A 115,444-nucleotide genomic window follows, 5' to 3' on the forward strand; every position below is an offset into this window, starting at 1 on the left:
CAACTTTAGAAACACTAAGTTAATGTTGAAGTGGAATGACAGCACCAAATAAATCCATAGTTGACTCTACAAGTAGTGCTTGTTCAGCAACTGCTTTGAATAGCAATCATTCACATCACTACGATGATGAAAAAGTAACTTGCAACCAATCCTCACATTTACAACCTTTATAGGTCTCTAAATCAAGGGAAAGATGAAGTAATATCATAAGCACTCTGACAATCTCACTTAGTTTTTACATTATTTAGTGACCAAATTGCCAGTCCCAATTGTAATAGCTGAGGACTACTTGTACCTGAATTATGTCTTTTTAACCTTACATCATATTTGTCGCCCCTGTTCTACCTTGGTCAGAACCCATTTGGAATGCTGTGACAGGATTTAGGCATTAGAATGGAACAGTGACAAATTGGGGGGAAAAAAAGATGGTTACCAAGATGGTGAAGAATCTAGAAACTAAGGCCTGTGCGGAATGATTAAAAGATCTGGGAATACAGTATTAGCCTACGGAAAATACAAATGGAAAAATGATAGCACTCTTGAAAGAGTATCATAAATAGAAAAATAATTTTAAGAGTTATTATCACACAGAATATCTCCCAGAGGGAGATATAACTCTTAAGATGATTCTCCCAGAGGGAGATATTTATTTCTATTGCCCTAGTAGAAATGAGTTAAAAGTACAACAAAGGAGGTTCGGGAAAAATATTAAGAGGTTTGTGATCGAATTCAATCAGTGGAACAGTCTGCCACATGAAAAAGTGAGTTTTCCTTTTTTTAAAAAGATTCTTCAAACAAAGACTGAGTGATTACCTGCCAAATGGTCTGTTGGATTCTGCAGAGGACTGGACGAGAAAACCTCAAAGGTACCTTCCAACTCTGATTCTAGTCTACATGTTTAGGATAGAAAAACTAGTTTAAATATTACATTCTAAGTACGTTTGCTCCTTTGTAGCTAAATGACCTGCTTTTCCAGTCAACTTTAGGTGGGGAATCATAACTCCAGTTTTTCTCTCATCTCTTTTATGTTCTCTTACTTGATAAGCTTGTAATTCTATAACCATTTACTTAGGAATAGAATTCATCTGTGTAGACCCACACAGAATTGTAAAAAGAATTATGCTGTCTATTATTTATATACCAACATACAAAGTAAACTAAAATAAGAATAAGTGTTCCAAGCTTTTTTGATGAAAGTATATATATTAATTCACTGCAGTATATTCTTGTGACATCTCCAAAATTTATTTTAACCATGATTGAAGAATAAAACTCAAAATAAATGTATACAGCGAGTAAAGAAAATGTCTTTAATTGTTAAAGGGTTCTTAATATGTATGCATATAAATATGACTAGTTATGAAGCAATTACATTCAAGACTGAGGTCTGCATTTCAATTGGAATTATTTATAGTATTACTTTCACATTGGAATACATTCAGTATCTATAACTTTAAAAATCTGAACTTTGCTTACTTTAGCTAATTTTTCTATGCACATGGAAGAAAAATCACATCTAAACATCTAAGGGTAATGATTCTGGGCTTAATCCAGCATAACTTTTCTATTATGCACTTATCTAAGCTGCTTTATAATAAACATGATCTTAATTTTACATGGTGTACCTTGTTAAAAGAAACAGCCACCACATTTGGTAGTTTTATGTATCAGTTCTTGGAATGTATCCTTAAATAATACAAAGTCTAGCTAATATACAAAACAGAACACTACTGAGAAGTGACTAAATTCACTGTCATGTGAATATACTATATTGACATAGAAAATACATAGCAGGATTTGTCAATAGAACTTCACGTGGAAACTACCGTCCTCAAATAATTTAGAATACAGTATCAGCTATAGGAGAGAACAAATGAAAAACTGTATCTGCAATGTATAAGAAAAAAGCAATCTGGACTAAGGATGAATGAATCAAAAGTTGTGGAAATACAATGCCCTAAGAGGCTCCACCATTTAACTATTACAGTCTTATTTTATGGCTAATCTATCCAAGCTGTCTGAAGTCAAGTGTTTTGGCACCCTATTATCAATATTTCTATATCGTGTTTCATGAGAACAAATTTTAAATACTTTCTTACATGAGCCTCTAGACTAATTCTCTTTCCTACTATGAAAAAACATTTTGTTTACTTCATTGATAGGAATATCTCTTAATGCAGGAATTGCTTCTTCTTGTGGTATTTTCTGCTTTTGATTTTTTGCATAGTGATCTGTAAAAGATTTTTAAAAGTCACAAATTCATTTTTTGTTTGATGAGATGAAATGTATTGAAAATGCAAGAAATTATTATTATCTCTGGCACCAACCATTTGCAGCTACAGTGGTGATGAAAAGGTAAATTTGTGACCAGTGCCTGCATTTATAACCTTCACAGTATCTGTATTTGCCATTACAATCAATACATTATAACTTTGGAAACTTTATTATGAAAAGCCATTCATTTATTCATTCATTCATTTATTCTATATCTCACTTTTATTATTTTTACAAATACGCTGGGACAGCAAACATATCTAACACATCTTCATCCTCCTATTTTCCCCACAACAACAACCCTGGGAGCTGAGTTTGGCTGAGAGAGAATAACTGGCCCAGTCACCCAGCTGGCTTACATAGCTAAGGTGGGACTGAAATTCATGGTCTTTTGCTTTCTAATCTGATGCATTAACCACTAGATCAAACTGGCTCTCTGATCTAAAACATAATGATGCAAACAATGCAACATAAAGCAGAAAACCCACATACTTGAGAGATTAGCGTGCTCATCTCACAATAAAGTGTTAAGAGTACATTACAAACAGTTCTAGGTATATTTTTGTAGTTTTCGTGCTTACCTGTTATAGTGTCTGTAGAATTCAATGGAGCTGTACTGATCATGTTAATACCAAAGAGGAGTACATAGCCTATTCCCACAGCAACTAAAAGATACACAGGCAATGCAGTAGCCCAGAATCTAGGAAGTAGAAACAATACTTGAAATAGTGCTTCGTATATATGACAAATCGCAATAAAACAACTATCAACATATCATAGCATAGTAGAAAAAGAAGAGAATTAGCAACATGATAATGGAATGGAACAGTTTGCTTGGAAAGAAAGTCTAAAATCATCGGGCTCTTTAATTCAAAATTCTGAGAATGTAGAAAGTTTAGTTAGAACTGTGTTAGTAGTACACTTTGAATGGAAAGAGGTTCCCCTTCTTTTCACCAAAGGACTGCAAAAGAGCCCCTAAACACAAGGTTACAGATTATATATCTTTGGGTTGTTACACATAAATGATTAAGAAAATAATGTAAATCATATTATGATTTCTAGAACTGGAATATTTCAGATAAAACTTAAGGGGTGATCTTACTGTGATCAGTAAGGGATCAGGGATAGAAGAAAATATATTCAGCTCAGGGTTGAACAGTGAAGTCCCTGGTTCTCCGTGTGCATGGTTATTACCTAGTCATGTAATAACACATCTGCAAGTGAACAACCAAGCTCAGAGAATACTGAGGACTCCATACCAATCTCATTTTAAATACCAATACCATGGCATTTATTTGTGACCATATGCTGCTATTTTTTATATCATAGACAAGATAACAGTCTGGTTTTTGTTATCTGTTCTTCTTTTCAGGGTCACAGTCCTGGTTGTTTGGTTTTTAGTTTCATAATTTTACTCATACTTAAAAGCCACATTCAACATTACATATGCTCTCAATTTTCACATAAGTCCTGAATCAGAAGTCACATACATAATGAAGAGGGGGACTGGGAGTGGGAAAAGTACCTTTACAATTCAACTGGAAATATTATGGTAAATTAAATGGATGACTCTTCTGAATCAGCAGAGATGATTCTTATACAAGGTTATACAGGTATCCTTGACTTACGCCCATATTTGGGCCCTAAATTTCTGTTGCTAAATGAGATAGTTGAGTTTTGCCCCATTTTATGACCTTTCTTGTTGAAGTTGTTAAGTGAATTTGGCTTTACCATTAACTCAGAAGGTCACAAAAGGTGATCACATCACCCCAGGATATTGCAACTGTCATAAATATGAATCAGTTGCCAAGTGTCTGAATTTTGATCACATGACCAGAGGATGGTGCAATGTCATAAGTGTAAAAATAGTCATAAGTCACTTTTTTGCAGTGCCATTGTAACTTCAAACGGTCACTAAATGAACTGTTGAGGATTACCTGCATTGTTAAAATATACATAGCATTTATAAAATCATTCAGTAGATTCAATAGGAAAACCTTTAATGAAAGTGTTATTAAGAACTTACTTTTGAGGCCAGTATGTTAAGCCCAACGAGAACAGCCAGGATTCAGGTATGTAGGACCACACAATATACAGAACTACATATATCCATATAGATACAGCACACAGAAAAAAAGCAAAAAATTAAATATAGTGGTGAATTATATTATTTCCACAAAGAAGGCAAGCATATAATGTAAGAATCATTTTAATAATCATATTCATAATTGGTTTGAGGGTAAGTTAGCGATTTCTCAGTAAATTAAATTAAATTAAATAAAGTAAATTAAAATAAGATTTCTTAATAAAAGAGCTGATTTAATTTTATCTCTGATATAGGGAGTCAGCATTTCTGGCTCATTTGTGGTTATTTTGTATGGATATGGATTAGAAAATAGCTGTGAGTGTTCATAGCTACAATTGCATGAAGATAAATAATATATATGCATGTACGCATCCAACTTTTCAGAAAGAATGTAGCCTAACTTTCTACAAGATAAAGGCTGAGTCAATTTTGGAATCAGCTTCTATTCATTTAGGTATAAATGAAAACATGCAATTTGACCAGGTATGCCTACATTTTTGCCTAGAACTGTATATGAGGAACGTGTGTAATTTTATCACTTCAGGGCTTTCTGATTTTGAAATATTTTTATTTATTTATTTTATTTTTGTCAATTGCTTACAAGATAATAGGTATAAGTAAAAACATAGTTATGAATACATGGATACATATAAGCAAAATAAAATAATAAAAGAAATAGGACAGGCACGGCAGGCACGTTGGTGCGCTTATGCACGCCCCCTACAGACTTCTTAGGAAAGGGATGAGGTCAATATTGCTACACTCCCTCTAGTATATTGCTTATGGGGAGGCACAGGATACATTAAAAGTTTTAAAATGGTAGTGGTTAATTTTGATGGCAATATATATGTCAGTATTATCGTTAAAAGATATAGTTCTTTAATTTCTCTGAATATTGTGGATATCCCAACCCCAAGCCTCAGCAAGGTTTGGGACTGCCTCCTGTACATCCACTTGGACTCCCACCATCTGTTATCTCCTCCCCAAATCTCTGCCCTTTTGGCTGCTAGCCTATCTATTGCACCACTACCACATTGCCAGGACCTTCTTTCATGCTGCCTTTTCTTGGCCTGTGCAGCCAAGACTTTAGCCAGGATTTCTCTTATGTCATGCCCACACATCTCTATTTATGACCCGCCCAGAGGCTTTCATGAAATATGCCTAGCATGTGAAAAAAGACCCTGTGTATGGCAAGAGAGAAGCCCCAGCTGTATCGATGTGAAACAAGGCCTGAGCTGGTATAGTAGTGCCGCACGGTAAAGTGGGTGCAGCTCCAGGTAGGCAGATGGCCAAAAGATCATCATCAAGGCATTGCTGTAAAATGGGCTCAAATGTTTATCATGTGACCACAGCGGAGTTACAGTATCTTGAACTTCAAGGACTGGGTGTAAATCTCTTAATTCAGGGCTGTGGTAACTGAACAGTTGCTGAATGAATAGATGTTAAATCATGGACTATCTGTAACCAAGGTCTTTTAAATAAACACACACACATGATATTCTGTCAGCCATCTAACATGCCATTTGACCATTGAGATTTTGTCTATCTTTAATTAGAAGCAATTAATTCAACATAATTTACTCTCATGTGGAACACCTTCAGGGCTATGACTCTTACTTTCAGTATGGGTATCACATGCAACATTGCACTAACTCGCTGAACCTTTACAAACATTTCAATTGCAGCAGAGGCAATGTTGAAAAGACAACAATTTGCAACAGCCAACATACATATTACTATCTTGCTTGTGATGTAATATGAAATCTATTGTATCACAACATTCAAAGTATTGGGTTTAAATGGTTTACTTACTAAAGGCAAATTGAGAGCCCAAGTAAAGAACAAAACCATATATAGCTCTTTCAGGCAATGGGGCTGGTGAATTTTCAACCATACTGATGCCTTTATTTTTTTAAAAGAAAAGGAAAAAGGGGAAACAATTAGTTTATGTTAACCTAACTATGGTTATCAATAATTTCAATTTTCAAAGTACTTGAAAATAAAACTTCTATGTGGCCAAAGAAATGAAATTATGGTATTCAAAAAATACATGGATACTAATCCCCTTTTAATATTCTACTTAGGATATACACATTTCAAATTTCAAAGAACACTCCGTCAGACATTTGGAAATTAGCTTAACATCTAGCTAGATGCAAGACAACTGGCTGCAAATTCAAATAATTTATAATAGATAATCATAAGTAATTTACTATTTTCAATATCCAATAGATCAGTCATCTCTAATGTTTTTTTTCCTGTCAGCTACAGTTTCAATCTCTCAGTTATTTCTTGAATTTTAAATAATGGTCGGAATTCGAAGAGGTTTTTTTACAGCAAATAAGGTCACACATGATACACTGCAATAAACTGCTCTTACTGAGGTGACTAGCCAGCAGCAAAAGGACTTTCTATCTTTTTATTCAAAGCTTACCTTTAATCTTAAATCATATCCAATAGCAAGAGAACTGTGACTGTGAGTGAAGAGAAAATTGTTCCTGTTTAAGATTTCTGCATATTCTAAATTCTAAAAATCTTTTTAAAAAAACAAAAACAAATCAGCTATAAATGTCATGATAGTTATACAATAAAGATTAGAATAAAGATTTCATAGAGAATCTCACAAAAGATTTGTTACTGTGTTAAACTTTTCCAAAATCCCCCAGTTATATTATTTGAATCTTTCAAATTATGGATGATTTCCTCACAGAGGTGCAAAGAGAAAGACACTCTCTGCTTTAATAGCAGTAGCACTTAGACTTATATACCGCTCCACACTGCTTTATAGCATTCTCTGAGCTGTTTACAAATGTCACCATCTTGTCCTCAACAATCTGGTTCCTCGGAAGAATGGAAGGCTGAGTCATACCTCCAAAAAATCTGCAAGGCATCAAGTTGGAGAGAGATACTAGAGAACTACGGTCAAATGGTATTTTTTTATATTAATTTACAAGAAATAAACCCTATGGGGGAAGTCTCACACTGCTATTTTGAAATTTTTTATTTTCTGAAAAACTTGAAATTATATATAGGGGTCTTCAAAATTATTCTTATAGACTTAACACACTTCCTTATACATAATGTAGCAGAATTTAAAATTCACTCCCTAGTTCAAAAGCATTAATATTTAACCAGATTTGTTAAACTTACATGCTTCTAAAAGCCATCTTGCAACTGTTCCCGTCCCTGCCAATGTTTCATGCCCAAAATGACAGCAACTGGAAACAACTGATACAGCTACTAAACTGCTCCAGTACTTTGCTAGCTAACCTCGCTCTTCTGCATTTTTCTACTGTGGTCTCCACTATCAATGCTACTATTGCAATAATCATAACGGGCTAATCAATGATAACATAATGGAAAGTGTCCAAAATGTATTGTATTCAGTTCTTTATTAAAACAGTTCCGTATTGCCATATGTTTAAATAAAGCCATTTATATAATAGAAAAAGGAAAATTATCACTGCATCACCATTAATATAAGAATTACAAAAGCAGCGTAGGTCCACCGTTCATACCAAAACTGTCCAAAGAAGATATATGGAAGGGTTTGAACTGGAGAAATCCGATTTAGAAAACTTTTCGCATGCCATTCGATGATGTTAAAAATAACATCTCCTGTATGCGGACTACAAGACGACCAGTCCTGTGGTCCACATACACCTTTCTATTAAAAAAAAAAAAAAGCCGCTTTTTCTCTATGGCGGAAGCTGCAGCGCACCGGAAATGACGTTCGCAGCCGGAAAGCGCAAGGTTTATCGTCCCATTTTGAAAGCAAAGGTCTATGCAGTGAGTGACCAATGAGGAAGCAGAGTAAGTCGGAAGCGTGTTGGATGGTGGTGACGTGGTGAGGCGGTGATTGTTCCTTTCGGGGGAAAGAAGCGAGACGGTGTGGAGAAGAAGCTCGCCCGTCGCCCCGGTGAGAGAAAATCTCCGTGCATTGATTAAACTTCGCGGTGGTTCAGCCTTCTCCGCGACTGAGCTCCTGGGCCACGAATCTCGGGAGGCTCCCTTCGCCCGCGACCCGTCTCCAGGCAGTACATTAAAAAGTGTTTCCTTATCTGCTTATTTGGTGTACAAATTCTGGCTCGCAATCGCTGTGGGCAGCCTGGGGTTTTCCTAATGCGTTGGACTGCAGTTGTTGCAAACTCCTGTACTGATGAATGCTGTGATGCAGCTCATCTAAGACGTGGGAAGGCTCCGTATTTTTTAAGGGCAGCCACTTCTGTTCTCCCCTCTGACATTATTCTCCGCTGATATTATTTATCTGTAGCAACCGCCAAAGGATTCCTCCTGGACCAGGAACCAAGTAAGCTGCCTTTTTGAGCTCCCAGCTTCCCTTCGATGACCTGATAGTGTTCTCAGTGGCCCCAATTATGATTCAAGGAATAAGAGGCATTCGGTAAGAGGAATCCAGCAAGGTTGTGTGTAACGACTAGTGCTTTTTAACTTGCTCATAGATGAAATCAATTTATGGGTAAGCAATGGCCAAAGGTAAAAATTGTACCAATTTTTTCAGGATATTTTTGGGAACGTGATTTTGAAAAACACTGGAAATAGCTTTCAAACCTAGCTAATCAAGTGAAATGGCAAATGAAATTGAAAGTGAAAGCATTGACCTTATAGTGTTATTTCACAAATATGCAGTATGTCTGCATTTGAAATACTGTGTATAGTTGTTGACATTACAATTGAAAAAAAGGCTCAAACTGCTTCCATAGGAGAATGTGTGTAAGTCTGCAGGTTAGAAACGTGTGATTGAGAGAAGACAATTGAGAATACACAAAGCAAGGAGAAAGTCTAAAGGGAAAAAAAATCCTTGGGGCATTAGGATTAGGAGTCATTCAACAGTACTGTTTGGAAAAAGATTAGGAAAAGATAAAAGATTGCAATTCTTTGTACAGATTTAATTTGTTAAATTTATCACCACAAAATGTACTGATGGCTGTTTATTTGTATCACTTTAAAAGCATATTGAATATATTCATAGACAATATACATTTCAAATGCTTGCAAATTCACTGTTATTTTTAGGTTGAAGGAAGCAAGTTTCCAAATATCAATTGCAGAGAAAAGAGAATGTAATTGTTTCTTGCACCCAAGTACTACATAGCATCTGGTCACTGTGAGAAGCAAAACACTGGAATAAAATGGTCCTTCTCCTGATCTAGCAGGATGATTCTTCCCTTCATTTCCCTTCATAAAATTGTCAATTTTTACAACTACCTAACCAATAGGATTTTTTGTATGTCATATACTGGTGCGAGGAAAGTACAGATTTGGATAAATGTCTGATAATCTAGAATTGTTGTACTTAAATTATTTTAATTTTATTTATTGTATAAGTTATTAAAACCATGTTTTCAATTTTGTTTTGCAACAAATTATTTTTCTTTTGACAAAAATTCACTAAAACGTTTATGGATAATTAGCATTTTTGTTAAATCAATTTTTCTAAATGACTTGTTACATTTTAAAGGTCATGCAGTATGGAAAATCCTACTTTTGAAGAGATCAGGTACATCTCACTTTATAGTCCTTACATCAGGCCATGCTGTGAATTGGTAAGTACTTAATGAAAAATAACATCTGTGTGCATGTATTATTGGTTGAAATTTCTGTTAAGAGGCGTGGTGGCACAGTGATTAGATTGCAATATTGCAGGCTAATTTTGCTGACAGCTGACTGTCAGCAGTTTTGCAATTCGAGTCTCATCAGTTCAAGGTTAACTCAGTCATCTATCCTTCAGAAGTCAGTAAAATAAGGACCCAGATTGTTGGGGACAATATGCTGACTCTAAATCGCTTAGAGAGAGCTGTAAAACGCTGTGAAGCTGTAAATAAGTAATAAGTACTATTGTTATATAGTGTATTTCAGTTATGTGTTTTATTTGAATCTCTGCACGGATATTCTGATAAAAGTTTGGCATCACAGATGTGAATTATACAACCAGGATTTTAAGTATATTTTGAACACTAGCCTATTGGTAATGCTTTCTCAGCCAGTGGCAGCATATAACTGAACTTGTCTTGATGCAAACCTAAGCAAGCTTCATTATGAGTTAATTGGAAGACCAGCACTGGGCAGTATAGCATACTTCAGAAAGTGTTTTGTATATTAGCATTTTCTTATTAGTGTTTACCAAAAGTTGTTTTGGACAAGAAGTTTATTTTTCCTGTTTCTAGGAGGAATATCATTTTTAAAAAAACTTTCTCCAGAAAAGAATAAAAAGATTAGCTGGTTTATGCAATGTTGAACCAGCTTTTCAGCATGCTGATCATTTGTTAGTCTGCCTTGATACCCAAGTGGGTATGGGGATGGTTTGCAAAGAGAGAACAATTTTATATTTGTTTTGGTATTGGTTGAAGAACATTCAACAACCACTTTTAAATTAACACTACTGTTTAACTCAGGGCTTTTTTCATTTTGCTTCACACTTTTACAATGGTACTTATAACATGTCGTTATTTCTAGATGCGTGGAACAGTTCATGAATATTCTCCAAAGAAACATGAACCAGGTACTTAAACTGATAATGCCTTTTTTGTTCTCTTGTTTTCTTATCTGGGTTTTGTTTAATAGTCCTTGTTATCTTGTTGTACAAAGACAAGTTAGCAAAATATTTGACACCCACTGGTTAGATCCTTGGGTTTGGAGGATTACTAGAACTTCGTTTTTGATTTTGTCTTTCTCTGCCCCCCCCCCCCCGCCCCGTTTCCCCCAATTTTATGCCATAGGTGATATCTGCAAAATGTGGTGCAGCAAACCTGTTTTTCAACTGCAGAAATACTGTGACATAATTAAAATTTGCACATTTAGACCACTTTTATTTGTACCTCATTGTGATCCCAGTAAGAAATGCCTTGATCCCAGGTAAACAAATATTTATTTGCATTCTGTCCATTGTATTTTTAAAAGTTTGAACATAGAAAACCTATATATGTTTTATACATCTTATGAAAAACAGTTAACAGATTATGAAATAAAGTGACAAGAAATATATTGGAGCAAGTTATTCAGAGTGACATTGACGAGTAATTGTGTAAGAAACCAACTTCAGTGGCTTGAAGCACTAATCCTAAAGATATTATGCATTAAGTCCCAGAATGCAATTCTGTCATAGCAGGTATGCTGAGGATTGCCTCCATTGATTGATTGCAGCTTTGGGCTTATTGAATGAATGAGGAAATCCTGTGGTTTCAGACAAATACAAATATAGAACAAATCAGATACGTTGTAATGTCCTTTTTTAAAAAGAAAATTATATATTTCCAGGGGTATAGAATTTCATAAATAATAATGCATAATGGATTTTAACATCTTTTTTCTACATTTAACAGTTGCCAATTTGATGAGCTAAATATGGAGAAACTCTGTCAAATTGAGATTTTAGAAGACATTACTGAACTAGTAAAAAAATTTGCAGTAAGTAATTTTTTAAATTTTTTAAGGTGTCCAAAATGTTAATGCTACATTTATCTATATTAATACAGGAATAGCATAAAAAGTGGCTGCATATTTCTTAAAGAATAGTGTATTTCAGAGAATTATCAATTATCATTGTCTTTCTTAGGACTTCCAAGTTCAGTGGAAGTTAAAAAAAACTTCATGTGATTGCTCTAACTTTGTAGTGATAAATCATATGATTATTCTGGACTTTTGCATATTTGAAACTCTTAGGTCTGTAAAATATATTCCAATGACTTTATTTTGAAAAATTAAAAGATTGAAAAATTATTGAATCAAAAAAATAAAAGTGAGAGTTGTATTTTAGTATTTCTGAGTTTGTGGTATGTAAAATAATCATGTGTCACTGGAGTTATCTATGTGCTCTGCAAGCTTAAATACTGTGCATTCCTGCTCTGTAACATAAACAGGCATTATATCAGAAAGAAAACATGATTGCTGTTGCTGACAAGCCTTTTCTTCTCTTACTTCCAGGATGATCAACTTTTCATCAGTGGAATATTGACAACTGAAACTGATTTAGAGAAGGTAAGTTTGGTTTGAATTATTTATTCAGATAAACTCTGATTTGTTAAAATTTTATGTCTCTTTTCTTCCCAGTAAGGGACTTTTTACAGCACTGACTTAATAATGATTTAAAATGCATATTTCAAATCTAAAAGTCCAGAATAATCATATGCTTTATTTGTCATAATGAATTTGATAGACAGAAATACAGTTTTTTTGTACACTTATAATGCATATGTATAATTGTTGTAGAGAGACAGTTTAACACAGTGGTCCCCAACCTTTTTTGTACCAGGGACCAGTTTCAAGCACAAACACTTTTTCAAGGACGGGGGGGGGGGAGGAGAGAAGAATCCGAGTTTGGTGGTTTGCTTGCAGACGTTTCATTACCTGACTAGGTAACATCTGATGTTGTTACCTAGTCGGGTAATAAAACGTCTGCCAGCAAACCACCAAGTTCAGGGAGCGCCTCGGCCCTGCCTCCCTCAGCCCATCCCTCAGGTGTCTCCCTCCCTCCCTCAGGTGTCTGCCTTGTTCCTCTCTCAGTCGCTCTCTCGCTGCTCCACCAGCCCAGGAAGAAACTGCTTCAAAGAAGCCGGGGGGGGTGGCTTTTCCTGTCGCCGCAGCTCCTCCGAAGCGCCCGTTTACCCCCACCCCGCCCGCCCACGCGCGGTTCAATCCACAGTGCTCCGTTCTGCCTGCCTGCCTGCCTGCCTTCGTTTCGGAGCAGTTTCGGCTGATAAAAAGAGGCGAATAGTTATTATTCTCAGCCGAAGCTGCTCCCAAACAACCAGACAGGCAGGCAGGCAGAACGGAGCACTGAATTGAAGTGCGGGCGGGCGGGCGGGGTGGGGGTAAACGGGCGCTTCGGAGGAGCTGCGGCGACAGGAAAAGCCACCCCCGGCTTCTTTTGAAGCAGTTTCTTCCTGGGCTGGTGGAGCAGCAAGAGAGCGACTGAGAGAGGAACGAGGCGGGAGGAAACCGAAGCTGCTGAGCCAGAGAGCAGGACAGGCTTCGGTTGCTTCCTCCCTCCCCTTCTTTCATTTGTGTCCTTGATCCCCGATCCCAGCAGCATTCACCGAAGGCGAAGAAAGCCACCATTTTTTAAATTTTTTTTCTTCTTTGCGGCCCGGTACAGAGTGCTCCACGGACCGGGACCGGTCCGCGGCCCGGTGGTTGAGGACCCCTGGTTTAACACATAACAGTTCTTATTAATTTATAGGCTGCGCTATATCTCTGGCATAGAAGCTGTACTCACGTATGATCATTTACTGTGGTCGATAGTGAACAGACTTTCACTTTCGCTTACAAAGAGCCAATCTCTTAGAGACTTCATGCTCCTGTTTTCTTATCAATAAATGGCCAGGAACTTTCTGTTCATTTCAGTAGGCCTTGCATAAATCCAAAATTGAATTTTTGTTGAGAAACCAGGCATGTTGTGAGAACAGTATCTTTATTATCGTTTTCTTGCAGCTTTCTTTTGACATTCTTATCACTTGTTCATAATAATCAGAAGCACTTCCTCAGGTTGATATCCTTACCCAGTTTTTTTTTCCCATTGAAGTCTTACTGTTATTTTGTGTGCTTCGCTTCAGCTATTTTAACATTTTATACTTATGCTAAAAGTTACATATAAATCAATGCTTTTTGCTGTAGTTGTACATGAATCAATATAAAAGATTACATTAATAGTCATATAAATTAAATATATAAATTAATATAAATAGTCATATAAATTAACTTACATGTTTCACTACTTTGCCACAGATGTTAAAGAGAAAACCAGTTTGGTCTAGTGGTTAAGACCAGGCTAGAAAGTAAGAGAGCACCAGTTTAAGAAAACCAGCTGGATGACTTGGGGCCAGTCACTTTTCTCTCATCTGAACTCATCCCACAGGGTTGTTTTGTAAGGATAGGAGGAGGAGGAAGGTGTCTTGGATATATTTGCTGCCTTGAATTAATTGTAAAAAATAATAAAGACAGGATATAAATAAAATAAAGTAATTGAAAAATTAGAATTGGAAGAATTTTATTGTCATTGTACAAATACAACGAAACTGTGGATGCACCCCAGCAACTGTTCGCAATACAATAAAACCAAAGCACTTAAAAATGAAGATAAGAAAAATAGAGTACCCACGTCTCCATTTGCAGTTTGAGAGTACAATATCTACAAATATACACAAAATATACATCCAACACTGACTGTAACGCTTAGCCGAGTATAATACACAAGGGATGGATTGTACTGTAATATCTTATTATACATCTGAATGGGCTATTGAGGTTTCACATCTTTTCACATCTTAATGAGGTAGTGACTTCATGTTTATTTGCGGTTCGGATGGCCCAGGGAAAGAAACTATTTGTTAGTCTAGTGGTGTGGGATTTTATTGACCTAAAACGCCATCCAGACGGCAGCAGGTCAAAAAGATAATTGCCAGGGTGTGAGGGGTCTTCTATAATGGCCCTGATTCTGCTTTGGCAGCGGGACCGGGCTAAGTCTTCCAGGGAGGGCAGAGGACAACCAATGATCTTTTGAGCTGTGTTTATCGCCCTCTGTACAGTTTTCCTGTCCTCAGCTGTGGAGCCTGCATACCACACACCCAGACAATATGTCAGAGTGCTCTCCACAGAGGCTTTATAGAAAGCCAGCAACAGCTTCTTATCCAGATTGTTCTTCCTGAGAACCCGCAGGAAGTGCAGCCGCTGCGGAGCCTTCTTCACTATGGCCTTGGTGTTAGGGGACCAGGAGATATCAGCTGAAATATGGATGCCAAGGAATCTGATCGTAGGGACAGTTTCCACTCATTCTCCGTTGATGATGAGTGGGGCGTGGTCCTGTCCATGTCTCCTGAAGTCCATAATCAGTTCTTTGGTTTTATGGATATTCAGTGACAGATTGTTCTGTGAACACCAGATAAACAGGTTTTCTACTTCTGCCCTAAATGCCATCTCATCCTCTTCGGAGATGAGACCAATCACGGTCGTGTCGTCTGCAAACTTTATGATGGTGTTTGTTGCGTGGGTAGGTGAGCAGTCAAAGGTATACAAGGCATATAGCAGGGGGCTCAAGACACAACCCTGGGGGGAACCAGTACTGAGTGTAATAGTGGAAGAAAGGTGGGGGCCAAGTCTAACAGACTGTGGTCTGTCAACAAGTTCTTAATCCAGGAGTATGTGGGGGTGGGGACCTGCAGATTATACCGTTAGGTTACTAGTATATCTGGGATGATAGTGTTAAACGCAGAGCTGTAGTCCACAAAAAGCATCCTCACACAGCTCTGTTCTCCAGATGACTGAGCTCTCTATGAAGTGTGATGGCCACAGCGTCCTCTGTAGATAGGTTTGCTCTATAAGCAAACTGATGTTGATTGAAGGAGGGCGGGAGGCAGTCTCTGATGTGCTGTGAAACTAACCACTCAAAAACCTTCATAATGGAGCTTGTTGGGCCTATGGGCCTATAGTCATTGAGAGTGTTTATATTTGTTTTTTTGGGAACGGGGATGATGGTTGCAGCCTTCAGGCATTGTGGGATGATGGCATGTGTTAAAGATATATTGAACAGCTCTGTAAGTATTTCTGCCAACTGGTCAGCACACGCTTTAATTACTGCACCAGGAATGCCATCAGGTCCAGCAGCTTTCCTGGGATTTATTGCTCTCAGTATTTTTCTCACCTCATGCACCTGAAGAGAGAGAGGTGCAGCGTCGTGGTCCTCGTGAGGCAGTATGTCCAGGTTCTTGGTGGTCTCAAAGCGTGCGAAAAAGCTGTTTAGCTCCTCTGCCAGAGTGCTACTGCTCTCGCTGTTTGTTGGGCCCTGGCCTTTATAGTTGGTCAGGGCCTGTATCCCCCTCCACATTTGCCGTGGGTCACTCTCAGTAAAATAGCCCTCGATCTTCCTCCTATACATCTCCTTAGCATGGTTGATGCCCCTTCTCAGCTCAGCTCTGGCAGTGTTGTACTGTGAGGTGTCACCTGCTCTGAAAGCCAGGTCACGGGTCCTGATCAGAGTCTGGACTTCGCTGGTCATCCAGGGTTTCCTGTTTGGGAAGGTCCGTATGCGTTTGTCCACAGTGACATTTTCTACACAGGTCTTCATGTAGAAAAGCACACTCTCTGTGTATAACTTGAAGTCCTGTTGTTTGAAGATGCTCCAATCTGTGCGGGCAAAACAGTCCTGAAGCTGGGAGAGGGCATTTTCAGGCAAGCATCTAATAGTTTGACTGCTAGGTTTTGTTCTTTTCCTAAGGGGGGGGTATAGGCTGATAGTAAAAGCAGGGTGAAATGGTCTGATTGTCCTAAGTGGGGAAGAGGTTTTGCTCTATAAGCATGCTTAATATTTGAATACACATGATCATGTGTGCTTTTTCCCCCTGGTTGGGCACTTAACATGTTGGTAAAGTTTGGGGAGCACAGTTTTTAGGCATGCTCTGTTGAAATCCCCAGCAATGATGTGGACACCCTCAGGATGAGCTCTCTGTTGTGTGGTAATTATGTCTTGAAGGGAACTGATTTGGGGAATGCAGGTTGCCCACCCATACTTGGTGCAGGAAGTATTGTTTAAGATTTTGCTAAGTCTACTGCGGTGTATTAATAAAGGAATTCCTTTCATATTCTAGTGAAAAGTATATTACAAAACATATTGCTATTCATGACTTGCAAAAGTGGTTGCATAGCACATGCTGATTTCTGTGGTTTGCTAGTATTACAGTATGTGTGGTAGCAACTATAATTTAGGTTGTATTATATTATTTTTAACATGTTGCTTATATTGATACAATCAGTAAACTAATATATTAATGATCTTCTGAACCAGTAGTTTAACAAATATTTTCTTAGATGTAATATATTAAATGTGAATTGTGTTTTCTGTAACAGACAAGGTTATTGAGGAACACATTTGTGAAATTTGCTCAAATTTAATTACACTAAATATAATTATGAAGATAATTAAAATAATACTGATATTTTCCTTAATTAAAATAGGGAATTATTAGAACTTCTGAAGTTTTAGAGTGGATGAAATATGCGGATCACATTGGCATTTTACAGAAATTAAGGAAACTTGCAGATTATTGTTGTTGGTCTATCCTCAAACTGTTCTTTTCTGCGTGTAAGTATACACATGGTTTAAATTTTCTATAATCGGTTTAGGAAGCATTTTTTTTCTATGAAAGAAAGAGGATTTTTGTAGTCTTAATCTGAAATAAATAGCTGGTCCTTAATGCAAATCTTGTCTTATATTTTATGGCTTACATTCAGAGTTCCATTACAGCAGAGCTGTAAAACTCGGGGCCCGTGGCCCGGACGCGTCACGTGTTGGCCGGGCCCACACCTGGTTTAGCAAAGGGGGGGAAAGCCATGATATGTCACGGACACCACAATGATTACACAAGTTTGACACCCTAGCATTACAGCTGTCTTTAATAGATGTTAAGTCATTCCAAAAATTTGTCCTGAGAGAGGAATAAGGAAATACCATTTTCTCTTAAGCTCTCTGTGCCACATCATATCTCATTATGCAGCTGCCCTTGAGGAGAAACCTTTGGAAATACTCAGAAAATGCCATTTCTGTCACCCACTTGGCCACAGAATTCTGGATCTAACTCCATATCCTCTTGCTTCTCTTACTGATTCATTTAGTGTCTACCATTACAATCAAATAAACATAACATGCTACTGCAGTTTTACAACAGTAATAATGTAATAATAATGAAAACATTAGTGGGGAAAACAAGCTCTTATCTTTCTTCAGTTAAAAATTAACACAATGCTTAAGCATTAAGCATTTGGATCCAGTCTTAGTTTATGCCGAATGAAGTTGCAATTATTATTAATGTAATAGGATTCTTTAATATTTCTGCTCTTTCTTCAGTTGAAACAATTAAAAAAAATCAAAATGAAAAAAAAATATTGCATTGTTAAATTTGGTTAGATCAGTATGCAATAGATGCTGGAATCTCTATAATTATTTTGAATTATTGTGTACAGAGGACTAGCAAACAAAAACGTATTTAATTCATGGTGATATCTAAATCCCTTATTGTAATCCACCAGAGCAGAGTAAACATATTTTACATTTTACTCATAGCAGCAAGATGGGCGGCAAACAAATTTAATAAAATAAAAATATTTTTTTTTTCTTTTTAATTTTTATTGATTTTTAAAACAAACATGAACAAACACAACATAAAAACATCAAGCCATCTTCCATATATATGCATACAGTGTGCCGGTTGGTTTACAAATTGTTTTGTGCTTCCATTTCGTAGTCTTCAATTACAATTACATTGTATATACTCTCGTGCTTTCAGTCAAATATTAAATACATTAATATCATTATTAATCAATCATTTGACTATACTTTTATTCATTCATGTTTTACAAAATAATCATATTTTACTTAATTTGTTTTATAACGGTTCATATTATCATCCCAAATCTATCCTAAAATCATTTTGTAGATATAATAAGAAAAGAATATATCTTTATATATTTATTATTTCTAAGAATCTACATATTTCTTTACTATGTTTTATTGTCTAACCATTGATAGAATAGATCCCAAATTTTATAAAATTGTTTATCCTCTTGTTCTCTAATTTCAAATGTCAATCTACTCATTTCAGCACATTCCAATATTTTCTTAATGATTTCCTCCTGTGATGGTATTTTCTCATTTTTCCAGTTTTTAGCAAATACAATCCTAGCCGCTGTTAATACATTTACAATCAGGTATTTCAAGTCTTTACTATATATTTCAGGTAAATTTCCCAATAAAAATATCTGGTTTCAAATCTGTGTGCTTTTTTGTCATTTTTTCCAACCACGTGTGGATTTTAGTCCAATATTTTTTAGCATCCGCACATGACCATCACATATGGTAATATGAGCCAGGTGTCTGATGACATTTCCAACATTTTTCTGATTTATTCTTGAACATTCTTGCTATTCTTGTCAGGGGAAAATGCTACCTGTAAAACATCTTATACAAATTTTCTTTATATGCTGTTGACATTGTCATTTTATAATTTTGAGACCACAGTTTTTGCCATTTCTCTAGATCAATCCCATATCCAAAATTCTTCCCCCAAGCAATCATAGTTTCTTTAATTTTTTCTTCTTCTAATTTAATTTCTAATAAATATCCATACAATTTTTTAATCACCTTTTCATCAATACCTGTCAAAATCTTATCTAAATCAGTCAGTTTATCATAGAAACCTTCTGTTTTAGAATCTTTATCATACCTTGAATGTATTTGCGCATATGAAAACCAATTCATCTTTATACCTTGTTCCTCTAATTTTTGCATACATTTAAGTTCACCCTTTTCATTCAATATTTCACCATATCTAACTGTTTGTTCCTTTTTGTATATTATAGGATAAGAAAATGTTTCAATAGTCGATAACCAGACTGGAATTTTCAAATAACATTGTCTTTTAATCTTCTCCCAGTTTAACCACAGAGACTCCCGTATATAATGTCTTCTAAAGTACCCCTGTGTTTTAGTTCCTTTATACCATAAAAAGCATGCCACCCCAACAACAGATCATGTCCTTCTAATGTCAACAATCTAGTATTTCTTAATGTTACCCATTCCTTAACCCACATCAAATTTGTAGCTTGGTAATACAACTCCCAATTAGGCAAACCAAATCCTCCTCTTATTCTAGCATCTTGCAAAAGTTTTAACTTTATTCTTTCTTTCTTACCTTGCCATATATATTTCAACACAATTTTATTTAAATCTTCAAAGTAATCTTTTCCAAGCCAAACTGGAATTGTTTGGAACAAGTATAAAATTCTGGGTAATATATTCATCTTGATTGTTGACATTCTCCCTATTAATGACAGTTGTAAATTTTCCCATTTCGCCAGATCTAGCGCTATCTGCTGCTTAAGTTTGATATAATTATTCTCTTTTAGTGTACTGCATCTTGCTGTCAAATAAATCCCCAAGTACTTGATCTTATTCGTGACCTGGATTTTCAATAGATCCGCCAGTTCTTCCTTTTGTCTTGGTAACATATTCTTTGTCAAGATCTTTGTCTTATCTTTATTTATTTTCAAGCCAGCCACCTTTCCATATGTCTCTATCTTTTCTATCAATTTTGATGCTGTTTCTAGTGGGTCTTCTAAGATGAAAACCAGATCATCTGCAAATGCTTGCAACTTAAATTCTACCTTTTTGATTTCCATTCCTTTTATATTCTTTTCATCTCTAATATTTCTATTTAGCACTTCCAAAGTTAACACAAACAACAGAGGTGATAGTGGGCACCCTTGTCTTGTTCCTTTTCTTATATTGATAGAGTCTGTCTGTTCTCCCTCTATCATTACCTTTGCCGTTTGCTTATGATATATAGCTTCTATTGCTTGAATAAATTTTCTAGCAAAGCCCATCTGCAGTAATAACATAAATCGCCAATTCACATTATCAAATGCCTTCTGTGCATCTAGAAATATCAGAGCCATTTGTTTTTCAGGATGTGCCTCGTAGTATTCCAAAGTGTCCAAGATTACTCTCATATTGTCTTTAAAATAAATAATAATAATGTGAAATATTAATGTGAAATAAAATCCCAATTTATCAGAATGTAAGCCAGAATTTAATAGTACTAATTTTCTAATAGATCTAATTTTCCAAATGCAAAAATAGCATTATCCAAATAAAAATATTTTTAGCATTTGATTTAATGGATGAAAATGCCATTGTACTATAAAGGGAATTTCTATTTGCTCTATGTCTCGTAGATGCTCTTACTGAGGTCATAGATGGTTCCTGAATATTTCTGGCTTTGTTTGGTGGTTTAATATAAAATTTTATCTATCCATAACAGCATCATATGCTAAATAAATAAATATTTACAGTAGCTTAATTGCTAAACAAGCTTATTATTCATGAATATTCCCTCAGGACATATATCTCCTGGATTTGTAACCTTTCATCAACAAATGGCCTTTAATTCAATGAGCTGTATGTCTCTATAAACTACAACATTCCCAATAAGGGGAATGTTTACAACTCTCCTCATTCAAAATGAGAGCCAGAGTCATACTGTCAAAATAACCTGCTTAATTGGCATTCATATTTTTAAAGGCTACGTATACCACATTATAAATTATTGTTTTCCTAGATTCCTGTGTACTTATATCAATAGTATTTATCATGGGTGCAATTATAATTTGCCTTAGATCCAGTGGGTCTTCTAAGATGAAAACCAGATCATCTGCAAATGCTTGCAACTTAAATTCTTCCTTTTTTATTTTCATCCCTTTTATATTCTTTTCATCTCTAATATTTCTATTTAGCACTTCCAAAGTTAACACAAACAACAGAGGTGATAGTGGGCACCCTTGTCTTGTTCCTTTTCTTATATTGATAGAGTCTGTCAGTTCTCCCTCTATCATTACCTTTGCCATTTGCTTATGATATATAGCTTCTATTGCTTGAATAAATTTTCTAGCAAAGCCCATCTGTTCCAGCAGTAATAACATGAATTGCCAATTCACATTATCAAATGCCTTCTGTGCATCTAAAAATATCAAAGCCATTTGTTTTTCAGGATGTGCCTTGTAGTATTCCAAAGTGTCCAAGATTACTCTCATATTGTCTTTAATTTGTCTCTTTGGCAGAAATCCATTTTGATCAGGATGGATAAAATTGTTTAAGTATTTTTAAGTCTTTCTGCCAATATTGAAGCAAAAAAATTATAATCTGTGTTTAGTAAGGAAATAGGTCTATAGTTCTTGATTTGTAATGGATTGGCCTCCTCTTTTGGAATAAGTGTAATATAAGCTTCTGACCATGATTTAGGTATCCTCTTCTTTAACATAACTTCATTCATAACTTCTAGCAATGGAAAGTTCAACGATTCTTGTAATGTTTTGTAAAATTCTGCCGGAAGTCCATCTGGGCCTGGTGCCTTTCCATTTGCTTCTTGAGTGCTTCAGTTAACTCCATTATCGTTATATTGCTTTCTAACATTGTTTCAATCTCTTTAGGTATCTGGGGTAGATTAGCATTCTGTAAATACTTTTTAACTCTTTCCTCATCAATATTCTCTTGTGTATAGTTTCCCATCATAGTCTCATATGATTTCCTTCTTCTCTTTACTAGCATAGCAAACTTGGCCTTGGTCATCTATTAATTGCAATATTTTTCTTGATTCTTTCTCCTTTCTCAATTTATATGCTAACCATCTACCTGGTTTATTTGCATCTTCAAAGTAGTTCTGTTTAGCACCTCTGATTTTCTGTGCTAGTTCTTCTTTTTCTATTTGACCCATTTTATGTTTGGTTATATCCATTTTTAACTTAATGTCCTTTTTCTGTGGCATTTTCTGTAACTCTTTTTCAAGTCCTTTATACTCATCCTCTAATGCCTTAGAGGCTAATCTTTTCATGGTATTTCTTTTCCTTGTATAGTCTATTATCAAGCCTCTGGCATATGCCTTTATTGTATCCCATACGTTCTGGATTGATGTATCTTCTTTTTTGTTTTCTCTAAAGAAAAAAATCAGTTCTTTCTCCATCCACTGTATGAAGTCTTTTTCCTTTAATATAGTATTATTTAACGTCCATCTAGATCTTCTTCTTTGTCCTTTCCATTTAATTGTCATTGGATTGTGATCTGCCCAAGTACTTGTTTCAATATTTATTTCTTGAATATTAGTTAACAATTCTGTTGACATCCATATCATATCTATTCTGGACCATGATAAATGTCTGTTTGAGTAGAAGGTGTATTGTTTGGTTTTAGTATTTCTTTCTCTCCATGTATCTTTTAAGTTTATTTCATCTACCATTTAAAAAAAAGATTTAGGGAGGGTCTTTCTGTTTTGCTTTATTGTTTTCTGTGCTGTAAGTTTATTGTATACAATTCCATTAAAATCTCCCATCATAACTATATTAGCTTAGTCCAGTTCAATTATTTTCATATGTAATTTTTTATAAAATTCTTCTTGATTGTCATTTGGGGCATAGATTGCAATCAGGAGTGTTTTTGTATTATTGTTCATTATTTCCACCATTAGTATTCTTCCATCGTCATCAGTATAAATCAATTTCGCTGGGGTAATATCTTTAATGTATAAAACCACTCCTCTTTTCTTGCATTGTGTCAAAGAAGTAAATATTTTCCCTAATTTTGGCTGTATCAACAATTGTTCATATTGCTTTTTAATATGTACTTCTTGTAGGCAGATTATATCAAATTTTAATTTCTCTAATTTATGGAAAGTTTTCCTTCTTTTAACAGCTGAGTTAAGTCCATTTATATTAATTGTAATCAATTTTTTCTCTTCCATGGTTATATTTTGTAGTTAGCTTTAACAGCTCTCGTAGATCTTGGTTCATGTTGTTCTTTGGCTTCCTCCTTTCCACCTACTGCACCTTCTTCTTTTTCAGTTGTCATTTGGCAGTCCTCTTGGAATTCAATTAGTGAAATTTCTTTTTCTGCCTCTTCCTCTTTCCCTCTAAAAAAATCTGTACAAAATGATTCAGCTTTCTCAATTGAGTCAATTCTATATCTCTGTTCTTGCCATGTGAACATTAAACCTTCTGGAATCAGCCATCTATAATTCACCTCTTTTTTAAGTAGCATTTTGGTCAGGAATCGGTATTTTCTCCTCATCTCTCTCACTCTTCTGGGGCACTTGTTTCAAGACCACAATCTCCTTGTCTTTGTATTTCAATGTTTTCTCTTTTGCCACTTGCAATATTTGCGTTTTAATGGCTTTCTTTGTAAATCTGATGTGAACTTCTCTTGGTAAGCTATTTCTCATTGCATATCTTGTGAAGACTCGATACACCTCATCTATTCCATCCATCATCTTCTCTTCAGTTATTTCCAAAGCTGCAGCCAATATTTCTATCATTATCTCAGCTAGGTTTTGTCCCTTTTCTTCCTCTATGTTTTGGAATCTAAGATAAAATTCTGATCTGTCCATCTCCCATCTCAGCATACCACTTTTATCTTGTTCAACCACAGTTAATCTGTTATCAATATCTCCAATCTTCTTGTCTCTTTGTTTATCTTCTTCAATTTTTTAGAATCTCTCATCATACTTCATCATCATTTGTTGGATGTTCTCCACCTTTTCATCGATTTTCCCTGTTCTTTGTCCGATATTCTCTGTTCTCTTTTGAATATTCTCTGTTCTTGTTTGAATATTTTGAATTCCTTGCATAATCATCTGCAGGGTCACTTTTTCTTGTTCTTTTTCTTGCCGTAACATTGTCTGTATTGAACGTTGTTCTCCAGATGGTGGAGGGGAAGAAGTAGAAGTTGAGGAACCAGGGGCTGTTAATTTCCTACTCATTTCGAGCAATTCAAAATCTTCAGGTTCTTCTAGACCTTAATCCAATTGTGAAATAACCAATTGCAATTCCAAATAAAAATAGTAGGAAAAAAGAAGCCAAATAGTAATAATAATAAAAAAGAAAAAAAATTCCTCAGGTTCTTGTATACCTTAATCCAATCGATTGGTTAGATAACAGTAAAAATTCAAAAATGAAGAAAAAGACCATAAACACAAACAAAAAAGAAAAAGTTGTAAAATCCTTAAAAAGGCGGAAAAGTGAAAAATAAAAAGCTAAAAAAGAGAAAGGGAAAATTCTTCAGGTTCTTCAACACCTTAATCCAGTGGCCCCCAACCTTTTTTGGACCAGGGACCGGTTTCACGATTATTTATTCTTCCACGGACCGGTACTTGAGTAATGCGAGACTCCACTGCCATCAGGACAGCTCTTCATTCGAAGCCGCCCCCCCCCCCCTTCGACGAAACTAAGGCACGAGCACCCAAACGGCGCTTTCCAACTGAAAACCCGGAAGCACTTTCCAACCGAAAACCTGGAAGCAACCGAAAACCCGGAAGTGCCGTCGAAACAAGATGGCGACGCCCAAGCTTTGCGGCCCGGTAAAAAATGATCCACGGACCGGTCCCAGTCTGGGGACCGGTGGTTGGGGACCCCTGCCTTAATCCAATTAACAGGTCTCAAATATAAAAGAGAAAAAAAGAAGGCCAGAAGAATAAACAAAAAAAGAAAAAAGAAAAAAAGCCAATATGGAAGGTAGATGGAAAAACAAAAATACCAGGGAGGGGAGGGAAAAAAAGAAAAAAAAAAGACTACTCCCTTAAAAAGAAAAGGAAGAAAATCATTAATACTAAAGCTTTTTGCTTAAAATAAAGAGCAAGCATAGAAATTTAACTTCCAAAGACAAGAAAAAAAACAAAGACAAGTTCCAAAGAGCCCAAAAAACCAAATAGCTATTACAAAAAGTAAACTGATGAGCAGCTTAGAAAAAATAAAAAGAGCACACTGCACTTTGTTTAATTATCCAAGGCTCTTGTTATAACTCTCTTCTCCAAAGACTTATCACCTTTTCTTTTCCTATAAGCTTCAACACCAGACTCCAGCTGTTGATAGAAAGCACCTGTAATAATACTCTTCCATGCTCTTCCCTCTATTTTATCAAATAGCAATGTCCTTGAAAAGAAGTCTCAGTTCTTTCTCAGCTTTGTCTGGTCAAAAGAGAAATAGAATATTTCCACGCCTCTAGTTGGCAGTGTTGCAAAGTTTCTTTTGTTTTCACTTTCCCCCTCCTTTTCCAAGCAAAATATAATAATTAATTAAAAAAAGAAAAAGATATTTAAAAAAAATAACTATAAGGGAGTCTCTAGCCTAAAATATTATAAAATCAAAAAGGAGAAAAAGAATAGATAAAAGAAGAGAAAAAACCAGTCCAGTTTCAAAGTATAAGATTGTGTGTAAAAAATCCAGCAATGAGAAAAATAAAATAAAAATATTATTTTGACATTCCTGTTTAAAATCGCCGCTTAATCACTTCTGTCAAAACTTTTACAGATTCTTTCTTTTCCTTAGGGTGTCCTTTCAAATCTTAAAATAAAGAAAAGGTTCTCACCAAACCGGCACACTCTCTCTTTTCATTCTCTTTCGTTTTGGAGCTGTCCCAACTTCAGCAGCTTTAATGGCTGCCTCTTTGCTGCTGGCAAGAAGAGCTTCTCCTGGATCTACCAGGGACTTTGCGATATCCCTGGGATCAACAGGATGCGCTCTTTACTTTCACCATTTCTTTGGGACGGTTTAGATCCGATTGGACCGTCCAGGAGCAAAGATATCGGCAGCGATCTCAGACCTCCAAGATTGCATGCCGTATCGTCGTGACGCCAGCTCCGCCCACCAAAATTTTTTTTTACTCATAGCGGCAAGATGGGTGGCAAACAAATTTAATAAAATAAAAATAAATAACTTTTTAACGTTGGGATTTTTTTACATTAAATATATGAATTATTGTAAAGAACATTTCACTTCTGCAGAACTCACATTGCTAGTGATTGAAATGCTCCCTTTGAGCAATATAGGATAGGTCAGGATGTTTTTATTAAATAATGTAGAGTAGAATTAAGAGTTCCCAACCAGTATTACCTTGTGCAAGCTTTTCTTATTCATTATTGGAAATAGAATATTTTTTAAAAAATTCTGTGATTCATTTTATAAAAAGTATATACAGTAAGTGGGATTTGTCTTAATGTAATCATCTATTTGTTTTTATTACATATTGACAGAAAAAACGGAGTGCCCCAATAACAGAGAGGAAAAGCATCTAATATCAGTGTTTGTCCATGCTAGTAACCATAGCTGAAAAACACTTGAGTGTTTCAGGAACTGAGCTGGAATTCTGCCATTGGCCCATTACTGTTGTTCAGAACATCCTGGGCCCCAATCTCTTTGCAGGATTAAATAGTGGAGTATATGTATAACTCAGGACCAGGGATGGGATCCGACCGGCATAACTACCGGTTCTGTCGCTCTGTGTCGCGCAACTGCAATTTATGACCTGAGCTGCCCAGACAGCTGAGCAGCGCTGCGTGCAAGTGCGCAGCAGTTGGAAAAGTCCTTTTTTCCTGCTTTTTCAACCGCAGCTGTGTCGCACAAAGCAGCTGCGGTTGAAAACGCAGGAAATAAAGGTCAGGTAAGAGCCCGGGCGGGTGGGTGGGCCAAAACAGCAGCAAACATAGTACCGGTTCTATGTATGCTCTCTGTTTGCTGCTCTTCAGAGCAACCAGTTCTACAGAAGTGGACAGAACCGGTAGAATCCCACCCCTGCTCAGGACCCCCATGTGATTTTTTTCCCCCTTATGAAACTTGTAGATTTATGGCCTTTGGACATTATTCCTCTATTCTGTTCCATCCCATAGCTCCGAAAGCCTTTTAGTGTCCCATTGTTACTAATACCACATTTATTTGCTGCCTTTAGGAATTCTGCCTTTAGCTTTCCCATTAACTCATTTTAAATAAAGAAGAACTTAGGGCTATTTGTCCTTAAAAGGAGGTTACAGCATATTTTAGTACTATTCCTCTTAGCAGCAAACAAACAATGCACTTGTCTTAATTGAGCATTTTATTTCTTACTACAGATAAGTATTATATAAGTAAAGTTATTTTGGAGGACTACAATTTAGTAGAAGCCTTTGAATCTTCTTATTGTGACAACTGTATGATGGTGAGTTTTTTTAAAATTACATATTGCAACAATTTAAGACTAATTAAATTATTGAAATACTTCTATGTCTGTCTGTCATCTATCCCTTTCTAAATTGCCCATCTCTGTCAGAAAGGAGATTCAGGTTGGTTTTACCTGATCTTTGTAGTACCTATATATAAAATATATTATCTCTGCATTGTTTACTTATTTGTTTCTTTAAGGCAATTTATGTTGCTGCCCAGCTCACTTTTACTGATTCATAATCCTTACAATGATTATGGAATTAAACAGACATTTCAAAACAACCAAGCTAGATATCCTTTGATATACTCATAGAGTGTGGTCATTGAATGATTCTCCCATTCACTTCAGTAAAGTGTACCATCTTTTTACATTGTGTATCTTGATCACTGCTAGAATAAATGACTTCATGCAAACTAATGTTTAAATTAGAATGAGAGTGCTCATAATTTTGAAATGATTTACTGGATGATTATTTGTTATTTGTTGTTATTATTCAATTATTACTGATATGTTTCTAATGCTCTACACTGCATAGCCCAGAAATCTTAAAATAACTTAAAAACAGCATCATTGACCAAATCTTGTATACAGTGGAACTTTGGGTCATGACCATAATCCATTGCAGGACTACAGTTAAAACCCGATTTGGTCATGACTGGAAGCATGACCGTTAGCGCATGTGCAGACCAAAAAAAACCAAAAAATTGGCGCCAAAGGGAAAATCGCCGTGGCAGGGAAAATTGCAACGGCGATTTTCGGGTTTGCTTGGTCATCACCTGAAGATCTGTTTGCGACCAGAAGCAAAACAGAAGCAAAAATTCTGGTCATCATCCGATTTGGTCGCGAACAGAAGTGTTCGCACCCCAATGTATTTGAAAACAGTTCCCATTTTTTTTTTTTGGACAAACTTTATTAGTTTTTTTTTTACACACACAAACAAAACATAGGATGCAGTAACATAAAATATCTTTTCTAAAAGAAACAAATAAACCATCTTATTTAAAAAGAAGATAATTCCAAATTATCACATTTCTATAGTTTAATATATATATTTATCTTATCTAAGCAACTTCATATCTTTTCCAAACTTCTCTTTATTACTCCCTTTCCTTTTATTTAATCATATTTCTTCTGCCTTAAAATTATATACTCATTGAATATATTTTCATTAGTATTCTTCCACATCCTGTCAAACTTAAACAAACATTACACAAAACATAAATAAATAAAACTTCTTTTTGGAAGGCGGCTTACCCCGGGTTAACTCTTTTTATACAGACATCAATCAAAATTTATACTCACTTAATATACTATCTCATATCTTATTTAGCATTCTCTATTTTCCATATATTTTCTCTCTCCTACTCATTCTTTTAATTCTATTTTATTTATTCCATCTCGATTAAATAATTATATTTACATCTTTGGTCCGTTTTCTTTCAATCACCTACTTATCCTTTCTGTCTAATACAATATTTCTCCTGTAAACCCAGATTGAAGTATGACAACTTTTTATCTTTCCCCTAAATAACACTTAAAATAATACATATTGTCCGTGCTGATTCTGCTCCGTACATTCTAAGTATTACATTTCAAAATAATAAAACAAACAATTGAGTTTAATAAGTAATAATAAAACTAAAAAAAAGTAAAAGAGAAGTATTAAATTTATAATATAGTAAGAACAATGTTTCATAGGAAATTAGATTCTATTATTAATTCTTAAACAATAAAGATAATATTTCATAAGAAATTAAACTCTATAATTAAATCATGGCTTCCCTTTAATACATTTTTAAATCATATAATATTCTAATTTTCTAACTCAGTTTCAAATACTAATGTCTACAATACATTCTTATGTACTTTTGCAGAATCATTTTTATAAAATTATCTTACCACTTATCTCTGAAAAAAATTCGTTTTTTAGCATCTTGTTTAAAGTCTTTATGACTTCTCTTTCCTTTTCCCCTTTCTTTCTTATCCATTCTAACTTTTTGACCCCCCCATCTCTCCAATTTCACTCTCTTAGTCTTCCCTCTCTGTTGTATTTCTCTTTTCTGTTGCTTTCTGACATCATATTGCTTTTTCATCTCATTTTTCTTTTTCTTGGTTGCTTTTTTAAGTTCTAAGTTCATCTTTTCCTTGCCCCCCTTCCGCTTTTCTTCCTCCACTAAGTGTGTTTGTCCATTAAAGATGGCTTCTTCTCCTTCATCCCAGTCTTCCTGTCGTTGTCGTATTTCTTGATAGGTAGAAATCGCCATTTCTAAAAAGTGAAAAATAGATCCAGAAGAGCCCTTATCTTCTTTTTTCAGTCTTTGAAATTCCATTTGTAGTCCTTCAAAAGATAATGCAATTTTTTCTTTCTTTCTTTTTTGAAGCAACCCTAATGTCTTTAGTTCCCCCCCCCCCTTTTTTTTAACAAGCTTTCACAGAAATCTCAAAGTTACAAAGCAAACCAAATCAGAGCAAACAGTTTCATTTAGCACTTTCTTCTTTCTATATTTTCACCTCCTAGGGTAGAATTCAAATACACAATTCCAAGATGATCTTCTAGAAGTCTTAATGTCTTTTAATCCTGTTCTTATAGGCTCAAAGCAGTCTCCTTCAGTACAGTCTTATAATAAGTCTTTATCTCTTCCCTTCCCCTTGTAAAAAATAGAAATAATTTTAAGTTTTTAAATCCAATGTCCAGAAATCCTTTATCCCTTGGCTTTAAATTTCAAATTGAATTACCTTCGGTGCCCAAGTAGATTTTCCAGATCTCCGTCTGCTATTTCTATGGGGAGGGAGAGTGAAGAAAAAAAAACAACTTTCCCTTGACAGCTTTCTTAGCCGCTTTCCAATCTTCTTTGGGAAACAATGTATCCTTCAGGCAATTCAAGCAATTCAGTTTCCAGGGTATTTAAGAGTTGTTATTGTCCCGGTTCAGCCAGCACTTTCACTTCTCCTGCTTCCTCCAGCACCAATCTTACCCGGCTGCAGGCTTCTTTGTGGCGGCCATTACTGACCGCAGCTCCACCACCTTGGGAAAAAGGGGTTTTCCCAGCTGAGGAGGGGTTCCGGTTTTGCGTGGCTTCGGCGGCAGCAGGAATTCGCGACTGTCCGCAATTCCTGCTGCGCTTGCCGCCAAGGTGCCCCCGATCCAAATGGGTCTGGGGGATATGGCTGCCCTGTAGAGGCAGCCGAAGAGAGAGGGGATCCGGACAGGGGTTTGGGGGTGTCGCAGACCCCCTCCTCAAAACAGTTCCCATTTCATGTTAATTTTATTTTGTTATATTTTATTACAGAACAGTGAGGATATGAAAAAAAGGGGAAATGAAGCATTTGCTAAGGAAAAAATGGATACTGCAATCACTTTCTATACAAAAGCTATAGAACTATGGTAAGGGATAAATTATGTTACTATACAAAAGTGTGCAAATGTCCAGAAATTAAGTTTGGGAGAATGTAATTTAGAGTAGTGTAAAAAAGTAGAGAAGGAGGAATATAGCATTTTAAATTTGTAGAACTTTCTAATATAATGACATTCATTTGAAAGTATATTCTTGCTTTCAAATGGCTGATTTTTAACTCTTATTGTCAGTAGTAACTTTTCAAAGAATTTAAGTTGAGATAATATTAGTTGAGATCAGCATTTATTCTGACTATTAAGATCCACAAAGGATTTCTAAACATTTCTGATAGTGAATAAAATTGCTGGTTTGCTGATTATATCTGGATTAAGAATTTACTTCTGCAGTCAAATTAAAAATTGACTCCATTTTTTTCATTTGATAGTCATATTTCACTTGATCGTGCATACACGTAGACAACTATTTCAATTAACTGAGGTATATATGTCCATGATTCAGTGGATGAATTCTGACAGTACATCACAGATGGACAAAAAATTCAGGTTTTGCACCCATTTACTGGCCATGACACACAATGGGATCCCCAGAAGTCCCATTGTACCTTACTTCCATCCTATTGCCTGGTTGATTGATATTGGAATGCTTTATAAGTGTTCCAGTTTGAACTACTGAGAAAATCAAGCGGGAAATGAATAAAAAGCTAGTATATCACATACAATTTGTATGCCCTATATGTTATAGCTTTCCAAAAAGCTTTTCTTCTCAGTAGGAATAGAGAAGAATAGAATAAAAATGATCAGTTCTGAAACTTCTTAAGTTTATGGTGAAAGATATAATAGGAAATTATTATGGTGTGTTACTCTTTAGACATAGCTCCCAGGCTAGCATACATATCAAAAGTCAGTAATTACTGCAAATTCAGCAGATGGATAAAAGCATAGGCAAAATTAGGTTCCAAAAGGTCAGTCCAAGATTCATGGATAACAAGGAATTCATGGATAAATTGAGAATGGTGCCATTAATTAATGAGTTGACAAAGACATTGTTTCTAGCATTTGTTGCTAAGAATTAAAGGAATTTAAAGCTTTACAGGCTGCATGCAATATATGCTTTGATAAATCTTTAGTGCTAAGTTAAAACATGCCCTTCAAAGGTTGCTTTATATTTGTGTTCCTGATCCCACAATTGGTTATGTTCTCTAGGCTCAGACTTCATAGTGAAATTAACTTGACCCTAAGCCCTCATCTCTGCTAAAGAAAGCAAAGCATGCAATATTCCTGTTAGTTCACCTTCATTTTCATCTCAACAGCCTTCTTGCGAGAGAAAGCATAAAAGTAGATTGTCCATTAAGAATTGTTTAGGAATGAGTAATGTTACTTTAGACATACTGTTGTAATTGTGATATTTAGCCACATGTTGGCTAGTAGTAAAAGCCATGCCACTTGAATTCTCTGTCTAGAGTCAATTCTCATAAAATTTGTTCTGTAGATACGTTTTTTAAAAAGCTGAGTATTTCTTCAAACTCAATTTACAAATTAAATTTTGACATCTTTAAATTTCACTTGAAAATAGTTTATGGCTAATTTTTTTATATTTCTCTTTATGGCTTACAAGCTAAATATTATCTAACCTTTTTTAAGGCCTGAAAATCACTTTCTTTATGGAAATCGGGCTCTCTGTTTTCTCCGAATTGGACAGTATCGGTAAGTATAGTTTCCCCCTTCCAACCAAGAGATTTGCTTGCTTCAACATTTTCTTAAATCATGTTGTCACATAAGGTTGTAACTAGCAAAGAAACATCCAGTTCATCTGCAAAATTACATTATTTTACAGAGTAATTCAACATATACTGTGCCTGTGGTTTAAATCTGAGCATAGAGAAAATGCACTCAGACCATAGATTATTTAACAACTATTCTGAAGTAGGCAGAGAAAAGTCACTTTTATTTAAATGTAATCAGGATGCTTTGTAGGCAATAAGTTACATTTGTAATCTGTGGTTTCCAGATAAAATTCCCTCTGAGGTTGAACTGCTGTGGCTGTGGAGTTTCTGGAAAAGTAAGGGTTTAATTAGGATTGACTGACATAAAGATAAAGAAGTAGATTAAAAAGCTGCAAACCCCTTTGATCCTTGAAAAATTTGGCTGAGGGAGCCAACTCTCCTTTATGAGAAAGGCAAAGCAGAATGTTATGACCTCCAGCCTTCAGTGAAGGAGAATGAAAGCCAATCCAGTTTTTCTGAGTCTTGGCAGAGTTAGAGAAAAGAAAAGATCTAGGTGACAATGTTCTTTAAGTTACTTGCCCTATTTCTTCTTTCCTTATCCAACCAAAGTTAAAAGTTTCATGCAAAGTAAAGGGGTTATGACAAGTTTTTGTCATACATTTGTCTCAGAACAAACACCTGGAACGCTGCACTTATTCAGAGCACAGTATATCAGCAATTGGGTACAAAGAGTACCTACCAGAATAAGAACAATGAATGCATGTTACTCTTATTGTGTCAGACTTTGTCAAAATCCAGTTCTCAGGATAAAACTGATTTTGTCTAACAAGTAAACGATTGCTAGGGAAATCTAAGACATATTTCCAACAGATATAGCAAAGCCAGAAGAGCTTTTGCTAGTTATTTCTTTTCATACTCTTGCTGATCGCTGTTAATAAAACATTGTTTCAAAGTCAAAATCCTAGAAAAAAACATATTTCTTATTTGAAAACACAGTTTGGCACTTAGGTTGCAATATTTCATAAAATTTGCTAATTAAAATGTTTTGCAGACCTTGGTGTGCTCATTCACCAGATACTGCAAGTTTAATTAAACATGTCTATTAGCAAAGGCAGCTTGGAAAAAAAACATGTAAGTTTTATTGATGTCATATTGTATTGGTGTCCAGGAGAATTGTGCTGTTTTTCTATATTTTTCTGGTGAAGATTGCTGTTTATCTATCTGGATGACTAAGGAAAATTTTGAAAAATTGAGAATGAACAGGAACATGTAACTTTCCCAAAGGAAGATACAGGTAGCCCTCGACTTATAACCAGTCACTTAGTGATGGTCAAAGTTACAAACAGGGGTGGGATTCAAATTTTTTAACAACCGGTTCTGAATGTGGCTAAGTTGGTGGGCATGGCTTGGTGGTCATGTTATTGGCTGGGCATGGCCAATATCACTCACATCTAGGCACGCATCTCCTCACCTGGCCTCTCATGACTGTGGGGATGCTGCAACAGTCGTAAGTGTGAAAAATGGTCATAAGTCACTTTTTTCAGTGCCACTGTAACTTTGAATGGTCACTCCACACAAGCAAAGTACCAGCAAAGGAGGCAAAAACTCCAGAGAAGTTCCTGAGACAGGAAGTCTAGTCCTGCCAAGAATGTAATAAGGGTTAACGGAGAGGCAGTTTCTGTAAGCAACACCAGAATGTTTCCTCCCTGCCTTCCTTACAGGATTAGGCCAGTAATTTCTTCTAACAACCGGTTCTCCGAACTGCTTAGAATGTTAACAACCGGTTCTAGCGAATAGGTGCGAACTGGTAGAATCCCACCCCTGGTTACAACATTCATCTTTACGACTGTAGGATTCTTCAGTGACTCTCCCAGCTATTCCCCCATCCCATTGGGGGTCCCCACAGTCCTTGGAACAGCTTCCTCCCCATATTGGATCCCTTCAGGCCTTAAGCCTGTTTCCCAAGAAGCCGGGTCCCCTATGCTTGCCCCACCACCCATCATACACCTCATACTTACCTTTTGAAGATCTCCGGAGCACCAGACTGCAATGTTGGGGAAGGAAGATAGGCTATTCTGTCCCACAGTATATGATGCATCTCAGAAGCAACCACTATTTTCAGAGTAGTCAATTCCTTGTGGCTATACCAAAATGGCCACTTCTGGGATGCAGCCATGTAGATCAGAGACAAAATAATCCACTCTGCTTCCCTAATGCAGTCTGCATAGCATTATGGAAAACTCTGAACCACTTTGCCCCTGGGCCTTATGGCTGCATGCCAGAAGCAACTGCTATTTTGGAGCTGCACAATTTCCTGCAGCCACTCCGAAAATAGCAGCTACGTCCAGGTGGGCAGGTGGGAGAAAGGTGGAAAGTAAGCCTTTGGGGGACACCAAGGGATGGGAAGCAGATGTTTTGGGGTGGGAGAGGCCTTGGGAGACCCAGGACAGGCAGGCTTGGGCCTGCGTAGGCCTCCCAGGACTTCCCTCAACCTGAGGAATCCTTTGCTCTGCTTAATGACCTGCATTGTCAGTCTGGGACACTTCACATCCTCTTCATGACCTATTTTCCTTGTTCTGGGATGAGGCTTCGTGGTATCTGAAACAGAACATCCAGATTCAGCCAAAGTTTTGTTCCATACAGTATCAACCTTGTGAACTCTCAAGCTTCCTCTTTCCTCCATGTATTCAAGATGGACAGTGATTAATATTTATATATATTTATATGTTAGGGTGTAGGTATATACATATGTATGTATATAGCATATTTATATGTGTGTTATGTATGTTCCACTTTTGAGAGCAGGCAACAGAATTTCATTTTTAATGTGCCAGAGCGCCCACAGAAAAAAATGACAAGAAAGATAATCAGGGTGATCAGGGGTGGGGATTATTAAACGAGGTGGCCACGTGATCATTTCGCTTAACAATCATCATGCCTGCTACTGTAATGGGGAAGTTTTCATTTTGGTCATAGGTCAGTGACTGACTGTATTGGTTCAACTTTGGTATGGAAGGCAGTATTAGATTTTAGAAGATCCCTTAATTGTTTGTTTTGTAAAATATCCTTAAATTGTTTTTCATGCCTTAATTCTCTAATGCAGGGGTGTCAAACTCATGGCCTGCGGGCTGGATGTTTCGCATTGGTTGCCATGCCCAGTTGACATCCCTGTTCTAATGCATGACATAGAAAATAAACTGCATTTAAAATAAAATTTTAATTGATATTAATTTGGTTTTCCATTAATTTATTTAGTTTCTGATATGTTCTGAAAAATACTAGCAGAACTGAAATTCACAATAAAAGAAAAAAGTGAAACTTAAGTGTATTTCCCCCCCAAAACTATTATGCTTATGAGAGGAATGAAGCCTTTTAGTTCATCCAAGGTTGGTCTGAGAAGGCAAAACCATCCTCTCTCTTAATGAAGTTAGAATATTCTAGAAGAACAGAAAACTATTACAGTCATAAAGATAGCTTTTGCTGTTCTCAAAATGGAAATTTATAAGTGATAATTTTTTCTCAGGTTTTAAAAATCTTGTCATTTGAAAATATTTTCAATTTGAATGAAAGCATTCTACTAAATCATTTGTGCCAAATATATTTTTGTTTTAGGAAAGCCTTGTGTGATGGGAAGAGAGCCATTATTTTGAAACCCTGTTGGCCTAAGGTTAGTTGCACATATTCTATAAATTTGTTTGGCTATGATTCAAGTTTGAAAGTATACATGAAAATAATTTAATCATGATGAAGTTCCTAGTGTATTTAACTCTGCCAATTTTGGAAATTATGGGTTCTGAGAGAAATCCATTTCTAGCAGAATGAGGACATGCAAAATAAAACATTAAACTGAATGATTATGTTTCCTGGTGGTTCGAAATGGCAAGGAAAATATTGTGAATTATATTAAAACAGTTCGTTTATCTGCAGATTTTTTAAAAATAGAGGCACTGAGAAAGAAGCATATAAAGAATTATAATTTGAATATTAATATACTGATTCTTGAATAATCCAATTGCCCCTTGCAAAGATGACAAAATGTCATAGTAGATATCAGTGGTGGTATTCATTTTTTTTTTACTACCGGTTCTGTGGGCGTGGCCTATTTTGTGGTTGTGGCCTGGGGGTCATGTGACTCTGTGGCTTATTAGGTGGGTGTGGCTTGGTGGTCATGTGACTGGCTGTGCATGGCTTGGCGGTCATGTGATGCTGTGCATGGCTTGGCGGTCATGTGACTGGCTGGGCAGAATATTTCCCCTAAAAAGAAAAGTAAAAACTCAAGAAAGGCAGAAACTCAGCCCCTCCAACCTTTGCTAATGGGCCATTACTCTGGCCTAGGCCAGTCTATTTTACATAACAAAGATCTACTCCAGGTAGAGATATATTAGGAATTGCCCAAAGCCCTTTCATTACATCATCTTCCAGCAAGGCTCAACCAAATCTGGGACTCAGGACAGCCTACAGAGTTGCCCCTGCATGGCCCCATGGGAGTCTGACAACCAATCAGAATACAAGCTCAAATTCAAATCCCAACAGAGGGCATTCTGGATTTAAAACCAGAAATATTTTGTTGGATTCATTTTATTTTACACATACAACAGCTGCTAGAATTGTGTTTGCACAACAATGGAAAAAAAAGATATGAAAATGAATTAAAATATTAGAATGTGCAGAAATGAAGAAATTAACAATTACAAATTTACAATCAAGGAGAAGGCTTAGAATACTTTTTAACATGGGATTTCTCTTATCAATGGCTAACTAACAGAAACAGAAAAATATAAAAGAAAACACCAATTATATAAGGAAAGTTCAGTAAAAAGGATAAGCAAATATTAGTGTTTGATCATTGTTAATTAGATAACTTTGAAAGCATACAACCCCCCCCCCCAAAAAAAAATACTGCAGATAAAAACTATTTTTTTACTTAATCCTCAGACAAAGCCAATGCAATAAAAACCCTGGATTGTTCCCCCAAGGACCCAAAACCTCACACCAGAAATCTCAGCCCTTCTGCCTTTAAGAAACCCCCAGGCAAACAAGCAAGACAACAAAAAGCACCACTAAAGTACAGCCGTTATTAAGGACCTGGAGGTCCCCTTTTCCTGATAACTGGCAGAATTAACCACCATGATAGGAAAAACAAAAGACCCAGGCAAGAACACAAGCAGGGCAATCATGAGCACTTGAAACCCATCAAGCAGGCTCAGCCTCAGAAATCTCAACATGTTAAAACCAGCTTTAATAAGGATGAAGTGTTATCCCCCAAAACAAGTTACTAATTTTCTCAGAAATCATAAAAGCAGCTGGACTTCATGTAAAATGTCACCTGGCCTGTATGCTGCAAGCATCAACATCAAAAAATGCTAGGACATGTTGTTATGTTCCTATAAATTAAAGCTATATTTTTAGATTTTTCCATCTGTATCTGCTTTTGTGTGTGTGTGTATGTGTGTGTGTAGTTTTCAGTTGTGTAGGGAGTGTGTTTTCAGTTGTGTAGTTTTGTGGGTTTGCTGCCAATCCAGTCATCTGGATTGGATCAACTTGGGCGACCGGGAATTGGTTCGGGGGCATGGCCAGCCAGAAGTCGCTATCAGTTCTGCGACCCATGCCAAATTCTTGCTACCGGGTCGCCAGAACTGGTGCGAACCGGCTGAATACCACCTCTGGTAGATATGTATTCTATAGCTCACTCTAATGTCAATACAACTATAAAATTGCAGTTGTTATACTCCCAAATCCTTTGTTTACATACTTGAATATTTTCATTAGAATAGCAAGTGGGTAAATGAAATAGTGTTTTAGTCTGCAGTCTAATGAAAGGTTACGTCTGTGTACAATATTGAACATAATCTTTTTGTGCTCAGCGACATAGGATTGGGTTGCAATATGAAGTAGCTAGCAAATTAAGAAATGTAAATGTTTGACAAACCCTTCTATTTTAAAATGATATTAAGCCTTTTCCTCATCACTTTTTGTAGGGACATTATCGATTTTGTGATGCTTTATCATTCTTGGGTGAGCATAGAAAGGCATTAGAAGCCAATGAGAGAGGTCAGGACCAGTGCAGAGAGAATCCTGAAGGAATTAAGGGTCTTATTGAACAACATCAGAAGCTTAAAAATCAAATGGAAGAAGCTAGAGGTAACCATTTTTTTGTTTAAACTAATTATTTTTATTAAGGCAAATTGTAAAATAAATATATATTGAGTGAAAATAAAGTTTATAATTATGTGTTCTGTATGATATGAGTTACTCAGTTTTTTAAATGCGTTTAGGTGTAAAGCAAAATAAATACAGACTAAAGAAACAACTGTTGCAGAAAAAGTAAGTTTAATTCAAAATTCATATTTCTAAGTAAATGAGAATCTATAATAATGGAGTTGTTTGAAATGAGATGGGCAGCAAATTTAATAAATAAAATTATTAATTTTTACTCAGTAAATCTCAACTGTTACAGATTTTGTAACAGTTGAGACCAACTTTTGTTTTAAAACACATACATACATACCCATACTTACATGTACCTATATATTCTTTGCATTGTTCCCTATGGGTAAGCAATATTTACCAATGGTCAAAAAGCAATAAGAAGTAGTGGACAAAAGTAATTAAAGGGAAGAGACAAGATAAAGGGAATCTAAATCTAATATTACACCCACACCATTTACTATATCCACACTTTTCTATTCTTGAGGACCATCCTTGCTTCCATTAGGTCTATTAACCAATTAATAAATTGCCTTTGTTCTTTAACCTTATCATTTGTTTTTTGGAAGATGTCATGAACACCACCTTGCCATGATTTTTCCTGTCTTCGTTTTCCTATTGATCCATTCATCTATCCTTCACACATTTCTTCTGTAATTTAATCCTAAAACATTATATAAGAGAGCTAGTTTGGCCTAGTGGTTAAGGCACCAGGCTGGAAAGCAGGAGACAGTGAGTTCTAGTACTACCTTAACCATGAAAACCAGCTGGGTTATCTTGGGCCAATCACTCAGTCTGACTCACTTCCCAGGGTTTTTGTGCAGTGGTGGGATTCAAATTGTTTTACTACCAGTTCTGTGGGTGTGGCTTGGTGGGCGTGGCATGGCTTGGTGGGTGTGGCAGGGGAAGGATACTGTAAAATCTCCATTCCCTCCCCACCCCGCTAAACTGCTTTCCAGCTCCGTTCTCCTGTGCAGGGCAACAAAAGAAGACCCAGCCTATCAGCTGGGACTCGGGAGGCAGAGAATAGATGGGGGTGGGGCCAGTCAGAGGTGGTATTTGCTGGTTCTCCGAACTACTCAAAATATCTGCTACCGGTTCTCCAGAACTGGTCAGAACCTGCTGAATACCACCTCTGTTTTTGTGGGGTAAATAGGAGGAAGGAGTATTGTGTGTGCTCACCACCTTGAATCATCTGTAAAAATAATAATAAAGGCAGGATATAAATAAGGAGTGGTCCCTCATACTGGCATTTATTTTATAATGTTGCTCAGTATGCAGTCATTTTTCACCATTTTTTTCTCCCAAAAAAGAATTCTTAAGTAATCCCTTATCTTTGCATTTAACTATTTTTTTTATTTTTCTCCTGGTTTACCCAATTCTCATTTCTCTATAACAAAGTCAGCAGAATGAATACATATTTTCATTTTGTCTTTAGTTGCATACTCCATATACAACATATCCCTTTTATGTTTCTATCAATATTTGCATGTTTTAAAATTTCTCAGCACACCCCATTTAATAAATATTTATCAAAGATTTTATTAACATGGAAATTAGTCAACCCAAGAAAATCACTTACTCTGTTAAAATATTATTTATTTTATTAACAAAGATTTGTTATACTGTATTTCTGGGTGATAACATACCTATAATACTCTTGTATATTTATAGATGACTAAAATAATAATTGTCTTAATATATGAACATTTATTTTTATCTGTATATTTGTGCTTGATTAATTCCATTAGTTCTTCAGAATACGTGTCATTTGGTAACCAAGAATCAAGGAAAGAAACCAAGAATCACAACGAAAACAAAAAACTATGTGATTCTCATCACCATCCATGTCAGCAGAAGCAAACAACTGTAAGCTATAAACCAATGTATTAGTGAAAGAACATAAAGCTGATCTTGAGAATAGAAAAGGAGTGACTGAGCTGTTAAGGGAGGGGTCTACGAAAAGATTATTTGGTCATGAGAAATATGAAAGCAGGAAAAAGAAACTCACCTTGAATTTGATGAATATAAATCGAAACAGAGAGACTTAGACAAGCTTACAAGACTGATGTCAGCCCATTCAGGCAGGCAAGGTAAAAATAGAGGTATTGCAGGGAATTCAGGAATGCTCTTTGTTGTACTATGGTGGAATAACAGAATCTTGAAAACCTTATGTATTACAAACGAAACTTATGGAACTATGTTAGGCAAATATTTTGAGGAATTTATTTCATTTTTATCTTTCAAAAATAAGGAGTCTAAAAGGCCATTACAAACTAAAAGATTGGGAACAAATATGTTTAGTTCAGCTGATTATGGAGAGCATCCAATTGTGAATGTGTCAGAGGAATATTCTGTAACTATTGCACAGAGAAATATGTCTGTTTTTTTTTTACCAGAGCAGTCATTTTCACTTTAGATCCTTGCCCTTTGCTATGGTTTCAAAACCAAGAACATTTGCAAAAATTATGATAATTTGAAATAGCTAAAATGGTCAAGACTGTCAGTGTTTATGGGCAATTTGCCACCACCCCCCCCCCAAAAAAAACCCAAACAAACCCCACATTTAAAGAGCCCTGCCTGGACATTTAACATTACTTACCCAGAAACAGTTCTAAAGATTTAGAAAGCTGTTTGCCAGTTCAAAAATTATTGGAAGTGTGTCATGAATTTTACCTGGATTCTGGGACTGATGCTATCCTGATTTCAGCTTTTTTCATGCACCAATGTCTTCTAATTCATTTTCAAATTCATATAGATAGTGAACAACACATTCCAATCTTGCATGTTACAAATGTCAAAATTTCATTTGCCTGGTAGGCTAGAAGTGAACATACACATTTACTACTAAGATGAAGTAAAAGTTAATACACAAAAAAGTGTCACCCCTCCTTTGGGTAGGATAGCAAAATCCATTCCTTATTGATCATGGAACTTTGTATAATCTGGTTTTCTCTGCACAAACACACTGGATCCAGTTTGGTCATATTGGAATTTTAGAGATCACGTTTATCTCTTTTTTTTAAAAAAAAGTGGACTTGTACTGTTTGCAGCTTGACAGCAGTCTGTGGATAGTTTTCTTTTCCTTTAACTCTGGGGGCCCTTTAATGTTTTTCCTATGTATCCACTATTTTAGCACTACAACTGCTAAAGAAAATCAAGTCTGATGCAGCCATAGTGATCCTACTTATATCATATTGGCCAATTCTGTACACAATTGTCCAGAATTCTCAACTCTCTCAGCTGTAGGACTTTGCATCCACTGTAGCAGGATTTCATTCTTTACTCCGATCCCTTTTTTATGCTATTAGATACTTCACTACTAAATGAGCATCATATATAGCTGTAGTCAACAGTGGTTCAATAAACAGTATTATTTTGTCTAGAAAGTTCCACATTTAAATAATTTATGAGATAATTATGAATCATTATTTGTTGGTGCCATAGGAAAGAGGTGTAAGTCACTTTGTATTAAACAGGTATTTTCTTCTTTACTATATTGGTGGAAAATAAAATTATAACAATATTTGCACAGATAAATTTTGCCAGTATCAGTAGCCCTTATCTCATCAATTAGTGTTTAACTGGTTAAAGTGTTTATCTTACTAACAAATGGGTCCTAGAACAGAGGTATTTTTAGCCAGTTTGTAGAACATAGAATTCAGTGGAAAAGCCTGCATACTGTTCTTGAGGCTATAACTTGAGGCTAGGCCATATGAACATCTGGAATCTGTTTTCTGAAGCTTCTGAAGTATTTATTTTTTATCATTATTGCAGTAAAAAGGATTTTAGAGTTGGTAAACATAAATCTCCCAGAACATTGTGCTTCTTTCCAAGACTTTACCTTTGTGAGAATGGACTCTTTTGTTCCTAATGTCAATATGACTTTTGCAGGTCTCAATAATATACTGTATTTTCTTTTTCTTCTATTCTCATACCTCTTAACCCTCAAATTTTAGATGCCCATAGAACATTAAAATTTCTTATGAAGCTTAATATTTTGTTTTGAATGAGCTTTCCAGATTTCCCATGTCCCATTGTGCCTAGTGAAGAATTAAAGTTTCCTCTATTACCAAGGCCAGATGACTGAGAGATTACATTTACATCATATAGACTTTAATATTGAGAAACTATCTAAAATCTCTCACGTTACTATACATAATAACAGCATTCTCCATTAATGAACCTTTTTAGAGGGAAAATTCTAAAATTATAACAGGCATGAATCTATCCTTTTGTCCAGCATCAAAGGGGGAATTGATTTTTACATTTGCTTGGAAAATAGGAATCAAGTATCAGTGGGATTTCTGCTATTCCTTCCAATTTATTTGGTTAGAGCAGGCATTGGCTTGTTTTCTACTTCAATTTATCTCAAGCATTCTTCTTTGCTTGTTTCTCACTATTATAGTGCCTTAGAAATGTGTTTATTTCACTCCATTAAAAAAAAAATCTGCCCTCATGAGTCCTTCATTTCCAGACTTATTCTGATGATGTCAGGAAAAATAGAAGTAAACAATAAGTTGTGGTTTTGGTAGATAGTTTTCCACAGAGAGTATAAAAAGCCTCAATGAACTTCCAGCCACTATACTTATCAAACAATGGCTGCAGAATCTGTTCTCCTGTCTTTTGACTAGGCTCCCAGATCTTCAAACTTCAAGTCTCTGATTCTGGATCTTCATTAAACCTCTCTGCTTAAAACTAATTGGTTGATCTTCTGTCTGAGTTGCTGTCAGCAGGAGCCTTATGATCTTGTGAGGTCTGTCAAAGTCAGGATGGAATCACAGACTCCAAGCAGTGCTGGAGAAACTGTTCTCCAGAAACAGGATTTGTTATATATTGACAACTGGCTTTGGTGTTTAGATGTGCAGATTGAGATGCTGCTGCCCTGGGCTTTGATCATGAGGATGTGTATATTAGGATGTTGCCCTGAGGATATGTGAGGCTCAAGGGGGGAAGGAGGATTGCCCTTAGATGTGTAGATGCCTCCTTAAGTGTAAATGTATTATGAGAAGGTCTAGTGTGATTTTTCCTTATCTTGAGAGGAATTTGTTTCTTTGATGGAGCCAGTGAGGTACTCTTCATCGTTTTCAGCCCAAGTATAAATGCCAAAAATACAGTAGAGTGGTTTTGAAGTTGTCAGTGGATCAAAGGTGGCTGGGGAATGGGTGACCTGGCTGTGGGGATGGGTGTCATAGGGGCTTTTACCTTCCAAAACTGTAATTAGATGTCTCTGCCTGTACTCCTCCCCCCCCCCGCCCCCTCTTTACCCGAAGACAAGTTTCATAGCAGAGCCATACCAATCTTGCCTCAGTTAAAGTTTAAAGGGGGTGTGTGTGAGGTGGGGGAAGCACATTAGATTTTTTTTAAAAAAAAATAACCAACAGTGACATTTCCAGTGTGAAGGGGTTCTTCCTCCGAGAGATTGCTATTTGGTTTGATTAAGACTGCCAAACTCTGGATATTTTTGCAAGATATTCTTCTCAGTCTTTTTTTTTTTTTTACTATAACTGGGAATGTGGCTTCTGTTCTTCATTGTAGATTGTCAAGGCTTGCCTTCTGTCAGTATGTATCTTTTTCTTTTTGGAATCCCAAGCACCAAGATGCTATATATATATACTACATTTACTGTCTCTCATTCTGAAAAAAACTATTTTCCCGACTATTCTTCAAATAAAACCAGAATCCATAACAGCATGTCCAACAAATCTTATTTGCTGCCCTTCCCTTTACGTACAGATAAAGGAGGCGGTGACACTGTATTTATATCGTAGGGACAATACTCATTAATAAGAGGAAGACTTTTATTGTTTTAACCCTATCTAGGAAGCTTAAAATGCAGATCAATGGATCATTTTAGCTCTGAGAGATGCCTTCCAAAATTAAATAAAAATACAGGTAGTCCTTGACTTATGACCACAATTGAGCCCAAAATTTCAGTTGGTAAGTGAAATATTTCTTGTGAATTTTGCCCCATTTTATGACCTTTCTTGCCACAGTTCTTAAGTACACCACTGCATTTCTTAAGTTAGTAACATGGTTGTTAAGTGAATCTGGCTTCCCCATTGACTTTGCTTGTAAGAAAGTTGCAAAAGATGACCACATGTCCCTGAGACACTACAATCTTCATAAATATGAGTCAGTTACCATGCATCTGAATTTTGATCCTATGGCCATGGGGATGCTGTAATGGTCATGTGAAAAATAGTTATAAGTCACTTTTTTCAGTGCCATTGTAACTTTGAACGGTCACTAAATGAACTCTTGTAAATCGAGGCCTTCCTGCATGCTTAGATTAAATTCTTTTCGTCTGGATGTGTTTGATACATAAAATATAAAATTACATGTTTTTTTTAATTATCAGATGGTCGGAAATACAAAAACTAGAGAAAACATAGATCATTTATCAGTTTTTACAGCAGGTAAGTTAATATATTTCTAAAGTTATATGTACTTAAAATGAGAGACTCCTAGTAATAAAATAACTAGTGAAATTGAAAGATTTGAAACAGTTGATGTAAGATTGTATGTCTAAATGCATATGATCAATGTTAAATACTATGTCTTTGAACCAATTATATTCATGTTTCTAAGCATTAAGATTTGTAATTGTCAGTGTGATTAGATGATTCTATGTACCGTATTTATCGGCGTATAACACACACTTTTTCCCCCCTGAAAATAGGGGGCAAATGATGTATGCGTGTTATACGCCGATATAATGTTAAGAAGCCTTCGGTGAATGCTGCTGGGATCGGGGATCAAGGACACAAATGAAAGAAGGGGAGGGAGGAAGCAACCGAAGCCTGTCCTTCTCTCTGGGTCAGCTCTCTCAGTCGCTCTCTCGCTCCTCCACCAGCACAGGAAGAAACTGCTTCAAAGAAGCGGGGGGGGGCTTTTCCTGTCGCCGCAGCTTCCCTGAAGCGCCCGTTTCTCCCCCACCCCCACCCCGTCCGCCCGCCCGCCCGCCCGCCCGCAGTGCTCCGTTCTGCCTGCCTGCCTGCCTTCGTTAATGGTTGAATCGAAACAGCTTCGGCTGAGTAAAAGAGGCGAATAGTTATTATTCTCAGCCGAAGCTGCTCCCAAACAACCAGAAACTAAGGCAGGCAGGCAGGCAGGCAGAATGGGACACTGTGGATTGAAGCGCGCGGGGTGGGAGTGGGGGTGAAACGGGCGCTCGGAATAGCTGCGGCGACAGGAAAAGCCCCCGCTTCTTTGAAGCAGTTTCTTCCTTGGATGGTGGAGCAGCGAGAGAGCGAAGCCTCCTTCTCTTCTCTCCCCCGGTCCTTGCAAAAATTTTCTGCTTGAAACCGGTCCCTGGTACAAAAAGGTTGGGGACCACTGATTTACCTTATAAGTGGTAATAATATTAATAAAAAAAAAGTTCTGAGCTACCCTTATTTTGCTTCAAAGTTTTTATTTAGAAATGTAATTTTTTTTCCTGAAATTTCCCTCTTAAAATGAAGATGCGTGTTATACGCCTGTGCGTGTTATACGCCGATAAATACGGTACTTTGTTTCTTTATATACTTATTTCCATATCGCTCCTTATATTCTTAGGAATAATAGTTGCAAATGTGATCTTAAGTATGCCATTCTTTTTAAAATAAGTAACAATATGCATTTTTCCCCCTTATTAGTACCAGAAGTAAGTGAAAATCCACAAAAGCAAAGAAGCCAGATGGATGATTCTGAAAAGATGAAGTAAATGTTCTTTTTGTATTATGTAGTCAGAGCAGATGCAGCAGCAATGCTCTGATGGCACATAGAACTTTAATTCTATATTATCTTTTAATGTTAATTGCTTTAAAGATTTGCAGATAAATTTATATTTTTGAAGTGCATTTTCAAACTTCTTTCATTAAAAGATGCAAGTGTCTTTCATGCATCTTTTAATAAAAACACAAATACTATACATTGCAGAATCAATTACTGTGACATATTTATATTTAGAATTAACACAATATGCCTGTATACCTACCTAAGAGCTTTTCTTTAAGAAGTAATGATAATGCCTGGCTTCTCCACGGTATACTTGAAGTAAGAAAGTGGGAATGAGTTCACTGAAGAATTAAATGCAATTTTAGTGTGTCCTTAAGATCTTATTTCATTGTTAGAACTAATTGACTGATCCACAATTTTTACTTTCTTTACATTCTAAAATAAATAAATTATTTTTAGAGTTTCTCAGTAGTTATACATTGTATACAAGGAAAAAACGTTTTATTATTCTTTAACTGTAAATCAGGGAATTAAATATTCCATATTTCATATATCAGTAATATATTTCCCAAATCCCTTGTTTAATAGTCAGATGCTTTATTTTTAAGAAAGGCATTTCAGCATTCTTTTTCATCAACATCACTTCTCTTATTTCTTTCAAATCCCAAGAGAGAAGTATGCAATAAATGGTCTGTAAAAATACATTTTTCAGAGATTTAGAGAATGAAAATCAAGTTCTTAAACAAGAATATGATTCTTAAATTGTTTTAATTGCAGAGAACAACTGAATTTGAAAACTGATTCTAAAAAAGTTGTAGAGAAATATAACTTTCAGTGTGGAAATGTGCAACAGGTAACAGAATAAATAATACATTATTTTTTAAATATATAACAGCAAGCATATGAATTTACTGATTATGGAAAGCTTACTGGATAGAATATATGATTATTAAATTGATGAAAGATCTGACAGAGTTGTACAATAATCTTGACAATCATTAAACTGCTGATGTTTATATTAAGCAATTTTGTTGATAATTTCTTGATGTAGAAATTAATTAAATAAATAAATACAATTTTCATTATCGGGTAAAGCTCAGTATAGTTCAGCGTGTCTCTCTGGACCAGCTAGTCTTTAGAAATATTCTATAGAAAGAAGGGATCTCGTCTTTTTTGAAAGCCAGGAAACCTCTCATGTCTGCTTTACTACCTAGGGTTTTACAGGTAGTCCTTGACTTAAAACCAGTTGTTTAATTACTGAACTCAGAAAGGTGCTTCTGTCCATCATAAACATTGCCCTGCAATCAGGTTATTGTGATCAGAGTCCTTGCACTTACAACCGGTTGCCAAGCACCCCACGGTTATGCCATCACTATTTGCATTCTTTTGTGTCGGCCTCGCCAGAAAGTTAAAGGCGAATGTAGCAAGGAAGATTGCAAGCTGCTACTGCCTGCCGAAGGATTTCCTCTCTCCTCTATGCTTTGGGGTGGGGTGGGATGGAAATTTTCTCCAGTCTGCAGAAACAAACCAGGATCTTTTAATATAAAGGCTATGAGAATATAAAATAGATGTGGGTAGAGGTAGTCCTTGACTTATGACCATAATTAGGACCAGAATCTTAATCACTGAGTGAAATGGTCATGAAGCTAGGTGCCTAGACGACCACTTTGCTCAATGACTGCAACTGGGAGAGCTGGGATGATTGTGAGATTGTGATCATTGAGCAAAATGGTCATGTGGGCATCTAGCTTAATGACAACTTCACTCTGACTGAGATTCTGCTACCAATTATTGTACCTGTATTTACTGTATTTACATCTATTTTTTATTCTAATAGCTTTTATAGTAGGTTACAATAAATTTGAGTAGAAGAGACTTGTAGAGCTGTAAGATATATAGCAAGATAATCTTTTTCAAACATAAAGGAATGGAAATTTATTCATGATGAAAAAAATAAAGTAACTTCCATTCAATGAATCTGTTCTTATTTGCAAGAAAAAAATGTAGGTCTTTAACTCAAGAAGAATTTTGAGGGTTCTTTGTGTATGTCATACAATAGGGATTAGGACTATTTTATGCTGTGAATGTATAACATTAAAGCAACAGAAAACCTAAATTGAAATTAAATCAATAAATAATTTTCCTAGGATGATCCACAAATGTAAAATTTTGATTAGTTTGTGAGATTTTTGTGATTTTTTTTTTCATTTGGGACAATCATGTAAAGGTGCTGTATGTGCTATGGCACATGCGGTATCACCTTTAGGGTGGGACTGATCAATGTGCGGACCTGTTTATATTATTAGACTATCATTTCCATTCTTATTGCTCATGCAGTTGCAATTCTGCTGAAGGGTTATTGCCTGTATAGGATATAAGTTTGTTTCCTAGAGGATTTTTCTTAATTAGACTACAAAGAATTTTTGATACGATAAAAACAACTGTCCTTATTTTGGATTTTGTAGGGGGATGTAATACTTTCATTAGAAATGTTGAAGACATATATGAAAAATGGATCCACATCTTTAATGAATCAATGCTTTCACAGTGCTGAACAGTCATTTGCATTACCTTTAAATATGCTAGATCCGTCTCAACTACAGGTAACAGAAATAATTCTATAATCTGCTTACAGTAATGTTTACTTCTTAATGAAATACGCTATGTATACTTTTCCCAAAATGCTATTACAATGATATATTTATAAAGAAGCTTATGACTTCCTATATTAAATATATTGATGCCAGAAAATATAATTAGATATTGGTAAAAAAAAAATCTGTCAATTAACAAATTATAAGAAGAATATGTAAAACACAGTTCAAAATGTTCTGGATGGAGAAAGGCTTGGAACAAACTATATTTGCTCTAGAACTTTATAGACAATTTGGGTCAAAGCAGGTAATTTTATTCAAAAATGGTTTGTGTGTGTTCCACTCACACATCTGTGATTCCTTTAGGAATATCTGTATATGATACCTCTCAACTGCTTGAATTTGTTCCTTCCTGGTAATTGATGGCAATGAATGTGTTCAGATACATTTAGCAAAATGCCTGGATTTGTTTGTTTTGACCTTTTGCCAAAGAAACAGAATGCATTTATGTTCTTCTATGAGTATATACTGTCTACAAAATGATACTGCATAATGGCCGGCTCCTACAGTTCTGAAAGAGTTTTATTTTTTTCTGTAAGTTAGATAGACAATCCATAGACTAAAAATTGTAGGAGCAAGTAGCTAATTGCGGGAGCAAGTAACTAATTTTTAATTGAATGTGAGAGTGCATACTATCATTTGGCTTTAAATCTCCAAACACGTAGCTCTGAAGTTACTTCTTGAGTAGATTTAATATCAATCTCCCTATCGTGATTAAGATAAATTAGTAACTTGCACACAACTTGCACAAACATAGCAGTTGATCACCCATTGCAGTACATAAAAGTCAGAGAGTTTATACAGTATAGATTTTAACTATGGGCTTCTTTTTCCTAAGCTTCCAAATTAATGGATATTTGGCAAGACCCTTTATATATTTGGAAGGCAGTTTTGTTTACAGTATGTAATGGTTCCCTAACTTGGAGCCATTTTTTCCTGCCACACCAGCCTTGATATTTTTCCCTTATGATGGAAGTCTTGAGATATTACAAGTTCTGTTTCTTTGGAAGACAACTAATTTAATATACATTCATATTCTTCCAGAATCTGTATTTTTCCTATAGATGGAATAAAACTATTTCAGTGATTTTTTTTTAGTATTTAAATTAAGATAAAATAATCTTTAAAAGAATAAGTTTTCAGAAAGTCTAGGTATTTTTTTAAGAAATGAAGTAGTAACACAGAGGATAATTAATATCTTAACAAATAGCTGGCCACAGTTGGAAATCACGTACAGATAAACAAACATGAACTGAATGAGAATAATCATCTTGGTGAATAGCATTTCAATAGAAGATTGCAGTTCTATTTTTTCTGAACCGTTCAGCACCCACATCAACACTGACAGGGCAAGTTACTGTATATAAACAGAGGGCAAACCCTGCTCTCCTGTAGCATTAAAGATGTTAACCTAGTCAGGTAATGAGACACCCGCAAGAAAACAACTACGCTCAGAGAGCACCAAGGACTTCATACTTTCACACTTTTCAGTAGTATAAACAAGGATATTTTTCAAGACACCCATTTGACACCCATTAGCTCATATCAGATGTGTTAATTGCTAGTTCAAGGTGTTCTAAACGTTTGTTCATAATGGCCGAGTTTGTATCTCATTCTAAGCTACAGGAGAAAGGAAGGGATGGAAGAGTAGCAAAAGGCAAAGAGTTGTATTATGCTTCAGTATTGTGTATGATCAAACCTGTATTTCTGCCAGAATATGTTAACAATAAACATTTACACATCTTCTAGTATTTTTTTTAATCATTGCAGTGTCTGAACCTTGCTCTTGTTGATTATGTTGTGATCATATATGGATATGCCAGTGCTCTCCTTGGAATAGGACAGCCTGAGGTAAGGCTTCAAGCTATGATGTTTTTTACAACCTACCTACCTAACATAGGAAAGTATGAATGTAAGATGCTTTAAATGGGCATGAAATTAGTTTGAGTAATGCTCTTTGCTTTTTTCAGCTCTTTTCTTACATCAGAGTTGCTACAGCTATTTTTTTTTAACCAAAACTGAAATATTGCTTAGAAAAAAAAGTATAAAGGAAGACAATAATTCTTAGCATGAAATATGACTATACTTATATTTCTTATGATATATCATCATTTAAAGAAGTTGAGTAGTTGAACATTTGAGAAAAAAGTGCTGCATTATTTTATTAATCGTTGTTTGTACAATATGATCTTCATCAATTTCTTCTTAATTGTTTGTGTTTCTATAATGGAAAGATGTTTGAAAGCTTCCAAAGTCTATTTTCTCTTAGATCAGCTTAATGTGCATCTGAGGAATCTACACACATAACAGAACTGGTCTCAAAAGTATTGTTATTGTTACTATTTATCATAGCATTTCTTTTGCTAAGATAAACTGCTTTCAAAAGCAGAATTTATCAATTGGTGCTAATTGATAGAATAAAAACCACAAACTATATGCCTCATTCATTCTTTACTTATCAATTGTACAGTAAATGACATTTGTGTATCTGAATGTTTGCACAGTGCTTTTTATCTCTTTCATTTCTTCCACAGGAACTAAGTAAAGCCAAATATCATTTTGATAAAATAATTGAGCAATATCAGAAAGTGAGATTCAACTGCTTGGCACATTATGGAATTGGAAAAGTATATTTGAGACAAAATCGGTGAGTAGTACAATAATAGTGGTATAATCGGTTGAAACATTCATATACAGAAATTGATTAATAAGCATTTGTTATCAATTTATTTTATTTTATTTGACAATTTCAGAGCCAACTCAAGGCCCTTCTCCTCCTCCAATTGTTTTCTGTCTCTTAGCCTCTAGAAAGAGTCAACTTCACTGTATTCATAAAAATAAAAAGGGAATGGGGAGTGTTTGGAATTTCCTGACAAAAAGGAAGTCTGAATCAGGTTTCACTATTGATTTGACCTGATATGTTTTGTTCCTCATTGCTTTGCTGCTTTTCTCTCCAAGGAAAGGATGGGCTATCTTCTTGACATCTAATAAAAACCTGGGAACAGGAGAATTAATCCACTGTCTCTTGTCACTGCAAAAAGGATTAGCCAAAGAGCTGGCAGCTTAACACTACAGTGGATATAGAAAGATAAATCACTTCAGAACTGTTTCTACCTTTAATACAGCACATAAGCAGTACAATTGAACTGAAAAGCAAACAGAAATCTATCAGAGTAGAAATATCTATAATAATGTGGTTGTATAAGTGTGCATACCCCAAATTCTGACATTTTAATGGGTGTGCAGACTTTCTATATGCACTGCAACAGTTATAACATTCCGGAAGCCTGTTCTATAAAAGGACTGGAAAAGTATGTTTAGATAGTGGAATCTATTTGTCTTAATTTTCCTCCTTTTAATTACTTTATGAATACTTTTTCTGAATTTATATTACACTCTAAATCACAACCCAGCCAGTTACAATTTAGCTAGGAAATTAAATGAACACAGCCTACCTTGTAAATATATGCATCAGAGCATCGTGCAAACTCAGAAAACTGTAAAAAGACTAAACTATGGTTAAATATATATATAATAGTAACTGTTAAGAGGATAAGGAGAAAAAAATGACATGTAATGTTTTTTTGTAATTGTATAAACTATGAGTCTTTTCATATATATGTAGATTTTATGAAGCTTTAGACCAATTCATGAAATCAAAAACTATGGTTAATCTTAAGATTGTACCTGGAGTACTGACATGGCCTACAACTTCAGTAGTTATCAAAGAAACAAGGTCAGAAACATTACAAGTAAGTCACAATGTTTTTTGTACTTTTTATTGAACTTTTATTTCTATAAGCCATCTCCCATAGTGCCTTCCCAGAATATATTTATCATTATGACAATTGCAAACAAATAGAAGAGCTTTTATTCATGTTTAGTGGAGGCATAGACGATTTTATCCATCCATTTCAGGAGGCAGGACTTTTAGAAATTGCTTTTACCTTTCAAAAGGATTTGTGTTACCTCTGCGAGATAGGCAGGTTGCTTCAGCAAAGTTCACATGTGCTCTTAAAAATGTGTTTTTGCTCTCTTGCTTCCTGCTAAAATAAACCTGCAAAAATTGTGCCTGAGTATTGTGGCCCCGATTCCCGAGCCTATGCTGTCAGAGGAAGAGGACCTGGAAGATGAGGAGGAGGAACTGGGAATGCCTTCCTCCCCAGGACCTTCCTCCCTGGTAATGCCTCAGGTTCCATCAGACAACCGAGAGGAACAGCCTGAGATTAATCAGGAGGAAGGCATGTCGGAGCAGCCCCTGACAGGGAGTAAAGAGGAAGAGTATTGGCTCGACCCCAAGCAGCGTCGTAGGGAGAAATGTGAGCAGCAACGTAGGAGGCGTGGGAGGGTCAGAGAGTGAGCTGAGTCATTGAGCCACACCCCACAGGGGATAAACATGGGTGTGTTTTCTCCTTAAACTTTGTACGGGACAAAGTTTAACCTTACTTCAGATTTTCTTCGTGAAAGATTATTTTGTGGACTACCTTGTGATTTTCTATGAGTAAAACTTTATTTGCTGCCAGTTCGGACTTGGCAGGCAGGACGTGGTGGAATGCCAAGAATATTATCAGTTCCAAAGAATTAACTCTGTGAAGTCCGAGCCAGCTTGCCTGCCTGTGTTTGTGTGTGTGTGTGTGTGTACATCTTTTGGGAAAGGGGAAAGGCGAAACAGAACACCTGGGTATAGGTAATGCACTGCTGAATTATATGTGTGGTTGCTGGACTGGTGATGTCTAGGTAAGGTTAATCAAACAACAGCAACAATGATACCATGATGTTGATGCGGATGAGGAATTGTCACTGCAGATGGAGAAGAGGCAATAGGGTAGTTAATATATAATTAAATATATATAAAGAATAGTTGCTGAAGCTGCACCTGTCAGTATCATGTCTCTGTATAAGCAGGTGGTTTTCACAAGACAAACATTTGAATAAAACTCAATTTCCTTCTTTAATTTCCCCAGTGACTTGTCCCAAATTTCTCCCCTGAATTTTATAACAATATTCTGAGGGGGAAAATGGCATTATGGGACTTACATTATAACAACTGAATGAATTAGACAGCAAGATTTTCATCAGAAAAAAACTGACTTGTTTGACCAGGATTAAAAGCGGGATATTTCTATAAAATTATGGAAACATTATGGACTTTATACTGATATTTGGGTATAAATGACAATGATTTTTAGATTTGAAAATTGATGGTGAGGATATGGGAAGAAGTGAATTATGTACATAATGTTAGAGAGGGTGGAGAAATATTGCATGTGCTTGTAGTTATTGCAAGGAGGATCAGGAGTCACTTTAAATATTCTTTTATCTTCCTCTTTTTCTTTTTGTATTTGTGTTTTATTTATTTATATCACACCTTTATTTTCATAAACAATTCAACACAGTGAACTTATCAAATACTCCTTCCTTCTCCTATTTTCCCCATAACAACAACCTTATGAGGTGAGTTGGGCTGAGAGAGAATGGCTGGCCCAAGATCACCCAGCTGGCTTTCATGGCAAAAATGGGACTGGAATTCATACACTCTCATTTTCTACCCCGGTGCCTCAACCACTAGACAAAATAGGTTGTTTCTTTTCTTTCTATTTTCTTTTTGATTTCACGGTGTATTATATTTTAGCATTGTTAAAGTCCTCAATTTTTTAAATAAAGTACTGTATAAGGCAGTGCCTCTGGCTCTAAAGATTTGAGACTTTTTGAGAGCAATAGATACTCCCTGACCATGGTTCTATCAATCTTATCCTTTAATCATACCTCATACTGTTCTTCATAGGCTAGCAGAGTCCTTTTTGTTGAAGAAACCTGTGTCAAATGAGTAGTTCTGTCTTTGTTATCTATTAGCATTCTGATAGTCTTATATGAGTATATATGTCTTTCAAATAAACCCAAATGATTTAATGTTTAATAGTTTTTAAAAATCTGCATTTTAAATTGGGCCCAGAGGGAATTCCTACTTATTGTAAAAGATTTCCTACACATAATAAATCAGCACTTATTAGCTGAGGAACAGGATGGTTATGTTGACAATTATTTAAAAAAAATGATGTTTCAAATGTCTTTAACCTGATTGAATTGATAAGTTCACTGAGAAAATGCTTCTTAAAATATCCATGCTACTGTGGTAATACAGAAGGCATCTTGCATTGTTTTAATAAAGCTGAAAGCCTTGAGTCAATTTTAACTGACAGTACAATTGCCAAGGTAGTAGGCAAATTCAGACATACTGATTTTCTAATTGGTGAAGATATGTCTCCATATTGAAAATTGAAATTAAAATATTCAATCTCTCACTTAGTGTGTTATTTTATGGTACTGTGTATTTAACAATTATATATTCAAAATTATAAATTATATACAATTATAAATTCAAAAGGACTTTTAGGTGTGATGTATACAGATGTTGTTCTTTTGTCTTACATATAGTCTTTTGAAGTTGTTCTTAAGTTTAGCAGTGCTTAGCAATACATAATCTCCAGGGAACAAGTGACAGTATATAACTTTGATTTTTTGGGGGTCTTAGGTCATATTGGAAGACTGTATTACAGAATGCAAGTTTCCCCCAAAACCAGATGCACTATGTTGTTATCAGCAATGCCAAGCACATAAAATCCAAATATATTTTAATGACCCGGATTTCAAGGTATTATATTTTAATTATGTTGTCTCTTTGTTTAGCCATTTTTGGAAGACATATTACTTTTCTAGTACTATTTATTCGTGCTTCATCATATTTTTGCAGGGTTAATATTTTTCTCCAAATTTCAGGGTTTTATACGTATTGTCTGCTGTGAACGGTGTCTAGTAGAATTTCATTTAAGCTGCTGGAAAAAAGTGAAAGCTGCAAAATATTGTGATAAAAATGATAAGGTAATTCTTTATATTCTCTTCTTTGTGAATGTTGCTTAGTCTTTTATTGAATCAACTGGAATTTCATAAGTTAGGCATGCTTGATATGCATCTGTATGATCATTATTTGTTGTATCATCAAAATGCTTTCATCCATAAGGGAAATTCATGGTTCAGGTTTATATAAGCTTCAATTCATTCAAATAATGTAAGGGAAACTTTTTTCCCTATTCAGCCATGTCTGATTCTTGGAGTGTCCCTGCAGTTTTCTTGGTAATTTTTTTTGGAAGTGGTTGCCATTGCCTGTTTCCTTAGGCTGAGAAAGAGTGACTGGCCCAAGGTCATCCAGCTGGCTTTGTGCCTAAGATGGAACTAGCACTCCCAGTCTCCCACTTTCTACCATAAACCACTACATTTACTGTAGCATTATAGGAGAAGGAATTATTTCTTGTACATTCTTCCTTGATTGTATTAAACTAATAATAAAGTTTGCAACCTAATACATTTTAGCTACCCTGAACTCAGTCAGTTATGAAGTCCTTGAATTTAAGTTACTATGGATGATAATAAAAACGGATCTATTCATAGTGCAGTAAATATTCAGCAGTAATAATGTATAAATTAATATTTGAAAGGAAACAGGAACAAAATAATAAAATAATGCCATAGCTATGGCATTTATGCAGTGTTTAAATTCAGTGTAAATTCAAAAGTAATATGTTAATTCCACAAATCTTGCAATGAAATCCTGTCCACAGATACATTTTCTGCTAACGTCCACAGGATATTCTTCAAGAGATGTGTTTCACTCCAGACTGTAGTGGCCTTATTTCTAAAATCACGGTCTTCAGTTCTTCCGGTATTGTCAAATGTGAAGTAAGTAGTGATAAAACATAGTTGTTATTCTTTTTTAAAGAAATCTTTCTTTCAGTGGAATCAAAATGCTGAGATATTATTTTGCTGCAGACAAGAATTTTGGATTTAGTCATGTGTTTGTTGTACCAGTTATGAATAAAAGGATCCAAGAATGTACATTTCAGAATCCTCCTGCTTTCTCCAAAGTAGAACGTTTCTTCCTTCCTGTTAACATCCAAGGCAGTGGGGGGATCCATGCTGATTGGATGAGCAATAAACAAGAAGAAATATATATACATATAGTTTGCCCCTAATCACTTAAATGCAGTTCAAAGAGTAGCAGTCTGTGGTATTAAACCTCAGGCTAGCTGAGAAGAGTAGTTGAAAAAACTTAGGTTGTTGAAAAATTATACAGATGGGTTTTGTATGTATCCTGCCATTTCAGTGGATGAATTTCTGTAAAGAGTAGTTCTTCAACATGCTACATGTACCTTTTTGTACGCAGCAGTATGGAGCAGACACCCTTTCAAACCCCACTTTAAATATCCTCCTATAGGCAAAACCACTTATCAAAACTGGTATTACTATGGATACCAAGCCTGGTGGGGAGTTTTTTCCAACTGCAAAGATGGGGAAAAAAAACTCTGATGCCAAACCATTGATAATAAGACCATCATTAATGAAGGCTACCTGTATAACAATATTTTCAGCTAATTTTGATAGTCGAGAAAAATGATGGATGAAATGCAGAACACTGATAACATTGAAACGAAAAGAATCTGCTGAATAGCTATATTGTAACATTGAATAAAATAATATATAATTTATTTTATGAAATAATACTTGTCCTAGTAAAGATACTAATATGAATTAATCTAATAGCATAGCAGCATATCCTTCACTTTAAAAACTACAATAACATAATATTAAAGAAAAGGAATATTTAAATCTGGTATTTTTTGCTTCCCTAGTTTGAACATAAAATAATAACCAAGAATCCTCCAAGGCCTGTTCTAAAACAGAAATGCTCGAGGTAAGTTTCCAAACACTCCAGGTAACAGGTTTTTTTAAACAATATATTCCCAGTAAGAAGAGATAAAATAGCAATGTTATTAAAAATGCTATTTCTTAGAATAGGATACACAAAGATATTGCTGATAGTTTGACTGTGAAAACTGTGGATACTTTGATTTGTAATCCTCCAGCCTTGAATTACCTATCAAGGTTAATAAGACTTCTCTGAGTCACTTTGAGCTAATGCGTAATAATGTTCAAAAGTTTCTAAGCCTTGTACAAATCAGCATTTATTAACTTTAAATTTTTTTTAATTGGATTTAGATTTGGAAAAAGAATATTGGTTTTGAATGGGACATGGTACTCTAAATACAATCAGTAATCATACAAATTTATGACTTTTATTAATGATTATTTACATAGAACGTAAATTTTTTTAACCATGTTTAATTCTGTTGAATGTAATAGAACTTTGTGGGAATGATGCCATTATAATTGGTTCTTTTGAAATCTTATGTGTCATTTCATTAAACTTATATTAGATGTGTAAATCTTAAATGTCCATATTAGCCTGTATTAGGCTACAGACAATTATCCAGGTTACTAAAGTTCATGTACCTTTTAATTAATAAATGATGACACATTTTAATATTCAAAATTACATCACCTACTTGTCAAAGTCCTTCTGAATTTTATCTTCCCTGAGAGCTGTCTATATGCCTGTTATGCTCACGTAGCTCTTTGGCTAGTTTCTCTTTGCTTTCTCTTACAGCAATTGGGCAAGAGAATTTATGTATTCCAAGCATTGATGATTTTGATTTTTCAGTGGCGACTTATATGCCTATATTGTTAAATGTCTTGTAAGGCTCAGTCTTAATTGTTTGCATCAGTTTTAGGAAGTTACAAATAAAACAGGAGAAAAAACTAAGAAGAAAATTTATAAAAGAAGCAGTCTCCTTCAGAAATCTTGAAGTATTTCACAGAAGTAACATTGTGGCAAAAGATGATAGCTTTAAAGGTATCTAAATATAGATTTTTCTTTTGAGAATAATTGCATATGTCTATATATTTATGCTTTCTTTATATCATCAAAGTTTGTCCATCACAGTATTTGCTTTATCTTAGGAAATATTCCGAATAATTTTTTTGTTGAGGATACAGTCCTGCAACTTATTGGACGGTATACAAAGACTATACAAGATGGTATACATGATGTCTTCAAACTTCTGATTGAATTGCTTTCATGGTGGGTACTTAGTGAAGAAGATTATGCACTCTTTTCAACAAGTTGTCAATCGTCGGCTGAAATAATGGACCAGCTCATAAGCCTTTTAATTGCTAAAAATGATAGAGTGAAGACAAGAGTTTTTGTACATGTTGTAAGTGAATTTGAAGAAGTGGATCCTAAGCTACATGACTGGATGAAACATCTTGATAATAACGGTATGGTCATGTTTTCTATAGTCTTGTAATAAATCCTTTATTGTTTCATTCTAGAACTATAAATACTGTAGCTCATGGAATTTATGAATGAAGTTTATCTTAAAGAAGAGACTTTTCTTAGTTGTTGTAATCCTGGAACTATTCTTACCAATTCTGATCTGCAAATTCCCTTATGCTTTGTTCTTAATAAAAGTTATTACAGGTTGTCCCCAAGTTACAACCATTGGTTAGTTTCCTTCAAAGTAACGTCACTGAAAAAAGCGACTTATGACCGTTTTTCACAATTATGACCGTTACAATATCTCCATGTCACAAGATCAAAATTGGGATGTTTGGCAATTGACTCATATTTATGACGGTTACAGTGTTCTGGGGTCATGTGATCTTCTGACAAGCAAAGTCAATGGGGAAGCCAGATTCACGTAACACCGTGTTACTGCAGTGATTCGCTTAACAACTGTGGCAAGTTCATAAAATGGAGCAACTGTTTCAGTAACAGAAATGTTGGGCCCAATTTTGGTTGTAAGTTGAAGACTACCTATATTTAAATATAGAAAGAAAAGGTTATATGAATCTTGAAAAGGTATTCCCTCAGTGTGCCACCTGGTAGTATTCTGCACTGGGACCTCCCACAAAGCAAAGTGCCTATTGTACACACAGGCATGGGGAGGTAATCCAGCACAGCTTTCAAAGCAGCCAAGGATGCAACTGCTTCAAAGTGCTTCAAAGAAAGGAGCTTCATTTTTGCTAATCTGCTTTGTGAAGTGACTCTTAAAAGCTTTCATAGGCCTAATATTCTAGTGGTTTAGGGTGTGTGTGTGTGTGTGTATATATATAAAATATAAATATAAATATAAATATAAATATAAATATAAATTTATATATATATGGATCTTTGGTTATTCGGGTTTTCTCCCGCGTAAGATTGGAAGTATCTAGGCAACGTTTCGATGAAGTCTCATTCATCATCTTCAGGCTTCTGTCTTCAGCTCTGTGCTTCTCATTCACTCTGAGAAGCACAGAGCTGAAGACAGAAGCCTGAAGATGATGAATGAGACTTCATCGAAACGCTGCTCAGATACTTCCAATCTTACGTGGGAGAAAACCCGAATAACCAAAGATCCACATACAAATACCCGCGAGAACCTCAGAAAACAAATATATATATGATGAAAATAAAGTATATGTCAAAGAAGGCATAATTACATCTTTTATAACTAACTGTGATCAAAATGAAACAGTCCCTTAATTTTGAGAGACTAGAATGTATCTTGGCTGCCAATTTTTTGTTTTAAGTTTCTTGTCAGAAATTCTTTCTAATTTGTTCATTATAATATGTTATTTACGATGAGATGATTTCAATAGTTTTAAGAATAGTCTTCTGTATAGATTTTTAATTTGTTAAGGCAATGCAGGGCTAGGAGCTAGAAGAATTAGATGGAAATTATCACATTTACTCCGCTGATTTTGTTTCTCCCTTAAAATCTATGCCATTTTTATTATGACTAATCTAAAACCAGAATGTTTCCAGAAACTATATGTAAATTAAAGTTATTTTATTTACTTTGTAAAATAAAGCATGTACCGTATCTCCATCATAATCTATTTCAAAAGAGTAAATGGGTTTTTTTTTACTTGAAGATTTTTATTATTTTTGTATCTTTTTAGGAAAAAGAGTGCTGCAAAAGTACGTTTACAATTATTTTTACTATATAATAGTAATACGAAAATAGTAATTCATGTAATATTCTCTAGTATAGCATTCTTAAATGTGTTCTCCAAAAAGTTTTCCAAAATATTCAAAACTTTCCAAAATAATAAGCAGGCTATCATTCAAACACACACAAGCATGCCCCCCCCCCCCCGAAAGATATATATATATAAATGTAGACCAGATGATAAATGATAATCTTCACATGAAACTTATTAGTACTACTGTGCTATTATTATTACTATTTCTATTATTTTTCAGGTTTAAAAGCTACTGAATTTTTTCTCTCAGAGTATATAACTTACATTCTACAGATTGATTTTAATTCAGTAGCGGTCTTCTGGAATGAGAAATATGGTATTAAACTCAGCAGAACATTCACCTGCTTATCTGAAGATGTAGATGAAATAATAAAATACTTAGAAGAGTTGTCACTTATGGAACTTCGCTGCTTAGTGTGGTTATTAGAAGAAAATAGACAGAGTTTCCCATTTCTTCATCAATGTTTAGATGACTATTTTGATAACCTGGGTAAGTGTGCAAGGATGCATGAAAGGAACTCTTATGAAATATTTGTCATCAGTTTGAAAGAAATCCCCAGAAACAACCTGGCAGAAAGAAATAGCTGGTTTTTTTTAGGTAATGTCAGGCTAGATAGGAAGCACCCACAGGAGTGCTAGCTCTGCCTTTACTCTAAGATTACTTTAACAAAACCTTGCAACTGAAAGTACCCCTCCTCTCGTTCACTTTTCCTCTCCCAAACACGAGGGAAGGTCTCTTCTGAAAAAGGTTCATGCCCCTCTTCTTTTGGCCTCACATTTCATTGATCAGGTCATTGCCTAGGCTGTGGCTTTTCCTCCCAAGATTTTCCCACATAACATTACAAATAGTAATGTTTTGGGTGAGGGGGTAGATTGTGATACAGATATAGAGATTAGGCAAATTGTAGCAATGTATAGGTAATGTTGGGTATATAAAGTCTCAGCATGTCTTTGATGGGGATGGAAGTTCATTTTGATTATACCCTTGACTATGATTTAGTTGTATGTTTGTTGTGTATGTAATGGCAGGTTTGCTGGTTTATTGATTTCTGTAGTCATAGGCATGAAGAATCCTGTTTTTAAGTCCATTTTGCATATTGTATTGAAATTATTGTTTGTCTTTAATTCACTTATTTGAATAACTGTTGAATTCTGACTATCAAAGCAAAAGTGCTATCTGAGTGGGTTGAGTCCTGGAGTTTAGTGATTTTTAAAAAAGAATACTTTCTTCTTTTTGTATATTATTTTCTTCCAATAAAGAAAATTTATTTTTTCAATAGATAATCCTTTTATTGTGTTAAGGAAGGAACATACTGAAAAAAATACTTCAGTAAGTTTGTTTTTTCTGTTTATCTCCGTTGCAATTAAAATGTGTATTAATAATTCTAAGAAGTTTAGAAGAAGTAGACAATGTTAATTTTCCTATTTTAGATTTGGTGTTACATTGCTTGTATTATTTTACAGCTAATCCCAAATAAGCTAATAAATTTCAAAGCAAATAAAATGCATTATTTAAATATAATTTAAGCTTGATGATAACATATATAAAAACAATTCATATATTCTTTTTTAAAAATAGCTCTTTTTCTCAAAAATTGACATTTTCTGGGGCGTACATTAACATAGAAGATAGTCTCATGTGTTCAGAGTTAAAATATCAGAAGCATCCAATTTTTTATTAAGCCTTTTTTTCCTTTAGTCCTTATCCTGTCCTCAAAAATTTCTTCTTTGTTAGTGTTTATTATATAGTTAGGTTACTCTTGTAGTTTTGTTCTGTTTGTATCCATAGTACTGCTAACCATAGGTAGTTATAATCTGGATATTCATATTATTTTGAGCCTGGTTTTAAAATTGAATTATGTTTAGTATTTCAATTATTCTTTATAAAAAATAATAAATTTTATATAAAAATTGCTATTGGAAATTGGAAATGTTTTCTCTAACATTTGCAAAAGGGAGCCTTTTTATTGGATGGGAAATCTCATATTCTTGCCAGAAGTAGCTCCTAATGTCTTCTTCAATGTGTGGAGGATGATTTAGGGAGTGATTTTTCCCAGCTTCCTTGGGGAAAAAATTTGCAGAAGGAGAATTCAGTTTATGGGCTGAGTTTCATTCTAAGCCCTACAATATGCCCTAGTAGCACATGTTGTGTGAGAGAGCCTTGTTTCTGTTTTCATTGGTAGAATAGATTGACAAACCACCATGTATATAGGATAAGGCTATATACTGAAAAAGAATGAACTTGAATTTGGGGGGAAGACTGGCTAGTCATTGTAAGAAATTAGGAAATGTTATATTTGTACTTAATTTGGTAGGGGCAGAGATTATATAATATACCGTTATTTCACATAGTTTTGCAATGCTATATAACTAACATATTTATAACATGAAATTATACTGCCATAGTACTGCTTATGTGAATTAGATACTGTTCTCTGATTTGGGCTTTGTAATATACTGTAAGTTTGGGATAGGTTTTGTTAAGCTTTAGTCAAAATAAAGTTTCCTGCAGTTTGCATTTAAACATTTAGCAAATTGCTTTTGGTTTAGCATGATCCAGATACATTAATAATTGTTTGAAATGTTGTCAGTTTTGTCCTAGATGTAATAAATTAGAAATGAGGGAGGGTACTAATCTACTTGTGTTTATGGGAGTCAAAGAGCATTTTATGGGAACAGAATGCTGGAAGCTGGACCTTTGGTCTGATTTAGCACAGATCATATATATTCAAGGCTTCTGTTTTCTTATTTACACAATAAAGAGCCAGTATACTGGATCTGTTTATTTCTCATATGTAATTGTAATGTTTTGACAGTAGTGATCACTGATTTTTTTTCATTATTGATCAATACTGAAGCCTGTAATGTTCCCACAGTTACCAATTTTTTTAAAAAAAACCATTAGCCTGAAAAAAGAGCAGTTTCCCCCCTATAATATATTGGTGTGACATGGTAAATGCTAAACATTTAATTTCTTTCTTCTTCTAGAATAATGCTATCAAAGTTAAAAACAAAAACCGGAAAAAATCAAAAGAATCCAAGGTGAACAGTTTTAAAATACATCCACAATATTAAATCTCTAAAATACCATTTGCTTTCTTTACATTTCTCTCTGCTTAGTGGTTGGGACCATTTTTGTATGTTTTGTTTTATTTTGTGTTTCAAAAACAATGTGTAGTGTTGGTACTAGACTGTTTCAAAATTTCTTGAGCTGGGTACTCAATGCATTTGGAAGCAAACTCTTGTTCCAGTAGTCATTTTTCTCCCATTATTTGATGCGCAAGATAGAACTTGCTAGCGTCGGCTGCCTTGTGACTTACGACTTCTGGCTGAAATAAAGGGTCACATGTAAGACATGTGATTTGCTTGGTATCTGTTGTTTTTAGTACTCATTGCATCTCCTGGAACAAATCCCAGATGAGTACCAAGGTATTTTCTTCCAAAATATTTAAATCTGATCTTATGACGATATACTCAATTTTTGGCTGTTTAGGGTGTTAAGAATATAAGGGGAAAAATCCAGCTAATTAAAAACTCATAATAATATCTTTGTTTAAAAATATGTGTAACAGTATTTTCAGGGAAATTTTTTTTTAAAGATATTTCAAAAATGTAGGCAGAAGATATCATGTTAAATGGGCATTTCTATCTGATGCAAAAAAAGCTTTCGCTTTTAAATATTTTTATATTCTAATTGAAATGCAACTTAACATAATAGTTTAAACACTGTTGAATTATTGTGACTTTTGAAAGTGCTCAAAAATATCCATCATAAAAAAAAAACCTTATTCTGAAGGGTAAATGTGTTAATTTCTTGATGAGCCTTAAGTTAATGTTATATTGATGTATCAGATCAGGGGTGTCAAGCTCACATCATCATGGCAGCATCAAGTGACATATCAGGATTTTTTCCTCTTTTGCTAAACTGGGCATGGTGTGGCCAGTGGTGTGACGCATTTGACTTGCGGGCCACGAGTTTGACAGCCCTGTATTAGATTATATAATTTTACAATCATAAGACACAAAAGTTTAAGTCATAATTCATTTGATAAACAAAGTCTTGGCTGGATCAAAGCAAACAAAGCAATTGTAATTGGATTTTATTCATCAATAATCATAAGGATAATACCTGAAGAGTTAGCTAAAAGAAGTCCTCACAGCAATCATTAATACTTTAGTCCTTTTGGCTTCTAAGTTCAACTGAAGTTGGCTGCAGTTGTAAATAATGTCAAAATTCAGTGCAAAAGGAACAATTGGCATTTAAAAAAAATGTATATCTAATTTTGAGAAATAAATATTTTTGACCAATTCTATGGATATAAAATACTATTTTTTACTCATGTATTCAAAGATGTTTGCAGTGTGCTAGTAAGCCTAGTCAATTTTAATTATAGTTTGCCTGGTTTTTACTTTTAAACAAGTTTTTCTGTTTTTAATGTAGGCTATTTTAGTTGTGTCTGGTGGAGTTGGTACAGTAACTCAAGAAGAAGACAATATACTTTCTGAAGAAAATACATTGTAAGTTGTAGTGCATGAAAATACATTCTTCAAAAATCTAACCTTAATTAGATTTAGATAAATATTTTTGAGGGAAATACATATCGATATATCTATCTACATCTATCTATCTATCTATCTATCTATCTATCTATCTATCTATCTATCTATCTATCTATCTATCTATCATCTATCTATCTATCTATCTATCTATCTATCTATCTATCTATCTATCTATCTATCTATCTATCTATCTATATCTCTATCTATCTATCTATCTATCTATCTATCTATCTATCTATCTATCTATCTATCTATCTATCTATCTCTCTATTTATCCATCCATTCATCCATCCATAATCTATCTTTAAAACATATAAAACCTACAGTGCTCTATCAAATGTAAGACATACAAAATGGTCCTATTTTATGTGCAGTGAAAAGCTCTTTGATTTTCAAAAGCTGATATTCTGCTTCCTTTTGGGAATGGTTTAGGAAGAGAATAGAGTATAATGAATGAAGGAGGGGGACAAACAAAATATTGCTTCCTTTTCTATTTTGCTAAGGGAAATTTATGCTGGATCAAACACTTCTTCATTGTTGGAGAGGCACAAGAAAATACAATCAAAGCATTATTTCTTAATTTTTGTATGTTGATGAAAGCCTTTAGAATATATAAGATTCAACTCCATCAGCATCCTGTACAAGTATTGTGAAAAAATCCAGATTAATCTCTGTTCTAGTAAAAGAACCTGCAAAAAGGGTTTCATTCCACCATTGAAATGGAAAGATGCACGTGTCTTTTCTAGTTATTGTAATTGTACATTGGAGTTAAGATTAGTTTGCAACTAGTATAATAAACTATTGGCCTATTTTCATTTTGTCATACTGAGAATTCTCATTGTAGTGGTCTGATCGAGCAATTTAACGATAAACCATGGTTTACAGTGCATTATTTTTTACATTTTTTTCTCAACAGAAGTTTTATGAATCCACATGAGCCTTTTAGAATCCCAGATGATCTTCATGAACAAGTTGTGATATTTGAAGCATTGTATAATACTGCTTCTTCTAACAACAGTTATCAGAGAATTTTGGACAGTTACCCAGATCCAACTTGTGAAAGCTTATATGAGTATGTTCTTATTTTTGCTTTTTAGTTGAGTGCTACTTATTAAACAAAAAGATTGGAGAAAGAGTTTGATTGAATTAGAATTGTTAATTGTTACAAGTTAACCCATTTGTATTTTTGCTAAATTTATGACGAGACGTTCCTTTCTAAATCTATTGAAGCCTACCAAGGATCTGTTTCAAATGTGCCATACTTTTTTTTTTTAGGCACAGCTATGGATTGCTATGTGGCTGATCAAAGTTAGCTTTTAAGATCATTCATTATTGGGAATCCTTTAGAACGTTTTATTTCTTGTGTGCTGCCTTTGTGAGATGGTTCTTTATCTCATTTTTCTTTATGTTGATCCAGTTACTGTTTATGTAAATTTATTTTTTACTGGAAATTCTTTTTTAATTGCCAGTAAAGTATTTATCCAAACTATGTTGACCTGTTGTAGCTTGGCACCAATATATGAAAGTATCTGTTGCTTCCCATATCTGGATTTAATACAAAGTTTGTTAATTGCCTTAAATTGCAAGTTGTCTTTATAGAACAAGTTCCATTGTATTGGCTTCAAACATTGAGCTTTGTTTACAGTTCTCTTTTGTACTAGCAACATGGAAAGGGAAGGAGGGCAGTCCCAGAAGACTATTTCCTTGAAATCTCTGCATGTTTGTTTAATACTTCAAATGAGCCATACATTTATAACACTTCCCTTCAAAAGTGTGGGTATTTCAGGATGCATTCAGACAATCTAGGGTATCAAGAAAAACTGTCCAACTTCTCCCACAACATGTGATATTTTGAAAGCCCAGTAGTGTTTAATACAAAGTGACAAAGTGTATTTTCTAATTTTTAAATATTTTTATATTTCAAACTGGGATTCTTAAGATTTCCACTCTATGTTACTCTGGTAACAATGACCATTTAAAGGTAAATCAGTAACAAACAGCTGACTTTATGGCTGCATCATTTCTATACATACACTTTTTTTTGGCCTCCATCTATTTGAATAATGTACAATATTTCTGAATGCAGTTCCTTTGGACTATAAGAATGAGAGACTTTTTCCATTTCTTACCTAAATGCCAATTGTTCTAGACACTTTCGAGCAATTTAATTGCATATATATCCAGATTATGAATGCTTATTTTGGTAATAAAATTATATTTTGATTACTTTCACAGCTATTTTTCTCAAATCTTGGAAGAACATGGTCCCATGGAAATTGATAATCCACTATTAGTTGGGGAATATGAAGATTTCCCAGCAGACACTCGTAGGATAGTGGAGAATGCTGGTGGTCTAAAATCTTTTCTTCTGGGATCTCTACGTTTTGTTATGGTGGATGATCTTATTGGATTGATGAAACATGCAGTTATGCTGCAGGAAAATGCAGAACTCATTGAAATTGATGAAAACAATTTTTCAGAGAGCCTATACTGTCAAAAAAACAATTCCCATAGCATTTCCAGTTTAAATCCAACTGCTAAGGAATTTAAGCCTCTCTCTTTTATTAATAAGCCTTATATTTCAACATCTCCAAATAATTTAGAATATGTGACTGCTAGCCATTCCTCATTTAGTCCTTTTGCTTCCTCATATTCTTTTTCTAGTCAGACAACTGACACTGCACCAGTGGCAAGTATATCTTTGTCTCCAACTGTACCCGACGATTATGCAATAATTCTGAATAAAATTCATTCAGAATATGTAAACGAGAGACTACCTCCAGTTTTTACTCAAGTGCCATTGATGCCAGATATTTCTAAGCAAACCAATTATATATATGCAGATTATAACACTTATCTTGATACTGATTCAGAAGAAGCAACATATAGCAAGTGTAATGTTGGTAAATTTATCACAGCTGATCAAGTACATACATTTCAGAACAGTCCTTGCATAGCAGTGAAATCGGACAGTCACACTTACAAAGATAATCCTGACCAAATTGAGGATCATTGTAATGATGCTGAATGCAGTTCTGTTACCAAAATAATAACAGAGAATAAATCTCTAGCAAGAAACAACCCCCATTCAAGGATGATTGCTGTACAGGTGAGAAAAATACATTATGTTGTGCATATTAATTAACATACTTGCTTCTTTTTTAGATTTGACCACTTAATATGTATACTGTACAGTACAACAGTGGTAAAATATATTTAGTTTCAAACTAGAAGCATTATATCACATTGCCAAAATTCTACCAAACCCTTCTAGAATGGTTGTAGTTTGACAGAAACAACACAGAACATTTTATTTGTTCTGAGTTTCAGACAAAACAGAATCTGTAAGGATTGGTTTGCACGTTATACTGATAGACATTGATTTGATTTTGATGCATTTCGAATGTACTGGTTAACTGCATATGCCTAATTACTGAAAAATCAAGTGCAGCTCAAGTAATAGATTTTTGTATTTTGGTATACGCAAGTTGTGTGATTCTGCTTCAAATGCCCTTTGGAAGCGATGAGTCAGATCTCAGTGGTGGTAGGCCAGAATGCAAGAGATTTTTTAAAAAAAGATTGCCTCTCCCATGTTTGGTTTACTCCACTGCTGGTATGCATTTTCCCACAGAGAACATAGGCTTCAACACAAATGAAAGTTTCCATTCTCATTCTATATGTTAAAATGCTGCCCACCCCATCTCCCACTTCAACATTCTCCTAGGAAGATCTTTTATTCTTAGCCCAGCAGGAAGCACAAAAAAACCTAGCTATAGCCCTGTACCTTCATAGTCCAAAGATCTGGTGTTTCTAGGCATTGTCAAAGTAGAATAATGCCTTAGGGTTCTTGTTGAAATATCTTCTGCTTAGTATTATAATCAAAATGCACCAAAAGCAATAAACATACTTTGTGCTTAGAACAACAACTGCATCTTGGAACTTCAATCTGACAGTTCTCAGTGGCTTGGAATTTCTTAGGTTTGGCTTAGGAAAAAAATCAGGGTTTTTCCAAGGTGAATAGAAAAATCTTATCTTGCCTTTCCTCCTCTTCCTCACCCTTTACCACATGGACTCTGCCAGGTCTTTCCACAATCAGGCCTGCACCTATTTTTCCTTAAGTACTTTAGCCATGGCCAGAACATTTGAATTCAGTTAGGGCTTACCAACTCAGCCCATTCCTCCCGGTATCTATCTAATATCTCCAATATCTGATGATAATGCATTTTTCCCATTGTTTCCTACTTTTGAGAATGAAGACTACTTGTAAAGTCAACTGACATCTTTTTGGATTATCTTTCAGTAATTTGTCAACTCCTTAATAGCTTGTTTTTTTTTGTAAATATCAACTCTTTGTCACATAGTTGCTTATATTCATGTTGTCTGTCATACTTCAGAGTGTGTGTGCGTGTGTATATACATCCTTTGTTGAAAGTATTTTTGGGCCTTTACATTGTAGGTAGATCAAGAACTAACAGATGCTGGAGTTAATACTTTACCTCTTCATCCTTATGAAAGTCAACAAGTAAGTAAACTATCAGATTTATAGAAGGTGTCCAGCAAGGTTGAGGTTATTGATAATCCTTGTCTTATGACCTGTTGTTAACAACAATTTGAAGTTATGATGACCTCAGAAATCATTACTGGCTGTTGTGAAATGTTGAATCGGAGTGTTGCAGTAGTTAGAATGCAGTACTGCAGGCTGTTTCTGCTGCCTGCCAGCTGCCTGCAGTTTGGCAGTTCAAATCTAACCAGACTCAAGGTTGACTCAGCCTTCCATCCTTCAGAGGTCGGTAAAATGAGGTTCTCCTGAGAGCCATTCGGATCATCCAAAGTGTGGGAGGTGCTTCAGTGTACGTCGCTGATGGCTGAGCTCAATCACTGAGGAACGCTCCGCCCTCCATCACGTGGCTCTCTTGCGTTCCCCAGTTTGCGCTCAGCCGTCGTCAAGTTAGGCTGTGCATTCCTACTCCTTGGCCGATCCAAGACTTCTCTCAGGTTTGAATACTTTTATAGAAAAACGAGTATTTTCCTTAGCCTTCTGGCGCAGGACAGAGGATTTAAGGGGAGCAAGCTTCTTTCGGCCCCAGGGGGGAGGTAGAACGGGCGGCTTTCGCGCTTTGGCGCTAATCCCCCCCATTCGATCCTTTGCCTGCCGTTTCTTTCGCCGCGCTTGCAGCGGCTTTACTGATCGCGCTGAGATAGCGCGGCTGGTATTCCCCCCCACTGCAAACGCCGCTCGCCCTAAGAAGGGGCGAAAAACTACTGCCTAGCTTCCTCGGCCGTTTTTAGGGCCGGAGAAGGAAGCTTCATTGCCCTGATCAGCCCGGGACTTAGGAACGTGGGCGATCACCCCTAGGGCGCCTCCACGTGGCGGGCGCCATCTTTATTGAGGCCTCATAGTGCTGCGAAGTAACCGGCCCTAGCACAGGCCCCTCAGCCTGTAGGGCCTTTGGTAATTGATATTTTTGGTAATTGATACTTATTGATTGTTGGCTTCCCGCAGCAGGCTCAGGGCAAGTGATAGCAGCCTATCCCTCCCGGTTGTTGCCTGGGAGCTCCAGCTGCCAGAGGCCTCTTACTAGCCTCAGGCGTTTAATTCGGAAAATTGGCAATTTCTCATTACTAGAGTAATATTAATAATATAATAATAATAATAATTATAAGAATATTAGAACAAGAATATTAACAATAGTTCTAATACTAATAGACATTGGAATATCTGCCTGTATGCAGGTCTAGATATTTCCCCTCAGATATGTTTATATTTATACTCACATATAGATGATCTGGGTGAGTTTATTCCTGTAATTTTTCTCTTATTGATATTGAACCTTAGCATTCCAAGCCTCATTGGATTGTTATCCTGCTTGTGCAAATAAGTATTAAGAATTATCTCAATATCTAAATTCCAAAAGGGGGTGTGGGCCAGCTGAAAGGACACCCGACCTTTGTTGTAGGTCGAACCCTTGGCGAGCCAACCGCCTTAACTGTATTACTGTCCTTTCTTGTACAATGGCAGATGATATTCCCACCAAAGGCTCTTCTTTGAAGGCCAAATCCAGATCCTACCACCTGCGCAACCAGGCTAAGGAAACTCCTAACGAAATACCTAAAGAGACTTCTAAGGCTTCTCAGAGAGACGCCCTACGACGTCATAGGGCCCTCGAGAGGGAATTTGACAGGCGATCTAGGGAGGCACAACCGGTACTTCCAGTACCCTCCGCTCCTTCCACTTCCAGACCCCCCTCCTCCAGATAGTTTTTCCGTCTCCAGGCGCAGTCCATCCCAGGGACACCAGGTTCCCGGCCCATCAGCCAGACGGCCTCCTGAAGCTACATTTACGCCCACGGCCGCTGGTCTTCGACAGGAGGAGGCCCCCACATCCGAGATCCCTGCGCACATACAGGCATTGATGGAACGGGCCTTCCGCCAGTGGGTAGCAGAGGGCCTTCAGCAGAAGTCCAGGTCTACTCCCTCACTGGCGCCCGAAAACGACCCACCATCAGTGAGGTCCTCGCCTAGATCGGACCCTACTCGTGGTCAGGTACCTTCTCAAGGGGACAGTCCTCTCCCAGAAAGGGATCCGGAGGAGAATATAGAGTATCTAGACCAATTTGGGGGGGCAGAGGAAATGGAATGGGGATCTATACAGCAAGATGAGCTCCTATCGGAGGTAGATCCTATAGAGGGGGACATGTCCGAGGATGAAGGTCTTACCCCGGACCAACCCACTGTTGCGGGCCTGTTCAAGCCCCACATGTTTAAATCCCTGTTATTTAAAGCCAGGAACATCTCTGGCCTATCTGTACAAACCTCCTCAGCTCTCTCCTCCCCGGCAGAGGGTCAGGAGGACGCCATCTTTAGTCAACCCGTGGTGGAGGCGGAGGTTATCCCGGCTCCACCCCTATTTCATGACCTGGTCTCAAATCAGCTGGATTCTACTAGGGCCCCTCCCGCCCCTTCCAGCCTGGACAGGAGGTTCTTCAACCTCGAGTCGAGTTTCTGTGACTTACTCAACACCCTCGAGGTGGATGAGCCCATTGTTGGGTTGGCCTCCTCGTCCTCCCCCAGTGACCCCCTAGAGGCTTTGAAACCCGAGGACAAGAGGTCCGAGCTCGCCTTACGTAGAGCTCATCAAGCAGACTCCTGGGCCATTAGATCAGCCACTGCGGCTTCTTTCTTCACCAGATCTTCAATCCGGTGGCTTCGCCAACTGAAGCAACATGTTCCCCCCTCCAACACAAGGGCTCACCAAGACATAGCAAAACTGACGGCTGCGGCGGAATTCTCCGCTGACGCCACCTTCCATGTGGTCAAGTTCTCTACCCGGGCAATTACGTCCCATGTAACTGCTCGCCGCCTGCTATGGCTTAAACACTGGCAGGCGGACGTTAAAAACAAAGTTAGGCTGGCCACTGCCCCCATAAAAGGGGACAAACTATTTGGCATGGTCCTGGAACCCTTACTATCTGAAACCCGGAGCAAGAGAAAATTTCTCCCTCCTTTGTTTCGGAGGTCAGAGTCTAGAGCCCCCCAGCCATTTCGGAGAGGCTCCTCCCGCCCCTTCTACCAGTCTCCCTTCCCGCCAAGGTACTCGAGACCCCCCTCCTTCCGACCGTTCCAGCCCCAGGATCGATCCGATCCGGCCGATAGGAACAGGAGGGGCAACGGCTCCAGGTGCCCCTTCAGGGGCTCGGGAGGGAGACCCTTCCATCGCAGGTAGATCCCGTCCCTCCCCCCCATCGGCGGACGCCTCAAGCACTTTGCCGACCGATGGGACTCCTCCACCCCTGATACCTGGGTCCGTGATACCATCAGACTCGGCCTCACGCTCGAATTCAGGAGCGCCCCCCCTAACTTCTTCCTGGCGTCCCCCCCCTCAAGGGACCCCATCAAACGTAACCTAATGGATGCAGCAATCCATCATCTTCTCCACATACAGGCCATTCAACCCGTACCACCCTCCCAGCGGGGGCAGGGGTTCTACTCCCACCTTTTCGTAGTTCCCAAATCCTCCGGAGGTTGGAGGGCCATCTTGGACCTTAAACGCCTTAACCGCTATCTGGTCTTCGCAGGTTCAAAATGCACACCCTGCAGTCCATTCTCCTTAGCATCCGGCAGGGGGACTGGCTATCCTCTATAGACCTCTCTGAGGCCTACCTCCACATTCCAATCCGACCCTCCCATTTCAAATTCCTCAGGTTCTGTTATAACCACCGCCACTTCCAATATGTCGCCCTTCCCTTTGGGTTGGCCTCTGCCCCGAGGACCTTCACTAAGGTCCTCGCGGCCCTGGCGGCCCATCTCAGGAATCTCCCGGTCCGCCTCCATTGCTACCTGGATGACATTCTCATCCTCTCTCCCTCCAGGCCCCAAGCAGAGAGGGACATTAGGGTCACTATCTCGGCCCTCCAAGACCATGGCTTCCTAGTTAATTGGCAAAAGAGCCAACTATCCCCATCTACTAGTATCTCCCACTTGGGGGCTGTCATTGATTCAGTGCAGGGTAAGGTGTTCCTCTCCCCCGAGAGATTCCTTAGTATCCAGGTAGCCGTCAGGCACATCAGACGATCCAGAAGGGTTACAATTTTAGAATTGTCCAAATTACTGGGTAAAATGGTTTCTTGTATCTCCATTGTTCCATGGGCCCGTTTACACGCTAGACCCCTACAATGGTTCCTGCTCCCGTTCCAGCGGACCGGCAGAAGCAACTCAAAGGCCACAGTCAAGGTGCCTCCAAGAGTCCTTACATCTCTCCTCTGGTGGACCAGCCCCACCATCAACAAGGGTCACTTCATCAAGGAGCCCCACCGCCTCACCCTCACCACAGACGCCAGCCTGTCCGGATGGGGCGCTCACATCCTCTCGCTCTCAACTCAGGGCACATGGTCTCAGGTAGAACGGGGGTGCAGTATAAATTGGCTGGAGCTCCACGCCATCTTCCTGGCCCTGCGCAGTTTCCTCCCTCAGGTATGCGGGCGGCATGTCCTCATACTCACGGACAACGTCACCGCCAAGGCTCACGTCAACCGTCAGGGGGGCACACAGTCCATCCGTTTGATGAGGGAGGCCGAACGCCTCTGCCGTTGGGCAGAGCGCAATCTCCTCTCCCTCAAAGCCGAACACATCTCAGGGGACTCAAACACCCAAGCGGATTGGCTAAGCAGGACCTTGGTGGACCAGTCCGAATGGCGCATCCACCCATCCCTATTCAGGGAGGCGACCAGAAGGTTCGGTCTCCCGTTAGCAGACCTCTTCGCCTTTCCACTCAACACGCAACTCCCCAGGTTTTTCTCCAGGTACCCCTCCCACGGGGCCTAGAATCACGACGCCCTCCGTTGCCCCTGGCCCACCGGGCTCCTCTATGCCTTCCCGCCTCTAGCCCTGGTTCCCAGAGTTCTCCAGAAACTCATCTCCGAGAGGGCAGAGCTGATTCTGGTGGCTCCCTTCTGGCCCAGGCGCCCCTGATTTGCGGACCTCCGCAACTTATTGGTGGCCCCTCCCTGGAGAATTTCCCCGACCAGGATATCCCTCTCCCAGGGGCCCCTCCAACACCCGGACCCTCAGTGGCTCCAGTTAGCCGTTTGGAGGTTGAGCGGGAACACTTAAGGAAAGAACGGTTTTCTGACCAGGTTATCGAGACCATCTTAGCCGCCAGGCGGCCTTCAAGAACCCGCATATACAACGCCACTTGGAAGGGGTTCTGCAAGTGGTGTCATACTCTTCAGATCAACCCGCTATCACCCTCCATAGCTCAGGTTTTAGAGTTTCTCCAAGAGGGCCTGAGGAAAGGGCTTTCCCCTAACACCCTGAGGCGTCAGGTCGCAGCGCTATCCACAGTCATTGACTGTGACAACCCGGGTTCCCTTTCCCACCACCCCCGTATCCGGGCATTCCTCAGGGGGGCCACTAACCTGTGCCCCCCAACTGTACACCGATACCCCACCTGGGACCTTAACAAGGTCCTGGTGTCTCTGACTAAGCAACCCTTTGAGCCTCTCAGGGAAGCCTCTCTCCAATTCTTAACATTCAAAGTAGTATTCCTGGTAGCCATTACTTCAGCCCGCCGCATATCGGAGTTAGCAGCCTTGTCAGTAAGGAAGGACCTTTGCATATTCCATGCCGATAGGGTGGTCCTCCGACCGGACCCTACCTTCCTGCCCAAGGTTAACTCGACCTTTCACAGGGCTCAGGAACTCATACTCCCAAACTTCTGTCCCCATCCCTCGCGGGAAAGGGAGAAGCTTTGGCACTCACTGGACGTTAGACGGGCCCTACACATTTATATTAAGCGTACTCAACCCTTCCGGAGGTCAGAATCCCTCTTCCTTTCCTTCCAACCCAAATCCTTAGGCCACAAAGTGTCAACCATCGGCCGCTGGATTAGGGCTACCATTTCCAAGGCTTATTTGTCCCAGGCACTGCCGGTACCCAGGGGGATCACAGCACACTCCACCAGAAGTGCAGCCACCTCGGCGGCTTGGGCCACCCAGGCTCCAATTTCTGATATTTGTCGGGCAGCTACTTGGGCATCCCCCTCTCCTTTCATTAGACACTATAAGATTGACACCTTTGCCTCGGCGGAGGCTTCGTTTGGTAGGCGAGTCCTCCAGCGAGTCTTCAGGGAACCTCGGAGATTGCAGGACCAGACGGAGTCCCTCCCGTAGGACAGCCAAGCTTTGGTATGTCCCACACTTTGGATGATCCGAACGGCTCTCAGGAGAATGGGCGTTGGTTCTTACCTGACACGCCAATTCTCTGGAGCCGTGAGGATCATCCAGCCCCACCCTTAATTTACCGTCTGGTGGGGCCTTGTTTCGGCCAATGACCTCTTTAGCATAGGAAGAGCAGAGCAACGTCCTTCTCTTCACCTTCGTCTTCACGCAAACTGGGGAACGCAAGAGAGCCACGTGATGGAGGGCGGAGCGTTCCTCAGTGATTGAGCTCAGCCATCAGCGACGTAGACTGAAGCACCTCCCACACTTTGGATGATCCTCATGGCTCCAGAGAATTGGCGTGTCAGGTAAGAACCAACGCCCAATCTAGAAAGATTGTTGGGGCAGTATGCTGACTCTGTAAACCGCTTAGAGAGAGCTGTGAAGCAGTATATAAGTCTAAGTGCTATTGCTATTCTCCCAATTATATAATTACAATCTGAGTGCTTGGCAACCTGTTGGCACAGCCGGGTTGCCCAGTGCCCTGCGATCATGTGATTGACATTTGGAATTTTTTCTCCCGGCTTCCCTAGAAAGTTAATGGAGCCAGCAGAGAGGATTCCCTATTGTCACTGAAAGGTGGCTGAAAGAGCTACTTGCCAAGGGATGCTGAATTCCTTCGGAAGGGTGGAGAAATGGGGCTCAGATCTGATAACTGTAATTCAGCCTCCATTTTAGGAGTTCTCTTCTGCATGCAGGAAACTGACATCCTCCTGTGGATGTCAGAAACTAGAGTGGCAGGATTGCAGTAATTGAGCCAAGCAGTCATATGGGCAGTCACATGAAGTCCCTCTTAATGACTGCTTCACTCAACAATCATGATACTGAGCTCAATTGTGGTTGTAAGTCAAGGCCCAGCTCTATGAAACTACTGTAATAATAAAGAAAACATTGCCTTTTTAAGCTTCCTAACTGAAATTGCCAATCTTAATACATTTATTCAGTCGACTTTCAGATTTAGAGAAATATGTGTAATGTGTAAGATCACATTAATTGCTGGCCTGCTATTTAAATTTCTGTTTTATCTTGGGAGAGGGAATCAGGTGCTTGTATCAAAAAATGTACTTCTTTAACATACTCTTAAATTATCAGATTATTATTAAATGGAAATTTGTAAATAAAAGAATGTTTATTTTTTATCTGGCAGCAATAATAATTTTAAATTAGTTATTGCTGTTTTTTATGGTTATGCAAACTGATTAAAGCATTGTAGGAACATAGGGTGTAACATTTTTCAGGGAGATATGTTACGTATGGAGAAAGAACATCATGTACTACAAAAACAACTTAAAGAAGCAATTGAAAAGTATGAACAACTTAAATGTCGAAGTTCCAAAGAGACCACTATCTTAGAGGAAGAGTTATCACTACTTATTGAAGGAAACAAGGTAATTATTTTTCATCATTAACAATTATACATATAAAGGGAAGGAAATCATCATGGTTGCCACTATTATTCATACAGTTATATGACCAGCTGTATTTTGTGTCTTTTTTAATCTTTTGCTGAAAAATATTTTCCATTATAATTCAAGCCGTATTTGAAATGATATTGTAAAGACTTATTCACTGCAACATGGAAGATTATTACATTAAATTAATAATGTACACCTTAAAAGAAAAAAAAGTTGCTTAACCTACATAATGGTGTAATGAGCCGTGGGGGCACAGTTGTTAGAATGCAGTGCTGCAGGCTACTTCTGCTGATTGCCAGCTAGCAGCAGTTCAGCAATATGGTTCTCACTGGCTCAAGGTTGACTCAGCCTTTCATCCTTCCAAGGTCAGTAAAATGAGGACCCAGATTATTGGGGGCAATAAACTGCCTCTGTAAACAGTTTAGAGAGGTCTGTAAAGCTTTGTGAAGCAGTATATAAATCTAAGTGCTACTGTAGTTAAAGTTTTTATTCTCCTGAAAATCAGATACTTAAAGGGTTTTTATTTCTTTTGTTATGCAGCAAAGTGACTAAAGCAGTCACTTTGCTTGCGTAGCAAAAATATTTTTTTTCTTTTCAGATGTTCATTAATAATTTTACATATCACTTTTTTAAAAAAAAATCCAAATACACTGTTTAGTGAATACACCACACACTGTTTTTTTGCATTCAAACTTGGATATTTTGTTTCAAGGAAGCATCCTATTATGTTGCATGGAGGGGTAAATAAATATTTTTTGTTTTACAGCTCAGCAAGAGAGAATTGGATTGGTTTCATCAAGATGCAGAAATGAACTTTAAAAAATGGCAACAAGAAAAAAAAGAAAAACAAGAAGGATTAAAAGCAGGAAAAAATAAAGTCAGAAAGCTAATAGAAACCAATGAAACGTACGTTTATTTGAAAATATGTTTAGGTGGTGAGAGGTTAAGGTTAGGATTACAGTGGATTTTATATTTACATATTTTTTTCAGATTTTAGTTTGTTTCTGAAAATAGGTGGTCCTTGGGTTACAATGGCAATTGGGGCTGGAATGGCCATTGCTAAGTGATGTGGTCATAAAGCACAACATCACATGACTGCATCACTCAGTGATGGCAATTCCACCAGTTACTATTGTTAAAGGGAAGACCACTTGGATCATTAAATGAAGTCCTCACTGGACTGAAACTTCTTGCCAGCTTCCCCATTGACTGTTTGTGAGAAGGTGGCAGGGAATATCAGAAATGATGATCAAATTACTTCAGTTCCCTATGATGGCTGAGGATATATTGTAAGTTCTCCTTGTTCAGTATTGTCATAAATTTGAATACTCGCTGAACAAGAGGTCATAAGGACCACCTCTATTACAAAAAAATAAAATGGTGTATATTCAATCTCAGACAAGAACAATCCCATTTGCAACCTGCCTTCAGATTATATCATCATTATTTTTTAAAGTTTTTTAATTTATATTTACAACAAGTCCATCTTTCATTTAAACAGTATGTCAACTGGGTACACATATCTTGTGTTGACAATTATAATTCATACTTTCCTTGCCAAAATATCAGTAATTACATTTTCTTTATAAACTATTATCACTTACGTATTTTATCTTTATAACAATCTTATCTTATTTCTCTGTATACTCATCTACTCAATTTTAACTTATTTCTTTATTTTTCAACCGTTGATGGAATAGATCCCATACCATATAGCATTCACTTTCTTCTTTTTCTTTAATTGCCAATGTTAATCTATTCATCTCTGCACATTCTAATATTTTCTCAATCATCTTTACCAGAATTTTTTCACTTTTCCAATTCTGAGCAAGTACAATTCTAGCTGCAGTTAATACATGAATGATTAAATATATTTTTTCTTTGCTATAACTTTCAGGTACCATCCCTAAAACAAATATTTCAGGTTTTAAATCTATATGTTGCTTTATCATTTTTTTCCAATCATGTCCAGTATCTTTTAGCTTCTGCGCATGTCCACCACATATGGTAATATGGTCCAGGTGTTTGATGGCACTTTCAGCATTTGGCTGATTTGTCTTTAAACATCTTCGTCAATTTTGCCGGTGCAAAGTGCCATCTATAAAACATCTTGTACAAATTTTCTTTATATGCTGTTGATATTGTTAATTTATAGTTTCTTTCCCATAGCTTCCGCCACTTGTCTAATTCTGTAGCATACTTATCATCATTATGATTAGATTTTTATCCTTTAAATGTACAAACACACATGTATACACACATGTATCCTTTTCCCACAACAAAAACCCTGAGAGGTGAGTGACTGGCCCAAAGTCCTCCAGCCAATTTTCATGCATAAGGGAGGTCTAGAACTCACAGTCTTCTGGTTTCTAGGCAACCACGTTAACCATTATAGTAAAATTGATTCTCAAACCACTTTAATGGTATAGTGTTCTAGCTGAATAAATATTACGACGTTTTCAATATTGTATCATACAAAATAATGAAAACCCGCAAAAAGTTCCTTGTTTCTTCATATTTTTATCCTACAAATGTTAGTTGTGCTAGCAATTCTACCTGTAGAGCAATTGGATAAGTTGTTTAATTAGTTTTATTAATGTATACCGACATGGTTCATGATATTGTCAAAAATAGGCTGATTGATTTTCTTTTAGATATACTGATTTGTCTCTGAAAGTGCAAGTTAAATACATAATTCATATTGTTGAATATTACTCTGTGTAGGATTCAGTTCTGGTCTGAGTATTTTCTTATATGGTTTATGGCATAACCTGGTTGTCTAATATTGAATGTTGGCAAAAAAGGAACAATCCTGAATATTATAATATGGTTAAGAAATATTGTATTCAATACCTATATACTATGATATTGCTTGTTTGTAAAACATATCTATGTAATAAAACAGATATATGAAAAATATTGATGAGAAGGATAAACAGTACAAAGCATATTTGGATGAATTTCTGGAGATAAGGTAGGCATAAATTTGCTTTAATCTTTAACTCAATATTTCACAAATCATTTCATGGGTTTGGTAAATTAATTTCTGGAAAAAGCAATTGTAAGACCCAAAGAAAAAACTCTAATCTTGTCAAAAATTAATAGTGTAATTTTATAATAGGCACTTTATAAATCAAGTTGAACATATTTGTGGTTTTTAATTAAACTAAAATTATTTGTTGCTACTTATAAATAACTAGACAACCTGGAACTCATTGGGTCATTTGTCTTTCCACATATAATATCAGCTTATTTTCCTCTCCCCTCATGACTGTTGGGAGAGCCCTGTGGAAGCCTCCTCTTCTCTGCATCTGCCTTGAAAGTAGCTGATGTTGAACTGTATAGCACAGTCAGACATTAGGAGTCAAGCACAGGAAATGTTTTGTGACATTCTGTATTATACCTTAAAATGATGGCATAAAATGATTACATAAAATGTAATTTTATGTCATAAAATATTTTGTAAAATTTGCTAAATTTCAATTTCATTGGAGTCATGGGTACTGGTCTGTTAGTTGGCCCATTTGAGGTACTTTGAAAACATTTTACCCTGTGATTCACGGTTTTGCCCAATTAATGCTTACAGGTGCAAGAGTTTTACCAGTGTATAAATGTATGCTGAATTAATTTTTGTTTTGCAGATGAATGAATGAGTGAATGAAATGAATGAATGAATGAATGAATGAATTCTTTAATGGCCAAGTGTGATTAGACACACAAGGAATTTGTCTTGGTGCTCTCAGTATACATAAAAAGAAAAGATACATCCATCAAGAATCATAAGGTACAACACTTAATGATAGTCATAGGGTACAAATAGGCAATCAAATCATACTAGGAAACAGTCAATATAAATCACAAGGATACAAGCAACAAAGTTACAGTCATACAGTCACAAGCGGGAAGGGATGGGTGATAAGAACGATGAGAAGATTAATAGTAATAGTAATGCAGACTTAGTAAATAGTTGGACAGTGTTGAGGGAATTATTTGTTTAGCAGAATGATGGCATTCGGGGGAAAAACTGTTCTTGTGTCTAGCTGTTCTGATGTGCAGTGCTTGGACATCTGTGTGCAGATATTCAGGCACGTGGATGTCCAAGCGTATGTTAATAGTCTTTAACTTTACCTTACAGTAATAGGTTTGAATGTGAAAAAGTAAAAATGGAGGAACTTATAAAGAAGACCCAGGATTATCAGCAAGAATGTGTTAAAAGAGCAATAGCAGCAGAGGTAAAATATATGGTGCTGTTTGAACATATTGCTGATTCCTACAAACTGTTTATCTTAATATTTTATCATGTTTGTCTAAAATTTACATTCTTGAAGTAATACTGTTGTCGGGCTCCGCCCAGTAGGATTCATTAGCAAATCACATATCTCATGATTTTTCATGGTTTTAATACCTTGGCCAACCTTGGCAGAAGCAGCTGGGGCCAGCTGAAAACTTTATTGTAGATAAAAAGGAAGCCATATATAAAAGTCAGTTGCCCATTGCCGGTGAAAAAGTTTTAATGATTTTATAGCCTTTATGGCTTCTTCCTCTTATCCTTCCAAATCAATGAATAGTTAACCAAGTGCTAGTTGGTCTTGAAGCCCAGCAGTTGTTATATATTTACATAATGGCATCTTTGGTCAGGAGCTATTGGTTCCCCATTTTAACCTCACAACTCTCTCATTTTCCATTCCCCCTCTCCCATAAATTTGGAAGGATCCTGTGTATCTTTCCCTCCTTTCTGCTGAACTTGTGTTGCAGGAAGAGGTGTCCTCAATCTCCATCTTTTCATCATTCGCTACTTTCTCCATTTTAGACTTAGTCCTGGTAACTTTTCTTCTTTATGGGCAATCTCCCCCAGTTCGGAACTCTCCTCTCATTTTCAGTGAAAAAACAATTTTTTCGTTACTCATGCATTCTCACTCCTCCCCATGAAGTCCTCCTCTTTTTCAGAGTTAGAATAGCTGGCAGATACAGAAACTTTATTGCAAGTTTCTGTAATAAACTCACAATCATTCACAAAATGTTGCCTCTCTAAATTACTGTAATACATTACTTGATGCAGTGCTTGGGGGCCTTCAGACCAAGTCATTATTGTATGTTTTGTGAACAACTGACTTCTACTGCAACCCTCAAAGCTGACTTAATGAGGGAAATAATAGAGAGTTGATAATTACATATGGGCAAATCAACATCTACCATTCTCGCTCATAAATACTAATTTAATGTAATGAATTGGCTTGTTTTCAAGACCATTTAAAAAAATATTTTGGTACCTTAAGAGGAGGGGGAGGAAAGAACTACCATTCCAATTTTTACAATAATAGAGAATGACTGTAATCATCCACCTAAAATATAGTTGTTTTTCTGCTGAAATTTGGGAGTCAGAATTCAACCTGCTTAAAGGCAACAGCAAGAGGCAAACTGTCCACTCCTTCATTTGGATCACAGTGTTACAATTTAGAATAAGTTTCAGAGTCCACATACAGCTTTAGTGTAAACTTCTAGTTTTTAGTTTGTTGTCACCTTAATGTACCTAGAAGTTTTTAAAATATATTTATACTGTTATATTTTTAAGATTACAATTTTCAGTAATGAAAAAGAGTAGTATCATAAGTGTTGGTGATTAGTTGTTTTCTACAAGTTAATGTGATATACTGTTTTCTCCAGCTTGATGCTTAAATTTACATTAATTTTATTTCAGGTGTCAGTACTTGAAAACTGGAAAGAGAAAGAATTCTATAAATTATGCAGAAAATCAACAAATGCCAAAGCCAATCTTAAATATCTAAAATTCATGACCAGGTATTGTTTACAATATATACATATTCTGTTGCATATGTGATTATTGTGCAATGATACTGATATAAATCAGTGTTTTTGAAATAGCGTCCATGGAATATTAGTAATCCATGAGAACTTAATAGAGCTCTGTAAGAGACTAAAGAAGAAAAAGCACTTTAATCTGAATGCAACTGATTTTCCATCATCAGAGTCTTACTTCTTGATTAGGGTCCCTGGAAATTCAATTTTTACTAACGGGATCCATGGTCTGAACAGGGATGAAACTCTGCCATAAATTACCTTGCTCACCATTAGCTTTTGGCATCAGATTCTAATTCTTCTCCTACCAAATCATATCTCTTAACTAACATTTCATGTTGTTGTAGTAGCAACATAGAAAAAAATGTGTTATGTGAACCATGTATCTATATGCATATTTGCTTCATTGAACTTTAACTATGGCAGCAAGTGATAGTGCTATCACAATTATTACTCTGAACTAAGTATGTCAATTGATAAAATATTTGTTAGCAAATTGTATTGGCCATTTTTTCCTGAAATCATATCAGCTGGTACTTATTTTGATGCCTGGAAGGCATCAGTATTTTCTCTTTTACTGCTTAGGCCATGCTCTGTTATTTTATTCTAAACTTAACAGTATAAAGCCTCAATTCTCTCTTTCTTTCCAAAAATTTTGCTTTTCAAATAATTTGAACATCTATTTTTATATTTCAATCCTGTAAATTTGATTTGGGAAAGAATGCTTGCAGAATTTTTTTTTTAAAGCAACTACTTATATAGCTTGAATTACTAAATTATTATTTCAGGGTTAGAATCATTTTTAATTATGAAAAATCAGGATATAAATTTTATAAATGAATTGATTAATATCAAATTAATTACATAATCAAATTACATAAATTAAATTATATCATTTTCAGTCATTCCGCAACACCTCAGTCAAAATTACAGATTGATTCTTGGGAGTCATTTATTTCCAATATTGGAGAAGAAAAGAAAAAAATAGAGGTAAATCTTGTGATGTTCTTTATCATTGTGTATTGGTAGTGCCATAGTTGAACAATCATATCTGAAGTAAGAAAACAAAGATATAAACAAGCTCTGTATATATCTCTGTAGTTGCTTCACCCCTTTATTTACACAAATGGGAAAATATACCAGTATATGCCACAGTTTGGGCGCTCCATATTTTGCCAATGTTGCACCATTGCTGCACAAGCTGCAGTGGCATCCGATTGCAATTTAAATCGTTGGTTATTACTTTTAAAGCCTTAGAGGGTATAGAGGATATGGAGCCAGGCTATCTGCCTGGTCTACCAGCTCAGATAGAATGGGTTTGTTCCATGTCTCCTCTCTTAAATGTTGTCATCTAGTGGGACCTAGGAAGTATGCCTTCACTGTACCTGCCTCTGCTCGTGAAACCTTTCTTCAGCGATCTGGCAGGCTCCCACACTCTTTGCCTTCCAGGAGGTCTTGATGAGCTGGCTTTTTCAGCAAGCATTGAAATATGATGACACTAGAGTACAGCATCATGGTGCATAAATGCATGGGATAGCGCTGCCTTGGGGTGCAGTGGAATTTTTGTCAATTTTATTTTTGGTTTGGGTTTTTTTGTTTGTTTTACTGTTTGTATGCTGGCCAGACTTGTTACTACAATATGTGTGGATATATAAATCTTTGGAATATAGGCACCTTGGGTGAAATCCTAAAACAACTGGAGCACCATTTGAACACCATTAGCATTGTCAAATTCACCCAATTTTTTTTTCTGCAGTCAATTGCAAAAGGCAGCTTTAGTTGAAACAGCTTAAATTCTGCAACGATACTCTTCGACGCCATGAAACATCAATATCTGCCTATCTCAAGTCCTCGGGAAAGACTCGATAGGTGGATAAAAACATCTTGCAGACTATGCAAACAACCATAATAAATAATGCTTTAGATTAGTGTTTTACTTTGTAGGATATTAATTTCTTTCTTTTATAATTAATATAAAGAGCTTTGCATGTGTCATGACATCATTTAGGAACCAGATGCTATGAAATTAGCCTAAGAATCAAGCATTCATTTATATACATATCATTTCACTGATAGTTTTCAGCTAAGTAAGTTTACTCTTGATAGAGAATTCTGATCTAAGAATATTCAAGGTATCTCTCATCTCTTTTCCAGACTCAGTTTGAAGAAAGGATTTATATAATAAAAAACGGTGCTCTCCTAAACAGTATCACCCCAGTAGAAACTGCAGATATTCAGCCACCTACTGGTTTGTCACTAGTAAGTTCTTTTATGAGTATTTTTACATCCAAAATGAACAGATTTTACCACAATTGCAAATTTGAAGTATGTTTTCCTTGCTCAAACATTTCTGTAGCTTGCTTAGATTTTTTTCAGAGAAGTTCCCTCATGTATGAACTATTTCAAGGCTTCTAGAGTTTTTTCCTCTGGGCATATATACAGTAACAAGAAACAGGTATCCAGCATTACCAGCTGTGTTTTGAACAATGGAAAGCTGTCATATAAACGGAGAATTCTTAAGGATCCAATCTGAGTCAATCAGAGTTTTAGTCTTCCAAGCTTTCTTGCTGGAGCCCATCGCAGGAAACTTCTTTCTCTCCAGAATGTGTAGTATTTTGGTGCCTGGTTGTGTGGCTTTTAGTTGTTAATTGGGGTGTTGGTGGCTGGCTATTAAGTGGTTGATTGTTGTTGTAACAACAACTCAGATTGGATTCTGCATCATTATCTTGGGACATGTATATTTGCCTCCATTTATGAGAATTCTTCAACTTTTTGTCCAAATCGCTGCCATGAAACACCTTTGAACGCCCAGAGAGACTGAAATTAAAAGAAGGCTGTGATATTATAAGATTCAATGTTCAACAGAAATAAATACTGATACGTTACAATATTTTGATAGAAAATCTCAGGCCCTGTTCTGCTAATGTTCTTGTATTCTATGTTGAATCATATGAAAGAGTAGATATTGGTTGATAATCTTATTTTTCCCTAAAGGCACTATTGTAAATATAATGCCACATATAAGTAGATGACTGCCTGAGCAAAGCAGGTGACATTAAATTACGCTTACTCTTTTTGCTTTAACTTTTACTGTTCAGTTCTGTAGTATTTGGGAATCATTGATGTTGGATGTCTTATTTTTAATGTAATAATTATTTTTAATATTTAGATATATATATTTATTCTTAAATTGGCTTCTTGATCTTTTTGTGTACCATCTAGAGTCTGAGGCAGTTTTTAAAATTATAAATAAATAAAGATTTCAATGTCAAACTATCTGATGTGGCAGAAAGAGTTTTAGAATGCTTGGAATAGTTTTTCTCATCATATTTGGTCTTTGTGCTATTTTTTCCTTTTAGGCAACTCCTGAGAAGTCTCCTATTAATGACCCAGCCATCATAATGTGTTCATCTGCTGCTCCGCACCTGTTTGCTACATTTTCAAATGTTAATGACAGTTGCTCCTTATCTTCCAAAGCTAAAACTCACACTGGCAATAAAAATCCAGATCCTCCTTCAGATAAAGACATTGGAGAACTGCCTTCTGAATGCAGACAAAGCTCACTTTCTGATAAAGTATGCTTGCCTCAATCACTAGGAAATTCAGAAAGACATCTTCAGAATATCCAGCCACAGCATAACATTTTAGAGGAACCAGCAGGAGCTGCAGGATTGGACTGTGCTACAATTCTAAATAAGCCAATTCTTGGAAAACTATCTGAAAATATCATTGACCAACTTAGAATTATATTTCCATACCATACAAGGTATATCTACACTAGAGAAAAATGGGTTGCTCGCACTTTAAGTTAAAAATCATGCCGTGTGTTAGAATTGTACAATGTATAATATAAATGTACTCTGGCACAAATGTTTAGAAATAATTAACTATTTTTTGCTTTTCCTAACATGATTTAAAGTTAAGAAAATCTTTGAAATGGTTCTTGTCATTATCTTAAGTAATTTTTAATGCCTGAAATTTGGGGTTTATTGAACTATGGTTCAATATGGGCACAAAATTCAAGACTTGGTGACAGTGCTTTCTATACCGTGCTGCTTATTACCATGTTTCTAATTTTTTTTTTCTTAACTAGGTTGGTAGGCATTGAGTTGACTCTCATTTCAGCATTCTATTATGTTCAATTCAGGTTTCTCTACTCCATTAGTCAATTCTTTTAAAAAATTTATTCTTAGGATCATCTTTGAAATAGTAACAGTATAGTAAATCATTACATAGTCTCCTTTGCCTGGGGTTCAGTTGTATGTGACCCTGTTGTATAAATTCTTCTGAAACAGGAATGGGAAATAAATATTCATGGGATGAATTGTAACACTACATAGTTATTGAAATTCAGAGTGAAATCTTTGTTTTATCTAAAGACAGGTTTTCTAAAATATACATACTTGTAGACAGTATTTATCTTCCTGCAAAATATCTGAATACTTGTGTTTCTTCTCTCCTGAAGTTCAGATTTAGAAAAATTTATTAAAGAAGTCAATGTCAAGAACAGAAATAAGCTGAGCACAGATGAGTACCTAAACAGAGTAACTGAATATATCTTGGATCATCCAAACACAAAAAAGGTAATTTGCAGAAAATGTTTATATAGCTATCAAGAAACCCCATACAATACATATGATACACTATGGTACAACCTAAATACACTATTTAGGTTGAGTTAGGTTAGGTTATCATTCATTCTGAAATATGTGTGAGTCCCTGTAGTGAGTCTCCTTTTTGTATGAAAAGAGAAGCTAACAATAAGCCTTTTTCTGTTGTAGCTCAATTTTGACTTAACAACCACAATTGAACCCAACATCTCTGTTGTTAAGTGAAACATTTGTGAGTTTTACCCCATTTTACAACTTTTCTTGCCATAGTTGTTAAGTGAAGCACTGAAATTGTTACATTAGTAACATGATTAAGTGAATCCGGCTTCTCCACTGACTTTGCTTGTCAGAAGGTCACAGAAGGTGATCTCCAAGTAAAACTCCAAGTTTTACAATTGTCATAAATACGAGTCAGTTCCCAAGCATCTGAATTTTGATGACATGACCATGGGGATGCTGCAACAGTCATAAGTGTAAAAAAATGGTCATAAAGTCACTTTCTTCAATTCCACTGTAAGTTTGAATAGTTACTAAATAAACTGTTGTATCTTGAGGACTACCTGTATAGATTTTTCATTTTGCTTCATTTTTATTTGGTATTCAATATACATTAGCAAAGGGATTTTTGTTTTTGCTTAGAGACTAAGATTTGTCTTGCTACTATTTTGGAATGCTTATTTCTGATATGTTCTGGGGTTTTTTTGTTTTTTGTTTTGCTTTTTGTTCTTGATTCAGATAATCATTTATTTTTAATTCATATATTTGTCAACTTACCTAAATAGTGCAAAAATAAAGTATAAATTAAAAAGGTATTACTAATACTTTTCCATTATGTTTTTAAAGGTTCTTTCCTCTTCCAGAAAAAATGAAAAGTTATCCTCTTGTACTTCAGGAGAAAATGGAAGTCGTACTCAAAAAGTATTAAACACATTGGTACAAAGCAAAGCAAAGTCTAAAACTGCTAACGAAAAGAAAAATAAAACTAGACTTCCACCTCAATCAAATCAGATGCCATGGAAAAATATTGGTGAAACTTCAAAATCAAAGTGGAAAAAATCGAATGATGCCACTGTAGGTTTTCTATAAAAATTATAGTTTTAATAAATCAGTTTGATAATTTGGTATGATTTTAGAAATATCATATTCTTTCCAAAGCCCTTTAAAAAATTTTAAACATAGGCTTTTTAGTTTTCAAGATCTTAGAATAGTTTTCAAAATGTAGGCAGTGTCTAACATCATACAAATCAGAGAATGGGTTAAATTAATCAATTTTGAAAATGCAGGGTTTTTTCAGAGTTGAATTGAAGAAAAATGAACAGTGTCCATAATCAATATGGTATGGGAGGTTCCAAAATCTTATTAAAGACTGGAATTGAAATGTTCTCAAAGGTTTTGTCAGGTGGAAATAAGAACGGGAGTTTAGTTCAAAGCACTTCATTTTTTTTTTTTTACATACTATCCATACACAAGGATACGATTATCTAATGGTCAAGGCAAATTGGCGCTAGACAAGAGTAGGTGGAATTCAAGGGGGGCTGGACTTGGGTCTCTTGTGGGAGCATAGCAATTCCAAAGTAATGACACATTTTATTCCACCTTGGTCATCATACAAATTTAATAACTCCTGAACAATAATATAGTACTATTTTTTCACAAATGAAATAGTTATTAGAAAAAATAGGTTGCATGAAAGATAATTTTCTATGAATTGGGGTGGGGGAGCCATATAATTGTGAAGGGTGTAGTCCTCATTGATTCCCTGAACCCATGTCTTTTCCTATGCTCTTCCATGAGCAGAATTAATGTGTGGAATTCTGGATGCAATATTTTTTCTAATCTATTGACACTGAATATACTGAATTATGTTTATTCTAGAATTAAGTAAACAAATTTTGCAAAGCCTCATGGATTAGAATGACACATTGTATTTTGATGCTGCTAAACTAAATTTCTGTTTAAAAGGGATATTTTGAGTCAAACAGCCCATTTGGTTCAATACTTTCTGAATCAGCTGCTTTCAGGATATCACACACCGACTTAAATCTGCCATTTTAACAGCAGATCAGAGAGATTTTTATGCATGGAAAATATTATAGATATGGCCATTACTTTTTGGAATTTTTTTTAAAGCCTGTATTTGTTTTATTTTAATGCACAGTGAATCAATTTTTGAAGTAGTTTTGAAATAACAAATGCATTTTTCTATAGGATAATGATCCATGTGTAATATGTCATGAAGAGCTAACTTCAAGTCTGTTGCATGTTCTGGATTGTGGACACAGATTTCACAAACTGGTAAATGAATTATCAGCGCAGAGTTTTATTTGTTCCTTATGACTTTATAAATGACTAGAGAATTGCTGCTATGTTGCATCAATTTTTAATATAATCATAATCTTTGCAATATATACTTGGGGAATTTACTCTTAGTGAGCAAAAACAGAAATTACATCTGGAAGCCTAAATCATCTTAGTTTCTAGGACCAGCCTTTCAGTGCTCAGGCCGATACCTCTAGCATAAAAAATAAGCTTTTCCTTGCAAATTCAAACTATATTTAATGGGATCTACATTACTTAGGAAGTGAGTTTTCCAATCTCAAAAATGGATATGACCATAATCATATGGAAATACAATGCTTCCATAGCAGTTTTCATTATTGCAGTTGTGCTTTTAGATAGCTACAGTATTGCTTTTCCTCAGGATAGGCAGGTCGACATGTTGAGTTTCACGTATCAGCACCAAAAAATAAGAGTAGAAAGATGCTTAAATATGGGAATTTTCTGTACCATTTCTTCAAGGATTCTAGAATACAATATCCTCCACTTTTCTTGAGATCTCACAATTCCCAGGAGTAGAAATTTTTTGGGAAAGCCTTACCTGCAGAAACTTACAGAATACGATTCTTAAACTAGTAATCCTTGACATTCCTCGAGGGAGTACGAGGTTTTCTTTTCTTCCAGAGCCCTGTCAGTAATTTTCTTCACCTTCCCTAAAACAGGGATGTTTGAGACTGGATGATAGTAATTTAAAATAACCCGTTCAGCGCTGCCACTTTAAAGAAAGGATTGCCTTTCCCCCCCTTCATATCAGCTAGGAGGAATAGCGGTCTGTTTGGAAGTGGTAGATAAAGCAGCCCACAGGGTGAGAATTCAGAAGTTTAAACCAAGAAATTGAAACTGTGAAACACCTAGTAGTGGGTGCCAGAAACTTAAAATATAATTTCAAAAGTATGACCAAAATGATGTATGCGATTTGGAGAACCGGCGGTGCAGCCTTCTTGCAAGATTTCAGGCCTCAGAAACCTGTAGCATTGTGAGAACTGTAGCATTGTGAGTATTTGGAGGATAGTACAAATTATCTCAGGAAGAAAGCCTGGTGTGGTTAGCTGCTTCCTTGCACAGGCTCACTTTGTCAACAGTGGGAAGAAGGCAGCGAAGCAGCATGCAGAGCCTGCAGGGTAGTGCGAACAGCTGAGGTTTGGCCTTGTGGTGCTGGTGTGGCTGGCCAAGGCATGGGCCATGAGGTGGCAGTGGTGCTAGGCCTAAAGTAAAGGCTGGAGTTGAAGGCCTCGGGCATCTATTTCAGTTCCAACATTGGCCATGAAGTGGTGCTGTCCAGGGCAGCAAAAAGGTAGAGATGGGTGGAGTTAAGACACCCCTCTGGGCTGCCAAGCACCCACATTTTTTCCCATGTGATTGTAGGGGTGCTACAACAGCTATTAATTTTGGAGGTTTAAGATATTTTGTTCATTTTTACTTTATTTTTTAAGAGTGAATACTTCCCATATTTCATAGCCTATGTTTTAAATGAATTATTTGTGCAATCTTTTTATGTCTTATACAGTGTATTGGGCCATGGATTAAGGAGCACAGTACATGTCCAACATGTCGACGTCACATACTTTTGCGAGAAGATTATCCTGAGCTTCCTGGACGAAACAAAAAAAATTAAAATAATGCAATATACAAATTAGCAAGAATAATATTGATTATTTAAAATCATGATAATAAAATTATATATGAATTCTGTTCCAGTTATTTCCAAATATTGTATATTAAATTATCCCTTTGTAGCTTGACAAAAATATATACATGATGCTAGTTCCGTCATTTCCAATGAGTCAAGATACGTGGTGCAACATTATATATTCTATGTTGTTAATCTGTGTCTGCACTTTTGGCAGAAATATGTAATTTATATATCTGTATTAGTTATTTTTACTATATCACAGTAGAGCAGTTCAAAAAGTTAACAAAATATATCTAATAGATATTGTCTTTTTAAATAAAGAACATATTAATAAAATTATATAGTACAGATTTGTCTGGTTTCACTTGCTAGTTTATAAGACTTTTGTCTTATACCTTGAATTGGTTATTAGTGAGCAATGCTGCTCAGTACATTTGGAGCTCAATTCTTTTTGATTTTCAGTTAACTTCCTCTTTAGAAAATAATCCTAATCCAAATGGTTTAGGATGTAATCAATACGTTCTTATTTTAAGTCGTTTAATGTGGTGTGTGTGTGTGTGCAAGAAGAGGTAACACAACCCTAAAGTTCCACAAAAACAACATGCTTGTTACTTGCTCCATGTTACGACCTTTCTTGTCACTCCAGTTTAAAACTAGTTAACACATTTAAGTGAACCTGACTTCCCATTAACTTTGCTTGTCAGAAGGTTGCAAAAGGATCACATGACTCAAGACACTGAAAGATACCACTCTTAGATACCAAAAGAAGTGTCTTGAATTTTGAGCATGTGACCATGGGATGCTTCAACAGTTGTGTGAAAAATGTCCACAAGTCACTTTTTCAGTGCTGTTATAACTTCAGATAATCGCTAAAAAAAATAAGTCAAGGTCTACTTGTAGTTCTTTTTTTCCTCATTTTTTGTGGGACCTTTAATAAGCTAATAATGCTTTTTTAGTCTGTTTTTGCTTGTTCATATGATCAGCTTCACTGATGATAGTTTGGTTGCACATGCTTTCAGTGTCTGAAACCAAAAGGCTCACTTTATATTAATAGATCACATTAGCTGGGTTCGCACAAATCACATACACACATATCAAGCCTGGGCACCAGCAAGCACAGCAAAATGGGCTCAGTTAAGTTAAAATGACTTAAATTAAAATGTGCGAAGAAAAAAAAATGCTCTCGGCTATTTTATGCAAATCACAATTGTATTCATTGGACGAACAACATTAAGAATATATGAATGATTTATTCACATCAACAATCAGATATATCAGGTGTTAGGTAAAGGTTACTTTCTATTGTATTACCAAGCTGATGCTACATCAAAAGTGAAATGTATTCAATACATTGTCCAACATCTTCCAATGGTAGGCAAAGTACAATAATTTTACCTTCTCTATCTCTATGTCCTCTGCCACTCTTTTTCCTCTAAGGCGCCCCAAATTATTTTCCTGTCGTAACATCAATCTGGTAACAAGATGCCAGCATTGAATCATCTCGACTCCTTATGACTAATTCTCCAATTGGTTAAGGTCAGACCAGACTTAATTTTTACCAATTAAGGGCAAGATATTCCCCAAAAGAAATTAATACAAAAATGTAGATGTAGCAGAGGTAACAGGAAAGTCTAAATTCAACTTGAATAGTTTTAGCATGTCAGTCAAATATCTTGATAAATGCATTTCCAATCTCATGACTGTAGGGACATCCCATCTCTCATGATTCATGGGACATACAAATGTTTCCAAATTTAAGGTAGAATTTGCTTAGTATGGTAGGCTAAGAAATATATACCAAATATTGTTCAAAACAACATGTTGCTATAAGCAACTCTTCCTCTAAATGTCTTACAGAACTCTTATAAATGAATAAGAATAGACAGATGTAGGCCCCATTTCAACTTAGATTAACACTTAAATTGCAACAGCATTACAGACAAATGTGAATGAGTGCTTATTGGACACTGACTTATTGGGTCAGAACGTTGTTGTAACTTAAAATTCTTGCCAATTATTTATAGGGCTGTATTACTTAGTGCCTGCAATGCCAATTAGTTTGATGCCCAACCAATGGGAGGCATCTAGTCTGAGCAATAATTGTAAAGCAAACCTAATCACATTCTGCAAAGTTTCAGTGGAAAGTTCTCTGTGATTAAGTGATCATCATGCAAGAGGACGACGATGTTAACTTCAAATTCTGTGGAAAAAAGAAAAAAATATTCTGAAATTAGCAGAGATTATTAAGTCTACTATCTGGGTACCTATCCTACATATAAATAAAGTTACTAGTATAGCAAAACAAAGCAGTATACATTTAAAATAATCAGTACTGTTCAAAAATATAATTTTAAAATATACCTAGCAATCCAAGCTTTCCTTTTGCTTAAACTAAACTCAAGTTGAGAAAAGGGGGTAAAACATTCTACTGTAAAACTTCACGTTAATAATTATAACAGCCTAACTATTGGAGTTTGAAAGCACTGCTTTTCTATAGCAGAATCAGCTTTTGAAGTTTTCCTACAGAGATCAAAGTTCATTTTGATTTCATTTTGGAAGTTGCTTCAAAACTGAACTCTTCGGTAGAATATTTCTGACTGAGGAGAAGCCATTTATATTTGTGCATTGTTGTTCATACAACCTTTTTGTTATGTACTAATATCCTGTAATTTAATTATAGTTCATTTTATATTGTTTTAACCATAGATGTTTATTGTTTTACTTGCTGTACATGTTTTATATTATGGATATGATATAGTTAACTGTTAGGAGATGAACTGAATTCAATGGTATACAAAATGTATCAAACAAATGCAGGCCTTTATAAAGAATTTGTGGAGGAACAACTTTTGAAATGCTTTTATACTGTAATTATGATCACCATTCTTCCAAAGAGAGGCTGTGAAGAAAGGTGATATAATACAACTAAATGGTTACACTAGCGCTTCTATAAAAAAAAAAGTTAACAAAATCACAGCTAGTTTTTATCTCAAGAGAAAAGTTAAGGAAAGGAAAAAAATGGTACAAGTATGTACAACTGATATCCTACCAATATGTTTTTGTTCTAGGTGCAGGGTTACCACAATGGAAATAAAGCATTAGACAAAAGTCCTGTTTGCATGGCTTAACAGTTTAAAATGCAGTTCTTACCAACTTTGAAGTTTGTAGTTTCTAGTGTGGGACATGTAAACAATCTTGGAAAAACCATATAGATTGGAATAGGAAGATTTCTGCAGACGTCACCATCAGCAATCTGAATGTTCTGAATCTCAGTGGCATCTCTAGCATAACCTTCAGCACAGCCTTTGCAAAAACAAGATACAAATGGCATTCAGAGCCCCCAACTTACTAAATAATACATTCTAATGCAGGCAGGTTTAATAATTAAACGTTCATCATCAAGATGTCTCTGAGTCATTCATATAGGTTGGATGTCTGAGGAGCTGTTCCAGATCACTCCAGAGCTGTAGGAGGAATTTCAAATATGAACTGTATTAAAATTAATAAAGTTAATTTAGTATTACATAGATCTGGAAAATTCATTTCAAATTTCAGGAGATGGCTTCACTTTGGAATTAATAAAAAATACATTAAAGTTTTAATTATTTTTATATGAGATTGGTAACTGCCAAATAAATTCCTCCAATGTTTGTTACTAACATATAGCATTATCGCAATTGAAAATATTTGGATGTGAATGAGGACCCAACTGTCCTCTAATCTGTCCAACTATCCAGAATGACAGAAGCATTTGACAGTCACAATTCAAGAACACACTTCCAGTTCTGTTCTCCAACATCAATTTATGCACTGGCAGACATAAAGACATACCACAGGTTTCCACTCGTACTAGCTGGAGTTCAATGCTTTTAACAGCAGCATCTGAGTTCACCACTATCAGCTCCCCTGTTAGAGGTTGTGTTATGATGCAGTTTGTTGAATTGAGATGCCCTCTTATGAGAAATTTTGGAAGCAATGCTCTCTAAAAGCAGGGTGGGGGAGGGAGAGGGAGGGAGGGAGAAAGAGAAAGATGGATATAATTTATATATGGTAATTGTACACATTTTCTTGTACTTTGCACATATTTTCATTTTATAGCATGGCTCTTTGTCTCTAATGAGTTCATAGCAGAAGAGAGAAGAAATTACATTTACTCTTTCATCACCTCTCATCCCATTCAATATCTTTTCTTCAAAAGAGAAGTGAAATATATGTAAGCAACAAGTGCTTTTCTAAATATGTAACATGCAATTAATGTAACATGCAGTTAACTCCTCAGACATTAAATCTGTAGACAGTTAATTTAACTTTAATATATATATATATTGGAGTGCCTTGTGGAGTGATATATATATATATATATATATCAATCGTATACATATGTTATATATCATATTCAGTTTACCTACTGAAATCAGTGAAATCTAAACTAATTATCATAAGATGCAAAATACTTGAGAATAGTCACCTATATAAACCTTATATAAAGAAAGGGTCACATTCCTCACTACAAATGAAGAAGAAACCTCCCAATATCTCCTCCAGAAGTCTCAACGACATATAAAGGATATGAGTAAAGGGCTGGTTCCCAAAGGCAAGATCCATTTCAAGTTGCCAGGAATTCTTTGAAAAGCAGCTCCTTTGAGATTTTCTCCCAAGCAGTGATGGCTTTTATAAAGTGCAGGCTCTCTCAAACCTAATTTGCATAACTGATTCCCCCCTATTTCTCTCTTATCTCTCTCCCTCACTTTCTCCTCCCCACCTCACACACAGACACAAACATTTGGAAAACTAAAGAGAAGGAGTTTCTTCAGTTACACCCTTTAATAAAATATTTTCTTTCCTCACTCACTCCATATGTTCCTATCCCTTCTTCCAGCTATTTCTATACAATCCTGGTTTTCCCAGTTCAGATACAATGGTAGGTTACGCTTTGCCACGAAATCAAAAATAGAAGAAAATTGGAGCATGCAAATAAGCACATGAACACAAAATTATTTCATATGGTTTCAATGTCCAGTTTGGCCCTTTTCCACTGTACTGGAGGCTTTTTTAAACCTTTTTTTTCTCTTTTTCTGCTAGTATGGATGGATGGATTCTTTGCAATTGTTTAGACAAGTCCCAGCAGTTTTCTTGGGAAGGTTTTTGGAAATTGTTTGTCACTAGCTCCTTCCTAGGGCTGAGAAAAAGTCACTGGACTAATACCACCCAGCTGCCTTAGTGATTAAGGTAGAATTAGAACTCATAGTGTCTAGTTTGTTGCCTTTAAACACTATATCAAACTTACCTCTTTCACATTCTGTAGTGTTTCAGGAGTAATAGTAAAGTCTACAGGGCTTGGAGTTGGCTTCCCTTTCTGAGGCTATAAAAGAATGAAAAGAAAGTTCAGAATTAAATCTAGTAGTCATTTAGTAGTTTGAGAAAGTGCATATTTGAAGTCGTGTACTTTAAGTGTTGGAAGAGCTACAACAAATCACTACTAGAATAGTTCTGGCAAGAAATTACCTTGGTAAGAGCAGTTAAGGTTAATCAAGCTTCACATGGATATACTATTTGAAGCATGTTCTAATCAAGCTAAAAGGTGACATTTAAATTTTTTCTACTCCATCTAATGATAATGAAAAGCAAACTCATAGCCAAGGCCAGCATAGTATTTTATGGCATTGAGTGTACACACATACAGTATATTATACTGTGAGCTCATTATTAAACTCAAATTCCTATCCTTGGTTTATTTATCAACCTTATGTTCTGCTTTTCATTCAGGAGCTCCAAATGACATATTCCTCCTTTCATCAGAACAAAAATCCTGGTGATGGAGTAAGTTTGTAGTATGTTTTGCCCAAAGTTATTACATCATTTTCTGGCTGAGTGTGGACAACTGCTTCTAATCCAGGACCTTAATCACTATACAATCTTGGCTCTTTCCTGGATCTGCATAAAATTCATTTAATGTTTTATTTTGGTAAATGCTTATTCCTAAGTATAATACAATATGGATTTTTCCCTTTCTTTCACAACCACCTTGTAATTTACGTTAGTCTGAGAGTGACCAGCTCAACATTACTCTGTAAATTTCTATGGCTGTGAATGGCTTAGAATCTGGATCTCTCTGCTCTTAGTTCATTACTTCCCTTCAAAGCACATTGACTACCCGCTGGACCTATGTAGAACTTCTCTACCTTCTTCTTCAAATATATGTTTACATGAACATTTATATATAATTTTAAGTCATGCAAATACTGAAAGTAGTAACTATGTTGCCTGCTGCAAGGAATAAATGTTTATTGGACAAAGTGCAAATAGGTATGTATACCTTGTATTTCTGCTCTAAAAGTAAGTTGACTGAAGTTAGAATGGGATACTTTTTTAAAAAAAAAGTATGCTGAAGAAGAGATCGTTAAAAATGAATGAAAGCTGAATGATCATGGATGACCTTGGATATCAAATATATTTGATATAAAAGGAGTACACTGATGTAGCTTAATCATATAGACAATGAATGAGCATCAAATTGTGAAACAACTGTATGAAAAAGAGTGGATGGGAAGACTAAGAATGTCATGATTGAATGAAGTTGATGAGATCCCGAAGAGATCTTCATTGTGAGGATTTTATTTGTATTGTTTTTTGTGTGAAAACCCAAATAAAATTTTCCAAAAAAAAAAAAAAATGGAATGGAAGGCATTATTGTACAGTGGTTCTCTCCTTTCCTCTGCAGCTATGATGTCTCCTGTGGGTGATGGCTCCTTCATGTCTTTCTCAGAGGCCTTGAGGGAGTATGAGAATATTCCTGGCACCTCCCGTAGTGCTGACCCTGAACTGTTGGCAGAACATAACTCAGCTGGGGATAGCTCGCAGGCCAATGAGGAAGAGGGGGAGGAGCTACCAGCCTTGATAGATGCTACAGTACGCAGGGCAGAAAGGCAGAGATCTGCCACATTGATGGAGAAAAGGCCCTGCCCCTCTTAATGGGCTGCATCAGGAGAGGCTATTTAGCACAGCAGGCAAAGGGAGGCGTTGCCAGCAATGTGTGTAGGTCGTGGCCAGATGGTTGTTTGTATTTCCAGAACTCTGCAGCTCGTAGATTTAGTTCAGTTGCAGAGAGTGTTTATGTTTGTGTTTGGAGCAGCCAGTTATCTGTCGGGTGGACTAATTGTCCATTGCCTAGAAGGTTAGTCAGGAGCTTGTTCGTGGCTGGCTTCGCTGAAAACGACCCCCTGAATTCCTGGCTTGGACAATTCCTGTAACTTCTTGCAAGCTCTGAAACTGGACCACCGACTTGTTGACAAACCTTAGTGGAAGCCCCGGACCTCGGAGGGGATTGTGACTGTTTATTTTTGGAACCTACCCAGGCAAAACCTTGATTTCCAAGACTGTTTTAGGTTTGGCTGTAAGTTTGTTTTGCTTTTGGTTACCTAATTGGTTGCGAGCCAATGACTGTGCTAAGCTTGTAGCTGGGGGTTAACTGAAATAGAACTGTTGGAAGAACAGACTGAGAAAAGCTCTCTACACCAACCCTGATGTGTGGGTGAGTGGGGGCAGCACAGCAGCTGGTGTCCAGTGGTGTCGAAGGGGGTGGTAGTGCTTGAGCCTGAGGCATCCCTTGTGGAGTGCCATAGGTTTTAATGCTTTCACCCTTTCTATTTACCATCTACGTGAAGCACCTAGATAAAGTAATCTATCAAAACAGGTATTATCAGCATGCAGATAATACCCAGTTGTGTACTTCAACTCTGCCATTGCTATTAAAGTTGTCTCAGTGCCTGGGCTCTGGATAAACAGATTGATTTACCATTGACAAGACCACGTGGCTGTATCCTGGTTCTTCTAGTGCTGTGGATTTTCACCTTTAATTCTGAATGTGTGTGCACTCCCCCCAACAGAGCTGGTGTGCAGGATACAGCTGTGGCCTGGAAGCCTTTAACAGCTTCATCTGGTATTCTATATACCTTCTTAGATTCAGAGTCCTTTCTCAGTTATTCACGCTTTAGTTACCTTGTATAAGAGCTATTGCAATCTACTCTATATGAGAATGCATTTAAAGACAACTCAAAAGCTGTACCTTGTGCAGAATGTAGCAGCAGTTACGAGTATGCTCTATAAACGAATGAAATACCTCTGTTGTCCAAGTTTCATTAATTGCTTTCCTATTATTTGTGTCCACCCCTTAAAATCTGGGAGAGTAGACATGCTCTCATCTTTAAAGTAATGTCATTTAATAGCCCAGAAAGCATGCAGTATCCTTTTATCAAAATTGTCAAAATTACCCATACGTTTAATTTATCTTTGGCACAAAACATTAACCTGAATATTCTTAGAAAATTTAACATCACATAAATTTGGAAAAATGCAGGGAAACATGGACTAGGTTGCATCTGTACCTGAACCAAGGAACTCAAGCATTTGCATGTATAAGCTACAGATCTGCTTAACTGCATTAAGTGTATATGCTCCTCTGGGACTTTTCTATACAGTCCAACTACAACTAAATGAATATATTCACAAGTCTCTAGTAATTAATTCCTAAAAGCAAACTTACTGGTGAATGGACTATAAATTCACAAGATTTTGTCAAATCCTTGGCCAGGAGAGAGCGTCGCATATCACATCGAAGAGTATACTATACAAATATGCAAAACAGAAAGGTTGTTATCCTGCTCATGACATAAAAAAATATTACTAATTATTTTGTAAATTTGCATTTTATTTATATGTACTATAATTTGTATCTACTATGGAAATCCTACCTAGAAATGCATTAATTCAAAATGTTTGTAGTTTAAAGTAAGATATATTCTAAAAATCTTCCAGTTCAAAAATTCTCTGGACACATCGCTGAAAATCAAACCCAGCCAAAACAGAATTAAAAACACAAAGCAAATACAGGATTTCAATCATATTTTGCTACTGGGCTAATCCAATGATCATTTCCCTAAAACCATAGTAATAATAAAGCCATGTTATTCAAGATTAGAAATAAAAAGCATTACAAGGAAGAAGAGTAAGCCTAGTGTTTTTCATAAAACTAGGTATATTAATATCTTTGATAGATTTGAATAATCTGCAAAAAGGAAGGGAAGCAAATAACACAAATTTCTGCAGTACAATCATTAGAAAGCCTCCATCATAAATCCCAGTGAGTTTTGTTAGTTAAAACTCCCATATATTTAACCAATAAAAATAGATTAGATTAGACAATGAGCCATATCAATTCTGAAGTAAAACTGTACGCCAGAGAACTTCTGTTATGTTATACTGTAGCTTACAGGGAGAAACTTGAGAAATCTGAGCTTATGTTAGGTAAGCTGAATCTCATTAAAAAAAATCCAGACTGTGTAAGAAGTTTGTACATTTTTATGAAGAACCTCCTCTTTGTATTTTTCTGATTTGCTAGGATCTGTAGTTTGCTTCATTTTAAATAATGGAAATATGAAGAAAATATTCGAAGATGTAGTTTTTCATAGTTCTTTTGAGATTCTTTAAACTTGAAACAAATAGACCAAAGAAGAAATTCATGCCACCAGACAACTCTTTTACTCTTTTAATGGCATGAATTTCCTTGGCTCGATCTTTAACAAATTAAAGCAATTGTGTACAATCACCATAAGGAGAAAAGTTTTCATAGACTATCATCTGTTCTCACCTGGATATTGACAAAAACTCCATGGTAAGTTTCATAAAGAATTTTGCTTCCTTTTACTTGCAGTGGGAACTCAAAAGGAATTTCTGTTTTACCGCTAGGCAGTTTTCCAGATTTTACCATTTCTACTGTACTATTAATCAGTTGGATAGGCTGCAAAATCAAACAAAAAATTAGAAAGACTTTATTGTTAATTGTCCTTTATTTTTTGTTGCAAACAAAAGGCTTATGAATTTCTGAAAATGCACATTTTAAAATGTATTTTAAGAAATAGAGCAGCACTCCTGTCCATTCAGGTTCAACTCTTTAAGGTTACAGAAGTATAGTGTACACTCAATTGCAAACAATTCTAGATACTGTCTACACATTACATTAAACTCAGCACAGACATTCTATATTCTTATATATTCTATTGACTAGACAGAAGTTTTCTGTTTCCACCTGCTCTGGTTATCAGTGCCTCCCTTTCACACAGAAGAGATAAGAATAGATAGCAGAGAGCCTCCAGGATCGATGAAGCTTTCCAAATAGCGTGCGGGTGTATGTATATATGTGTTATGTGTGTGTACACACATATACATACATACATACACACACTGTTCAGTCAGGCAGCATATACATTTAAAAAACACACACATGCATTCATATAATCTTTTTCATTTGTATATTAGAACTGCTTTCAAAAATAGTAAAAATAGTAAAAGCCCTGTTACATCTGAAATAATCTGCATAATCTAACTGAAAAATTAAGACATGCTCATTGCTCAAAACTGTCAAGATCCAATTAAAATTTAGCTACTGTCCACCCATCCACTTCAAGATTTATGACTAGTCAGACCAAGACTATCAAATAAAATGAAAAAGGCTCCCCCCTCTTCTGAATAGTTACTTCTTTAACTACTAAACACTTAAATCTTATCAGTCTAATAAATGTTTAAGACACATGAAAATAAAATAAAAAGACATTAAACAGCTACTTTACACAGTTACTAATGGAACAAATAATACTAGTTTTAGGAATTGAACATTATCTTTTGTGATGAAAGTATAGTACAGAACCCCAAGTAATAGAAAGCAGGGAAACAAGGATAAGTTTGTTGGTATAGACACCATTTAACTCATTATCTTCCCCTATGCACTTTCTACCTAATTCATTGAGAACTCCTAAGATAACATGAAGCAACATGATGCCTACAATAAAACCAACTATTAAAAACAAATATATTTAAAACCAGTTACATAATTAACACAAGTAAAAACACAATTATGAAAGGGTTAATTAAGGTGTCATATATGGTGCGGCCAGGGGATGCCCAGAACTGATTAAAAAAACCCAAACCAAAACAACAACAGCAACAACAACAAAATGTTTCAAAGGCTTTCCAAAAGGTTGGGGCTAACCTCACCTCAGGGAGAATGATGTTCAAGGCTTTTACTAGACTAGAGGGTGGCTGCCAAAGCAGAAAAGACTCATCTCCTGGGTCCCATCAGATGTAATGCCTTAGCAGTAATGACATGCAACATGCCTCTTCCGCTGAACCTGATGAGATGGGATGGGTAGAAGTAATCAGGGAGATGTGATCAGTGATGGGCTGCAAACGGTTTAACAACTGGTTCTGTGAGCGCCTGCTTCGCCTAACGCGCAGCGTTCAAAATACAGCAATTTGGAGTTCAACTGCTTACCTTCTAGGGCAGCCCTGGTAAGCAGAACAGCTGAGGTGTGGAAATCAGCTGTGCTGTGCGAATTAGCTGAGCCAGAAAGAAGGAAATATAGGACAGGATAGAGCTGGGCGAGCTGATGGTCATAACTACTGGTTCGCTAGAACTGGTCCGAACCGGTAGCAGCCCACCACTGGATGTGATTCCTTAGATAACCTCACCCCATATCATGGAGGGCTTTCAGGGTCAAAACTAGCACCTTGAATTGTATCCAGAAGCAAACCAGCAACAATGTAACTCAAGGAGCAGAGGTTTAACCGTGTCCTATGAACATTCATAACTGACCATGCTACTATATTTTGCACAAGTTGCAGCTTCCAGATATTGTTCAAAGGCAGCCCTATATAGTGTGTTACATAGTCCACTGGGAGATTACCAGGGTATAATTGTGAGTAGCTCTTCACAATCCAGCACCAGGCACAATTGTCAGAAAGTTGCATAATGGTTCTCCTGGCCATGACTGCATCTCCTCCTTGAGCAGGAGTCAAGTTCAGGAGAACCCCCAGATTGCAGACCAGGTCAGTTTGGAGCAGTGCAAACTGCTTTCATCCAGTAGCAGAATTGGTAAAGTCCCTAAATCAGAAGGCTCTAAAACTCCAAGCCACTCATTCTTTCTTGCTAAGGTTCAGTTTAAGCCTGTTGCTCCCCAGCCAAATTCCTACAGCCTCCAGGCAACAGGTCAGGACATCAAAAGCATCACTCATCTTGTCAGAAGCAGAAAGATACAGTTGAGTATCATCAGCATGCTGATCATATCTCACCCTATAGTGACAGCTGATTTCTCCCAGCAATTTCATGTGAATGTTAAACAGCAGAGGAAAGAGCACAAAGCTCTGTGGCGCCCCACACAGTAGGGGCTGAGGGTGGGATCTCTTACTAAAAATCAACATTGACTGCTATTGACCCCATAGGAAGGAAATAAACCAGCACAATATTGTGTCATCCATTCCCAATCCCCAATGCCAATCCAGGAAAATACCATGGTCAATGGTACTGAAAGCCGCCATAATGTATGTACTATCCCCATCTTACTCCTGCCAGAAATCATCTAAAAACACAACCAATATAACATCTATGTGAGTCTGAATCCTGACTGAAAGGGATCCAGATAATCGGTGGAAACTGCTGTGTGGCCAACTTCTCTACAATCTTTCCTAAAAAGGGTGGTTGGACACTGGTCAGAAGTTGTGGAGTATAGTGGGATCCAATAATGGTCTTTTGAGGAAGAGGGGAATGAACCAACACTTCTGTAAGAGATGAAGGAACAACTTCTCATTCAAGGATGAATTCAACACTGCAAGACCTACACACATATCATCCCAGGCAGCCATGATCAACCAGGAGGGGCCCCACAGACTCAAACTGTTCCCAGATAACAAGACTGTGTTCCAGGCATCTGGACTGGAGTTGCACCAAAGCTGGAGTCTTACTGGGGACAAATTTGAGTGTGCACAGGTTATCCAGAAAAAGGCTATGGGCACAATAACAGTAGAAGTATTGTGATTTCATTACCCTTACCACCACAAAATAGATCTTAATAGTAACTCTCATCTGTGCTTGATTGAGTTTGACATCCAGAAGTACTCTAGATGTCTCCTCTCCCATTTCATCTCCCTTGGCATCTCCGCAAACCACAGGGAGAGATGAGATCCATTGGAAACAAGAGATTGCATGGTGCAATCCGATCTAAGGCTACAGCTGGCCTCTTGTTCTAAATGGCAACTAAAAGCCTTCATGGACCTTGCAGTAGACCCAAAGGAACTCTCCAACTCCCTCTGGAACACTTGTCACCAGTCACCAAGACTGGACTGATCTAATAAGTATAGCCTCCCTATATTTATAGTTTTCTCATATAAAAAACTCTGGTAGAAAAGTGCTCCATAATCCATGATTTTTATTGTTTGTACCTTAACAGAATTGCAGAATGCTTCAAACACACCAACGCTTTTAGCACTGAGCTGCAGATTTACAGATCCTTCCATTGTTAATGAAATTCCCTGATGCTGGATTGAATCTTTACTTGTTATGACCACCACTCCAGTGAGAACTTCCTAATTGGGGAAAAATTGAGAACATCATATAGATCAGTTTTGACACTACTTCTTACATGTTATATATTATGACAATTTAAGTATATTAATACAATAATTATCCAGGGAAGTACCAGTACACTTAATATGTCAATATATTGCATGAACTTTCTGATTAGTTGGAAGTAGGTAATATTAAGTTGGCTTGCAAAGGTAGTCTTCAGTTTAGATATCTTAATTTGCATAGTATAGTGGCCAAAATGTGCTAAAACTCACCAACATTGTATTTTTACAATTAGCAGAGAATGTTGCCTGTGGCATGACTCTATCTAAATCTGATAATGTAGTTTGCTCTTCCTTTATTGTATCAGACCCCTTCATTGATCACTGCTTTGTCATGGCGAAGGGGCTTGCGTAGCTCAATGAATATGAGCTATACTGTGCAGGGCCACCTAAGATGTACAAGTCATAGCAAAAAGCTCTGACAAAACATGTTCCACTGGAGAAGGAAATGGCAACCCACTCCAGTATCTTTGCCATGGAAACCACATGGACAGTACCAAAAGGCAAAAAGATATTGGAAGGTGTCCAATATGCTACTGGGGAAGAGCAGAGGGCTAAATACTAGTAGCGCCAGAAAGCTGAAAGGACACTCAGCTGTGGATGTATCTGATGGTGAAAGGAAAGGAAAGTCCAATGTTGTAAAGATCTATATACTCCATAGGAACCTGGAATGTAAGACCCATGAATCAAGGCAAGCTGGATGTGGTCAAACAAGAGATGACAAGACTGAACATCGACATCTTAGGAATCAGCGGACTAAAATGGACAGGAACGGGTGAATTTAATTCAGATGACCATCAGGTATATTATTGCGGGCAAGAATCTCCCAGAAGAAATGGAGTAGCCTTCATAGTCAATAAAAGAGAAGGAAAAGCAATACTGGGATACAATCCCCAAAATAACAGAATGATCTCAGTTCGAATCCAAGGCAAACCATTCAACATCACACTAGTCCAAGTCTGTGCCCCAATCAGTGGTGTTGAAGAGGATGAAGTTGATGGGTTATAATATGAAGCCCTACAACACCTTCTAGAATTAACACCAAAAAAATGATGTCCTTATCATCATGGGGGATTGGAATGCTAAAGTAGGAAGCCAAAGGATAACCAGAATAACAGGCAAGTTTGGCCTTGGAGTACAAAATGAAGCAGGGCACAGAGAATACGATGGTTATAGCAAACACTCTTTTCCAACAACCCAAGAGATGACTCTACACATGGACATTACCAGATGGTCAACACAGAAATCAGACTGACTATGTGCTCTGCAACCAAAGATGAATAAGCTCTATAAAGTCAATAAAAACAAGACCAGGAGCTGACTGTGGCTCAGATCATGAGCTTCTCGTTGCAAAATTTAGGCTTAAATTGAAGAAATTAGGGAAAAGCACTAGGCCACTCAGGCATGAACTAAATCAGGGGTCCCCAACCACCGGGCCCTGGACCGGTACCGGTCCGTGGAACATTTTCTACCGGGCCGCTGGTTTGCTGGGCGCCGCCGTCTTGTTTGGATGAGAAAGTGCTTCCGGGTGAGCTTTTCCGGTTGGAAAGCGGCGTTTGGGTCCTGAAGGAATCCTCGCGCCTTAGTTTCATCGAAGGGGGGGCGGCTTTGAATGAAACTAAGGCGCGAGGATTCTTTCAGCACTTAGCAAGGCGAGCCGAACGACCATCCCGGCCGTCCCGAAGCCCATCAACAAAGGTACAAAGGAGGAGTTGAAGGTGGCGGGGAGAAGCGGGGGACAGCTGGCTGGCTGGTCGCTCGGCTCGCCTTGCCTTGTCATGCGTGCTGATGCCGGTACTGAGCCGCAGATCATTTTGTGATGCCTGTACCGGGCCGTGGCACAAAAAAGGTTGGGGGCCACTGAACTAAATCATATCCCTGATGAATATACAGTAGAGGTGTCAAACAGTTTTAAGGAATTAGATCTGATAGACAGAGTGCTTGAAGAACTATGGACAGAGATTTGCAACTTTGTACAAGAGGTAGCAACTAAAACCATCCCAAAGAAAAAGAAATGTAAGAAAGTAAAATGGCTGTTTGAGGATGCTTTACAAATAGCTGAGGAAGAAAGGGAAGCGAAAGAGAAAGATAGAATTGAATGCAGAATTCCACAGAATAGCTAGAAGAGATAAGAATGCCTTCTTAAATGAACAGTGCAAAAAAATAGAAGAAAACAATAGAATAGGGAGGACCAGAGATCTCTTCAAAAAAATTGGAGATATGAAGGGAAAGTTTCATGCAAAGATGGACATGATAAAGGACTAAAATGGCAGGGACCTAACAGAGGCAGAAGAGATTAAGAAGAAGTGGCAAAATTACAAAGAACTACACAAGAACGAGCTTAATATCCCTGATAACCACAATGGGGTGGTCACTGACCTCAAGCCAGACATCCTGGAATGTGAAGTCAAATGGGCCTTAGGAAGACTGAGCAATAACAAAGCAAGTGGAGGTGACAGTATTCTAGTTGAGCTATTCAAAATCTTAAAAGGCAATGCAGTAAAAGTGCTACACTCAATTTGCCAGCAAATTTGGAAAACTCAACAGTGGCCACAGGATTGGAAAAGGTCAGTTTACATTCCAATTCCAAAGAAAGGTAATGCCAAAGAATGTTCAAACTACCGCACCATTGCACTCATTTCACATGCTAGCAAAGTTATGTTCCAAATCCTACAAGCTAGGTTCCAGCAGTATGTGGACCGAGAACTACCAGAAGTACAGGCAGGATTTCGAAAAGGCAGAGGAACTAGAGATCAAATTGCCAACATACAATTGTGGCAAGTTCTTAAAGAGATGGGAGTACCAGACCATATTATTTGAATCTTGAGAAACCTACATGCGGGTCAAGAAGCACCAGTGAGAACAGGACACGGAACCACTAATGGTTCAAAATTGAGAAAGGAGTCCGGCAAGGCTGTATACTGTCACCCTGCCTATTTAATTTATATGCAAAGCACATCATGAGAAAGGCGGGGCTAGATGAATCACAAATTGGAATTAAGATTGCCAGGAGAAATATCAACCTCAGATATGCAGATGATACCACTCTAATGGCAGAAAGTAAAGAGGAACTAAAGAGCCTCTTGACACGGGTGAAGAAGAGTGCAAAAGTTGGCTTGAAACTCAACATTAAGAAAACTAACATCATGGCATCTGGCCTTCTCAATTCCTGGCAAATAGATGGTGAAGAAATGGAGGTAGTGACAGATTTTATTTTCCTGGGCTCCAAGATCAACGCAGATGGGGACTACAGCCAAGAAATTAAAAGACACTTGCTCCTGGGAAGGAAAACTATGGCAAATCTACTTTAGCATACTAAAAAGCAGAGACATCACCCTGCCAACAAAAGTGTGTATAATCAAGGCTATGGTTTTCCCAGTTGCAATGTATGGCTGTGAAAGTTGGACCATAAAAAAGGCTGAGTGCCAAAGAATTGAGGCTTTGAACTATGGTGCTGGAGAAGACTCCTGCAAGTCCCCTGGACTGCAAGGCGATCAAACTGGTCAGTTCTAGAGAAGATCAACCTGGACTGCTCTTTAGAAGGGCAGATCCTGAAGATGAAACTCAAATACTTTGGCCACCTAATGAGAATGAGGTGGCTGGATGGAGAGACACTAAAGCAATCAGCATGAGATTAAATGGGCTCCGGGAGATGGTAGAGGACAGGAAGGCCTGGAGGAACATTGTTCATGGGGTTGCGATGGGTCGGACACGACTTTGCAATTAACAACATTGTATCAGAATACTTTTATGCAGAAACCTCTTACATGACATGGCGGATTAATATTAATGGACCATTTGTTGACAACAATAATATATGTAAGATTGCAACTTGGAATGTAAGAGCATAAAGGTAAAGATCACAAATAAATAAAATGAAAAAACGTATGTATGTATGTTGGGACTTCATTAATGAGGATAATATTTCACCTTTTTATTCAGAAACTCAAGGTGGTATACATAATGTACACTCTATTTTTCTCCACAATAACAATGTTGAGGCATATTGGCTGAAAATGGAATAGTTTAATCACATCATTCTTATGCAGCACAAGAATATATGTAAATGAAGATGGCTTTGTCTAGATGTCATGCGTGTGACTTAAAGTACAGATTTAATTATGAATGAAAGGAATACAATTATATAAGACAGTATGAATTGGTGCTGATTATGTTGCTATGGGTATGTATTAAAATAGGAATTCAAAAGATGGTGATAATTGCTTATTATAATTCAATGTATGCTGATAAAATGGATTGGGTCATGTGGAATCCCCAGAATGAATAAGAATGGTATTATTGGCATTTACTTAGAAGTCTTTAAATTAGTAGTTTGGTCTTGTAGTTAAGGTACCAGGTTAGAACCCAGGCGATAATGAATTCCAGTCCTGCCTCAGGCATGAAAGCGAGTTGGGTGACTTTGGGCCAGTCACTTTCTGCAACCTACCTCACAGGGTTATTGAGGGTGAAATGGGAGGAGGAAGGAATATTAGGTATGTTCATGGTTTTTATTTATTTATATACAAATAATAAAGGTGGCGTAGAGATAGTCCTTGACTTACAATTCATTTACTGACCATTCAAAGTTACAGTGGCACTGAAAAGTGACTTATGACCGTTTTTCAGTTATGACCTTTGCTGCATCCCCATGATCATGTGGCAACTGGTTCATATTTATCACGTGCTCCCCTTTTCTAACCTTCTGACAAGCAAAATCAATGGGGAAGCCAGATTCACTTAATGGGTTATTAATTTATCAACTGCATTGATTCACTTAACAACTATGGCAAGAAAGGCCATAAAATCAGGCAAACTTACTTAACAAATATCTCACAACAGAAATTTTGAGCTCAATTGTGGTCGTAAATTGAGACTACCTATATTAATCAATTGCTGTTTTGATTCCTTATGATGAAAAATGTAGAAACTTAATGAAGGCCACAACGTTTATAAAAGTTCTAAATGTAGGAGAGATCATTGTCTGGGAGCATTAAAACTGAATCTTTATTAAAAAATGATATAGTAGAAAAAGAGAGAAGTTAAAAGCCACAGTGAAAATCAGGCGTCTGTAAGAAGTGAAAATATAAGTCATATATGGAAATATTTTGGAAGACAGAATGAAGAATCAGAATGAATGACCAAAAAAGAGAATATGGAAGTTACTTTTAATAGAATGAAAAATAATGTTGCTACAAAATGCCACCAAAAATTTAGAGATACGACAATGGAAAGTATGAAGGAGGATGTTTGATGGAGTAAAGAAGAGCAAAGGCTGTTAATGAGACAAAATCAATGCTCATAAATGCTCATACGTCATGAAGATGGCACAGGACAGTTTATAATATGTATAATAAGAAAAAGGAAGATCCAAACAATGGAATAAAAGACAGAAAGGAATGGTTATGATTTAAATAAGCAGATAAAGTATAGAATAATTTTCACAATGAAACAATAACAATTGTTTTGGAAGAGAACGAAAACAAAAATTAAACAAGAAACCTGTAGCATTAATATAATTAATATGAAAATATATTTAAAAATTTGTATGGAAACAATAATGAATCAAAAGAGTTGAAATGAATGCTATAAGTATCTAAAAATACATGTTGAAAAAGAAGTATTGTGAAAATGGTAAACTGCAGGCAGAGATGGTATAACTGTAAAATGATCAAGTATAGAGTGGTTTGCTTATGAAATGGTTGTGCAACGTTGAACATTTAAGTGAAAAAATGCATTTGAGCTTAATGTTTGGAATAATGTCATTCTTATTTCCCTATTTTAAAAAAGGTAAAAGGCATGAATGGCAAAATTACTGGAGAATTAGTTTAAGCAGGCATGTAAAGGCGTTTGGCAATATTTTGATTGAAAAGGTATAAGGGGACATCATTTAAGAAATGCAATGTGGTTTTATGCTGACGGGTACTGCGGTGATGAGATCTATATGAATTTGAGAAAATTGACTGTACAATTCTTGATCAGAAAAGGTATACAATAACACGAATATTCTTGATGACAGAATGATTTGCATGAATCCTGACCAAGGTAAAACTGATTGATGTGTGATGGAAAGAAAGTATGTAAGGGAATAAACTGAATGCTTAGTGAATCATTCAACTTTGAACAAGAAGACAAAGATGTCCACTTGGTTGTTCATTGTACATATGAATAAATATTAAAAGAATGTCTGTGACATTTACAGTGTATTGATCACAGACATGAACATGTGTGTACATTTGTGTGAAGGCAATGCCTTACTATTGACCAAGAACAAAAACAGTTTTTGAAAAATATCACATAGATTATAAAATACATCCTGGAATGTGTGCCTGAAAATAAAAAAATAAGAGATTATATTTGTGCTTAACACAAATAATTCAACATTTTCAGCAACTTTAGAATGTACAATGCAATGAAATAAATAGTTCTGAGAATTAAGTGTGCAGTTCATATTCATATACTGGATCAAATCCATAATCCATTTATTAACAAACCATGCATAGCATTTCAATGTAAAAGAACTATAAAAAATCCAAGTAAATAATTTAAGTTCTGCTCCTATATCATTCATATATAAAAATATAAATTCATATAAAAATTAATATAGTATTGCAAATAATTATCAAGGAAATGTTTGAATTGAAATTTTAGGATCTTTTGCTACCCCACAAAGTCTGGGACTCAAAAAGGTAGAGGCACTAAAGAGGTATCCTTGGAAGAATTTTCTTTATTGGTTTTATGGGGGAGGAATATATTTTCAAAACCACATGCAGTATTCATTTTTATACTACATTTAGTAATTTTGTTACATCATTTTAAGAACACAAATGCAATATGCATTTGATTTGCTCACACAATTATCATGCTTAATGCATTTATTAAATATAAAAGTATAATTTATTCAAACTAATTTTTTCTTTTCATTTAAAATGTTTATTTTTTTCTAATAAATTGAATTACAAACTTCAAGATTCTGAGAAATCCAAGTATCAATTTTATCATTTGGTTAAGCTGGGAAAAAATTAAGTTCAAGATATAATAAACAATCATCATGTTAATAATCGGTTATTTTCTTTCAGCCTTGTCAAAAGGAGTTTCACCAAGTTTTCCTGATCAGCAACAGGAACATCCCAAACAAAGCAGGCACTGAATCCTCCTTCCTATGGTAGAAAGCCCAAGATCTGCTGAGGACAGGAAAACGTCTTCCTCTTGCACTGCAGAATTGTACCATCCTGTTTTGCCCTTTATACAGGGAAAATAGCGCTTCATGCACTAGGACTAGGTAAAATGTCTTTTTGCTATAAGTCAATAGAAAATATTTGAGCAGGAATAAAAGAGCCCTTCTTTTTATGGCATTTAAAAAAAAATCCAAAGTTTTTCAGTTTCCCCCAGTTAATTAGCAAACTCACACCCCCACCCAAGTCTTTTTCTTATTTTGCAGGGGTGAGAGGAGTCTGACACTGTGACTCCATCTTGGCACGGAGAAAAACATAGCTACTTTCTACCAAGACTCAATGCCAGTGTTTCTTAATCTTGGCAACTTTAAGATGGGTGGACTTGTTCACTGGGGAATCCTGGGGGGTGGTGTGTGTGTGTGTGTGTGAAGTCCACAGAGTTTCAAGTTTCCAAGGTTAAGAAACGCTAATTTACACAAGGGACTTCAACTCTGCTCTTCTAAAATCTTGAACCATCTACATTACCAGGAACAAAGCTTTCAATACTCCTCTAAGTACTTGTCCCCACCGCCCCCAAAAGCAGGAATTGTTCTCCTGTCTTCCAAAGCCATTGCTGCATTTGATACATTCAAATACTGACTCTGTAGGGGGAAACAAGAGAGCCTGTAAAATGTAAGGATATCCTCAACTTAGTAACTATACCAGAACATTACAGTTTTTTGTTTTTTTTAAAGTGAATAACCTAATTCTTACAAAACAGATATTCAGGGAGCAAAGCGGTGTCGTATAAAGTCTCCTTTAGAGTACAGCTGAGGTACATACGGAACTGAATGTCCAGGGGGGAAAAAACCCTGCACACAAGATGTCAGGAAGGCTGCTTTCCTTCTTTTCCCCCCTCGTGCACGTGTCCTTTTTTTCTCAGGGCGGGCATCTTGAATTCCTCTCCCTCTGCCAGGAAGATTCCAGAACCATCCGACCGACCCGCGCCATCTCATCTGCTGCTCCAGAGGCTGACGGCCCAGATCCCAGAGGCTCCAGAAACCTTGCGATCCTAAGGAGGCTACTTCCCCCAAAAAAATTAAAAAAAAAAGAAAAGAAAAGAAAAGAAACCCAAACAAACCGAGAGCTGAAAAGCCACTTTTAAGCTCTCAGGCGCCGAAGTCTTCGGAAAAGGAGACGAGTTAATCCCGAGGAAGATCGCAACCAGATTGCAGCGCTCTTGGCCGCCCCAATAAAAGCCACCCTAACATCCCAGAGACGCCAACACCGTCAGGTTTGGGCAGCAGCCCCTGCAGACGATGCTCACCCCGCAATGATACACCTTGTTAGCTCGCTTGATCTTGACGTCCAGCGTGGTCCCCATCGCGACGACGACTCCCGACCTGGGGGTGGGGTGGGGTGGGGGCGCTCAGATCACGTGGCTTCCCAACCGGCCCTTTTCACGTGACTTCAGCCAATTCTTTTTTTCAGGAAATAGAAGAAGATTCTGCGGCTCGAGTCTGTTTTCTTTGATTTCCTTTCGCCGCGGCTGACTCCACCCTGTCCCAGGGCGGGGCGCCCCGACTGTCCCGTCTGACTCAGTCCCGTTGCTCGTAAGGCGCCATTTATTTTTCAGGCTGAGCTCTCGGTTACCTAAAGCAGCAAATCAGAAGAAGAGGCGGAGGATTTTTGTCTCCCCTGGAATTGCAACACGAGCTTCTAAATAGGGAGGGCCAAGGGCGCCACCGAGAAAGCAGTCAAGACGGCTGTCTCCGCCCCGAAAGCCCATTTGGTGGGGAACCATATTTCCCAGCATGCACTAAGAAGGAAGTTAAACCGACCTGACGTGACCCGCATGCGCGATGTAGTTTGGTGGTTACGCCCACCTGAATGTCGGGAGGGTTTAGTTTTACTTCTGTGGTGTATACGTGTGGTGTAGATTTTGGTCTGCTACAAACTGCATTGATTTTTGATCAAAAACAAACCGGAAAACCTATGCTAAGATCATTACACTTTTGGATTCTAACAATATCGTAGGATCTATTTAAAAGCGGGTGCATTTAAAACAGATTTCTTCGTATGTAATCGTGGACAGGATTACGCTGTAAAAGGGTATAGCTGCAGCCTTATACGGATTTACCTAGAAACAACCTTTGTTACATGTAGCACTTAATGCAGAAAAGAACCTAAAGGAAACAATTTTTTAAAAAGTGCTTTTAAGGGATTTGAGAATATCCCTTTTGCGTTTGTTCTTTCAAGAAATCTGATTGGATTAATTCCTATATTTTAGTG

At 36.6% G+C, this 115,444-nt stretch overlaps 3 protein-coding genes across 12 annotated transcripts; 1 reads left to right on the forward strand and 2 right to left on the reverse strand.

The window, feature by feature from the left end:
* Window positions 1-1,287: 1,287 nt before the first annotated feature.
* PIGP (phosphatidylinositol glycan anchor biosynthesis class P) lies at window positions 1,288-8,062 on the reverse strand. 5 transcript variants are annotated; one of them, XM_087966765.1, is made up of 6 exons: window positions 7,879-8,062; window positions 6,795-6,834; window positions 6,173-6,262; window positions 4,301-4,373; window positions 2,856-2,974; window positions 1,288-2,231 (listed from the first exon to the last, which is right to left on the reverse strand). In XM_087966765.1, exons 3-6 carry the CDS (start codon window positions 6,252-6,254, stop codon window positions 2,113-2,115), a joined length of 393 nt encoding a protein of 130 aa, XP_087822891.1. In that variant the 5' UTR covers window positions 6,255-6,262; window positions 6,795-6,834; window positions 7,879-8,062; the 3' UTR covers window positions 1,288-2,112. The 5 variants fall into 5 exon arrangements, with proteins under 5 accessions (XP_087822891.1, XP_087822889.1, XP_087822890.1 ...); XM_087966763.1 differs by having other exon boundaries at window positions 6,795-6,895; XM_087966764.1 differs by having other exon boundaries at window positions 7,833-8,062.
* A 145-nt stretch (window positions 8,063-8,207) lies between these two features.
* TTC3 (tetratricopeptide repeat domain 3) lies at window positions 8,208-93,724 on the forward strand. 4 transcript variants are annotated; one of them, XM_087966755.1, is made up of 47 exons: window positions 8,208-8,279; window positions 8,634-8,762; window positions 9,840-9,924; window positions 10,835-10,880; window positions 11,098-11,233; window positions 11,701-11,785; window positions 12,302-12,355; window positions 17,324-17,450; window positions 27,787-27,872; window positions 31,169-31,263; window positions 32,875-32,937; window positions 36,570-36,624; window positions 38,936-39,098; window positions 39,233-39,281; window positions 40,916-41,033; window positions 45,526-45,583; window positions 46,808-46,865; window positions 47,661-47,736; window positions 49,349-49,486; window positions 51,308-51,388; window positions 52,072-52,184; window positions 53,163-53,289; window positions 56,070-56,189; window positions 56,315-56,416; window positions 57,179-57,271; window positions 58,222-58,283; window positions 59,155-59,282; window positions 59,390-59,707; window positions 61,680-61,949; window positions 62,740-62,789; window positions 64,448-64,501; window positions 65,901-65,977; window positions 66,936-67,091; window positions 68,255-69,128; window positions 70,476-70,541; window positions 77,973-78,122; window positions 78,916-79,055; window positions 81,055-81,123; window positions 82,285-82,381; window positions 83,848-83,948; window positions 84,869-84,956; window positions 86,121-86,225; window positions 87,326-87,732; window positions 88,432-88,549; window positions 89,420-89,647; window positions 90,785-90,871; window positions 92,421-93,724. In XM_087966755.1, the coding sequence occupies exons 2-47, from the start codon at window positions 8,737-8,739 to the stop codon at window positions 92,526-92,528; spliced, it is 5,907 nt and encodes a 1,968-aa protein (XP_087822881.1). In that variant the 5' UTR covers window positions 8,208-8,279; window positions 8,634-8,736; the 3' UTR covers window positions 92,529-93,724. The 4 variants fall into 4 exon arrangements, with proteins under 4 accessions (XP_087822881.1, XP_087822883.1, XP_087822884.1 ...); XM_087966757.1 differs by having other exon boundaries at window positions 8,262-8,279; window positions 8,634-8,669; XM_087966756.1 differs by lacking the exons at window positions 8,208-8,279; window positions 8,634-8,762 and adding an exon at window positions 8,819-8,837.
* A 52-nt stretch (window positions 93,725-93,776) lies between these two features.
* VPS26C (VPS26 endosomal protein sorting factor C) lies at window positions 93,777-114,556 on the reverse strand. 3 transcript variants are annotated; one of them, XM_087966762.1, is made up of 9 exons: window positions 114,480-114,556; window positions 105,816-105,959; window positions 103,596-103,729; window positions 102,193-102,342; window positions 101,089-101,169; window positions 97,834-97,908; window positions 96,378-96,528; window positions 95,697-95,849; window positions 93,777-94,746 (listed from the first exon to the last, which is right to left on the reverse strand). In XM_087966762.1, exons 4-9 carry the CDS (start codon window positions 102,310-102,312, stop codon window positions 94,664-94,666), a joined length of 663 nt encoding a protein of 220 aa, XP_087822888.1. In that variant the 5' UTR covers window positions 102,313-102,342; window positions 103,596-103,729; window positions 105,816-105,959; window positions 114,480-114,556; the 3' UTR covers window positions 93,777-94,663. The 3 variants fall into 3 exon arrangements, with proteins under 3 accessions (XP_087822888.1, XP_026520017.1, XP_087822887.1); XM_026664232.2 differs by lacking the exon at window positions 103,596-103,729; XM_087966761.1 differs by lacking the exon at window positions 103,596-103,729 and having other exon boundaries at window positions 113,996-114,556.
* Between the last annotated feature and the right edge of the window lie 888 nt (window positions 114,557-115,444).

This window comes from Notechis scutatus, chromosome 5 (genome assembly GCF_049901735.1).
Source record: "Notechis scutatus isolate UNSWTSFEM ecotype Mainland chromosome 5, rNotScu1.2, whole genome shotgun sequence".
In the NCBI taxonomy this organism is placed as follows: domain Eukaryota; kingdom Metazoa; phylum Chordata; class Lepidosauria; order Squamata; family Elapidae; genus Notechis; species Notechis scutatus.

Bases quoted from the DNA above. Each gene is read 5' to 3' on its own strand.
- PIGP (XM_026664227.2), bottom strand. From the start codon at position 6,254: ATGGTTGAAAATTCACCAGCCCCATTGCCTGAAAGAGCTATATATGGT. The intron at 4,374-6,172 runs GTAAGTAAACCA...GGATATATGTAG, and splicing joins GGGCTCTCAATTTGCCTTTA to TTCTGTATATTGTGTGGTCC. The intron at 2,975-4,300 runs GTAAGTTCTTAA...TCTACTTCCTAG, and splicing joins TTAACATACTGGCCTCAAAA to ATTCTGGGCTACTGCATTGC.
- TTC3 (XM_087966755.1), top strand. From the start codon at position 8,737: ATGATTCAAGGAATAAGAGGCATTCG. The intron at 84,957-86,120 runs GTAAATCTTGTG...TCTCTTTTCCAG, and splicing joins AAGAAAAGAAAAAAATAGAG to ACTCAGTTTGAAGAAAGGAT. The intron at 87,733-88,431 runs GTATATCTACAC...TCTCTCCTGAAG, and splicing joins ATATTTCCATACCATACAAG to TTCAGATTTAGAAAAATTTA.
- VPS26C (XM_026664232.2), bottom strand. From the start codon at position 114,536: ATGGGGACCACGCTGGACGTCAAGATCAAGCGAGCTAACAAGGTGTAT. The intron at 105,960-114,479 runs GTGAGCATCGTC...TTCCCCAATTAG, and splicing joins ACAAGGTGTATCATTGCGGG to GAAGTTCTCACTGGAGTGGT. The intron at 102,343-105,815 runs GTACAAACAATA...TTGATTTTGCAG, and splicing joins CATTCTGCAATTCTGTTAAG to CCTATCCAACTGATTAATAG.